Source organism: Neovison vison, chromosome 2 (assembly GCF_020171115.1).
Source record: "Neovison vison isolate M4711 chromosome 2, ASM_NN_V1, whole genome shotgun sequence".
Classification (NCBI taxonomy): Eukaryota; Metazoa; Chordata; class Mammalia; order Carnivora; family Mustelidae; genus Neogale; species Neogale vison.
The window spans coordinates 20619520-20741415 of record NC_058092.1 but is presented as its reverse complement, the minus strand read 5'-3'; the positions used below and the strand labels follow the sequence as shown (position 1 = coordinate 20741415).

The following is a 121896-nucleotide window of genomic DNA, read 5'->3' as shown; positions in this document are numbered from 1 at the left end:
CACCCCCGCCTTGCCCATCTCTGCTGTCCTTACCTTGTCCGTCCTCGTTCCACTAAAGCACTCAACAGGTGACCACGTCGCTAGCGTGGCAAGCCTCTTGCAGGCAGGGTGGTGCACTTCTGTGTGCCCAGCTCGCACATTTCCATCCCTGTGAGTTGAAAGAAGTGGGTCCCCACTGCCATGGTTTGCTCACAAGCAAAATGAAGGATCCAGACAGGATCTCCTAAGTCCTTCGGACTCTAGAATTCTAAGATTTGCAGATAATGGGCATATTTTTGGCAAACTGTCACCAAACAGCTGACCCTGAGCCAGGAACACCTGGGGAATGGGCCGCTTCCTGTCAACAGCTATCCTTCTCTTTGAGGTTCACCACCCTCTCCTGTCCTGGGGAAGGGAATAACGGTCATTCCCTCCCTCCTTAGCTGATGGTCCATGAGTGGACAGGGGACTCCATGGAAACCTGTTTCTCTTGGAGTGGGTGTGTGTCCCAGGCGGGGGAGGCGTTCCTCCGCAGAGTCACGCTCACTAGAGCGACGACCATCCGCAGATCCTGGTGGGGAACAGGACGGGCTTAGGCACCTGTGGCCCATCTAGAGCTGCATTAAGGGTAGGAGGCAACTGAGCCCATTTCCATGGTGCTCATTTCTGAGAAGTGCTAGGACATGACTGGAATGACTCGGAAGCAAGGTGCGGAGGGGCCAGTTTCTCCACACACACACCTCCTTATGTCAGGAACTACCGATCAAGCCAGTCCTGCTTCCACTGCAGTCAAATGGACCCTTATAGTGTCTTGGCAGGCTCGGATATTCTTTGCTGAGCCTTCTGAGACGACACTGCCATCCCCAACCCCCAACTAAAATTCTGAAACCAGAAAGGGTTTACTTTATCATCTCAGCTAAACTTACTTATAACATCTCAACAATCTAAACCCTTTAGTGTAACTTCCAGTGAGTTGTCCAGTTTGGGAAACTTTTTTTTAAACTTCTTAACCAACCTAGCCCCCAACAGAGCTGCAGGCTGCCCAGCACATCTGTCACCTTCGCCCTGGAGGCTGCTAAGCCCTCGCTCGGGCTCTGGATTCAGGCTGGAGTTTCGCTACAGTGGGATCAGGGGGAGGTTTGTCTTTTCTCTTTTCTCACCTGTAAAGTGGGGATAAAAACAGGCCCCTCCTTAGGGCTATGGAAATGAAATGACTTGTTGTAAATGGTTGGCAGGGTAGACAGGGCCTTGCTGAGGGGCTGTGACAGGCACAGACAGTCGCCTTCACTACAGCTGAAGGCGCCCTTCTGAGACGAGGACCTTCATTTTTACAGAAGCCAGCTAAGAAGTCAGCTTCTTACACAGGTGGGATCTTACGAATCCCTCTTCTTCCGCACTCCTGCCCCCAGTCCGAACTCTCAACCCAAGGGATCTGGAAGCCACTAGGCATCTTTAGCAAAGTCACTCCCCACACCCGAGGTCGCGGGTACAGACCTCCCCAGGAGAGCGGCTGGAGCCAGAGCACAGGCGGCCAGGCTGGAGCAGTGCCCACCACACACCGGTGGCCTAAGGCCAGGTCTCCCCACGTCCGTCGCGCAATTCTGCCTCCCGAAGAAGGGCAGCAGGCACCTCTTACCCCATTTTGCTCAGTAAGGCTCCAGTCAGGGAACTGGAATCTCTAATGAGAATTTCGGCAGGGGGCATCTTTATCTGTGGTCATGAAACAGGGCCAGAGCAGTGCCTCCCAAGCCCATCCTCTGCTGCTCCCACAGCAGCCGGAATTCCGTCGGTGACCCAATCACAGCCGGCACAAATGACAAAAGGTACGTTTAATTTACAATGTAATAAAGGTTACAGGTAAAAAGCTACACATAAAGCGTGAAAAGGCCTATTACACAAATGTACAAATCTCTGTACAAAGCTCGTATCACTGTTTGCTACCTTCGTCTCCTAGGTTTGTTAGCTGGGCCCAGTCCTGGAGCTCTGGGTTATGAGAGCTCTCAGTGAAGGAGGGGAGAGCCGCGGAACCAACATTTAAAAATGTCCTCTTAAAGACATCCGTTATTTGCGAAGTAATCTTTTCCTTTTTAATGGAATTGCTGCTCTGACTGGTCATATCCTTAAAAAATTACCTTCACAACACACTTGAAAAGGAAAGCAAGGCTTTAGCGAGTGGAGGACAGTACTCTGGAATCAAACGAGAAACTTCAGGAAGTAGAGTACTCAGGTGTGACGAGAGAAACAGGTAAAGATCCAACAATACTGTAAGTTTAACTACCCATCTGTGTCTATGGCACTGGTCATAGATGAAGGAAAATCAAAATGTTCTCATTCCAACAGAAAGGACAAAAGAGAAAAAAGCCTAACTATTGGACCTCAAAACCAGTGACCTAGGCAAACATTTCTGAGCTGAAACCTTAGCTTAACTGAAGAATTCTAAATCCCCTTCTGATCGACCTGGGATCCACGGCAACCCCTTTGCTACCTGGGACTTGCAAGGAAAGTCAACAGAAATCCAGCTGCCGGACCCACAGGCTGCTGATGCCGCTGCCAGAGCCATGGCTCAAGATCCCACCCGAGGGCCTGGAATCTCCCCTCAGGGTACAGGACTTTAAATCAAAAGGACCCTAAAACGAGGGAGAACAGAAAAAGGAGGTCATGGAAGGCCTGGGAAAGAGCCAGGGCAGCCTACTTGGCAGGAAATTTGAAACACTGCTCTACACTCGAAGTGTTCTGAAGACAGGTCTTTATGGGCTACTCCCCAGCTTTAATAGTACATGGTTAGGGCCCCAGGAGACATTCTGAAAGACGAGACCGCACACATGGAAAGTTTTCTCCCTAGTTCATTAACTCCCCCCTCACCCTTCCACCCAATTCCCACCCAATCCCACCCTTCTCCATGACCAAAAATATCAAATCAATAAGGAAGGTGTGGGCTTCTTGCCCGGCCAAGCCTCTTTTGCATATTTCTTCTTCTTGGGTTCGTTGACAGCTTCGGGGTTATAGACCGCAGGGTTGGGTGCAGGGTTCATGTTCACTGCTGACGGCACGACGGGAGTCAAGTCCACGTCAGGGGCGAGGTTTGGGTATGGCATGGGCAAGCCCCCGATGAGTGCTGTCCCGTGGATGCCGTGTGGCTGGGAGCCGGCTTCACTGTGCGTGGGGGGCAGGCCCCCATAGAGTCCTCCACTGAAGGCAAAGTTCTGCATGCGCCTGCTCCCCGACTCCTCCAGGCCCAGGGAGCCAGGGCCTTCCACCCGCTTCTTCTGTGGTTCATAAGGAACAGAGGAAGCAAGAGGTGAGGCACAAGAGGGTGTTAGTTAGCCTTTTCTATTTCAGCCCTAGAAAACAGGGAGAAGGCCCCCAACCCTCTAGCTTGTTTTGTTTCCCAGACAACCTATTTCACTGTCCTTAAGTCTCAGGATTTGAAGAGACCAGACGGTCCCTGTCTAACACGATGGCTCCCGAACACCACTGCCCACAAAGGGTTCACCATCCTACATCACGCTGAGAAAAATGAAGACAATGTGTGAGCTTTTCATAAAGCAAACCTATCCAGTTTAAGTGACTACTCTTTCTCCTATAGTCATAGCCTTCCTCTCTTCTGATGTTAAAATACCCTTTCAGGAAGCAGAGGTGTTATTAGGTGGTGATAAAAATTTCAGTAAAAAGCTAGTATCTTCATACTGACAGCCTGATTTTTGAACATTACTCTGAGAGCAAAACAAATCTGTAGTGATGGAAAGTAGTCTACTGCATGCCTGGGGCTGGGAGTGGGGGGGAAACTGACAGCAAGGGGGATATAAGGGAACTTTCTGGGGTTTCTAATCTATATAATTAGAATAATGGTGGCTACCCATGTGCATACATTTGTCAAAACTCAAACTATACACTTAAGATGTGTGTCTTTTATTGTATGTAAATTATAATAAAACTGACAAAGAAGTAAAAATATCTGCTGGTTTTACGCCTTTTTTTTAAAAGTAATCTCCACACTTAAAGTGGGGCTCAAAACTCACAACCCCAAGACTGAGTCACTTGCTCTACTGACTGAGTCAGCCAGGTGCCCCTTGCTGGTTTTGTAATTTTTTCTTAGCGGGGGAGGGGTAGAGGCAGAGAGGGAATCTTAAGCAGGCTCCATGCCTGCAGGGAGCCGGACGCAGGGCTCAATTCCACAGCCCTAAGATCATGACCTGAGCCACAATCAAGAGTACTCTTAAACAAATGAACCACCCAGGAGCCCCTGGTTTTATACTGGAACGATAAGAGAACATTCCAAAGGGAGAAGCAAAAAGAGAGAAAAGAGCTCTAGGAGAAATGTGACATAAATGCTATGGAGATGCAGAGAAACATTCCCTCTAGTACTTTTTCACATTTATGAACATTCACGAAAGATCCCCCTCAACCCTCTACCCCTTTTGGATTAAAAAAGACTAACCAAAAACTTGACATAGGTAATCACTGTAGTCTATTGCAGTCTGAAGGTTTTTTATTTTTTAACGATTTTATTTATTTGACACCGAGAGAGACAGAGAAAGAGAGAGTGCGTGCGCACAAGGAGGAGGAGCGGCAGAGGGAGAGGGAGATGCAGATGCCCCGCTCAGCCAGGACCCTGGGATCATGACCTGAGCCAAAGACAGACACCCAACCAACTAAGCCACCTAGGTGCCCCAAGATTTTTTTTTTAAAGCAGGCTCCACACCCAACATGGAACCAACTCAGGGGTTGAACTTACAACCAATCGTGAGATCAAGACCTGAGCTGAGATCAAGAGGTGGACACTTAGAACTGACTGAGCCACCTAGGCGCCCCTGAAGATCTTTTTTTAAAAAAGGTTTTATTTGAGAGAGAGCAAGAGAAAGTGCAAGCACAAGCAGAGAGAGTAGGAGAAGGAGAAGCAGACTCTCTGATGAGCAGAGACCCAATGTGGGTCTCAATCCCTGGATCCTGGGATCATGACCTGAGCCGAAGGTAGCGGCTTAACCAACTGGGCCATCCAGTCGCCCCTAAAGACTTTTTTTAAATAAACTTTTTAAAACATGTGTTGAGCAATGAGACCATCTCTGTAACTTCTATCTCCTGGCTCTTCAACATATCCGACCTTTCAGCCTAATCCATATGTGGGCTGTCTTTCCTATCCACACCATTCCCAATCACAAAACAAAGGCACGGCCAAAGCTGGAGAGGCCATGCAGAAACGCAACAATACCTCTTCCTCACCGATTAGCTTACTTGGAGTCAGAAGGGCAAGGCTAAAGAAAAGTGGGTCTCTCTGCACCCTGCTAGGAGATAAATTTACAGACTCCCAGTGTACCACAATTAACACGCAGCATCAAGCTGGCAGTCACCTGCGGTCTTTCTATATCACTCCAGGATCCCCTAGATTCAGGTGGAATGAAAGTATTTCCACATGATGAAAAGCAAAGAATGTGTTTTAAAATTAAGCACACAATGAACGCTTACCTACAAATAAAAGAGTGGGTTTTTAAACCAGACAGTATGGCATTTCAAATACTGTTACAACATGCCTCCTACCTTGACTGGGACCACTGCAGTCTGCACCATGTTCCGGAAGCGACCGACTGAGGGATCCACATCCTCTGCAGAAGATAACAAGATTGGATTAGTGTGATGCTCTGCTGGAAAGACTAAGGGAACAGGACCCACGGCAAACAAAGTAATCACAACTTGTATCAAAACAGTAAAACGCAGTGAACACTTCAAGTGCTTACTCAGTGCTGGCACTGTGTTAAACCCTCACAGCCCTACAAGGCAGGCACTACCAGTTAGCACCTAACAGACATGCTCGGGCCTGCAGGGGTGAAGTGCCTGGTCCAGTCACTCTGCTGGGGAGTGGAGGGACCAGGGTTCACGTCCAAGCGGTCAGAAACAGGCCTGGGCTCTGGACCACTGCGCTGTACTGCCTTTCCCAAATTCCTTTCCATTCCATATACATCTCTCTTTGAAGGGAGAAACCAAAGAGTAGATTTTGTCAATCCCATGCTAGTGATAACACAATGACACGTTGACACATGGGAAGGGATCACACACCACGTACCTTGCCAATGCCTGCTCTTAACAAACACCAGAAATAGAATTCAGGCTCAGGGTTTCTAAGTTAACCCGGCCTTGTGACCTGAACAACTGTACACAATCAAGACTTACTAAAGGAGCTGAAGCCCAGTGTTCAGGCAGGGTGGAGAGCAGCCCCCTTTTCACGGGGTACACACACACTATTGGCTCTAGCCTCATTCACTGCAGGAAGAAAGTGCTAAGACCAAGGAAGGGACATGCCTGCAGTAACTCTCTCATGCCTCATTTACTGGACATCAAGCATAGAAATAAAGAGCAAGATACTATCCTGCCTTTAAGAAGTTCACAGCTGAAAAACATAGGCTATAACATAACAAAGGGGTACAAGATAGCGTTCCTGGAGCACACAGGGGGTGAGTGGCCTGGATCACCTTGGATGAACAGGACCTTTCTCGCCAAAGGCTGAGGGTGTAGAAAAAAGCAGGCAGACTTACTATCATTACTGAAAAAATAACTCCATGCACCCTTTGTCTTAATATATGGGTAGGAAAGGAACTGTTTCCCTAATAGGGGCTGTACAGCGTATTTTATTTATTTATTTTATTTTAAAGATTTTATTTATTTATTTGACAGAGAGAGAGAGAGAGAGAAATCGCAATCAGGCAGAGAGGCAGGCAGAGAGAGATGGGGAAGCAGACTCCCTGCTGGGCAGAGAGCCTGATGCGGGGCTCGGTCCCAGGACCTGAGATCATGACCTGAGCCGAAGGCAGAGGCTTAACCCACTGAGCCACCCAGGCGCCCCTGTACAGCTTATTTTAAATGCAAAGAGGGTGTCTGCTATTCAAAGAAAACACTCCTATGAATCCCTTTGAACAAAAATTCAGTATTTTAGTAATTAATCCCTGGTTTATTTAGTAAGTCTGTTTTTTCACATATTACGATGCCTCCAAACAAGAGACCCTGAAATTGTGTTCACAACCAGTCTTTGTTCAGTGAACGAACAAACGAATGACTTCTACATAGAGGAAAGAAGGAAAGATATCCAGGCTCATTAGGAAAAAGACAAGGTTTCTAAGAAAAGCATTCTCCCTTACCTTTTTCCTCATCCCCATAGGAGCCCTGTTCCAACCATCCCTTCAGCAAGGCAAGCGACATGAAGCAGAAGAGCAGCCTGGGCTGGCTCATGGGGTATGCGCCCCACGTGTGCAACAGGCCTGCAGAGGAGCAGGCTCACTCTCCGGGGGACCCCGTCCTGTGCTGCGCTGGCTGAACAGTGCTAGGGCCTCTCACCCTCTCCTCATCTCTGGCCACTCCACTCCAAGAAAGAGGATACACCCATTCCATGAGATCTCTGCTCCTCGAAGCTCTCTGCTACTACATCTACCTCTGGTACAGGAGCGGCGGCGTGGATAAAATGCAAAAGCAGGGCTTGATGACAGTGGGGATCATGGCTAACATTTGTCAGTGGCCTAATGAGTGCCGAGCGCTGATCTAAAGTATTTATACATGGATTAATCATTCGGCCTCCCACCAATCCTGTGAGGCTGATATCTGTTAAGTCACTTGATCAAGGTCACAGAGCTTATACTAAGTGAAGAGATCCATTTCAAACCCAGGTCCTCTTAACTGTTATGCTGGGCTCTGTCTGAATATACATTTCACTCCATGGAAATGATTTCTTCTTTTTTAAAAAATTTTCAAAACGATTTATTTATTTGAGAGGAAGAGGGAGTGACAGCATAAACATACAAGGGGAAGGGCAGACAGAGAGACAGAGAAAGAAACGCTCCACAGAGCCCACAAGGGGCTCCACGCTCAGCACAGAGCCCAACAAGGGGCTTGATCCCACAATCCTGAAAACACAACCTGAGCCAAATCCAAGAATGGGATGCTTAACTGACTGAGCCACTCAGGTGCCCCTCAGGGCAATAATTTTCAAGGAGAAAAACAGCAGACCGGACCCTGAGTTCTAAAGGGGATTTAAAAGACTGACTAGTCCAGGGGCACCTGGGTGGCTCAGTGGGTTAAGCCTCTGCCTTCGGCTTGGATCATGGTCTCAGGGTCCTGGGATCCAGCCCCATGTTGAGATCTCTGCTCAGCAGAGAGCCTGCTACCCCCTCTCTCACTACCTGCCTCTCTGCCTGCTTGTGATCTCTCTGTCAAATAAATAAAATCTAAAAAAAAAAAAAAAAAAAAGACTGACTAGTCCAGTGATTCCCAAATTGCTGGCTGTTCATCAGTACAAATAAGAGCTTGTTTAAAACTATAAAATTTCTAGGTCCAATCCATAGGAATTCTTATTCAATAGGTTCTGGGGCCCAGAAGTGTTTTCCCAACTGGTCACTCAGCCCTTGCCTGAACACGTCCACTGGGCACCCACTGCTTGGATAGTAACCCTCTACTTCACACACCAAACGGATGCCTGGATCTTTCATATGGCTCTTTTTGACTCTTCTTCTAAATATAAGAAGGATTTGTTGTTTCTTTTTATGCTGAGCCAAATACTTGCTATTCACTGGCTCTAGGTTTGCCCACTCCTTCCTTCCTAAGGTCAGCCCCGCAAATATCCAACTACGGTGGCCGTGCCTCAACCATGGGTCCCCCCACCATTCCTAGCATTTGGGGGACAGTCTTCCATAGCTCTGCATCTCCTTCTCCCTCAGGAACTACACAACACATTCGAGGGTTGAGGCTGTGTTTGCATTTGGTAACCTGTCTGGGTGAGTTCTGCTCAGAACGCAGATGAGTGGGGTTACTGTCCCCCACTCTTCTATGAACTAAGCACTTGCTTAGTTTTCAGACGCCCCTCATGACTCATTCAATCAACTGAACTCGCTAGATTTTTTCATGAGCTGTCACGGGGATGGATCCTCTCCACTGAAATAACTGGTATTTTTGAACCTAAATGCAGGACCTGAAAGTTATTCTCACTGTTATTTCCTTTGGGAAGTAAAAGCAACTTATTAGTTTGGGATCCTTGTTTCTATCCATTGAGGCTGATTTCTAACAAGGTTTTCAGAATCTCAAATTCATCCTCATTATACAAATGATACTTCCTGGCTTGATGTCATCTACCTACCCGGTACTTGACGTACAATTTGAGCCCAAGAAATGGATGTTGAATGATGGAACAAACTGGTGGAAGTGGCGGCCTTCCCATAAACAAGATGCTCTCATCTTGCTGACACTGACGTACACACTCTCTACACATTACTTCCTTACAGAGAAGCAAGTCTTTCGTGCACCTAATGGTGGCAGCAGAAGGCTCTCCAATCTTAGAGTTACCACTCACACTTAGAATTCCACAAGGACGGTGCCTGGGTGGCTCAGCTGGTTAAGCAGCTGCCTTCAGCTCAGGTCATGATCCTGGAGTCTCAGGATCAAGTCCTGCATCAGGCTCCCAGCTCCATGGGTAGTCTGCTTCTCCTTCTGACCTTCTCCCCTTTCATGCTCTCTCTCAAATAAAAAATCTTAAAAAAAAAAAAAAAGAATTCCACAAAGAAAGTAATGCTCTACTCTGAGGAAAAACACAACAAACAACTCTACTTCAGCCTCCACTGTGACACCGACCTACTGGATCACGTGGGACTTAGAGCCTGGCTCTGTTTACTGAGTTACATAGGCCCTTCCACTATTTCTCTCACACTGCAACTGCATGATGCTTGAGGGCTGCAAGGCACACCATCAGTGACCTGTAAGAATTCTCATTCCTTAATATAGCACTGGTTATCCTACACCTTGTTGAGAAACATTACAACCAGCCTACACATTGCACACACTATTCTCAGAGGTCAGAGCTTTGTCATTGGAAGAAGCTAGGAAGACACCTCACCTGGGTTGATGATCTCATCATCCTCACTGAAAGTCACCCGCGAGTTCTTCCTCTTCCTCTTTGGTCTCTGAATGTCAAGATTCCCCTCCTCAATGGTCAGGGTGGAAATCCGCTTGTTGTGGGCAGTGTTGAACTCTGTCAGGTTCTAGGCCAGGGTTCACACAAGACAGACAGGAGTCAGTACACAGGGAATCTGAAGAATATACAGCTAAATAAAGCGCAAGAAGGCTTTAGGAGCAAACATTAACTTCTCCAGGCAAACAAGTTTCTCTTTTGTATTCAGGAAAAACTCATTAATGGCCTTAGACTACTACTATTAACAAGCCTCTTTCGACAAAATACGGAACATCCTGACTGGTGGGGCAGTGATGGTCAAAAGGAGGTTAAGAACCTGGAGTTGAGAACAGGTCATCTGTGCAAATATCCCTGAGGCGAGGTTCTGTTTTGGGGGGAAAAGACTATCATGTCTTCATGCTGAGAATCAAAGAACGTGACTCGGAGGAACTCTACGAACTGCCTTAAAGTAATGAAACAGAGATGAGAGAGGGCAACTAACAGCATCTTTCCCAGCAGCTCTCCCCACTGAAGCTCAGAAGGACAGGGCCAGAGCACTTAATATTTGGCAGTAATAGTTTGTCGCAACCCGGCCCTGTGTATGGCCCCATTTCTATTCATAACCACCCATCTATTTCAATGATTAACTTGGCCTCAGCACTGCTGCCTGCCTCTTCCCAATTCCCTGGACTTATTCCAATCTGCACTGCAGTCCGAGACACTCCAAACGTCTTGAGAGGGAACACCCAGGGCAGACCTAACAAACTAAACTTAAAAGACAGGGAAGCAGGGAAGCAACCTGGAGGAGAGATGGGCAGGAGTGACTCTCAGCAAGGTGCCCAGCTACGAGGCTACTTTTTTAGAACAAATAACTTCTAAATGATAAGATTTTTGTTGTGCTTTTTTCCTAAGGGCCGGGAACCTGCCCTGAGGAACAAGAGGTAAATGCACGAGGATGGTTGAGGACATGCTGGCATTCGGTCTAAATGAATAGACCAGTCACACCAGTGCAGTGACGGATACGTTAAGGACAACAGCCACATCATAAACCACTGGGGCTAGCCTCTAGAAAAGGACAACTTTAGCACTTTAAAATCACATCCTGTAAATTCACGGCCTTTGGGACAGCTAGGTCCATACGACCAAAAGCAATCTAGTTCTACTCAGAGATTCTTGGGCCTTTTGAAATATCAAAAAAAGCAATGTAAATGAACAAAAGCTTCAGTTTCTCTAAGCCTGTGATGTCTAACAGAACTTTCTGAGTGACAGAAATGTTCTATATCATTGTCATTCAATATGGTAGTCGCTAGCCACATGTTGACTACTGAGGCCCAGAAATGTGGTTAGTAGCTACCATACTGGACAGGGCAGCTCTAGAAAAGTCCAACTCCCAGCCTTGGATTCTAACATCCAGTGATGGGGCACAGACTACCATGAAGGTCTGACAGGAACTCCTCTCAAGGCCCAGCTGGACATAACCAAGCCCACACGGCACAGTTGTCCCAGGTGCATCAGATCTAGCAACTCTGTATGGCAAAATGGCAGAGGCCCACTACTGCGCTCAAGAAAATTTCCCGATGCTAAGTCACTGGCATTTCGAGCTGCACAGAACAGCTACATACTGCAAAAACCAGAGTCCCCAAAGACAAAACAACACCATAGATGGACGTAGAATTACATCAAGCTCAGTCTCCTCCTCTGGAAGCCCCAGTAAGCCCTTGAGCTCATCGTCCTCTCCACCCATCTTCTCATCTCCCTTCACAGCTGATGGCAGTGTCTGAGGCTTCTCACGTAGAGTGTAGGCCCTTGTGGATGCGCCAAACGAGACTGTGGAATCGATGGGAATCTGCTGAGGCTTGTGAGGTTCCAACCGAATGTGACCCAAGAAAGTGCCGTGTGCTGGGAATAACCAAATCAGAAATATAAGAGAGAAAAACAGAAACAAAAACCAATCTGAGTTGTAGAAGGGCAAGTAGCTCCTCCCAGCACATCATTTTTGCTTTTTAAAATGAAAATAGCACTGGGTCCACTTTGCATCCCTTGTCATGGGTCACAATGAAAAGGACACTCTTCACTGAGTCTTGACTCTCTTCAGTGGATTTCTTACACATCTCCAGACCTGTCGTTAACCCACAGAACAAAGACTATGGCTCGCTCTCTGCTGCCAGATAGGTTTGGCTTCATTCTGGGTCCAGCAGGCATGGCACTAACCCAGCAACAGCCATGCCCCACAAGGCAGAAGAAAGGCACTGCTGTGGTCTGACCTCTCCAGCCCCAAGCGTAAGGAAAATAAGAACTTCTGGCCTGGTAGCAGTTATGTTTGGGTTTTCCCAGGGCAACAAAGGACACTGGCTGAAACAGGTGCAATATGTATGTCAAGATAAGCCAAAATTCTACTGGAGAGACTCAGTGTTTTCTCATGTCAGCATTCTGCATGTTACAAAATGGAGAGAAAAGATGCGATAAATTTGCAAGTAAGTACTTACGAGACAAGGCTCTCCAAGGCCATTATATAAGCACACTGGGGGTATATGTGTGTGTGTGTTAGGGGAGGGAAGAAAGAGTAGCATATGATCAGCCCAGGAGCAGGCTTTACATTTTACACTATATTGATACGTGGACACACTGAACAAACTTCAGAGCCCCATGCAGTTAAGTCTCAAGTGCATTTCTGGGATTATCTTTGGCAAAGATGAAAATCTTACTCAGAGTGTGCTCACAGAATTAAAATTGGTATTATTAGTAGTCAGAGCAAAATGCAGCTGGAATAAAGAACCCACTATAAAAAATTAAATTTTGCTCAAAGTAAGTATTTTTTAATGTCCTGCAATACTACTCTAATACATTAATGTAACTTTCCACAGCTTTTGCTTAAACCAGACCACAATTTTATCGCAGTCCTATGAACACCTGAATACCCGGAGCCCGTGGTTCCTGGGTACGTTTTTTTGTTCTCTGTATATACCTATTGCCATTCCAGGAAATGATTCCCCAAAACCCTCTTCTTTCTCTAGTCATCAATTATTTCAGGAAAATGAGAGCTATCACAGAAAGAAAGAGCTCATTTAAAAACCAAACATAAGCTTCTTCCTTGATGAGCAATAAAACATGATTTCAAAACTGAAGAACCCAAAGAGCATTTGCACATTGCCCCAAAGGGAATGTGTGAAATAGGATGGGATGTGAGTTACTTACTACTGTTGAGATCTATTAGGAAAACTCTCTTCAGATGCTTGTGGTAGACCAAGGCAGCGTGGACCCGAGAGCAAGACTGGTGGTCAATGGTAAAGTCACACAAATCAGGGTTTCTCCCAAATAAGTAATACTTCTTCTCATCAATAATCAGTTTCTAAATAAATATTAAATTAAATATTACTTAAATCTTGTTTCAACAGGGTTCAGCAAAAATTCTTCCAATCTAGTAAACAGAGAATCTTGAGTAGATAAAATTCCTTGCCCCACGGTGAAAACAAAATTATTTCCCACTATTCTTCAAGATAAAAAGCTCAGAATAATATACTAGCATTTTTGGGGGTGAATTGTAATTAATCTCCCCAAATGCAGTGGTTAAATATCTTGTGTTGGTACGAAAAGAACTTTTCTTAGTTCTATTAGATGAATGTAGCCTGTGGGAGTGGTGGTCTTCCACCCATTAGAAATTTAAGATTTTACTAGATCTTAATTTTAGGTCAACCAGGAAACAAGAAGTACAAAGCATGACTACAAAGTAATGAGAATGCTATTCAGAAAACCTACATTCAGATGAATATTAACAACTGGTGAGGAAAGGAAAGGGGTGTAAACATCTAAGGGTATTTTAATCGTGCTGCCATAGCCCCAGAGTATTTTTGGAACCCTCTTTAGGAAGTACAATTACATTACATATCATGGTATGGGTATTTAAATCCAACTTCATTGGCCAAAAAAAGTATTACTCTAAGTTAACTCTAAATAAGTATTTGCTATGTCCAAACATAGAACTACTTCATGGGGCAAAGATTTTCTAGGTCTGGGTTAGAAGGGTATGGGGATTAACAATGACTGACAGACCATTTACTGCTAGGCATTTTAAGCATGATATCATCTAATTCTCAAAACAACTCTGTGAAACAAGTATCACCTCTATTGTTAAAGACAAGAACACAGATGGAAAGAGATGAAGTCACTCATCCAAGGTGGCCCAACTGGTTAAGTAGCAGAGCTGGGATTTGAACTCAGGTGAGAATGACCTGCAATGCCAATATTGTAAAGAATGTGCCATTGTCTGAAACAATTCTAAGAGATGAGCTCTAGAACGTTTCTAGACACTGCTATGGCACGAAAAAGAATCCAAAACTATAGAATGACCCAATATAATACCATAAAAGGGGATTTCACAGACCAGAAAACTATTATTTAAAAAAAGCTATGAGGAGAGTAGGAGCTGATGTAGCACTGTTAACTTTTGACTTTGCCAAATAAGGACATTAAAAAAAAAAAACTGTCACCAATTAGTATCATCGTAATCATTTTATTTTTATTTATTTATTTATTTATTTTCAGTGTTCCTTCATGCTGTCCGGGTTGTGTTTTTTTTTTTCCCCCAGCATCGTAATCATTTTATAAAAGAAGGTCATTTCAACATCAAGTAAGTAGGAAGGATAAGGATAAAGGACATTGTTTGAGCCCATTTTAGCTCTATGGAACACTCACATTATCCTTATTTTTATTTATTTATTTTTAAACTTTATTTAAACTTTATTTAAATACCCCCCCCAATGTGGGGCTTGAACTCAATGACCCCGAGATCAAGAGTGGCACGTTCCACCAACGGAGCCAGCCAGGCTCCCCAATCCTTATCTTTCTTTAACCCTGAATCAGTAAAGCATTTGCTGGTTGGCTGTAGACTGGGTTGTTATAGATGAAGGACTCTAGATGAATTACACTTCTCCCAGTTCCAAAAGTCTGTAACGGGGCGCCTGGGTGGCTCAGTGGGTTAAACCGCTGCCTTCGGCTCAGGTCATGATCTCAGGGTCCTGGGATCGAGTCCCGCATCGGGCTCTCTACTCAGCAGGGAGCCTGCTTCCTCCTCTCTCTCTCTGCCTGCCTCTCTGCCTACTTGTAATCTCTCTCTGTCAAATAAATAAATAAAATCTTTAAAAAAAAAAAAGTCTGTAACTTGACCGCTCAAGAAAATGTTTGTGTTTTTCCTTTACACACAAAGTCTCCTTAAGCTCTAGTTCACATTTAACACTACACTCCTCCTAAAATCTCCAAGAGAAGATAGCACGAAGCTGAGTAGAGAAACGGTCAAGTTAGTATGGCACCAGGTAGGACCCAAGAGGCTTAGATTTCATTCCTGGCTGTATCACTGAACGCAGAGTGGGCCACCATTCTCCCCCGTGCTTTAGTGTTCCTCCTGTGAATCCAGAAATATATACCCCACGGATAATGCAGAAACTGCACAACACTTCGGTGCCATGCACTGTGCTAGGCTTCCTGCTGTGTCCCTTCATCTACAACCACTCTGTGCAGGGGGCAGATACTTTTATTCTTATTTTTGTGATGATCAAGTTGAGCCAAAAGAAGATAATTAACATATTCAAGTTCAGGCAACTAAACACAGTAGTTACCTCCTTATCTGCAGGGGATACATTCCAAGACCACCAGCAGATGCCTGAAACCTCCTATAACACCAAACCTTACATCCTGTGTCTTTTCCTATACGTACATACCTGAGATAAAGTTTAATTTATTAATTAGGCACAGTAAGAGATTAACAACAATAATAAAAAAGAACAACTTTAACAATATACTGCAATACTGGGCGCCTGGGTGGCTCAGTGGGTTAAGCCGTCGAGTCCCGCATCAGGCTCTCTGCTCAGCGGGGAGCCTGCTTCCTCCTCTCTCTCTCTCTCTGCCTGCCTCTCTGCCTACTTGTGATCTCTCTCTGTCAAAATAAAATAAATAAAATCTTTAAAAAAAAAAAAACCAATATACTGCAATAAAAGTGAATGTGAATGTGGCAAGTCTCTCAGAATATTTTATTGTACTATATATTAATAATTAATATTAATATATTATTGTACTATACTCAATATATACTCATCATTCTAGTGATGATGTGAGATGATAAAATGCCTATGTGACGAGATGAAGTGAGGTGAATGACAAAGACACTGTGACACAGCATCAAGGCCACTACTGATCTCTGACAACATGTCAGGAGAACAACTGTGTCAGTAACTGAAATGGTGGGAAGCAAAACTATGGATAATGGGGGATACTACTAATTTTTAAGCTGGATTAGAGATCCAGGTCCATCTTACTTCAGAGTCTAAGCTCTTTTAGCCACTACATTATATAGTTTCTTCACTCTACCTACATCAAAAAAAAAAAATGCACCATAAGGCAAGGAACATTTTAAGAAGTGAACAAGTACTATGGGTCGCATTGTTAATTTTTCTTTTAACTATCACTTACCTAGTCTCTTCCAAGCTTAGTCTTAAGGCTCAATTGGTTCAAGCTAGTCTAGGTATATGGGTCATCTCTGGGAAACTCTGTCGAGCAGTGCCCATCTGCTGCTGGCAGAGCCTGTGCAAGGTCCGTACCACTATGGAGCACTGAGACTGAACCACAGCCTGACAGCTCAATCAACCATCCCACGTCACCACCAAGTTTTAATGTTTAGGTTAAAAATAGGACATTGATTTAGAACTGAGAGATCCTTGAAATTTCAACATCTTGTTCTTTCTAGGTACTGTCTATGCAGGCTGAATCTCACAGCATTTTTCGTTTATATTTACATGCACACAGATTATGTATGCACAAAACTTCAATTTGCTAACTACAGTGCCCACAGGCTGGTCTCAAGGAAGTAATATGTAAGATCACCCACTCCTGGGTTCTAATGTAACACCGACCAGATTTAGGTGTCCAGTCACCTAACCTGTATCTCCAGGTGGGAAAGGAGATACCAGGTTATCTCCTGGTAACCTGGTGGGGTGGGGGTGGGGAAGGAGAAAGGGTCTCCAAATTAAAAAGATATACATTCATTAGTAAAGGTATCTCAAGGGATGCTTTGGGTGGCTCAGTGGGTTAAGTGTTTGCCTTTGGCTCAGTCATGATCCCAGGGTCATGGGATTGAGTCCCACATTGGGCTCCCTGTGCAGTGGTGAAGCCTGCTTCTCCCTCTCCCTCTGCCTGCCGTTTCCCCTGCTTGTGCTCTTTCCCCCTCTCTCTCTGTCAAGTAAATAAATAAAATCTTAAAAAAAAAAAAAAAAGGTATCTCAATTACAGGAATGTTCAAATATATGGGGGTAATAGTATAACTTAGAATCAAGAAAATGTGTTAATTCTTGAACGATACCAACTGAACAAAATAATACATTGCTCTTTCAATAGTAACTAACACCACAATTTCTTGCCTAGCTATCGCTAGTAACACTATTCAGTTGTGCCTCTGAGTTATAACTCAGAGTGTGTCTTTACACACTGGGCTTAAGAGACTCATGGCTTTTGTTTTAATATTGCACTTCTTAAACCCAGCTATCACAACACATCACAAGCCTTTGACACAAGGCTAGGATATAGATAGCCCGGTTAGTATCAAGTGCTTCCTAAACCCTTAAAAATAAGCACATCTTAGGTCTACTCCCCTCAGAAACAATACAGTGACGCCTAAGGATTGTAACTTGATAATTGTGTGGCAACTGAGCATACCTAAGAGCACTGAAAGAGAAGATGATCAGTTAGAAACCAGTAATCAGAGGGATGTTTGACAAATTAGTGCTTTGAAAATCTAAATTATTTCACAAAGGAATGTGATATTAGCTTTAAGGCTATGCCTCATTGTTTCTACTACAAACTAAAGATTTACTAAATTCTAGTATGAAAATAAATTCCTTTGTGTCTTCAAAGCTTCACGCTATTTAGCAACAATATTTTACATCTGTGGAACAGTCTGTAGTAAAAAAGACAAACATTTTAGCTAAATTATTTCCTTGACTAATCTGGGTGTTTCATAACCTCTAAGATAGAAGAACTCAACACAAAAGGCCTCTATCAGTGACTGGCTAACGGCATGATGAATTAACAGAATTCATCACAACTCATGCCTTAATAATTTGCAAAACACCTGGGTCTCCTTCAGATCTCAGATGCCTTTCAACCACGGAACATCTTGATCTTTACTATACACACCAAAGAAAACCAACTGCATTCAATAATGGGGCCTTGAAACTAAATTCTACCTAAGTAAGCAAACATAAAATTGTCTTAAGACATGGAGATTCACAACTCCATGGTCATAGGGGGCATAATCTCCATTTCTTGGTAAGTAAATGGCACCATAAGGATTAAAAAAACTTATAGAACCTAAGAGCTAATCAAAATTCATGTTCTCTTGAAGTTCCATGTGGTGTCCATTCTAAAGACTTGTATAAAAGCTGGAATTCTGCTAAACTTTTCCGGTATAGTACTTATTTCAATTATAGCCATGTAATTTTTGTGTGATTGTGATTCCTACCATGTTTGTTTTGTTCACTGTTGTAGTCCCTCCTCTGCTGAGCACAATGACTGGAGTACAGTAAGCATTCAATAAATGTTTTGAATGAATGAATGAGTTTCATCACCATGCCATTCTCTTTTCTGAGCAATCGTCTTAGCTTACTATACTTCTCTGAAGGGCTTGGGCTTGAATTTTCAGCATAAAAGGAACTTAAAAGTGAAATGCAATCTACATCATTCACTTTCTTCTACAGTTACTGCATATCTTGTAACTTCCACACAACTCCATGTACTCAGAAAGACAGAATTCCCCAAGCCCAGTTTCATAGGGACCCATAAGCTTATGATCAATTAAAACCCTCATCTGGAAGGTGAGAGAAGTCACCAAAAAATGAGTGTCTGTGGGAGATACCAGGTTTGAATGTGTTATATCACCATGTGCTTTTAATAGGAAAAAAAAAAATCAGGATGAACGAAAGTAGCATTGGTGGAAAACAAAGCACAGGAGAGGGGGTGGAAAAGTGAGTCATTGGCAAAAATGTTTAGTGTGATGAGAAAAAAAGGGAAGACAAGTATTTCCATACCTCAATTAGCTTGTCTCCTTTGACTACATCCAGATGTAAACCAGGTGGGGGTTTACCTGCCCTGAAAAATAAGAGTGAGAACAGCATTTTCAGGATGAGTTTGTAAATGCCGTTTACAATCACCGTCCCATTCAACAATGCAGCTCTTCTACCAGCCTATAATTAGTTCATGTTCAAGCAGAAATGTCATCTACTTCACTGTTATTACAGCTCCTTTCTACATTTGACACTTCCCCAGTGATTCAATTGCTCTAAAACAGACTTTACTGGATCTGTATTTAGAGCAGCACCAAAGAAACCTATATTTTAACACTGGATATCAACCTCAAGAGAAAAAGCAGCACAGAGAGCCCAAGTACTACAGTAAGGGTAGTTTGGTTACTTGGAGTTTGAATCTAAGATTTACCACTACCACTAATACCCTATAAAGGTAGAATAAATCAGTTGGTGAGTGGGTCTGATCAAGATTAGTCTCATCACAGAATAAACAGAGGGTACTGTCCTGAGCTCCTGAGACCAAATCAGGGGTATATAATTACAGGGAGCTAAGGCAATTCAAAAGCATGCCCATAAAACCAGGTACCAATAAATACAAAAGATGTTTGTCACTTTTAAACAGGTCTTCCTACAACGGCATGTTTAAGGAACTGTTCTCTCTATTTCTTTTAACACCATTCATGGGGGATACATATACGTCAAAACACCAAACAGTGCCTGGTGCATACCAGACTCCGAGGAAATGGTAGGTGATCTCAATTAGTCTCTTCTAACTCTAAGTTTAAGTCCTGGTCCAACTTTAAGTCCTGGTCCAAATCAATGCAGCAAGGGACCAAAACAGGCATACAATTTGTAGACTGAAATAACTGGGTGCTAAAAAATGCAGAAGGACCCAGAAAACGGCCACCCTTTCACTTGCTTCTGGTCTTTGTTCCTTTTACGTTTGAAGAAAGAACAATCTTGCCAGAGCCCCTACATTTGCACGCGCACACACGATGCATCCTCATCCATCTAACTGAAGATGCAACACAGTCATCTCACAATCCTGCCCCAACTCCTCTATCGTAGCTGAAAGGACAGTGTATTGGACAAAAGCTCATTTTGTACGGAAAAAGGAGTGTTAAATGTTACATCCACAACATCCTTTCTGAACTCCTACTATGTGCCTGGCTTAGGTCCAGGAGCTAGGAACAGGAAGATGAATCAGACAGCCCTTGCCCTTGAGGAGCTCACTATAAAATGAAAGAGATAGAAATAAGCATAAACTGTGATGAGCTACAGCAGAAACATTTCTCTCGGATGGGTCTCCTTGCAAGGCAATTCATATGTATTCATCTTGTACCTTGCTTAAAGACTAAATTAAATTACTCCATTGTTCCCAAGAGCTTGAGAAGGGTTGAAAGGGGTTCATCCCAACAACTACTGCCTGCCGGCTTCGAGGTGGGTCAGAGCCGTCCCTGCCCTCAGGACGCTTCCAGTCTGCGGGAGACAGACAAGTACCGCAAAAGAGATGCAGCAACGACAGAGGGATGCGGGGCACTGAGCTTGGGCTGGGGCCGGGAAGCGGGCTCGTGCGCGCTCGGGACAGAAAGCAGGGGGGCAGGTACCGTGCTCCACAAGAGCACCAGGCACTCAGTCAGGAGTTGAGGTAAGTTCGGGGCCAAGGCCCCGAAGCGCCCCGGCAACCGGCTGATCGCCCAAAGGACTGCCTAAGCGAGCACCTCAGAGCCCCCCAAGTCTGGGTTTCCTCAGTTTCTGGGCCCGGGCTCCAGGCTCCCGGTTCCTCCACACGCCGCCCGGCCCGACGGGCAGTTCTCCCTCAATCAGTTCCAGCGTCTCTGAGCCGTTCGGCTTGCTGCGAGAAATGAGCCGCCCTGCCAGGCCGAGCCAAGCCGGGCCGGGCCAGGCCACTCCGGCCCTGGCCGCCCCGCCACTCACCAGGTCGGGCAGTCGAACAGCGGGAGGCTGGAGCCGGAGTTCGCGGCTGCCGCCATCTTGCGTCTCCCCCTCCCATTTGGCGGGCCCTAAGCACGCCGGGAAACTGGAAGACCCGAGAGGAGAGGCGGCATCCCAGCAGTCCATGCGTACGCACGCGCGCGTGCGCGCACGTACATCTACGCACGCGTAGGACGTGTCTAGCCGCCGTGGAGACTGGGTTGGGGTTTTTAAGTTCTTTTTCGGTGTTTTGAGACAGCTGGCCTTCTCTGGAAGAGTCTCGGGAGGGTAGGGCTTTCCTTGGCCGGAGAGTGTCTGAGGAAAGAGGCTTGTAAGGGGAGGTATCGGTCTACCCTGTGTTCTCTTCCAGACATGCCGCTGGGCTCAAAAGTCTTGGGACCCTGTCCTTGTGCTGGGCTTGCGCCATCAGCCTTTCCACCCCAATCTGGAGAGAAGCTAGAGGACAGAATTCAGAGCATGGAGTGCTCAGTTTCTTCTAACGGCCCTTCTCCGCAGAGCCGCATGCATGCTACTACATCACCTTCCTAATCCAAATCTGGGTCAGAGGATTTCTGTAGATTGTGATCTGGGAGGCTGCTTTAGGGGGTCCTCTAGTTTGTTTATGAAAACTGGACAAACTGCAGCAGGGGGCGGATCCAATTTGAAGGCAGGCGTTCAAATTTTAAGTGTGCATGAATGAAATAGTGCAGCTGTGGCTCCTTCGTATTTTAAAAATTTGGTCATGGTAATAAAATAGTGCGAGGAAGCGTTAGGATTCAGGCCTGCCCTAGGCCTACGGCGGGCTGAAAGAGACCGATAAATAGCAGGGCCTCTGATTGTAATGGCTTTATTGAATGCTTACTTGTCTGTGCAAGTATGTGTTCTGTATGGGTCATCTCATTTAATCCTCACAACACTGTTGAGATAGGTATAATGATTCCTGAGGGGAGACTCAGAGATTGAGTTACCCAGTCACCCTAGAACAAGTGGTGAGTGGGATTCGAACCTAAATCTGCCTGATGCCAAAGGTCATGCTCTTATATCACCACTGTCTCTCATACTTAGATGTTAGTACAATTACATTTATTATTAGCACACGGTTGATTCCCGACACTTTTTCATTTTTGTAGAAAACAGGCAATGATTATCTGGCCATTTTTAAAGAAACCAACTGCAAAATTATTGTTCACTAAAACAGGCCCTGCATAGCAAGTTATCTCTGTAGTGGGGTTACTTCTTTTCTTCATTCCCTGCTGCTGGTGCTTTAGATTTTTTAAATCAGACATCAGCCTGGTGTTTGCCCTTTTGACATTTCCAAGGCATCAGAATTTAACTGCAGCATAATATTAACTGGGATTTTTAAATTACCAACTCTTAGGCAGGCAGGAGAATCACCTTTTCCTCTGGCCTTCAGAAGCACAGTAAACTTATCCGGCAAGGATGCTAACTGATTGGAACACTTATCAAATGACCTGTTAACATCCTTGTTTCCAAACGTAGGATACTAAAGACCAGGCTGATAGGGAAAATACAAATTCTGAGGAAACACCCTCCTTTGAGCATGAGTACGTGATTCCTGAGAAGGAATTATTCTCAAGTATTTTGAGTGTAACAGAAAAGAACAATGTACTTTTATCTACAGAGATTGTCCAGGCCTTCAAGTGTCCATGCCCTTTTCAGGCATAAGGTGGTGTTGAAACCATTTCTAGCTAACAGTGACCTGATAACAAATGTCAACTTTGCCTTTCAATTTCTCAGCTTCTGTGTGTGGACTATTATTTGATCCCTTCTAGTGCTGACCATACACCCAAGAAACCTAAAGCTACATTCTTACCCTTAGGATTCTTTACTCCTTGGCCATGTTTCTTGTTTCCAGCACAGCTGATAGTCATACTGGCTTCTGATGTAATGGCACCTTACATTTACCTAGGCCTTATAAAGCAAAATGCTCTTTGTTTGGGCGCCAATGATGTCAGTATAGATCAGCAAACTGAAAGGCAGCAGTCCCTGAATTGGAAAGACTGATGGGCCAGCTGCCTTGGGATCTGGTGTCTCAACTAAGGTTAATTTCTTCAACTTTGACACCCCCTTAGAATAGAACCTAAAGACATTAGGAGCATAGTGATGTCAGAAAACTTTCTTAAAACCTTTTTGATTTATGAGTGAACAAATGGAGACACCAAAAGTTTCTCTGAATAGATACGACAAAGCAGAGGCTTCATTTAGCAGGGTGGTGAATGAAAAGTTTTTCACAAGGTGCTGACCAAAGAAAAGATGGGCAGAAATTGCCACTAGTCCAGATTTTTAGAGAGTGCTACATGAAAGAGGAGGTGAGCAAAAGACAGTGTAGAGTGTCTTAAGGAGTGGTTTTAAGTCTGAGTGCTTGAGATCAAATCCTGGCTCCGTCATTCCTAAATTGTGTGCCCACAGGCAGACAATGCTTCAATTTACTATGCTTCAGTTTCCTAATCCATAAAAAGGAGACAAGAAATATACAAAAAAAATTTTACATTTGGCATAGTAAGGTAGTAAGGGTTCAAATGTTATCCCACAAATGACCATGCACACGTAGAACACTTCCTGTAGCTTTAAATTCCTGTTTTAGGCTGCCATTCCCAGCCTCCGCTTCTTCAGTTGTAAAGTGATGGGGCTAGTCTAGATGAGTGTCTCACAGACTAATATTAGAGATGTCCGGGACCAAGGGGAAAAAAGTAATACAGGGATGTCAACTTTTTGTCAACTAAGGAGATTTACAAATGAAGTCTTCCGACTGACATCACCTATTTTTATAGTTTTGAAATATCCTTTTTAAAAAGGTGGAATGTTGGGGTACCTGGGTGGCTCAGTGGGTTAAGCCTCTACCTCAGGTCATGATCTCAGGGTCCTGGGATCAAGCCCCGAATTGGGCTCTCTGCTCAGTGGGGAGCCTGCTTCCCCACCCCTCTACCTACCTACTTAACGATTTTTCTCTCTGTCAAATAAATGAATAAAATCTTTTTTTTTTTTTAAAAAGGTGGGGGTGCTTGGGTGGCTCAGTGGGTTGAGCCGCTGCCTTCGGCTCGGGTCATGATCTCAGGGTCCTGGGATCGAGTCCCGCATGGGGCTCTCTGCTCAGCGGGGAGCCTGTTTCCCTCTCTCTCTGCCTGCCTCTCTGTCTACTTGTGATTTCTCTCTGTCAAAGTGAATAAATAAAATCTTTAAAAAAAAAAAAGATGGAAGGTCATTATCTGAGACTCAAAGATGGTACTTTAAAAAGCCCACTACTACAGGGGCACCTGGGTGGCTCAGTTGGCTAAGCTTTTGCCTTCAGCTCAGGTCATGATCCCCTTGGAGCTCTGTGTTGGGCTCCCTACTCCGCAAGCAGCCTGCTTCTCCGTCTCCCTCTGCAGTTACCCTGGCTTGTGCTCTCTCAAATAAAAATAAAAAACCCACCACATCATTTTTGTAATCATGGACTGGTAAAAACTTGGTCCATAATCAGAGTCCAACATTAAAAATTCTATTATTTCAAGTTTATCCCTTAAAAATCAAGTGCCACATTGTCAATCAAATTTCATTTTGGGGCACCTGGGTGGCTCAGTGGGTTGAGCCGCTGCCTTCGGCTCAGGTCATGATCTCAGGGTCCTGGGATCGATACCGCATGGGGCTCTCTGCTCAGCAGGGAGCCTGCTTCCTCCTCTCTCTCTCTGCCTGCCTCTCTGCCTACTTGTGATCTCTCTCTGTCAGGTAAATAAATAAAATCTTTAAAAAAAATTCATTTTGAAAAAAAAAATTTCATTTTGGATAAGTATTAAAATGAATTACTCAAACGGCCTTAAGTATGATCAGGGATTGGTTATCAAAACCCTTCACAATGGGGTGTCTGGGTGGCTCAGTGGGTTAAGCCGCTGCCTTCGGCTCAGGTCATGATCCCAGGGTCCTGGGATTGAGTCCCGCATTGGGCTCTCTGCTGAGCGGAGAGCCTGCTTTCCTCTCTCTCTCTCTCTTTCTCTCTGCCTGCCTCTCTGCCTACTTGTGATCTCTCTCTGTCAAAATAAATAAATAAAATCTTTAAAAAACAAAACAAAACAAAACCCCTTCACACTATACCCTGGTTAAATGGAGAGTCTAAAATAGTTGTATTTCATAGCACTGAAAAACAGTACTGAAAAATTCCGTGAAATTTAGGGATACACTTAACATGTTTAGAAAAGCAGGGAGAAGCGGGTGATTCCTAGCCTAGGAAATAGGATAGAATGAAATCTGAGTTGGGTTTTGGTCTGCATTTAGTGATCAAAAGCAAAGGCTTCATTCCTGTGACTAAGGATAACCTCTGAATAGGAAGGGGGAAAAAAAAAGAAAAAAAAAAAAAAAGAGGGGCGCCTGGGTGGCTCAGTGGGTTAAGCCTCTGCCTTTAGCTCAGGTCATGATCTCAGTGTCCTGGGATCGGGCCAGAATATTCTGGAAGCACTAAGGGCTCTCTGCTCAGCGGGGAGCCTGCTTCCCTCTCTCTTTGCCTCCCTCTCTGCCTAATTGTGATCTCTCTCTCTCTCTGTGTCAAATAAATAAATAAAATCTTAAAAAAAAAAGAAAAAAAAGAATGGAATTGTTTGGATTTTCTAAAAGACTTTATTTTTAAGTAATCTCTACACTCAGTTTGGGGCTCAAACTCATGAGCCCAAGGTCAAGAGTCACGCAGTCCACCAACTGAGCCAGCCAGGCACCCGTAAAAAAGAACGGAGTTTTAAGAACAAAAAGAACGAAGTTGGAAATATCATACTCCTAGATTCCAAACTATACTACAAAGCTATAGTAAGTGAAACAGCATGTTACTGGCACAAAAACAGACACATGGATCAATGTAACAGAGTAGCGAGCCCAAAGATAAACTAACTCTCATATGGTCAATCTATGGCAAAAAGAGGCAAGAATTATAATAGGGGAAAAGAGTCTCTTCAATAAATGTAGGCAAGGGGCACCTGGGTGGCTCAGTGGGTTAAAGCCTCTGCCTTCTGCTCGGGTCATGATCCCAGGGTCCTGGGATTGAGCCCCACGTCGGGCTCTCTGCTCATCAGGGAACCTGCTTCTTCCTCTCTCTCTGCCTGCCTCTCTGCCTACTTGTGATCTCTGTCAAATAAATAAATAAAATATTAAAAAATAAATGTAGGCAAAACTGGACAGCTACATATAAAACAATGAAACTGAACCACTCTTTTAAGTTACAGACTGTGGACTCTGAGAAACAAACTGAGGGTTTTGGAGGGGACAGGGGTCGGGGGTTGGGTAAGGCTGGTGGTAGGTATTAAGGAGGGCACATATTGCATGAAGCACTGGGTGCGGTGCATAAACAATGAATCTTGGAACACTGAAGAAAAATAAAACTACAATATTAAAAAAAAAAGTCCATGTTGCGGACGAAAAAAAACAAAACAAAACAAAACACACACACTCAGCCAAAGTGGTTAAAGACTTAAATATAAGACCTGAAACCATAAAACTCCTAGAAGAAAACAGGCAGGAAGCTTTTTGACATTGACCTTAGCAATAGTTTTTTTGGATCTGTCTCCTCAGGCAAAGACAACAAAAGCAAAAATAAACAAATGGTACTATATCGAACTAAAAGGCTTTTGTTCAGTGAAGGAAACCATCAATAAAACGGAAAGGCAACTTACTGAATGAGAGAAGATATTTGCTAATGATATATCCAATAAGGAGTTAACTTCCAAAATATATAAAGAACTCATGCAACTCAATACAAAAATTCAAAAAAATTGGCAGAGGACCTGAGTAGACATTTTTCCAAGACATCCAGATGGCCAATAGACACATGAAAAGATACTCAATGTCACTCATCATCAGGGAAATACAAGGCAAAACCACAATGAGATAGCACCTCACAGATGTCAGAATGGCCAGTATCAAAAAGACAAGAAATAACAAGTGTTGGTGATAATGTGGAGAAAAGGGAACACTTGTACACTGTTGGTGAAATGTAAATTGGTACAGGCTCTATGGAAAACAGTATGGAGTTTCCTTGAAAAATTGAAAATAGAAAAAAAATAGAACTACCACATGATCCAGAAATTCCACTTCTGGGTATTTATCTGAAGAAAATGGAAATACTAATTCAAAAAGACGTATGCACTCCGATGTTCACTGCATTATTTACAATAGCCAAGGCATGGAAGCAACCCAAGTGTCCAGACAGATGAACAGATGAAGAAAATGGGATATATATATATATATATAATATTTCTCAGCCATAAAAACAAAGAAATATTGTTATTTGCAACAACATAGATAGACCTAGAGGGTATTATGCTAGATAAAATAGGTCAGAAAAGACAAGTGCCATATGATTTCACTTATATGGAATCTAGAAAACAAAACAAATGAACAAAGAAAATAAAACAGAAACAGACTCATATATACAGGAGACAAACTACTGGTTACCAGAGTGGGGAGGGGTCGGCGGCAGGCAAAATACGGGATTCAGAGGTAGAAACTTCCAGTTATAAAATAACTCACGGGGATATTATGTAACAGCATAGGTAATATCATCAATAATGTAAAAAATTTGGTGACAGATGATGACAAGACTTCTGTGGTGACCATTTCATATTGTATATAGATATCAAATCACTATGTTGTATACCTGAAACTATGTAATACTGTATGCCAGTTATACTTCAATTAAAAAAATGAATGGAGGCGGCTTAGGGTGTTTAACTTTGCACTGATGCAATGGTAATTCCAATTTGATATTGTTGCCCAATAGTATAAGGCAGTGTGTATCACCACCCCTTAGCAGGTAAGATAAAACCTGCCCTGTGAGCATCAGTTTAGCAGCTACAGGTTCTTGTTCTAGAACATTCCCAGAGGAAAGGCCCACAATGACATTTCTACTTTACCCTATATAGTACTATAGTTTTAATTTACTTGAAAAGAATGGTAGATCTGCTTAGTGCTTCCAGAACATTCTGTAGAGGAAGGAGAAAGGGGAAGAGAAAAGGAAAGAAGTATCAAGGCAAATAGAATCCGTATGCTCAGACCAAACCCCTGTGGATCCTTATAGTCAGAAAATGTTATAGAGGAGCCCCTGGGTGGCTCAGTGGATTAAGTCTCTGCCTTCACCTCAGGTCACGATCTCAGGGTCCTGGGATTGAGCCCCGCATCGGGATTTCTGCTTGGAGGGGAGCCTGCCTTCCCCTCTCTCTCTGCCTGCCTCTCAGCCTACTTGTGATCTCTCTGTCAAATAAATAAATAAAATCTTTAAAAAAAATGTTATAGCTAGAAGAGAGTTACTGGGAAAACTTAGGACCCATAGGTTAAATGACTTATCCAAATACCTATGGCAAGTTAATGGCAGAGCCAAGATTCTTCAGCCTTCTGTGCTCCGGGGTCTGGCTTTTGACCAAACTAATGTCTCTCAACCATGGTTATACATGAGAATTATCTAGAGCTTTTAAATGCCCAGTCTAGGGACGCCTGGGTGGCGCAGTTGGTTGGACGACTGCCTTCGGCTCAGGGCGTGATCCTGGAGTCCCGGGATCGAGTCCCACATCAGGCTCCCAGCTCCATGGGGCGTCTGCTTCGCTCTCTGACCTTCTCCTCGCTCATGCTCTCTCTCACTGTCTCTCTCTCTCAAATAAATAAAATAAAATCTTTAAAAAAAAAATAAATAAATGCCCAGTCTATACTCCAGACTAACTGAATGAAAATCTTGTGGCGGGGCACTGAGGTATCAGTATTTTTTTTAGTTTCTAATGCGAAGCCATGGTTAAAAACCACTGTCCTAGACCATGGTGCCCCCTTCCCCTCAAAGACAAACAAAGCACAGATAAGGAGGATTCTGTGAACAGGTTTATTAAGATCATCTAGCAGAACCTCATGGCAACTACCCTAAACTCCAGGCCACTCGAATTCTAAGCCAAGGTCAAATTTGCTACCCACAACCACTATTACCACCACCACTGCTGGATTACACAGTATTATAGAACCCAACTATGAATAACTTCATTTAACCCAAACTGAAACCATTTTTCGCAACCAGGAATTATTTTTTTTTAAGATTTTATTTATTTATTTGACAGAGAGAGATCACAAGTAGGCAGAGAGGCAGGCAGAGAGAGAGGAGGAAGCAGGCTCCCTGCTGAGCAAAGAACCCGATGCGGGACTCGATCCCAGGACCCCGGGATCATGACCTGAGCCGAAGGCAGCGGCTTAACCCACTGAGCCACCCAGGCGCCCCCGCAACCAGGAATTTTTTGTCTGAAATGTTACAAATGATGAATCCAAGTCCAGCTGTAATTTTGGAGCTGAAGGGGCCATGATTGTGGAACCAAGGAATGAACCCTGAAGCTGCTGCTTGGGCCACTGTGACACCCCAAAAGGGTGTCATCCTGTTTTTCAAGGAGAGGGCAGCAGCAGCCCTTACTCCACCCCCAAACCAATCAACTGACCTCCAGTCTTCTTGCCAGGTTCAATTTTTCTCAGGATAGCAAATTACCTAATAGCTACCACAAGTTAACTCATAAAAACTTACTACAAAAGCTTTTAAAATGTTTATTTATATTAAGGAGTGGAATGGTGCAAGAGTACAAAGAAACTTGGGCATCTGGGCCCTTGTTTCCCTACTATTCACATTAGTTTGGTAAAAAGGAGATTAACACTAAACAGAGTGGAAGAAATGAACATAAATATACCCAGGGCAGCCCAGTCCTCTAATTCACTAAAGGATGAACTGAAATCATTGGCCCAATTCACACTTATGTGTGAGCCGACAGAAATTATATTCCCTTTAACGGCTCTAGACCTGTGTGAAAAAGGGAAGTGGACAACATTTCTATTACAAGACAGCAATCTTTTATTGAAACTTTTTTTTTGTCTAAAACTATGCATGGAGATTAATCTCTTGTTCATAAATTAGGATAAGTCTAACATCACTATTCCAAACCATCAGTATTTACAAAAATGAACCTTTTCTTCGCTTTATCACAGGTTCACAGAACTAAATTTTAAACCAACTTCAAGTCTAGCTTTTAAAATCTTCCTGCCATCAAATGCCCAGCAACCCTTATGGGGAAGGGGCAGCCTTTTGACAGCAATATTCATCATTCACCAGGAATGTATAACCACAAGTGAACAACAACAAAAAGTTTAAATCATTCCAAACAGTTCCTATTTGCTTTCCAAAAGCATGCTTTGTCTAATTCTCCCTTTCTATACAGACAGGGGGAGAGGGACCCCAGAGAGCATAATGTTAAATTAAATTAACCTCTTAAAAAAGTGAACAAGATGGTTTAGTGTGTGTGCAGATGAACGGCCATGGCTGACACTAGCAGATAATAAGGTAAACTTCAAACCCCGTTAATGGGTATCTTGACGACTGGCCAGCTCAAATAGATACTTTTAATCGGGATTGAGTGCGCCTTTTTTTTACTTTCTCGTTAAGTACGTTGCCAAAATCTTTCAAAGCAGATAGAGAATAGGCTTCTTCGAAATTCAAATTAAAATGTTAAATAATAAAAAGTATCAGCTTATTATATGGTTTCTGACAAATGTGCTGGCTGTCAGAAAGTAATTCTATCTCAGCGGCTAGAAAAAGGTGAATCTAGTATACAAATAAAATGACAATATTACAAGACTGTAGTGTCACCTGTCAAAAGAAGAATATCTAGAATGGAATTTTCATTCATAGATATCAGAAGGGCAATCAGAATACAAGAGAAAGCAAAATCCACATAAATTAATTCCTAATTTGAGAAATCAATAAAATGTATACATAAATTGATAAATACTGTCTCCATGGGTCACTAACTCCAAAGGACTAGTTAGTAGTTATTTTCTAACTAAATTATTACAAGACATTCTGGTGTATGCTCTCTTCTTGTGATCAGTTTGTTCTGGCAAGACTCCAGGAAGCAGGTGCCCTTGAAAACAGCTCAGCAGAAGGCGGCTCGGAGGCAATCACTTCATTTATAAATTCGCCAGATAATAAGTACCAAGATTACGATAATCACAGACAGGACAAGCACCAGGATACAGATCTTCTTGCGAGATTTTTTCTGAGGAGAAAAATATATAAATAAGACACTCATGAGACAAGTAGAATTTTTGCTATCTGAGACTTCAAGAGTGGTTCATAAATCTGCCTCCTCATAATCCAGCATTAACTCTATCTGTGCACGAATATTCAGAGACCTTCCCCAAATCTCAACAGTTACCAGCATGAGGCAGTAGTGCCAGTTTTTTTTTTTTTTTTAAAGATTTTATTTATTTATTTGTCAGAGAGAGAGGGAGAGAGAGCGAGCACAGGCAGACAGAGAGGCAGGCAGAGGCAGAGGGAGAAGCAGGCTCCCTGCCGAGCAAGGAGCCCGATGTGGGACTCGATCCCAGGACGCTGAGATCATGACCTGAGCCAAAGGCAGGTGCTTAACCCACTGAGCCACCCAGGCGTCCCAGTAGTGCCAGTTTTAATTCCAGATCCCCTAATACATTTCTGCAAAGGGACTATTTATACCTATGCTGCTAGGCATTATTTGTAATGAAATAAGTTATTTGTGCATATGCAGTTTTTTTTTAAAGATTTTATTTATTTATTTGACAGACAGAGATCACAAGTAGGCAGAGAGGCAGGCAAAGAGAGAGGAGGAAGCAGGCTCCCCACCAGGCAGAGAGCCCGATGTGGGGCTTGATCCCAGGACCCCGGGATCATGACCTGAGCCAAAGGCAGAGGCTTTAACCCACTGAGCCACCCAGGCACCCCATTGTGCATATGTATTTTAATAAAGGTTTTATACCAATTATAAAATTCTGTGTTCATCTTAAAAAATACAAAGAAAATAATTACCTACAGATAAAATTGCTGACATTTTGATTGTGTTTTCTCATGATCTTTTATCTATGCATATTGTTATCTGACAGAATTGGGATCACACTGTATGATGTTTGACATTTTTCTCACTTACTATTTTAGCATAAAATTGTTGTTATTATAAACATCTCTTTTAATTCCCACATAATATTGAGTAGATGCATATAATTTACTTCATATTTCCTTTACTGTCTGACACTAACATCATCACTCAGTTTTTAAAAGGAAACACTATTATTAAATACAAATTTCTTTACGAACATTTCCAGGTAAAATACAACTATCCTAGGAACATGGAAAATGACTGAAATGCTGTTTACACCTAAAAAATCATATAGCACCAAATGGAGGGGAAATGAAAAGGACCTCATTTACAGTATTTGTACACTTGAGATAAAGACTCAGGTAACAGTCACAAAACCAGCATTTCAGCTAATATGTAAAAAAAAATCACTTCATACAAAGTAGAATGATTAACTCCCATTTTTTCTTAGAAAAACGAGAACCCCCTCTTTATTCACAAATAGTAGTTAGAACTGATTTTATGTCCATCCTCTGTGGCCACAGTCAACATAAAGTATCCACAAAGTCTTACTTTGTCCCTATTACTATACTAATTGAAACAAATTTTAGCTGTTCGTAAGATAAAATTAGCTTTATACCAGATTTAGGTAGCATGCCAGCTAATGGGGTTAGCTTTGTAGCCAAAAGCCTTCTGTAGAAGTTTTTTCAAGGACTGATGTCTTTTTGTAGATTTCTCTACAGAGGAAAATATTACAAATGGACCACCGCAGCAACTATGACCACCGGCCTCCAGCTTAAACCTAAGCCAAAGTTGCAGCCGTTCTCAGTGTGTCAATGAGCTGTGATGGCTTGTGAAGTCGGCAGCCCAGTGACTTTCCTGGGTACGTGCTCTTACCTGATAGTAAGCAGCTCGCTGTAACTGGTCAGTTGCTCTCTCTACGTGCACCTCTGAGCTTTCCACATTGGCTTCTATGCTATCTGAAAAAAAAAAAGGAGGGCAGTGGATGTTTTTACCAAATCAGGTGTTTCAAGATTGCAAATTAAACACACTTTTTTTTTCTTTTTTTTTTCTTTTTAAGCACACTCTTGATGATGTTGGCCCTCGTTTTACTACCATCATTCCAACCATCCAGCCATGGAATCAAAAGTTACTAACTGGGTAAGACAATAGCTCTATTCTTTGGAAATAAGCACTGAACTATTTTAGCAGCAAAGTGCTGTGAAGTATGCAACTTATCTATGGATGGGTCAGAAAAAATTATGCATACACACATATATTTAGAGAGAGAGGGAGCAAGTCTAAAGCAAATGGGGTAGAATGTTAACAAGAGGTAAATCTGGGTAAAGGTTACAAAGGAATTCCTTGTAGTCTTTTTATTTTTGCAACCTTTCTAAACTTTAAATCATTTCCAAGTAAAAAGCTTAAAAAAAGAGGTTACTAATCCCCAAATTATTTAAGTTTCTGGAGATAAAGCTGGGAAGCCAACAGCTATTTCCTTCAACAGCCAAAGACTTAGCAAGAGGCTAACGGCAAGGGAGCTGAGCAATCACAGAGGTCTCATTTCAGTTTTTACATTTGACAATATAAAAAGGGGGCTAAAAAAAGAATTTAATAATTTTTAAATGTCTAATTTCTTCAGATATGTCTTACTGACTTGTTCACACACAAATACTGCTATCAACTCACCTCGAGGTTTACGGTATCAATGATACATACCAATTAGATCCCCTTGATCGTGGATCATCATGGCCAAATCTTTAAATATTTGATTGACATCCAAAATGTCAGCCTAGGGAATACAAAAAATAACAAGCATAAAGCAATATGTTAGACGATCCCTCTACTTAGCTAAAATTTTGGCTGTAAACATAACACATGTGTTCCTAAGGCTTATAAATCATGCTTTCGGGGCGCCTGGGTGGCTCAGTGGGTTAAGCCACTGCCTTCGGCTCGGGTCATGATCTTGGAGTCCTGGGATCGAGTCCCGCATCGGGCTCTCTGCTCAGCAGGGAGCCTGCTTCCCTCTCTCTCTCTCTCTGCCTGCCTCTCTGCCTGCTTGTGATTTCTCTCTGTCAAATAAATAAATAAAATCTTTAAAAAAATAAAATAAATCATGCTTTCTCCATAAACTGAAAATAAAAATAAAGTTAACTAATATCTACTAAATGCCTACTATGTGCCAAGAACTATACCAAGTAGGTAATTAAATAGACTCTTGGAGCCCGAGAGTCAGCTAGAGAGGATAGTCTTGCTGTGTGAGGTTAATCCTCCACAGTTTTATTGTACCATTGTAGGTTAAGAATCCCTCTGGCCTGGGGCACCTGGGTGGCTCAGTGGGTTAAGCCTCTGCCTTCGGCTCAGGTCATGATCCCAGGGTCCTGGAATCGAGCCCCACATCGGGCTCTCTGCTCATCGGGGAGCCTGCTTCTCCCTCTCTCTCTGCCTGCCTCTCTGCCTACTTGTGATCTCCGTCTGTCAAACAAACAAACAAACAAACAAACAAAGAACCCCTCTGGTCTGTTCCCTCTGAAATGTGGACAATGATAGTACCCACCTCATACTAAAGTGCAGAAGCACTAAGTAAGTTGATATATGTAAAGTTCTTGGAACTGTGCAATAAGCACTTCATGTGTCAGCTATGATTAATCATTACTTAGTTGGTTCTCATGACAACACAATGAGACCTGTATCATCCCCATTGTACAGAAGAGAAAACGGGCTCAGGAAGGTTTGATGACTTGTCCCAAGGTCTCAAAGCTAGCAAGTGGCAGAGCTGAGAATTAAAAGTTCACGATGTTTTCATTTTTTTTTAAGATTTTATTTATTTATTTGACAGACAGAGATCACAAGTAAGCAGAGAGGCAGGCAGAGAGAGAGGGAAGTAGGCTCCCTGCTGAGCAGAGAGCCCGATGCGGGGCTGGATCCCAGGACCCTGGGATCATGACCTGAGCTGAAGGCAGAGACTTAAACCACTGAGCAACCCAGGTGCCCCTCACGATGTTTTCATAATGTTACTATGCCTCTTTGATATTTACATTAATCATTCAGTCACTCTATGAAGTCAAGTATCTTTAAGAATAATAAGGCTCAGGGAGCCTTTGTGGCTCAGTGGGTTAAGCCTCTGCCTTCGGCCCAGGTCATGATCCCAGGGTCCTGGGATCAAGCCCCACGTGGGGCTCTCTGCTCTGTGGGGAGCCTGCTTCCCCCTCTCTCTCTGCCTGCCTCTCTGCCTACTTGTGATCTCTGTCTGTCAAATTAAAAAAAAAAAAAAGAATAATAAGGCTCAGAGAGGTTATATAACTGTCCAGTTACAAAGCTGGTCCATCAGGAAACTAAGCATTACAGCCAGAATAGCTCCAAAGCCCATGCTCTCTGGATTACAATACACTGCCTCTCAGAACACTACAGTCAGAAACAATGCCTTGAGGGGTGCCTGGGTGGCTCAGTGGGTTAAAGCCTCTGCCTCCAGCTCAGGTCATGATCCCAGAGTCCTGGGATCAAGCCCCGCATCGGGCTTTCTGCTTAGCAGGGAGCCTGCTTCCTCCTCTCTCTCTGCCTGCCTCTCTGCCTGCTTGTGATCTCTCTCTGTCAAATAAATAAATAAAATCTTTGGAAAAAAAAAAAAAGAAAAAGAAAAGAAACAATGCCTTGAAAGCCATGACTTCCGAATCATAGCTTGGCAAGACTAGTTCTTCCAGCACATCAAAACCTTAATTACTTGCTAAGAGTCTTCTGTAGTTGGGACAGTCTGCTAGTTGCTGTGGATACAAAAAGGCTTACTAGCTAACGGGGGTGGGATGAGCACACAGCAAGATAAATAAGAAAAGTCATTACAGAGGAAATGACTAGTAAATGGTATACGAAGGTGTGCAGAGGAAGGCTTCAGAAGCAGCAAGACTTGAGTTGTACCTTAAAGCAAAAGAAAAGCCAAATAAAAAGTTAATTGAGTTAAAGGGCAAATAGCTTAGCTTGGTTATAACATGAGTGTGAAACTGTAATTTATAATAAGAAAGATATATTTAGTCTTCATCCCATTCCTAGAGTAGAGCTCCTAAAATGCTCGAAATTTCCTAAGTGGTGAAGAGAGAAAATTAGCTTTTGTTACTTATAACAAAATCCTTTCAACCATACCAGAGCTTAAAGAACAACCCCTCAGGATGGGGGCTGGTAGCCAGGGGAACCAACCTTGTTATCAGAGGGCCAGAGGCTGAATCAACCATCCAGAGCCAATGATTTAATCAATCGTGTCTATATAATGAAGCCTCCATAAAAATCCTAAATGGCAGGACTGAGAGCGCTTTCGGGCTGGTGAACATGGAGGTCCAGGAGAGTGGTACAGGTGGAGAGGGCATGGAAGGTCCACACCCCTTCCCACATACTTTGCTTCTGTGTATCTCTTCCTTCTGGCTGTTCTTGAGTTGTATCCTTTTATAATAAACCAGTAATCCTTTTATAATAAAACTAGTAAATAAACTGTTTTCCTAAGTTCTGAGTTGCTCTAGCAAATTAATCAAATCCCGTGAGGAGGTCATGGAAACCTCCAATTGATAGCCTGTCAGTCAGAAGTGTAGGTAACAACCTAGACTTAGTGGGCTTCCCAAGTTGGGGGGAGGGTACAGTTTTGTGGGACTGAGCCCTTAACATGTGGGATCTGAAGCTAATTCCAGGTAGACAGTATCTAAATTGGGTTAAGATATAAAATACCTCGCTGGTGTCGAAGGATTGCTTAATGTGGAAAAGGCCCACACGTTTGGTAGCCAGAAATGTCAGATGCACAATGTGAGAGTCAAGGAGACACAATAGTATGTTGTTCTTCCATTAGAACAGGGCTTGTATATTAGATGTAGGAAATGAAAATATGAAAATCCAGTCCCAGCTAAACATTTGGACTTAATGCTGAATTTCTTTTTTTTTTTTTTAAAGATTTTATTTATTTATTTGACAGAGAGAAATCACAAGTAGATGGAGAGGCAGGCAGAGAGAGAAGGAAGCAGGCTCCCTGCTGAGCAGAGAGCCTGATGCGGGACTCAATCCCAGGACCCTGAGATCATGACCCGAGCCGAAGGCAGCGGCTCAACCCACTGAACCACCCAGGCGCCCCTTAATGCTGAATTTCTGATGTACCCACTATGTTCCTGGGCTAAGGAGCTAGGAGCACTCATGCTCTCTCTTTCCCACGCTCTCTCTCTCTCTCTCACTCTCTCAGGTTAATAAATAAAATCTTTAAAAAAGGGAAAAAAAAGACTTTGCCCCCAGACCTCAATGCCAACTTCTAGACCGGGTGGGATTCTATGGAGAGAATCCTTTCCTTAGCTCTGTGTTTCACTCTGCTCTCTGCTAGAACAGTATTTCTTTCTTTCTTTTTTTTTTTTTTTAAAGATTTTATTTATTTATTTGACAGAGAGAGATCACAAGCAGGCAGAGAGGCAGGCAGAGAGAGAGGAGGAAGCAGGCTCCCTGCTGAGCAGAGAGCCCGATGCGGGCCTCGATCCCAGGACCCTGAGACCATGACCTGAGCCGAAGGCAGCGGCTTAACCCACTGAGCCACCCAGGCGCCCTAGAACAGTATTTCTAACGTTAGAGAACCAAGTCGATGGTTAGTTGCGTTAGGTGAAAAAGAAAGATATGGCATCTTTGAAGGCAATAAAATCATCAAATTTGAGGATGAAATGTTCCATCTAAACATAGACACCGATGGTCTCTATCCTGAATGCATATTATAATCACCTGGGAAGTTTGAAAAAAAAAAATCTTGTGGATATTTGCTCATTTTTAACCTACATAAAATCCGGAAATTCACAAAGTCCAAACTAATAGTTGCAAGGGAAGGAGAACAGCTGGGCATTTGGAAAAAAAAATTTCCAAGTGACTCTAAGGTACAGTCAGAGTTCAGAGCCACTGCCACAGACGAAGGTCATGGAGGAGCTCCAGGTTTCTCTCTCTACAACCCCACCCTCCTCACTGCCCTACCAGGGATGGCAGTCTTCTGGCTGCATGGAGGAGAAAACTACTCAGGTTTAGAATATCCTGGTCATTATGTAAAGTTAAAGTTGGAAAATCAGGTAAGAAAGGCCTCGAGACCTTTAACTCAACCCCCACCTCAAAAACTGCTCCTGTTTCCCTGTAGTGAAGTCATATCCACAACCTGGGATTGGACTTTGGGATGCATAAAAATTCAGCAAACTTTTTGGCCTGCCTTTATTCTGAGCTACTACGCAAAGGGGCACTCTCTTCTTCTTCTTCTTCTTCCTCTTCTTCTTCTTCTTCTTCTTTTTTAAGATTTTATTATTTGAAAGAGAGAAACGAGATCATGAGTGAGGGTGGGGTGGGGTGGGGAGAGGGCAGAGGGAGAAGCAGACTCCCCACCAAGCAGGAAGCCTGCCATGGAGCTTTATCCCAAGACCCCAGGATTATGACCTGAGCTGAAGGCAGACATTTAACCAACTGGGCCACCCAGGCGCCCCAAAGGGGCTCTCTCCACAGAATCCCACCCGATCTAGAAGTGGCATTGAGGTCTGGGGGCAAAGTCTTTTTTTTCCTTTTTTAAAGATTTTATTTATTTACCTGAGAGAGAGAGAGAGAGTGGGAGAGAGAGCATGAGTGCAGGGGAGGGGCAGAGAGAGAGAGAAGGAGAAGCAGGCTCCCCGCTGAGCAGGGAGCCTGCTGTGGACCCTGGGATCATGACCTGAGCCAAAGGCAGATGCCCTACAGACTGAGTCTTAATGAGGAATAAAATATTTGTTTGCCTTGCCTTGCTCTGTTCTTTATCTCTGTTCTCCCAGAGACCATGTAAGACCATGGAGGAAAGGATTTGAATCTTCTTAGGCACCATGACTAGTACCATCATAAAAGTAGTTCAAATTCACCATGATTACACTGAGACATAACCTGAAAATCACATAAGGACTCATTTCATACTTTTTCCTAATGGCTGAGAGAAAATCCGGGTGGACTAGAGTGGCAGATACATTGAGTCAAACAAAAGACACAACCTGGCTCTTACCTCCAGCTGCCGAATTGCTGTTTCTCTCTCTTTAATAAGTTCCAGATCCTGTTCAGTGATGGCCACCTCATCCTCCTGGCTTTGCATCTGGTTCCACTCCTCATGGCTGCAAGGAGATAAGCACACTAGTTGATTCCTCCCCTCTAAGGTGTGCACAAGACACCCACAACATTCCTACTACCAGCAGAGCCTATCCAAGGCCATTACCAGGGCTCCAACCCCTCTGGCATCGATACAAAGTCCTTAAGGGCCACATTCTTCATATATGGAGCCAAAGAGTTGATAATACCACAAGAAAACAAAGTCTCAGCTTCCCTGGGAAAAACCGAGATGAAACAGGGTTGTAAGGGATGGGCCTCCTTGCTAGTTTCTAGTTAGAGGTACACTCTACAATCCTGCTAGAGCTTGCTAGACAAGGAAAGCAGACAAAGACTTCAAGTCAATGAAGCACACTGACCCATCCTTTTCTAGAGCACCCTCAGAGAGTAAGCTGTGTTGGTCTCTTGGGTACTAAGTGGGTGGAGAAAAGCAAGCTAAGTGACCTGTCAGTGCTTCTCCAATTAATCTAACAGAATCACACCTTCTGGTTTTCAGATCATTCCTTGAGATTATATTTTGGGTTAAATGCCTCTTCTATAAAAAATACTTTTAAGGTTTTTTTTTATTTATTCATTTGAGAGAGAGAGAGAGCAAGAGCATGAGGAGAAGGTTCAGAGCAAGAGGGAGAAGCAGACTCCCCGCTGAGCGGGAAGCCTGCCCCGGGGGCCCCATTCTAGGACCCTGGGATCAGGACCTGAGTCAAAGGCAGATGCTTAACCACCTGAGCCACCCAGAAGCTCCTGGGTTAAATGCCTCTTAAGAGAAAACTAAAGTAAAAAGGCTAGTGAAATGCTGTAACTCTTCTTTTCAGGTACCACATTTAGAAGAAAGGCATACTACATATGATGCTAGACATAAAACATTTTGAAACTCCAGTAGTAAGCATTTTTCCAACAGCATGCATAAATCAGACATCACCTCCACAGTATTTAAAGAGTTTCTTCCACACATTGGAGACACAAAATGGAGTAGGGTAGAGCCCATCAGGCACCCCTTTGAGGTGCTCACAGTGTAGTGGGAAGAGAGATACATAAGTATGATAAAGCATTCTAAGTTCTGAATTAATAACACCAACACATTTCTATGGAATCAGTTAACTCAGTGTGGAGAAGTTAAGAAAGAAGATGTCTTTCAGATGCAAATTGTCTGCTTTTTCTTGCACTACTCCTAAAAGAATGAGTTGCCTCTGTTTTACAGATGGGTAAATGGACACCCAAGAACTTAGAAAAACTTAAATCTGTATTAGAGGTAAAGTCCTAATCTGTAGATTCATAGATTCGTACTTATTCCTAGTGAGCCAAGCCCTCTCCCCAACACAAAGACATCAGGGATTTCTCTGGCTTTTTTATTTACCTTGAAATTGTTTCTTCCCTAATTCAAAGATCTTGGAAAAGCACAAGGTTTTGACTTTTTTATTTTACTTGGTGGATTATAAGTCACCCACCCCAGGTCTGCCTTTATTTTTCCTTCTTCTCCACACTGATGTTTTAAATTAGAATTAAGTAGAAAGTACAGAATCCCTTCTCAACAAGCCAGGGGGTTGGATGGATAACTCCTTACCCATCAAATGAGACGAGCTGTTCCTCTCTTTGCCTCTCCTCCGCCTAGAAAGCAGATGGCATTATTACTGCTGTTATCCAGAAACATGTCACAGACACACACACAAAACAATGGCTTCCTGTCGCTACAGTATAAAGAAGCAACATCCCTTGGCTCCAACGGGATCTGTAAGACGACACAGGGCTCTGGCAATCTGTCTCTACTATAAAATGGGCGTGAAGTAGTTCAAAGCAAATCTGGGCTCAGAATGGTAACCTTACAGAATAGGGTGGAGGAACATGGGTTGGAGAGAGGAGTAAACAACAGTAATAGTGATAACCTATTTACAGTCTGCAGGGAGGCAGAATTTAAGGGAACAAGTGGAAAACCTGCAGGGAAACAAATCTTCAGAACATGTAAAGATTAAAAAAAAGGGGGGGGCATGTATGGCACATCAGGTGCTAAAGCAACAGACTCATTTAAAAAAATCAGTCTAATGCATGTATTAAAAAAAGTTAAGAAAAAATGTTAAAAGAGCAATCTATTCCCATTAAAAAACAAGTCTTTCCCTTTTTATAATGGCAGTAATTAACAGAACAAGCAAAATGAGGAAAATTTCAAAGTTCTACCCACCCAGAGGAACACTGTGAGGTTTTTTTGTTGTTACTGTTGTTTGAAATTTTTACTTTTTCAAGAAACAGAACACTGGTAGCGCCCTCCAGCCTACCTCTATCCCCTTCTCCAATTACAACACACCCTCTTTGCCCTTAAAGTAACCACCATCCTGACTTTCCAACAATCATTTTCTCGTATTTTCAATATAGACATGTATCCTTATTTAATATCATTTTACCTGCTTCTGAACCTCACATGAATGAAATTACACTGTTTGTAATCTTCCGTGCTTTCACTGGATCATGCCAGATTGTGCCAGATCCATCCCTGATGCTGAATGTAACTGTTGTTCATTAATTCTCTCTGCTGTATGATATTATGTGAATATACCATAATGTATTTACCTATTCAACTACCGATGGACATTCAGATGTTTCCAACAAATAATGCTGCTATAAACATTCTTTTTTTTTTTTAAGATTTTATTTATTTATTTGACACAGAGAGAGAGATCACTCTCTCTGTCTCTGTAGGCAGAGAGGCAGGCAGAGGGAGAGAATCTCTGCTGAGCAGAGAGCCCGATGGGGGCCTCGATCCCAGGTCCCTGAGATCATGACCTGAGCCAAAGGCAACAGCTTAACCCACTGAGCCACCCAGGTGCCTCTGCTATAAACAATCTTTATTTATTTTTTAAAAGATTATTTATTTATTTATTTATTTTACAGAGGGAGAGAGAGATCATGAGTAGGCAGAGAGGCGGGCAGAGAGAAGGGGGGAAGCAGGCTCCTTGCTGAGCAGAGAGCCAGATGTGGGCCTTGATCCCAGGACCCTGAGACCATGACCTGAGCTGAAGGCAGAGGCTTTAACCCACTGAGCCACCCGGGCACCCTGCTATAAACATTCTTATACATATATCCTGATACAAACATTTCCAGTTTTTTCTAGGGTAGAACTGATGTGTTCGGAAGTTCACAGGCAAAATGTCTTCCAGTGGTTGTCCCAATTCATACTCTAACTGGCCAGGTAGGAAAGTTTCTGTTGCATCATATCTATAACAATCACCTTCAGTGTTCACAGAATTTTACATTTTTGCCCCACATCTGGACATGAAATACTACCTCACTGTGGTTTCAATTTGCAGTTTCCTGGTGATTAAAGAAGTTGGGCACTTTTCCGTTTGACCATTATTCAAAATAATACAAAGATGTTACTTGCCATTTTCACTGTGCTGACGTTTATACTCATGGAGCAAAATCACAGGGGGCTCAGACCACTGAGTATCCAACTCTCGATCTCAGCTCAGAACTTGATCTCAGAGTTGTGAGGTCAAGCCCCCCAATTGGGCTCCATGTAAGCCTACTTTTTAAAAAAAGATTTTATTTGTTTATTTGAAAGAGAGAGAGAGTAAAAGAAGAGGGAGTAGAAGGCAGAGGGAGAAGCAGACTCCCTGCTGAACAGGGAGCCCAGTCGGGGGCTCAATCCCAGGAGCCTGGGATCAGGACCTGAGCTAAAGTCAGACGCTTAACAGACTGAGCCACGCAGGCACCCCTGGCAGATAAACTCTTCAAGATAAACAGTGTAAGCCTGTCACATCAAGGAAAACAATGGACAGTGTATGTTGCCAGTGATAAAAATCTAGCTTTCAGGGTGCCTGGGTGGCTCAGTTGGTTAAGTGTCTGCCTTTGTTTGAGGTCATGACCCTGGGGTCCTGGGATTGAGCCCCAAGTGGGGCTCCCTGCTCAGCAAGGAAGTCTGCTTCTCCCTCTTCCTTTGCCCCTCCCCTGCTTGTTCTCATTTACTCTCTCTCTCTCCCCCCTCAAATAAATAAATAAAATCTTTAAAAAATAAAAATAAAAAATAAAGGGCATCTGGGTGGCACCACTTGTGAACTTAAGAGATTCACAACCCCCCTTAAAATATCTGAAGACTGAAAAAAAATATCTAAAGACTTTTCTGATAAAACTAAAGATACTACATTACCTTTTGATATTGTATAATGAAATATATCAACATTTGGAAGACCTGCATAACTCAGGAAATCAATATTTTCCAAAAGATAAATATATGATATAAAAATCATACACGGAAAAAAGACCCAATCAAAACATAAGACCAACAGATTTGAATGTAGCAGAGTCTGAAAAAGTCATTAATACGGTTTTAGACTCCATAATTCCACTAACTTCTGTCAAGTTTTGATGTAGTATCAAAGAATAATATCAACAACGATCTGAAAAGATTAATTAAAATACTCCTTCCTTTTCTAATTGCATATCCCTGTAAGTCTGATTTTCTTCAGATACCTCAACCAAAACAACTTATCACATCAGACTGAATACAGAAGCAGATGTGAAAATCCAGCTTCCTTCCGTTAAGCCAAATATTAAAAAGATTTGCAAAAATGAAAACAATGCCAATCTTCCCACTAATTTCTTTTTTGTTTTGGAAAAGAAGTTATTTTTAATTAAAATGTCATTTATATTGGGGCGCCTGGGTAGCTCAGTGGGTTAAGCCGCTGCCTTCGGCTCAGGTCATGATCTCGGGATCCTGGGATGGAGTCCCGCATCGGGCTCCCTGCTCGGCAGGGAGCCTGCTTCCCTTCCTCTCTCTCTGCCTGCCTCTCTGCCTGCTTGTGATCTCTCACTGTCAAATAAATAAATAAAATCTTTAAAAAAAAAAAAGTCATTTATATTTATATTACTATATATTGGGTTTATTATTATTTATAAATGAATAAATATTTTTAAAACCTCACAGTTTTAATTTCTAACATATATCAATATACACCATTCATACAGATAAAAAGCTCACTGGGGTCTCTAATAATTTTAAGTGTAACAGGGTCTTGAGATCAAAAAGTCTGAGAAACTCATGTTCTATTGGGTTGTATATTTTTCATAATGATTCACAGGAATTCTTTATATGTTCTGTATCTATTCTGGATACTAGTCCCTTGCTAATTATACATATAACAGTATCTTCTCCCTGTTTGTAGTTTATTTTTTCACATATTTACCACCTTCTTTGCTCTTCATTCTTTTCTGCTTTTCAGACTTCCCATCTGGGATCATCTTCCTTCTGCCTGAAGTATATTTTCTAGAATGTTCTTAAGTAAGGTGTGCTGACAGCTAACTCACTTTTGACTGCAAATGTCTTTAATTTTCATTCCGTATATCTTCTTTCACTGGGTTTAGATTCCCAGGTAGGCAGTTATTAGAATATTACAGATGGCCCTCGACTGGTTTCCCCTGTTGCTACTGAGAAGTCAATTGCCAATCCAACTACTGTGTCTCTGAAGGTAGTATCTTGTTTTCCTGGCTATTTTTAAGATTTTCTCTTTGTCTTTAGTGTTCTGAAGTTTCTCTCTGATGTATCTAGATAAGAGTCTTTTATTTATTCTTTTTGGGATTTGTTGGGCTTCTTGAAACTGCAAATGAGTGCCTCTCAGAAGTTCTAAAATATTACCAGTCATTCCCCTCTATTCTATGTTTGCTCCACTCTTATTCTGAAACTCCAATAAAAACTAGGTCAGATCCTTCCTCTTCATTTAACCTTTCTCATAAGCTTTCTTCCTATTGAACTTCTTAACCCTCTGTCCTACATGTTGATACATAATATCATGAGATAGAAAATATTTTCTATTTTCTAGTTAAATAACCTACCCACTAAGTTTTTAGTTTCCATATTATATTTTTCAATTCTATAAAGTATTCTAACTCTTTTCCAAAGTTTTTTCTGTAGCTTCCTGCTTCTTGCAGATGTTTTCAAGATTTTCTTTAAATACAATAAGGACAGTTGTCTTATAATTCTAATACATGAAGTAGGTCCATTTCACCTCACTGTTGTTTCTATTCATTCTTACTTTACTTAAGAGTTATTTGTTTCTTTGTGTACTTGGGTATTTTTTTTTAAAGATTTTATTTATTTATTTGACAGACAGAGATTACAAGTAGGCAGACAGACAGGCAGAGAGAGAGGGGAAGCAGGCTCCTCGATGAGCAGAGAACCCAATGTGGGGTTTGATCCCAGGACTCTGAGATCATGACCTGAGCTGAGGGCAGAGGCTTTAACCCACTGAGCCACCCAGGAGCCCCTACTTGGGTATTTTTAACCCTGTGCTGCTCATAACACTTCAAAAATTGTTTGAGGGTATTCTTTCAGGGCTAGGATAAACGTGTCTAACCGGAGAGGATTTATTTGTATTTGCTTCTGTCTGGCACCTAGCTTGATGCTTCTGGATCATTAATGCAGTATGAATTTGAGCAGTAAATTTGCCCCAAAGTTCCTCTGTGATACAAGTTAGTGTCGGGATTTCCCCTCTTTCTTGCTGTCCTCTACCTCCTACTCAGTTCAGTGCTAATGCAATCTTTTTGTAGGAAAGAAGGGTTTACTTTTGGTTTACCCATACCCGAAGGATATAGTCTTTTTAAAAAAAATTTTTTAAAGATTTCATTTATTTATTTGACAGAGAGAGATCTCAAGGAGTCAGAGAGGCAGGCAGAGAGAGAGAGGAGGAAGCAGGCTCCCTGCTGAGCAGAGAGTCTGATGCGGGACTTGATCCCAGGACCCTGAGACCATGACCTGAGCCAAAGGCAGCGGCTTAACCCACTGAGCCACTCAGGCGCCCCCAGAAGGATATAGTCTTTTGGGGTCCAGTTTGATTGGAGGAGCACCTTCTTTTAGATTTCCCACTTTGTGTGGACTCTGGGCTTTTCTTCCCCCTCATACCATAAGGACATCAAAACTGAAGTTCAGGTTTGCCCTCAGTAAATGTACTCCATGCACAAGCAGTTTCAGTGCTCAGCTTACCTCTCCATGGGTTCTCATCTTCTCTTAGATTTTGACCTTAATATTTTCATGGCTCTTTGATACTTTTAAGAAGTTGGGTTGTTGGGCGCCTGGGTGGCCCAGTGGGTTAAGCCGCTGCCTTCGGCTCAGGTCATGATCTCAGGGTCCTGGGATCGAGTCCCGCATCGGGCTCTCTGCTCGGCAGGGGCCTGCTTCCCTTCCCCTCTCTCTGCCTGCCTCTCTGCCTACTGTGATCTCTCTCTGTCAAATAAATAAATAAAATCTTTAAAAAAAAAATTTAAAAAAAAATAAAAAAAGAAAAAGAAGTTGTGTTGTTAAAATTTAATATTTGTTAATTTGTTTCAGAGAGAGGTCTAGTGCAAATAATCTAGACCGCCTTATTCTAGGTCATTGTTCCTTTTTTAAAAAAAAATTTTTAATATAAGACAAATAAAATAACAGAAAAGAAATTACACATAATTCTGTCACTTTTTCAAATCTTTGTGCATATTCTTTTCTAGTCTTAGACCACAGGCATACATATTTTTAAAATTTATTTTTATTAAAAAAAATTTTTTTTAAGTAGGCTCCTCGCCCAACGTGGGGCTTGAACTTACGACCCTGAGATCAAGAATCACATGCTCTACCAACTGAGCCAGCCAGGTACCCTGCATACATATTTTTTATATCAGTTGAGCCAATCTGGTATTTTCACAATAGCTAATGACTATATTTATTATTATTAAGGGGAGCAAATAACAACAAAAGCTAAGGGTCAAAATGGTCAGAAATAGGAGAGGAAAAAAAAAATAACCCAACAAGGTGGGAAAGAACATCCTGCAATTGCAAGGGTCTTCTTGCCGGCGCCGTGGCTTAGCTGGTTAAAGCGCCTGTCTAGCAAGGGTCTTCTTTGCAGAATCAACTCACCGAGAGACGAGATCCAGCTCTTGCTCTGGCAATGCTCTCCTTTTCCTTTTCAGATACCCTTCTCTGCACAACCTGGAAATTATTTAAGGCTGCAGAGAAGTCATTCATGAGGCGTTCTTTCTGAAGTTTCTGCTGGCGCTACGGAAATAAACAAGGACTTGAAATTTCATATTAACCCTGAATCATTTGGTTCTAATTCCCATTAAAAACAAAATTATTCCCCCTAAAGATTTCTAACCAGGAAAATTACTATAAAACAGGCTCTTCCTTAATAAATTTGTTCTTTGCTAACTCAAATCCCTCATTAATGCCATAGGCCAAGTCTGAGTTTTCCTTCTTTCATTCTGACAAACTTGGGAACTGTGTGTCATTTACCTTGTAAGGTAATATCAGAGGGAATTTCAATTGAGAATTTTGGTTCCCTGGAGAATCTAAGAGCAGAATAAATAACTTTAGACTCAGACTGAACCCCAAAAGATATTGTTTTATGTTAAAATATTAAAAAATATTCATCCACACTGAGTTCATAGTGTCCCTGAAAACTACAGAATCATTTTCCTTTATACTGTAATGAGATTTAAAATCTTTGAGAACCTGAAAACTATTATAGGCTATCTTTACTAAGCTTACTGATTCTGTGTCTCAAAAAACGCATGCTGAGAGCTCCTGCTACGTGCTGAGAACACAGAAGTAAAAACTCATCCCTGACCTCAAACAGCTTACCAACTACTTATAGATAAGGGATATAGACACAAAAATTACAAGTCATTATAAATAACTGCTATATCCCATTAATACTATAGGAGTTTGGAGGCAGGTATAATCAGTAAGAACTCAAGGGCCATAAAGGCCAAGAGAAAGTAAATACTGAAGGAAGAGAAAGGTCTAAATAAGCAGATGGAAGGAGTAAGGCAAATTCGTCAAAGAAACAATGTGAGCAAAGGTGGCAGTAAATATTTGAAGAGGATCTATAAGGAGATAGTTGGGCTGGAACCAAAGCTTTTTTCATAAGACTAGCTAAAAGACAGAACTGGAAAGACAGAGAAGGGGCTGACTGGAGGAGGTTTTAAATGCTAAGCTAATGAGTTTGGGATTCAATCTCTAAGGAACAAAAAGCAACAAAGATTCCTGAGCAGGAAACATGATGGGTACAAAACGATAATTTAGAAAAAGTAGTCTGCGATGGTGTACAGGGTAAGATGGAAAAAAGAAACATGTCAAAAAGACTATTGCAATATTCTAGGTTAAAGGTCAAGAGGACATTGTGTCAATAATGGGAACCCCAAAGACATGAATTTAAGAAACATTATGACTTAGTAACTGCCTACAGGGCTGCAAGGGGGCTAAAGTAAAGAATGACTCAAATATCACACCTGGGAGAATTATGGTAATACTAAAAGCAAATTTATTTTTTTTAAGATTTTATTTATTTGAGAGAGAGAGAAAGAGTGAGTGAATGAACAGGGGGGAGGGGCAGAGAGAGAGAGAAGGGGGTTCCCCACTGAGCCAGGAGTCCAATGGGAGACTCGATCCTGGGAACTTGGAATCATGACCTGAGCCAAAGGTAGATGCTTAACTGAGCCACTCAGGCGCCCTGAAAAAAAATTTGTTTATATATATTTTTTTAAAGATTTTATTTACTTATTTGAGAGAGAGAGAGAGCGAGAGCGCATGCACAAGCAGGGTAAAGGGCAGAGGGAGAAGCAGACTCCCCGCTGAGCAGGTAGCCCAGTGTGGGGCTCAATGCAGGGATTCTAGGATCATAACCTGAGCCTAAGGCAGATACTTAACTGACTGAGCCACTCGGGTGCCCCTGAGAGCAAATTTACATGAGGAACATTTCCCCCTTTTTCTGGAATTTAAAAAAAATTTTCACATTAACATTATAACAATAAGAGGGAAAAACCATCATTCCCTAATCTCACTATTCAAAAACACTTTTTTTTTTTTTTTTTGAGTAGGCTCTATATGGGGCTTGAACTCACAACCTTGAGATCAAAAGTTGCATGCTCCATCAACTAAGCCAGACAGGTGCCCCACAAAAAATGCTATCTTTAAGTATATCATAAACATTTCCCATGTTATCATCCTCTTCACAATTATGGCCTTTGTTACATAATACCCTATCAGGGAAAATTTGATCTAGGAAATTTTATGTAAACATTCCTTCTAGATTATGCCCAGGTTTTAACTACTTAACTATTATAAAGAAAGCTAATGGAAGCCCCACTGTAATTGCTAATACAGTACTTACCATGTACCAATATGGTTATAAGTACTTCAACATAATAACTCACTTTAACCTAAACAACCTATATTATAGTCCCTACTTTACAGATCAGAAAACCAAGGCACGAAGAAGGTAAGTAACCTGCCTAGGATCACACAGTCAGTAAGTGGAAGGGGTAGAATTTAAATACAGGAAATCCAGCTCCAGACTACAATTTTTTTTTCTTCCAACTTTTTTTCCTTAGGACAAATTTTCATGAATGGGCATATTAGATCAAAAGGCACAAACTTTTTTTTTTTTTAAGACAATCAGTAATATCAATCAGCTTAGTTAAGGGATATGAGTGAAATGGGAGAAATCCTGTATAAGACAACGCATTAAATTTTAGATGAAGGCAATATATTCAAGAAGAGATCTTAGAGTAGGAAATGACAATATGGGGCCAGTCCTTAGAGGTTAGAGGCTAGAGCCAGGAAAAGATCTTGGGTTCATGTTCGTAAAGGTAAACTCATAAAAATAGATCAGCCTCCCGAGGGAAAAAGCAGAGACTAAGAAAATGAGAGGTCAATGGCACAGCCTTGGAACATGTTTACTCCTAGGAAGACCAAGAGTCAGGGAAGGAGGATGAGACTTTACCTGGGGAAAGAGAAAAGAGGCCAGCAAGGGATCCCAGAGTTGGAAGACATACTGAAAGGGGATCATGGGAAGAAGAAGACAGTTTCAGTAGAGATGGGATGGGCTGTTTCAAATGAGACAGAAAAGTAAATTAAAGCTCAAAAAAGCCCACTGGATTTGGCAGCGAGAAGATCACTGATGATAGCACATAAGTACAAAAGACTGAAAGGATGATATATGATCTGATACACAGGACAGCAGCAAAAAGATGGTGGTAAGACTAAGATTGACTAGATGAAGAAAGAATTGAAAGGGCAAACGGTATTCAGCACAACAGGGCAGGGATCAAGAAATTATTTGCAGGGGCGCCTGGGTGGCTCAATGGGTTAAAGCCTCTGCCTTCAGCTCAGGTCATGATCCCAGGGTCCTGGGATCAAGCCCTGCATCAGGCTCTCTGCTCAGTGGCGAGCCTACTTCCCCGCCTCTCGCTCTGCCTGCCTCTCTGCCTACTTGTGATCTCTCTCTGTCAAATAAATAAAGAAAATCTTTTAAAAAATTATTTGCAGATCTATTTCGTGTTCTTAATGATCCAAGATGACGGAAGGGAACAATAGCATGCATGACCCAAAAATAACTTCTTTTTGACTTCGGACTACATTAAATCCTCTCTCTCTCTCTCTTTTTGGTAGCAGATATAACTTTCTATTTATTTTTGCTTAGGCTACTATTAACTCTTAAGTACTCCCAACACTCTGCTTTCATCAAGACCCTTAGTCTCCTTTTTTGTTACTAACTAGAACCATTCACAAGTGTGTATTCCCTAAGTGCCCAGCTGGGAGGACAAAAGAGGTGATGTTTATTGGAGATACTGGACGGCAAGGGGAACTGGTCTCTAAGAGAAACTTCAGCATGAATAACAGCACACCTATGGACAACCAAAGGTGATTACATTAAGATTACTTTTTATCAGAGCTACTTTGTAGCATGACAACAAACCATCTAGTCTTGGTTCCTCTCTTTTGTGCAAGGGGGGCGCCAAAACTCCACAGACTAAACATGTGCTCCATTAAACAGCTTGCCATGTATGGCAAACTTTTTTGATGGAGACATGCAGAAATAATGTGACATCTTGACCTAGTACCATATATACACATACATATGAAGTGAAAGCTTCCTGTAAGAATAGTTTCCTTTATTACATGGTATACATTCAGATACTCCTACTCTATTTTATTGTTATTTTTTAAAGATTGTATTTATTTATTTGAGAGAGACCACAAGTAGGCAGAGAGGCAGGCAGAGAGAGAGGAGGAAGCAGGCTCCCTGCTGAGCAGAGAGCCCGATTCGGGGCTTGATCTCAGGACCCTCAGATCATGACCTGAGCCGAAGGCAGAGGCTTAACCCACTAAGCCACCCAGGCGCCCCTCTATTTTATTTTCTAAGTGATGATCACAGCACACTAAAATTATTTCATGTTCCAACCAGGCACAACTCACAGAGTGAAAAATAACCCAGAATAGGGAAGTTGTAGGCTTTGTCTTTATAGCCATCAGGGATAGGACATCATCAGAAAAAAATTCAATAATAAAAAGGGAAACAAGTCAAGTGCTCCTAGGAATGGTAGAGAAGCTAAAGAAAAATGGAATCATAGTAGGCTAATGTAGATGGAGAAGGTTTTTGATTTTTTTCCCTGGAAGAGAGAGGATTTGAGGTAGAACTATGAATGATAATTAAAACAGGTGAAGCCACAATAAAGGCAGAGGCACACTGACTTCTGGAATGTGTGAAGCAAAGGCCTGGAACATCAAGGGAACAATGAACTCCAGTTAAAAATTGTGTTTTTTAAAGGATTTCAATTCCCCTGGGCATTTCTTCAACCTGAGACCTACGAATGACTCATGATGGGACATGAAAGTGACTGCAAAATAGAAGGCAAAAACATCTGATTGAGATTTATAGAAACTGACTACAAGACAAACTAGGACCTAACCTGCAACATAAAGCTACTGGCCAAACCCTAGAGATGCAAACACTGAAGTTCTTTACCAGTTAAATTAATTTTATCAATATGTAAGTATGGGTTTTTTTTTTTTAAGATTTTATTTATTTATTTGACAGAGAGAGAGAGATGCAGGGAGAGAGAGAACACAAGCACGGGGAGTGGAAGAGGGAGAAGCAGGCTTCCCGCCGAGCAGGGAGCCCAATGTGGGGCTTGATCCCAGGAGACCTGAGCCAAAGGCAGATGCTTAACAACTGAGCCACCCAGGCACCCATAATAGTATGTTATTATGAATAATAACAGCCGATACCGAGTAGCTACTGAATGCTGAGCACTTTGCAAGACCCGGTGCATACATTCTTTATATTGTCACAATAGTCACATAGCCCAATTTTACAGATAAGGAAACTGAGGGTCAGAGAAGGTCTACCTAGCACCAAAGACCAAGTTATTTTTGTTTCACACACTGTCTTCCCATTAAAACAAAGTCCTTTCCTATTAAACGAACACACATACCAGAAAATACCAACCTGTTCTGAAGCAGATAAGGGAAGGGGCAAGGACCCTAATTCCTTCAGTAATTCATTTGTTTCCTTGGCGAGCTGATTTGTAGAATGCTGTAACTGTTGCCTTAGAGAGAAAAGACATGTTTCAGGATACTTCCACAGCTCGAGAGCTGTTACAGTTAGTACAGTTAGTTCTCAGAGTGCCCCAGTACAAGGAATAAAGGGCGTGTTTGAAAGAATGGGTTCCCAGAGACCCAGGTTCACCAAAAAAAAATTCCAGAAATACTACTCAGTCAGACCCACTGCAAGGCATCTCCATATTACTGAGAAGAAAGAACCTACCTCAGTGAAACCTGCTGATAGGTATTTTAAGTCTTTGGGAAGAAAAGAAAGGCCTATCAGCAGTTCTGATAGAAATACAAGAGCAACTGCCTCACATCTAAATCTCATAGTTTGAACACACCAAGGTCTCACAAAACTCTCCCGTCCATCACCCGGCAGTTCTGCCTAGCTGCTGTCTGTCCAGGCACTGATTGGAGATGGGATCCAGACACTGGGGGTTGGATGAAACATGCATTAAAACCACAGCTTCTATCCTAAGGAACAATCTCTGAAGATCCACTCCCATGTTCCTGCTTAAAGCTGGTGCTTTTTCAGCTTTATTCTTGGCTCCCTATTGTCCTTCATGCTTGACTTTCTGGCTCCTCCCTCCAAAACAAAGAAGCCCTGTACTGCATAAAAACATATAAGGAGTATAAGAGGAAAAGGAGGAATATGCATCATATTAAGTGGGATTGGAAAGTAGTGGAAATACAAAAAGAGCCCCTTTTGGTCATGATTTTCCTCTACTCTATGGCCATTTCTACAGAGGTTTTAAGGGAGGACAGAGAAACCATACTACTCAATCAGTAGGACTTTTTCATTGCAAAGGGGCCTCCAAGATAAAAAAACGAGGGAGTCAAAAACAAGAAGGAGGCAGTCAGAGCCTGTACCTCCTAGACATTACTAACACATCCAAAGATGTGTTTTTCACATCTCCCTGGAAAAAGCTCAAAGTAGTAAGTCATTCTCTCACTTCACACTGTCGAGGACAGAAAACAAAGAATATTGCTCAGTATATTTTAAAGATGAAGAAAAGAACTTCTAAAAGCAGAAATGGAGTCAAGAAGGATGTAATAAAAAGAATCATGAGTCCCTACTACAAGTCCATTCTCCTCTCCTTCAGACACCCCTCAGATCATTGTGAATACGTTTTTAGAATTTTTATGGTTGGAAATCCCACTAGACTAGATGAACTCTGCAGATGATCGGGAGTCCTGGGCCAACAAGGAGGCTCACATGGCTGACTACAGATTAATAGTGGTCAAAGTTCGCTTCCCTACTTCCTCAAAGGGTTCTGCTAAACAGCCCACGGGAAGAAAGAATCTGTGTTCAAGGATTTTGAAAGGCAGCAGAGATCACAACCCATGAATATATTTTGTTGTCTCTCCTCTAGACCCAGCCATTACTTCCTGTCCCACTGCTTGTCATGCTGACTCCACAGGCTTTCCTGGAAACCTAAGCTGCCATGCAGCAAGGACAGTCAGTGTGTCCTCAAAAGAATTCTCACAGGGCCTCACAGAACCCAACCACATTAGGAAGCTACTTACAGATTTTCCTGTAGCTTGCTTGAATCCTGCTTAGTTCCTAGTTGGCTCATCAAATTCTTTATCTGAGCAGCTGGGGAGAGAGGGGAAAAGAAAAATACATTCATCATGAGCATCCTACTTCTCAGATCACTGGTCTCTCTGTCCACATCCTGAATAAGTTCATGCAACTAACAGAAAGCATGCTATGATCGAAACTTCGGCATGTCTATTCCTTCTAAAACTGATCATGGGGTTCACCTTTCTCCTATAGATAACTATGTCACCAAGTAGAGGGTGGCAGTTTTGTTCATCATTCCCAAAGAACTTCCAAAATTTTCCAGATTTCCCATGTTGCTGGTTTAAAATTTCAACACCTTTGCAAGGGTCTTACTACCAAATATCAACTTGCAACAATTAAAATTTAAATTCATAATACACAATAATTTTTCCTTTTTTCACAATAATTTTTTATAGCAGACATTTTTGGAAAGACAATGTACATTTGTTGTTAATAATAAATTACCATTAAAAAGTAATTATAATAAGCTTTGTGCAGTGGCAGTATCATAGCCAATGAGGTTTATCCAAGGTGCGATTACTGCTAATTGAAAAAATAATAATAATAAATTACCACTGACTGAGCACCTCCATGTGCCAGGAGCTTTTATATTAGAAGTTCCATATACATTATTTTATTAATTTTCACAGCAATGGTCTAAACTAGGTATCTTCATCTTGCCGATGAGGAAATATATTTAGCTAAGTTATAAAAGTTAAATTTATATAAGTTAATTATGCAAGGGTACACAATGGTTAAGTAACAGGGCAAAAAATTCAATCCCAGATACATTGTACTCCAAGGCCTGTGTCCTTTAAACTATGTTGTCTACAGTCAAATATATGGTTTTGTTCAGATAACGTCCTAGATATTTTGCTAAGATGGTCATGTTTGAATTCTAGATATTTAGGCCTCTAGCCCTGGACTAGGAAAGCAGAGGTCCAGAGAAACTGATCATCTACCTATAAGGAAAAGCACTCCAACATCAGTTTGCCTGGGAATGTGAGTAGCCCTGGACCTCACTGATTTGTGCACCAGAAATAGAGCCCTGATTTCTTTTTTTTTTTTTTTTCTCTCTTATTCTAAATATTTTTGGGTTTGGGGTGGGTTTTTTGAAGTGCAGTTGAACTTTTGATTTCTTTTGTGTCCTGCTTTCTGTTCCTCTCCTGACTGGCGGGGAGGATGAAGGAGTTAGATTCTTCATTCATTCATTTGTAGAGGTTGGAATTTTCTTGTATTTCTTTTTTGTTGTTGTTTGCTTTTTTTTTTTAAGATTTATTTATTTGAGAGAGAGAACATGTGCAACGGTGGAGGGGGTGGAGGGGAGCAGAGGGAGAGGGTGAGAGAATTCCAAGCAGACTCTGAAGAATGCAGAGCCCAGAGCCTGACATGGGGCTTGAAACTGAGCTCAATCTCACATCCCTGAGATCATGACCTGAGCTGTAACCAAGTCAGATGCTCAACTGATTGTACTACCCAAGCACCCCTGCTTGCTTGCTTCTGAAGAGCATTTGCTGTCTTCTATTCCAAGTTGCTGGAGTTGCCAAGTTGCCAAGTTGCTACAGAACATAATAACAGAGTACTCCCTGCCCAGAGGAAACCCGATTATCTTCAAGTTTCACCAGAACTTCAAGAGATAACAGGACACAATAGGTACATGATTCTTCCAGCCAAAACATCGTCTCCTTTGTGAAGGCCTTTCCTATCCTCTCAGCATTAATGCCAAAGTTTCACTTGTGAGATATCAGACTGCTAAATGACTGGCTTAGTGGAAGATGAGGAGGAAATCAATCATCATTTGTATGTATTACAGGGACAACGTACATACAGTGCTTCCATGTCCACTAAGAAAAAAACCCTTCACTTATTTAAACTTATGATAGGGTGTTCCTTAAAATAATAAAATTTGAGGGTCAATCATAATCTTGCTCCTAATCTGGTCACCAAGAGTAACAAAGAAGTGGGCACCTGGATGGCTCAGCCAGTTAAAAGTCCAACTTTTGATTTTGACTCAGGTCATGATCTTAGGGTCCCAGGATTGTAGACTGGCTCTGAACTCAGCGGGGTATCTGCTTCTATTTCCCTCTCCCTCTGCCCCACCCCGCCATGCTCTCTCTCTAAAACAAATACACAAATCTTTAAAAAAAGAGAGAGAGAGAGAGAGAATAGTAAAAAGGCAAGCTGAAGTTTATTAAATACCAAGTTACCTTACACAAACACAGATGAATTAAGAGCCTCTAAGTCTGATAAGAAACAATGATGAGGGGCACCTGGGTGGCTCAGTGGGTTGAGCCGCTGCCTTCGGCTCAGGTCATGATCTCAGGGTCCTGGGATCGAGTACCCCATCGGGCTCTCTGCTCAGCAGGGAGCCTGCTTCCCCCCCCCTCTCTCTGCCTGCCTCTCTGTCTACTTGTGATTTCTCTCTGTCAAATAAATAAATAAAGTCTTTAAAAAAAAAAAGAAACAATGATGAAGCAAAATCTAATTGATTACTGGTGACTCTCTACTCATAAGCAGAAAATGAACAATCTATTCCTTAGAAATATGTACAAGTTATTTCTGTCTAGCCAAAATCACTACATCATGCGTGTTAGAAAGCAAAAAATTCCAAAGTCAAGAATATATAAACTTCTAGCACTTCAAATTATGATTTTATCTTACTTTGAGACCGTGTTTTTGTTTTGTTTAGCAAAAAGGTAACTTCAATTTTATAATGGAAATATAGTGTTCAAGTGATTTAAATTTTGCCTTTTGACCAACTTTCCTAAAATAGATTAATTATTCTATTACGTGTTACTTTTAGCTTAATGGTTCCACAGGAAAAAGCAAGCACTATAATGAATGTATTTTGCTAAGACAACATTCTGTAAGATATAAATAAATTTTTTGTTACTAACACGTAGAATTTCCCCTCTTATCTCAGTCAAATTAGAATCAAGATACTAACAGAGCTATCAGCTGGCTAGCCATACAAATAATTATAAGAGGGCTGACATTAGCATTAACTGGGCACTTATTATGTGCCAGACACAGGGCTAGGTACTTGACCTGCTATAATAAAAAATATATCTGTGGGGGGCCCGGGTGGCTCAGTTGGTTAAGTGTCTGCGCTGGGCTCAGGTGGTCTTGAGATTGATCCCTGCATCAGGATCCCTGCTCAGCAGGCAGCCCGCTGCTTCTCCCTCTCCCATTCCCCCTGCTTGTGTTTCCTCTCTTGCTGTGTCTCTGTCAAATAAATAAATAAAATCTTAAAAAAAAAAATATATATATATATATATATATATATTTGGTCATTGTCCCTGGTTCCTGGTACAAAGCACCTAAAACCCTTGAAATTTTGTGTGTAATAGGAGTGTCTTTTGTTATTCATAAAGATTCCCCCCCCTTTTTTTAAGATTTATTCATTTATTTGAGAAAGAGAGCACCAGGGGGTGGGACAGAGGGAGAGAGAGAAGAATCTTCGAGTAGACTCCTCGCTGAGTGCACAGCCCTGTGCAGGGCTCTCGATCCCAGGACCCTGAGATCACCACTAGAGCCAACGTGAAAAGTCAGCTGCTTAAGGGACTGAACCATCTAGGTACCCCATAAAGAGACCCTTCTGAGCACAGTGAGTTTAAGTTCCTAGGGTGAGGTAGGGCTAGACTGCCTTAGGTTGGGTGGAGCTAGTCACCAGAACTACCAAGTGATTACACCGGAACTTTCAGCCCCACCCACTGACTTTAGGGAAATGGCGGTAGGGGGCGGGGATGATAGGCGCTGCAGATTGAGACTAAGCATTATAAAAACACTTGCGAACACTGTTTGATGAGCTTCTGGGTTGGTCGACAGGCGAATATACAGGGAGGGTGTTGGAGGGTGTCCAAGCTAGTTCCTACATACTTTGCCCTGGGCATCTCTTCCATCCGGCTATTCCTGAATTATGTCCTCTTATAATAAATTGATATTGTAATAAGTAAATGTTTTCCTGAATTCTGTGAGCTGCTCCACAGCTCACAACCCAAGGGGTGGTTCATGGGAATCTCTGATTTAGAGTCCACTGGTCAGAAGCACAAGTGACAACCGGATGCAACTGGTGTCTGAAGGGGAACAGTTACATGGGACTCAGCCCTTGTGGCATCTGATACTAACTCCAGGTAGAAGTGTCAGAATTGGGTTAAATTGCAGGATATCTAACTGGTGTTTGGAGAATCTCAGAATTGTTTGGTGTGTGGAAAATCCACACATCTAATGTCAGAGGTATTGAAGCAGAGGAAAAACAGGAGTATTCTTCCTTTATACTTGATAAGCATGATTTTATTTGATCCCAACAACCCTTTACATAAACTTTATCTCAGTATTATAGATGGGTACACTGAGGCTCATGACTGAGACAGAATTCATTCGTGAGTTCACTCATTCATTCATTCATCCATTCATTCAGAATACCTACTCTTTATGTCCTATGCTCTAGAAGACAACTGCTCTTAAGAGCTAAGATTTTAAAAAGATTTTATTATTTATTTGAGAGAGAGAGAGAATGAGAGCATGAAAGGAGAGAGGTCAGCGGGAAAAGCAGACTCCCTGCCAAGTCCCAATGTGGGACTTGATCCTAGAACTCCAGGATCATGACCTGAGCTGAAGGCAGTTGCTTAACCAACTGAGCCACCCGGTCACCCAAGAAGCTAACATTTTAGAGAAAAGAGACAGAGAGTAAGCATGTATCTCTGATGGTGATTAAGTACTATAAAGATAAATAACGGTGCCTGGGTGGCTTAGTCCATTAAACGTCTGCCTTCGGCTCAAGTCATAATCCCAGCATCCTGGGATCCAGTGCCACATCAGGCTCCTTGTCCAATGGGACGCCTGCTTCTCCCTCTCCCTCTGCCTCTGTCTGCTGCTCCCCCTGCTTATGCTCTCTCTCTGTCAAATAAATAAATAAAATCTTTTAAAAAATGAAAAAGAAAAAGAAATTCAGGTAAGGGCTGGAAAGACAGGGTGGGGAGAGTATACTAGTTTCCACAGTGCAGTGTGGTCAGAGAAAATCTCTCTGAGAAGGTGACACAGAGAAGAGATAGAAAGGAAGTGAAAGATCAAGCCATACAAAGACATGGGGAAGCAGCTTGCTTGCTTGTGTTTTTTTTGGGGGGGGGCGTGGAGCAGCTTTCTAACAGAGTATGAAGTGAACCCCCAAGGCAAAGTGCTTCTTGTGAAGGAGGAACAGTGAGAAGGCCAGTGAGACTACAGTAGAGCAAGCAAGAGAGGGGTAAGAGAAGTGGCCAAAGAGGTAAAGGCCAGATCATATAGGGCCTTCTTAACTAGAGCAAGAACTTTAAACTGGAATGAAATGGGAAGCCACATGGTATCATAATAACCGGAACTCAAACCCAGGGCAAATTCCAATGGCTATATTCTTTGTGCCATGTTATGTTTTCTCAAAAGGCTAAGGCTTAAGGGAAACAGAATGGAGTGACACAGGGCAGGCCTCAATTCCAGTGTTCCACTTTGCCCCACCCTACTTATCTGATGCCTCCCTAACTCAATAGCTCTCTGGCCCAGGTAGGCCGATGTCCTTGCTCTAACCTGCTCTCTTCCCCAACTCCCTCCCACCTTTGGGAACATTCCTGTGTACTCCCCAGAATCCAGCCAAGTGCCAGGCACCCAGTGGGTACATAAATCATTGTTGGTTGAGTTAACCTCCCTTTTATATCATGACACTTTCTTTAAGGCAGAAGATATGAGAGAACATGAGCTGGGAATAGTGAGACCTGACCTCTAAGCCACACTTGACCACTAACTCGATGCATGGTGCCAAGCAAGTCATTTCATGTTGCTGGGTCTCTCTTCACCAATTGTATGTGATAATCAGGTTTAACTAACACATACTGAGCACTTCCTATCGTTACAATACTTACCATCTATACTATTTTTTCCTCATTAAATCTTTACAAATGTGTGAGAAATAAATGTTCTTTGAGTCCTCCCATCCTGCTCGGTGCTAAAACGATAATAAATAAGCTCTAGCCCCAGAATGATGCTGTGTAATCAAGGAGTGCGTTTTGCAAGCCAGAGTTTGGTTTAGAGAGGTTCCACCTGCGTACAAATGGGAGTGGATGAAGTATGTGCTCTGTCCTCCCATCCAAGAGGGCAGGGGCCACATTCTACTCATTTCTGAATTTGCATAACAACACACACATATACACTTCCAGGAAATAGCTGGTTGAATATATGAAGACATATTAAGGCAGGTCTTACAAAAAGTTTAAGGAAACAGATCTCATCTTATTGACTGTCTTTACAGAGTACCCTCCTTAGAAACTCTAGAGACATGTCAAAGTATCAAGGTATCAATAATCATCTATCGAAACCTATTAAATACCCAGGGCACCTGGCTGGCTCAGTTGGAAGAGCATGTGACTTTTTTAAGATTTTACTTATTTATTTGGGAAAGAGAGTGAGCAAGAGTGAGCACAAGCTAGGGGAGGGGCAGAGGAAAAGGGAGAAGCAGATTCCCCGCACTGAGCAGGGAGCGGGATTCTGGACTAGATCCCAGGACCCTGGGATCACGACCTGAGCTGAAGATGGACCCTTAACCTATTGAGCCACCCAGAAACTCTGAACATGTGACTCTTGAACTCAGAGTTGTGAGTTCAGTCCCCACACTGGGTATAGAGATTAACTAAAAAATAAACTTAAAAATTTTTTGTATTAAATACCCCAGAGGGGTGCCTGGGCGGCTCAGTTTAAGCCTCTGCGTTTGGCTCAGGTCATGATCTCAGAGTCCTGGGATCGAGCCCTGCATCAGGCTCCCTGCTCAGCAGGAAACCTGCTTCCCCCTCTCTCTTTGCCTGCCTCTCTGCCTACTTGTGATCTCTCTCTGTCAAATACATAAAATAAAAAATCTTAAAAAATAATAATAAAGGGCACCTGGGTGGCTCAGTGGGTTAAGCCGCTGCCTTCGGCTCAGGTCATGATCTCAGGGTCCTGGGATCGAGTCCCGCATCGGGCTCCCTGCTCAGCAGGGAGCCTGCTTCCTCCTCTCTCTGCCTGCCTCTCTGCCTATTTGTGATCTCTCTCTGCCCAATAAATAAATAAATAATATTTAAAAAAATTAAAAAAAAATAATAAAAATAAGTAAATACCCTAGAGAACAATGGTATTTTACAGGACATGGAAAAAATCTATTAAAAACCAGCTATTCGGGCGCCTGGGTGGCTCAGTGGGTTAAGCCGCTGCCTTCGGCTCAGGTCATGATCTCAGGGTCCTGGGATCGAGTCCCGCATCGGGCTCTCTGCTCAGCAGGGAGTCTGCTTCCCTCTCTCTCTCTCTCTGCCTGCCTCTCCATCTACTTGTGATTTCTCTCTGTCAAATAAATAAATAAAATCTTTAAAAAAAAAAAACAAAAAACAAAAAACAGCTATTCTTCGTGTATTCTCAACTGAGAACTTTTTTCATCTAGACTTTTCTGACTTCTTTTGTTTGTTGAGGTTACCTGAATTTGTGGGGGTGCCAATTACAAAAGTTTGGGGAAAAGGGATTTACAGAGTCATTTCCTAATTAATCCAGAATTAATCCAAGCCTCCATCAACTCCTACTAAATTTCTGAATATTAAGGTATTTTCCTAAGAGTTTCCAGCAAGACTCAGGTAACAAATACTGCAAAACTCAAATCGTAAGGACAGTAGTGTCTTACTTTACTAGAATCCAAAGAAGCAGAATTTTTTGTGTACTACCCTCCATAACCACCAACTTCAGGGATCTATTCAAAAATAGTGACTCAAGGGGCACCTGGGTGGCTCAGTGGGTTAAAGCGTCTGCTTTCAGCTCGGGTCCTGGGATCGAGCAGCATCGGGCTCTCTGCTCAGCGGGGAGCCTGCTTCCCCCTCTTTCTCTTGCTGCCTGCCTCTCTGCCTACTTGTGATCTCTGTCAAATTAGTAAATAAAAAATCTTAAAAAAAAATAGTGACTCAATGACCCATTTATTTTATATCTAGGAATATTATCCCTTAGTAAATCTAAAGCCCAGAAAGGAATAGGATGTTCCTATACACAGCTATTTTCACTGGAGTGTACTTACAATGAAGTAAAGTGATACTTTTTAGAAAGATTTTTATAAAAATGGGTTGAATCTATAAGGATTTTCTGGTCAACTTGGTTAGTCAGAAAACTCCTTTTCTAAGCACTCTGGTAAATAAAAATTTTACCTTAGGTAGACTTGTTACAACATTTTGGATGAAAATAATAGTCTATGAAATGCTACATAATCCTGGAAACCAGATGACTAGGCCAAATATAAAGACAAGTCCTTAAGTTCTGTGTAAGCAATTTTGTTATTTTTAAAACTAGATCTCAATTTCTATCATTGACCTCTTATTTTTAAAAGCATGTCCTGGCTAGAACTTTTAAGACTACAAAACAAATCAATTTGTTGTACATTACAGCTGATATCCACACTATAAACTACTCTAAATTGAACACTCTTTATGTGCTTTTAGCTGATACCAGCTTTAAGTAGAATCTGAATCTCCAAATGAACTTTTTTTTTTAAAGATTTTATTTATTTATTTGGTGGGGGGTTGGGTGAGCCTGGTGGTAGGTATTAAGGAGGACACATATTGCATGGAGCACTGGGTGTGGTGCATAAACAATGAACTTTGGAACACTGAAAAAAATTAAATTAACTAATTTTTTTAAAAGGATTTTATTTATTTATTTATTTATGGGAGGGTAGTGTAGAGGGAGAGAATCTCAAGCAGACTCTGCACTGAGCACAGAACCTAACACAGGGCTCAATCTCACAACCCTAAGATCAGGATCCTGAGATCATGACCTGAGCTGAAATCAAGAATTGGATGCATAACCGACTAAGCCACTGAGGCACCCCCAAATCTCCAAATGAACCTTAATCCAAATCGAAGTCTAGTCATATCAAAGTAACGACCATCACAGTGTTTCTTTTTCAAAGGAAAAAACTTTATTTACACCAAATGAAAATTTCCAAATGGGAAAAGGATAGCCTATGTGGTGATTATGACAATGAAGTTATCTTAATATTAGTCTTACTCTGAAAATCAGGTTTATATTCTGTTTTCATATAGCTACAATGAAAATGACCTGTCTTGAAAAATGTAGTCACTATATTACAATATTAAGGCTCTAAACCAAATATAAGCACTAAATATCAAAGGCACAATCTTCCATTTACTGTACCAGTGACAACGTATGTAATGGTGAAGAGCATACTCTGAATTAAGACTGCCTATGTGTTTTTCCTGGTTCTACCACTTCTTAGCTTTATGATCCTTTTTTAGTAAGCTCTAAACCCAATGTGGGCTTGAATTCCCAACGCCATGATCAAGAGTTGCATGCTCCAATAACTGAGCCAGCCAGGCATCCAAATTAGCTTTATGATCTTGAGCAAAAACCTTCACTCCTCTGTGCCTCAGTTTCCTCACCTAAAAAATGGGAGTAACAAGAGAACTCTCATACAGTTTTTGAGCAGATAAAATGAGATAATGTGGAGCTAAATTTAGAACAGTGTCTGGCACATAAAAGAACTCAATTAAGGATAGGTATAATTATCAAACTCAAAACCAAGAACAATATATTTAGCAATGATAACATCAATTAAGTACATACTGAATGTCAACTACATATCCATTGCTGTGCCAGGCACTGGAATTAAAGAGAACTAACCATACAATGCACACGGACTCTAGCCCCAGAAAATGAAAAATAATCTCCCTGGTCAGAATGACAAGGTCAAAAAAAATTTATTAAAGAATACCAGAAAAGTGCTAAACTGTGAATGAAAAGTGCTTTCAAATTCAAAGAAACAATAACAAAAGGATAACCAACATTTCTTAAACATCTACTACGTTGCAGGCACTGTTTTAAGCACTTTACACAATTACATCATTTAATTCTCAAAACCCTATGAAGTAGATATTATTTTTACCTCTACTTTATAGATGAGGAAATTGAGAATTACAGAGGTAAAGCAGTATCTTTTACACAGGTAGTAAGAAGCAGATTAGGATTCAAACCCAGACAGTCTGACTCCCAAACCCGCTCACCTAATTACTTTACCATAGTAGGGCAAGAGACTCAAACAATAATACCACCATTAACTGAATGTCTACAATGTGCCAGTCACTCTACTTTCAAACACCCCACTTTAATAATTCTACTCATGGGGCACCTGGGTGGCTTAGGCAGTTAAGTGGCCAACTCTTGATTCTGGCTCAGGTCATGATCTCAGAGTTCTGGGATGGAGCCCCACATGGGGCTCCACGCTCAGCAGGGACTCTTACTTGTGATTCTCTCTCCCTCTGCCCTTCACCTACTTGCTAGTGCTCTCTCTCTCCCTCTCTGATACACAAACAAATCTTAAAAACAACAACGGACAATTCTATTCATTTTACAGATCGCGTTATAGATAAAAAGGGGAAATGAGGGCGCCTGGGTGGCTCAGTGGGTTAAGCCGCTGCCTTCGGCTCGGGTCATGATCTCAGGGTCCTGGGATCGAGTCCCATATCGGGCTCTCTGCTCAGCAGGGAGCCTGCTTCCTCCTCTCTCTCTCTGCCTGCCTCTCTGCCTACTTGTGATCTCTCTCTCTGTCAAATAAATAAATAAATAAAATCTTAAAAAAAAAAAGGGGGAAATGACCTGCCCAAGGTTAACAGCACATATAGGGGCAAGGACTCAGTCACAGAACTGCTGACCCTAAAACCCATGTTCTTTCTGATTTGACTTTCTTTCAAAATCAAATATACACATTGTATCTACACAATGCATATTGTGTATACATAACTATCTACAGACCTTAGATAGTTACAAAGGGCAGCACTGAAGCACAGCTCAGAGGATTTGTGTAATTTAGATAGCTAGTGAGTTAGGGAAAGATATTAAAGGAGGCACAGAATGAGCAAAAACTTGGAGCAAAAACCAGTGTTTAAGGATGTTAAGAAAAATAGCCTGCCTGTGGCAAAGGGTGCAGAGAAGTAGAGACAATCGCACTGATCTGGGTTAAGATGGCAGAGAGTGAGGGGCGCCTGGCTGGCTCAGGCGGTACGTTGTGTGACTTTGGATCTCAGGGTTGTAGGTTCGAGCCCCCCACTGGGCATACAGATTGGTTAAAAATAAAATATTAGGGGAAAAAAAAAGATGACAGAGAATGAAAACAAGGTAGAGTGTGATGCAGCAGACAAGAGAGAGCCACGGCAGGCTCTTGAGAAGGTGAGTGGTATAATGAAAACAGGATTTTAGACATACTACTTCTGAGAGCGTTATCAGTATGAAGAGAATGGAAACAGAGACACTGGGGGTTTGCTGCTGTGATACAGATGCTGAGATCAGGAAGATTTAAGAGATGGCAATGAAATAAAAAGCAAATCGCAAATGTGAAAATAACTTTGAAAAAACAGCCTATGGGACTTCATGATAATTGGTTTTAAAAATTCAACTCCCTTTCATTTTTTTTTAGTTAAAAAAAAAAACATAGCAATAAGGAAGCAACATTAAAGAAGAGAAATGCTGTTCTTTAATCTCTTCAGAGATAACTTGGAGGATATTAGTTTTTTTCCTATATCTGACACAGTAATACTTGCCCAGACCCCCACTCCATAATAGGCAGAGTCAAGTACATTTCTTCTGTACCCCACCCATACTGATAACAGCCCTTTCTGTACCGGGCAATCGACCCTAGCTGTACCCCTAACAACCCAAGTGGTGGCCTGCTGTATTTCAGCTGATACACTCAGCAATTTCAAACCCACATCTGTGGCTGAACAGCTGGGAAAAAAGCACAACTATCCTCTCAAATTCTCAACCGATACATACTCCCCGCAGGTATACGTCTGCGAGCTCACATTCAGAGCAGATACTTAGTATGACCACCAACTAGCTCTTGGAGAGATGTGGGGAAAGTCATTAACCTGATAACACGGTGGAAACAGTGTAACTCTGCTAATTGCAAACTCCTAATTCCTCACCAAACAACCCTCAGGGAAGAATTCAACTGATACCACCCAAGGTCCTAAGATGTGGCAGCTACCACATAGTACAGGGAGAATGTGGCAGGAAGACTCCAAAGATGGTAGAAAAGCCTCATTCATTCAAATGTACCATTTAGTAAGCATCAAGACCCTAAATGATATGACCCCTGGCTACCTCCCTGACTTCTTTCTTACTATGCTCCCCGTCTATAACTGCAGTCTAGCCACACTAGCTTCCGTGCTATTCTTTGAACACCCTGGAGGGGGCACCTGGCTGACCCAGTTGGTGAAACACGCAGCTCTTGATCTCAGGGTTGGGAGTTCAAGGCCCCTATCAGGTGTACAGAATACTTAAAAATAAACTTTCAGGGGCGTCTGGGTGGCTCCGTTGGTTAAACCTCTGATTCTTGGTCTCAGGTCAGATCTTGATCTCAGGGTTGTGAGTTCCAGCCCTGAGTTGGGTTCCACACTGGGCACTGAGCCGACTTTAAAAAAAAAAAAAAGAAGAAGAAGAACACACTACGATCTTTGCTTTTGCTATTCCCTCTGCCCAGAATGCCTTCCCCCAGCTACTCACACAGCTCTCTCCCTTACTTCACTCAGGTGTCTACTCAAACGTCTCCTCACAGAGCCCTTCCTTAACCATCTGATCTAAAATATACAACACCCACCCTCTTTCTCTCCTCACCTCCATCCCCTTACCCAGCCATTTTCTTCACAGCACTTGTTACTACTGGAGATACACACACACACACACACACACACACACACACACATCTGTATACAAACACATATGTTCACACACACTCTCACAGCAGTGATTTTGTCTCTTATTCATGACGCCAACCCCAGTGTACAAAGGGTGCTCAAAGAGTATCTGTTAACAACAGTAAATGTATGAATCTATCATATATTTGGGACTGAGATAAGTACTAGAAATATAAAAATGAGTAAGTCATGCCCCATGCTTCATGAAAGGAGCTAACAATCTAGCAGCAGAGGTTAGACACACCACATGAGAAAGTTCTATAGCCTCAGGTTTTCCCTAGTTTCCTATGGAGAGTAAAAAAACCAAGTCACTTCTAACTTGAATTGCCAGGTGCTACAATACTGTAATATTAATTAAAAATTATAAAAAGCCGGGCGCCTGGTTGGCTCAGTGGGTTAAGCCGCTGCCTTCGGCTCAGGTCATGATCTCGGGGTCCTGGGATCGAGTCCCGCATCGGGCTCTCTGCTCAGCAGGGAGCCTGCTTCCTCCTCCTTCTCTCTCTACCTGCCTCTCTGCCTACTTGTAATCTCTCTCTGTCAAATAAATAAATAAAATCTTTAAAAAAAATTATAAAAAGCCTAATTACTGGTCATAAGAGATAGACTTGGTTTCAAATTCAGCCACTGCCACTTGTTTGCTCAGTAATTTTTTTTTAAGATTTTATTTATTTATTTGAGAGAGAGAGGAAGAGCACAAGCAGGGGGAGAGGCAGAGAGAGAGGGAAAGGGAGAAGCAGACTGTCCCCTGAGCAGAGAGCCCAACATCAGGATCAATCCCTTGACCCTGGGATCATGACCTGAGCTAAAGCCAGATGTTTCACCGACTGAGCCACCCAAGCACCCGTTTTCTCAGTAATTATTTAAAACTTCCCAGCCTGGGGTGCCTGGGTGGCTCAGTGGGTTAAAGCCTCTGCTTTCGGCTCAGGTCATGGTCCCAGGGTCCTGGGCTCAGCAGGGAGCCTGCTTTCCTCTCTCTCTGCCTGCCTCTCAGCCTACTTGTGATCTCTGTCTGTCAAATAAATAAATAAAATCTTTAAAAAAATAAAAAATAAACCTTCTCAGCCTGTTTCCTAACCCATAAAAGGAAATAATATTGGTAATTACTTAATGGAGTTGTTAAAAAATTAAGTAAGATACTGCATATAAAGCACTTCCCGCATTGCCTGGCACACAGTATGTACTCAATATGTTATCTATTAGTGTTCTTTTTTTTTAAGATTTTATTTATTTATTTGACAGACAGAGATCACAAGTAGGCAGAGAAGCAGGCAGAGAGAGAGAGACAAGCAGGCTCCCCACCAAGCAGAGAGCCCGATGCAGAGCTCGATCCCAGGACCCTGAGGTCATGACCTGAGCCAAATGCAGAGGCTGAACCACTGAGCCACCAGGCGCCCCTCTATTAGTGTTCTTAATGGTTAACTCCAATGATCCCTTGAGCCAGATACCCAACCAACAGCTAAATCCTATTTAATTCTGTCACCAAAGAAGCCTTTCCTTTCCTTCCTTTTCATTTTCACAATTCCTAACCGGTGTCTCTAATTCCAGTCTCTTCCTTCCAATTTAATTTATATATATATTTTTCAATTTATACATTTCTTTTTTTTTCTTCAATTTATACATTTCTAAATAACTAAATCCAAGGGACATCTGGGTGGCTCAGTCAGTTAAGCAGCTGCCTCCGACTCAGGTCATGATCTCAGGGTCCTGAGATGGAGCCCTGAGTCAGGCTCTCTGCTCAGTGGGGAGCCTACTTCTCCTTCTGCCCCTTCCCTCACCCCACCCCCCAGATCCTTCCCAAGTGAAAACGGTATCTTTCTCCCCTGAATACCTACTTAATGCTGCTAGATCTCTTCTATAGTACCGAACCCTTTCAACTTTATATTTTAGTTGTTATGTACTCCAAGGGTTCCCTGTTGAAAGAATCCACACCATGCCAGTTCCTATACTCATATGCCTAATACTCAAACAAATACATGTAGAACATTTCACAGATAGACATTAAGGTTAGGTTTAGCCTCAACAATAAACTTTCAGCCTTGAACCAGAATCTTCTAACTGGTACTACAGTTCCCTCACAAAAGGATATATTGGAACACAAAGTACTATACTTTCAAACCAGTGGTCACATTAATTTTCTTTTTAATTCTTATACATAGCAGGCCACGTCATCTTCCTCCCACTTCTAATTCACCCAGTCTCCCACTCTTCATCAGAAACTTTCCCCCTCTTTATAGAGAACATAATTATAATCCAGGACTAACTGAGCTCTACCCATTAACAGAGTACAGCCAAGCTCACAAAAACACAGTAACAAACAAGGATGCTGTTCCCCATTCTTTCCAAGTAAAGTTGTGCCACTGACCTGTTTATAAGGCTCTGTGATGATTTTCAGGCACAAGAAACTGCCTATATTTGACTCAATCAGCTCAATCAGTCTTACTCAGACCTTAGTGATGGGGTGGGGGTTAGTTTTAAGATGAGCAAAGACATTCTGAAATCCACCACCAACTCTACCATGTCTTGCTTGCTATGTGATTGTGGCCAAGTCCCTGAACTTCTCTGTGTTAAGAGATCTGTTTAAAAAAGCTGCTGAACAGGGAAGGAATGCAGAAGTTTCATCAGCTTGAAATCCAAAAATATGTGCAGATCTTTTGCTACAAAAGACAAAACCATGTAAATGGGAATGTTTTCGGTGAATTCTCTTTATTAAAACAGAAGTTATCTTACCACTCATATACATGTCATTGTATCTGACTTCCAAATTCATTACAGGAAGAGCTGGGTATTAAGTCACCCAAACACATGCACTCTCCACTTCCCTTAATTGAAAGCTGCTGACTTCCAAGGAGCAAAAAGCTGAGCTGAATGTAACTTAAAAGTCTTGATCAGTAAACAACTCCCGATCCAAACTGGCCAGAGAGGAAAGAGAGGTGGGTGGGGGTAAGGCAGATGACAGGAAAAACTCGGCTGACCACTGCGCCAAGTGAACTCACTCACTGCTCCCGAGATGACACACATACCCCTCCCACCCTAAGGCTGTCAAGCTGCTGCTTTGGCCCCCATACCATGAGGGCAGTACACCTGAGAAGAAACTTAAGCTTCAGCTGGGGCTCGGGACCCTCGGGGAGCCTGGGCCTGACATACTAAAGGATGGCAGCCGCCGCCCCCGCACTGGAGAGCCCGAAGACGGCCTCAGGTATGGCTTTGGCCATAGCCTCGGCCAGGCTCCGCATCCCGACAACCTCACCCGGGCCTGTCCCCGGGGCAGCCCCTGCCCCCCATCCCGGACCCCCAGCTCACTGGCTTGGCTGATCCGCTGGATGTTGCCACTGCACGTCTGTATGATGCTGTTGAAGTCCCGGAGCTGGGGCCCAGAGGACCCCGGGTTCCGATACATGTCTAAGGGACCGTAGGACATGACGAGGAACTGGGACCGACTTCTCCTGCACCGAGCTCCTACCGGAAGCAGCCGCCAGACTGAACCCGCAGCCTGACGGGGAAACCGAGAAGAGAAAGGGCGGGGGAAGGGACTAGTGCTGCGTGCGCACTAGCCCCGCCCCCACGCCGCGCGCACGCGCCCCGCCCCACAGTGCGCAGGCGCCGCTGGAACTGGTGCCGGGGACCGTAGCTTAGAGACTGGACGCCTTGGCCTTGGGGAAACGGGGCGGGGCGTGACGTCACACGGTCGGGGCTCGGATTGGAGGAGCTGGTGTGGTAGTGTTGTTTCTCGCCGGAGCCCGGTGACAGGAGGCAAGAATTTTCGATTAGCATAAAATTGTACCAGATGATCTCAGCCCTGACAGCCTATTCTGTTCTAGTCTGAGAATTCAGGCCCAAATATGGGAGAATTCGACAACCCTGAAACTCAGATCGGTAACCAAACTCCTGAAATTCTTCACTCTACTTGCGTCCTGTAGAGCTTTGTAGTAATTGCAGAGCGCTTTCATGGTTTACAGACCGCTTTCATTTCTCCCTCCACCCCTCTTCTAATCTAAACAATAAAGCGATGATAATAATATTTATTGAGCATATACTATGTATGAGTCTTCAATGCAATTCATTTGTTCATAAGCTCTACCATAGCAAAGGACAATGATCTAACCATATTTTTACGTTCAGAATAGATAATGGAAAATCGGTTTTTTAATTGTTGAAGCAAAGTAATTCGATAAAACAAGAGTTATTTTCCCTTTTGCAAAACTGAGAAAATTAAGACCACAGTGGTTAATTTGCTTTTCTGAAGTTTGACTGCAAACCCAAACACTAAGCTAACTCCATACTCATCTCGATATTTCCCTAAACGCATTCTCACATTCCCGAACTCATTCTCCATCTAAATCCTTCCCAAACAGCCTCTTCCTTTACTATATATCCCAAACCAGGATTTTTTATTTTTTTGAGAACTACACTCTCAAATTTTAAAAATCATTCCCTTGAGGGTGGGGAAAGAATCATTCCCCAAGTAATTTGCAGATTTGTAATTTGTAATTTCCCCAAGTAATTTGTATGACCTCAATGTTCCCATAGAAGACAGCATTTTGTGAGCTTATCGTAAACGGACAGACGTGGGTAGGATTTGGATTTTGGAAGAGATCTAGATAGGGAGAAGTGAAAGGGAAACTGGCAATGTTTGTTTCCTGTGTTCTCCACCCAACCCCACCCCTGCATACTCTTCAATCTCTGGGGACTGGCAAGAGAGGAAGCTGTTTGCCTATTTGGGAGGAGACCCCAAATGAGGGAAAGAGCTTTAGAGATCTTGTACGCAAAGCTATTTATATTTTCGTTGTGGCATTTTTAAGAGCATTTCTTTCTCTATAGAAAGGGACAGATGACATTTGGGAGCTCTCATTCTGGTTATTAAAATGCTACCATTTCTTAGAATCCATAGTTTTATATCAAATCTTCTAGCTAATCATGTAAGTTGTACTTTTTTACCTATAAAATAGTCTTGATTATTTTTTCATTTACACTTGACTCTATTTCGAGTGAAATTCAGTAAAGGTATTTTTCTCCTAGGAATTGAAGACATAAGGTTTTGTTACTGTTTTCTTTCTCCATCTAAAATAAAAGTGGTTTTCCATCTGTGCCTTGTGCTATCTTGTGCTGTTATAGCAATACATTTGTATCTTGCAAATACTGGATGTCAAATGAACATTTATTATATTTATACAAGAATAGTAAAAAATAACTACCGTTTCTTAAATGCCTATCCAGGCAATGTGAACACATTTTATGAACCTTATCCCCCAAGATAAAACCTATCTGATAAAGACCACCTGTGGTCTGACATAGTTAGGTTTATTAACTTAATGCTGCAAGGGAGACTGCACACCAGAGGAATCATGGGGTTTCTCACCAAGCACAGGAGGAGATAGAGTTATCCTAGGATTTGGGGAAAAGATGGAGTGTAGGTAAAATTTAAAAGAAGCAGTGTTTTGATAGCCTCAAAGCACACCAGGCTAAGGGGATTATCATCAGGCCTGAGCTAACAAGAGGACTCAGGATCTTGTTTCCTTGGAAACTACAACGTGAAGATAAATGTGGACTGTTGTATCTGGAAACCCCTTATCTGAAGCTCTGCACCTGGATTGGAAATTGAGGCTGCTCCTCTGTGTCAAAGTAACTCAAATCCTCCAGGCAGGAGTGGAATATTCCATTCCTACTGATATTTCGAATAGCAAATATCCTGAAAATCTGTGATTTTTCTCAGCATTATGTCCTTTTGTTAACCGACAAAAACAGTTTTCTTGGTTTGCACCCATCACTGGGAGATTAGCTCCTTGGTAACAGATAAGGAATCTGATGTTCTCTAGAGGTCCTGGGTACTTGCCCAGTGCTCTACAGCTATTACGTTGCAAAGCCGTGATTCATACATATTCTATGACCAGGCAATTCTACCCCTAACTAAATACTCAACTGATATGAATATCTATGTGTTTCAAAAACCAAGTATAGGAGTATTCATAATAGCATTTTTTAGGACTAAGCAGCATTTTTCTGTATTAATTATTTTGATGGAGTTATAATTGACTTACAATACGGTGTCATGTACAGGTATTAAGTGTTCAATTTGACATTTGTATACATCCATAGAACAACCACCTATCTCAAGATATAGACCATTTAATCATCACCCAAGGAAGTTTCCTTGAGCTATGCTCCTTTCTATCACTTACTTTATAGGGGGAAAAAAAGGAACATAGCAAATGGGTCAGGGTTGTACAAAAACACCAGTGAACTGCAGGTTTGTACATGTTGCTCTAACAAGCTGTGCTCCTTTGTAATCAGTTTCTCTCATCCCCAGAAATCACTTTCCAATTTTTATCACTGAAGATTTGTTTTCCCTGTTCTTAGACTTCGTAGAGATGGAATCAAATTGTATGCATTGTTTAGGATTTGGCTTATTTCAATTAACAAAAATATTTGGGGGATTTATTCATGATGTTGCATATATCAGTGGTTTAGTTTTTTTATCATTTAGTACTGTTTTATCATATGAATATACTACAATTTGATTATTCATTCTCTCTCTCTTTTTTAAGATTTTATTTATTTGTCAGAGAGAGAGAGAGAGAGAGCACAAGCAGGGGGAGCAGGCAGGATGAGGGAAAGCAGACTCCCTGCTGAGCAAGGAGCCCGATCCTGGATCCTAGGATCCTAGAATGAGAATCATGACCTGAGCCAAAAGCAGGTGCTTAACCAGCTAAGCCACCCCGGCGTCCCTGGATTATCCATTCTCTTATCAATGGACATTTCAATGGTTTCAAATTTGAGGCTATCATGACGAAGGCCAGAGCAGCATTTATTTTTACTAATTTCAACCTGGAAACGATCTGAATGTCCATCAACAATAGGATGGATAAATTGTAGTAGTATTATAGAACACAAAAATAAATGTCCTACTCCTATGTGAGCAATGTGGGTGAACTCATCCAAACAATGCATTACGGGGTGCCTGCCTGACTCAGTCGGTGACCCTTGATCTTGAGGTTATGAGTTCAAGTCCCATGTTGGGCATAAAGCCTACTTAAAAAAAATAAAAAAATAACATAATGTATAGCAAAAGAAGCCAGAAAAAATTGAGTATAGAGCACCTGGGTGGCTCACTTGGTTAAGCAACTGCCTTCAGCTCGGGTCATGATCCTGGAGTCCTGGGATTGAGTCCCAGTGTTGGGCTCCCAGCTCCCACCAGGAGTCTGCTTCTCCTTCTGACTTTCTCCCCTCTCATGCTTTCTCTCTCTCACTCTCTCTCTCAAATGGATAAATCTTAAAAAAAAAAAAGGAAGAAAAAGAAAAATTGAGTACATTCTGTATTAATCCATTTTGATTAGATTCATAATCAGCGAAATTATTATTAAAAGTCAGGACAGTAGGTAGTTAGTTTTGAGAGAGGGAGTGACTGGGAATGGGCACACAAAGTGAGCTTCTAGGATGTTGGTAGCAGTCTGCTTGATTCGGGTGGTGATTATTACATAGGTGCGTTTACTTTGTGAAAATTAATCAAGTCATATACATGTGATGTGTCTTCTTCTGAAGTATGCTGTACATCAGTAAATAAGTTTCCTATTTTTTTTAAGATTTTATTTATTTATTTGACAGACAGAGATCACAAGTAGGCAAAGAGGCAGGCAGAGAGAGAGAGGAGGAAGCAGGCTCCCCGCTAAGCAGAGAGCCCGATGTGGGGCTCGATCCCAGGACCCCGGGATCATGACCTGAGCCGAGGGCAGAGGCGTTAACCCACTGAGCCACCCAGGTGCCCCCTAAGTTTCCTATTTTAAAAATAAAGTATCATTATCACCAATATGGCAAGTTTTCTTGGGAATGATAGGAAAGGGTCAATGGAGATATTCACATAGGTTGCAACAAAAACTATTCAAATGGGCACTCATCATACATTGCTCATGGGAATGCAAAATCAAATAGCCACTTTGGAAAGGAGTTGGGTAGTTTCTTGGAGAACTGAACAAATTTGCCATACAATCCAGCAATCCCACCCCCAGGTGTTTTACCCAGGAGAAATGAAAACACATGTTTCTATAAAGATCTGTACATAAATGTGCAAGGCAGCTTTATTCATAATAACCAAAAGCTGGAAATAACTCAAATGTCCCATCAGCTACTGAATAAACAAATTGTGGTGTATTCATATGATGGAAAACTATTCAGCTATAAAGTAAAGGAACAGACTAATGAAACATGGAATGAGTTACTGAGACATGCAACAGTGTGGGCAAATCTCAAAAGCATGTGTTAAATGAAAGAAGTCAGACATGAAAGCCTTCATACTGTATGATTCCATTTATGACACATTCTGGAAAAGGCAATGCTACGGAGCTAGAAATCAAATTAATGGTTGCCGGGGGCTGGAGTTGGGGGAAGGGGATTAACTACCAAAGGGCATAGGGAAGTTTTGAGGTTGATAGAAATGTTTTATATCTTGATTATGGTGATTACACAATGGTATACAGCTATAAAAACTCTGATCTATATACGAAGACGGGTAAATTTTACTGTATGCAAACGATATCTTATTAAACTAAAAAAAAATATGACACCAGTGTGTCATGAACCAGTGTGATAAAGTGCCATGCACGAGATGGGTAGACTGGAGTCAAAAAAAGGATATACCAGTTGTGGGTTGCATGAGTGTTCTGAGGGCCTAAATGTGATCTTAGGATACAGTAACTATAGAAACCAAAAACAAGTGAACATCCATGGTTATTCCAATTTATGACTCTATTACCTTCTCTCTCAGGAAATAGAAAATGTAGATTCTATAGAAGTCACACATAAAAATTGCTCACAAAATCTAGTGCGTACTAAATGCCAAGCATTGTTCTAATGACTTCTACAGATATGACTTAATCTTCACAACCACCACAAACTAGGTAGAGACAGAACTCAAATTCTGGCATCTGACTTCAGAGTTAACTGTGGCATGGCACCGGTATCAATTTTCAAGCAGAGTTGATAATCTGTTGCAATAACAATGGCAGACACTGGTAAGGAAAGTAGTCATTGATTCCACAAAGAGCTGAGGAATATGAACTACTTCCCCCAAACTGACAGCTTTCATTTCTGGCTTTCAAATCTCGAGGTTCACATCATTTTTACTCAGCTCTATAGGCCAAAGGGCAATGTGGTAGCCAGCCTACAAGACAGACCCCAATGATCCTTACCTCCTTGCCTCCACGTGGGTGGCACCATTCTACCTTGAATAGTGTCAGTAATTTGACCTCTGTAACCAGTAAGGTATTGCAGAAATGCCGGAGAGTCACATCTGAAGGTAGACCATGAAAGACATTGCAGCTTCTGCCTTGCTCTTTTGGATTTGGTTTGGTTCCAGAATCTATTCCCTACGTGGCAGATTCTATTTTTTTTTAAAGATTTTATTTATTTATTTATTTGACAGAAAGAAATCACAAGTAGATGGAGAGGCAGGCAGAGAGAGAGAGAGGGAAGCAGGCTCCCTGCTGAGCAGAGAGCCCAATGCGGGACTCGATCCCAGGACCCTGAGATCATGACCTGGGCCGAAGGCAGCGGCTTAACCCACTGAGCCACCCAGGCGCCCCAGATTCTATTTTTTAAGTTAGCCACCACAATAGCTTCCATCCAACATGCTCTTCTACTTTGTCATCCTCTCATAAAGAGAAGGAATCTATGATTCCTCCCCTCAACTCTGGATGGGGTTCTGACTGTTCAACCAATAGACTGCTGCACGAGTAAGGTAACGTGACCTCTGAGGACACATCAGAAGACGTCTGCATCTTCAGCTTTGTTCACTGGATCACTTGTGCTTGGAGTTCTAGAGCTACCATGGAAGAAGTGTGATATCCTTGACCCACTATACTGGGGAAGGTGAAGTTACATATGGAGGGGTCCTATGTAAGGTGCTCTAGTCAGCATTACTGGATTTCTAGTCATCCCAGCACAGGCACTAGATATACAGATAAAGTCTTTAGAGATGATCCCAGCCCCAGGAAGCGTTCCTCGGCTTTTTAATCTTCCCAACTGAGGACCCAGACACTATAGAACAAAGACCAGTCATCCACACAGTGTCCTTTCCAAATTCTTGATCAATAGGGTCTGTGGGCATATTTAAATTTGGGGGTAGTTTCTAATGTAGGAATAATAACCGGGATACCCTGTAACTCCTGATAGTTTTGGTCTTCCCAAAAATGGCCCCTCCTTCAAGACCCTTGAGCCAACCACCAGTTGAAGATAGCTATACTGTAGGTAACATATGATCTTAAACTGCAAAGTCCTAAATTCTGAGGGTTATTTCAAGAGGCTGAAGACCTTTTTGAAGAACTGTTTATACTGTATATTTCCCCTAAAGCAGTTAAGCAGCCTGGGTAAATGGATAAATTAATTCACACAATAAAGATGGTTATAAACATAGCCTACTGTCTTAGTCTTTCCAGGCTGCTTTAACAATATATCGCAGACTGCATTGCTTATGAACAACAGAAATTTATTTCTCAAGAGTTCTGGAGGCTGGAAAGTTCAAGATCAAGGTGCCAGCACGGTTACATTCTAGTGATGGCCTTCTTTCTGATCTGCATTCCATGGCTCTGGCTGCGTCTTCACACATTGGTAGAGGCAAGGTATCTCTAATTTTATTCGTGAAGGCAGAGCTTAAGCACCTGCCAAAGGAAGGTCCCACCTTCTAACACTATAATCTTTGTGGATAAGTTTTCAACATATCAATTCGGGAGGCACATTCAGACCATGGTACCTACAAAATAAGACAGTCTTCAATTTAGGGAAAGTAAGTTGTCATTGAGTCTATGGAATAGAATGAACAGAATGTGACAGTGACAATGTCTGAAAAGTATGTGTTTTTTTAAAATTAACATATAATGTATTATTTGCTTCAGGGATACAAGTCTATGAACCATCAGTCTTACACAATTCACAGCACTCACCATAGCACATACCCTTCCCAATGTCCATCATCCAGCCACCCTATCCCTAACCACCCCCCAGCCCCCAGCAACCCTCAGTTTGTTTCCTGAGATTAAGAGTCTCTTATGGTTTGTCTCCCTCCCAGGTCCCACTTTGTTTCATTTTTTTTCCTTCCCTTCCCCCCATGACCCCCGCCCTGCCTCTCAAATTCTTTGTATCAGAGAGATCATATGATAATTCTCTGATTGACTTATTTCTCTTAGCATAATACCCTCTAGTTCTATCCAAATCGATGCAAATGGCAAGATTTTTTTGATGGCTGCATAATATTCCCGTGTGTGTGTGTGTGTATACATATATATATATATATATATATATATATATATATATATACATACATCTTCTTTATCTATTCATCTGTTGATTGACATCTAGTTTCTTTCCATAGTTTGGCTACTGTGGGACTATAAACATTCCAGTGTACATGAGAGGCACCAGTTATTAATTTTAAAACCTACCAGTACTGGGGCGCCTCAGTTGTGAAGCATCAGTTGTGAAGCCTCAGCGCCTCAGTTGTGAAGCCTTTGGCTCAGGTATGATTCCAGGACCTTGGGATCAAGCCCCGCATCAGGCTCCTTGCACAGCGGGAAGCCTGCTTCTCCCTCTCCCACTCCCTCTGCTTGTATTCCTTCTCTAACTGTCTCTCCCACTCTGACAAATAAATAAAATCTTTATAAAAGTAAAAAAATAAAACCCATCAGTACCAAAGTTTCAAACTAGTAACATTCCTCTCCTTGAGATGGTATTTCAAAATCCTTTCACTCATACCTTATAAAGATTCATCCTATATTTTGAAAAATAATGGTAAATACAAAATCAAGAAACAAGACAACTAGTGTTGTCCAATATTTCACTAAACGGAAGCCCATAAGGACAGTAACTTTGTCAATTTTCTTCAATTGTCTAGCATAGTGTTTATAACAAAATAAGCACTTAAACTGGAAAATAAAGTGGAAGAAAAAAGAGAGTTTATTCTCTGATCATGGAGATATGAAACTCCCTGTTACCACAGTTAGGCTTTTAATTGTTTAAGTCTACAAGCAAGACAAATGTTTTCTAGGCTGTTGGGCACCATGGGTATGTCCATTGGTAAACCAGCCATCAATCAATCAATCATCCAACAATTATACTTGGGTCAATTTGAATTTTTATTAACACACATTTTTCAAAGTTTGTACAAACCAAAACATTCCTGTGTTTCAAAATGTCCATTATACAAACATACAAATGAACAAAAGGTGTTACCAAAAGTTAGCTACTCAAATTCATGGTAAAACAAGTGTCATGATTTTTAAAAACCAAAATTTTAAGACTGAGTTTTCTTCCTTTACTTTTTGGAACTTGTGGAAAGTTAGAAAATGTGTGAATCTGCTTTATATTAAATGCCAAGACCTTAAAAAAAGATTTAGTATAAAACTAACTATGTGTTTTTATATTATCACTTCATGAAACTGAATTTCTCAAGTCTTCCAAATTAAAAAAACCCAAAAAACCATGACTGTAACTTTTTTCACCATCTTTTCCCCATAGTCAAATGTAAATGCGTCTGAAAAATATTATCTGACAGTTTATCTTTACCTAAAAGTTTCTCATTCAAAAAGTTACAAAACTATTTAGCACTGCCGTTCCCCCCTGCTTAGAAGGGAAAATGACTTCCCCTACTAGAGTGAGATAGAAGCAACATGGTCCATTGTTTCTCTTCTCAGAAAAAAAGCCACCCATTTCCACATCTCTGTCCAATTCTGTGCATGGCTCCACTTGTGAGAATGTTATTACAAATCATAAGCATCTGCCTCTAGGAAATGCCTAGCAAGTTAAACTGACAGCTTACAATTTTGGTACACTGAGGTACAAAGGTCATCTGCCCTCATCGTTACCTCTAGCCTCAGCACCCCTCCCTCTCCATTAAGGATTCCAAGGTAGTTGATTTTACTGTGTTTCATGGCATATTACACATCTTTCATTTCTTTCACAAACATCCCATAGAGGACCTGAGAGAATGGCTAGAAGTGCAAATCTATCTCCTCTCCTAGAAAAGTAAATCCATGTGCCTGTTGGGTCAAGAAGGGAAAACAGGACACAAAACAATTCTGGCTGAGGCCAAGCTGCTTCTGATAAGCACCTGTTTTCAATATATTTCCATTCAAAGCAGGGAGTGTACAGGCTGGGGTGGATGAGGAGGAGTAGGGAGAAGGTACAGTGATATCAATTCTTGCAATCGGATTCAGCGTCCACACTTGAGCAGCTCATACTGACTCTCAAAATGCTCTGTAGTTCGAGTATGATTCTATTTTAAATCTGCTCATTTAAAAAAAAAATGGCCCAATATAACTGATATAAGGGTGCTTTTTTTTTTTTTAAAGAAGTGGCAGTGTGAGAATTTAAAATCAGTCACATAAAACAATCAAGAAAGGGATAGGGGAGGGAAATGTCCAGTAAAACCTGGACAACCTTTCTTTCTGCCCTTACTTAAAAAGACAGACTGTTCAAATCTTTGCTATCTCCCTTAAGTATCCTCTTCTTAAATGCTCTTCCAAGAAATCCTCCAAAAGGCACTTAACTCCATACTTCTGCATTGAGTTGTTTCACCTCAGCAATCAGTTTTTAAGACTCCAAGGTAACAAGAAAAGGTCTTATTCCTTTACGAAAAGGTAGAGAGTAGAACTTTTTTTTTTTTTAAGAGGCATCACTTTTACAAGAAGAACAAGCTAGGCTACCATTATTCCTTTATCAAGAAAAAGTTTCTTTTTTTAAAAAATAAATAAAACTCTGGCTATACATAGTACAAAGTTCATACATAATATACCTGGAAAAAAACCCAAGAATATACCCTGAAGCAAAAGGTTTATTGGAGAGAGAAAGCCTCTTCCATTTACCAAGTCTTAAGGTGGCAGTTTTGAAAGTTCAGAGGGTGGCAGTGATATGTACTTAATGCCAAACTATTTGCTCATGGGTATGGCAGGATGCAATGATGGACAAAAAAACCAAACAAACAAAAAACCATTCTGCACGTAACACTGAGCAGTGACCACCACACACACACAAAGAATAGTACCAAAAGGGAGAGACAGAGAGTAGGACTGGGGATTGGGGGTGGGGGGAAAGAGGAGTGAGAGCATGAGACAGAGAGCTTGGAACCCCAAACATCCAAGCATGCAGTCATGACACAGCACTAACCAGATGTTTCCATTCAGCCCACTGCAATCCCACAAAGAAGGGCAACTGTAATAAAATAGAGATTTCTTAAGAAAGCTTGCAATTCCCAGAGAATAGCCCGGTCACCAAGCCTAACCCAGGAATCCCGCTGCTGTTGGCTGGAGCCTCCTTATGGTCTCTCATGGAGAGGTTATAGCTCCTGACTTCTCAGACTTCTTGCTCTTGGACAAGGCAGCTGCCTGCTTCAGGAGCTCTCGGTTTTTGGCCTAAACAAAAAAAGTCAGTGCAAGAAGGATGTTTTAACAGGACAGGACACGTTTTTCATGCAGATGCTAGGGCATACAATATAGAGGGTCAGGAAGAGAACAAGCTCTTGAGGCAGAAAACAACAGAAAGCTCTAGGGCTTGGTTTAGAGGAAGACAGTGTTTGTTGGAGGTTAATCAGCACACTACAACCTCCTGGGATCCACGGTTACAAAAGGTGCTTTGTGCAACAAAAACAAACCATGGAGTGCCTTAACGTGCTGGATAAACAGAATGCATAATCCAGACATCTGGACTCACATCTGGCTTATCCAAAAATCAAAATATGCATTTATTACTTCCACTGTTTTTGAGGGAAAAAGATCAGAACACACCCAACAGTCAAACAATAAAAGACAACTATAAGGTGTGTTAATGTGAATTTGTCAATTCCCTGAGAACAAAGAAATCTAAGGGACAATCACTTAAAATACAATCAGCTAAATACACCAGGGTTATCACATAAAATAAGCAGAATCACCTGCAATTGCTCTGTGACTTCTTTGTGGGTTTTCTCCATCTGGTTCATTTTGGCTCTCATCTGAGATTCTTGGTATTGGAAATCAGCCTTCAACTCTGTGATCTGAGGGGAGGGGAAAAAAAGGCAGAATGACCAGAAGAAATATTTGTGCAATGAAAAATGTTCTGGTACCAAAGAACTAAATTGTTTCCCAAATGAATGAAATCCAGGACTCTCCTGAAGATCCATGACTACATCAAAGCCAAGAGATTCTGTATCCTAGTCTTTCTGAAGATTTCTTGAAAATTATACAAAAATCCTGACATATCATTTCTGATACTTCATCACTGCCAGGTTTTAAAGATTTTATGTATTGGGGTGCCTGGGTGGCTCAGTCGGTTAAGCATCTGTCTTCAGCTCAGGTCATGAGCCCCATGTCACGCTGGGCTCGCTGCCCAGCAGGAAGCCTGCTTTTCCCTTTCCCTTCGCCTGCCTCTCTGCCTACTTGTGAGCGCTCTCTGTCAAATAAATTAAAAAATCTTAAAAAAACAAACACTTTATGTATTTAATACATGTCAATAATCCTCCAAATAAATCAGTGATTATAATACAATATGACTAACGGTTTGAGAGAAGCCAGGAGAATAAAAGCATTTATTGAATTTTTAACCCTGTTCCAGGCAAAATGTTTGAATATATACACAATTGTTTTGTTTTTGCTTAGTAATCTCTCTCTCTCTGTGGTTGTTTTTGTTTTGTTCTGGCTTTTTTTTTTTTTTTAAAGATTTTATTTTTTTATTTGACAGACAGAGATCACAAGTAGACAGACAGGCAGGCAGAGAGAGAGAGAGGAGGAAGCAGGGTCCTCACGGCACAGAAAGTTCCATGTGGGGCTCGATCCCAGGACCCCGGGATCATGACCTGAGCCGAAGGCAGGGGCTTTAACCCACTGGGCCACCCAGCCACCCCTTGTTCTGGCTTTTTTGGTAATCTCTGTACCCAGTGTAAGGCTTGAACTCACAATCCCGAGATCAAGAGTTGCATGTTCCTCCAACTGAGCCAGCCAGGGGCCCTAACCTATTTGATTATATTTTTCATTCAATTCTATAATAAATCTTTGGGGGGGCAATATTATTTTTCCCATTCTATAGATGAGAAAACCAAAGCTTAGAAAGGGTTAAGTAACATGGCCAAGATCATACATGTTAGCAAGTGACAGAGCTAGAATTCAAACCCTAGGCCTCCTTCTATTGACTACACTATTCAAAGAACAGAGAGGGAAGTGATGTGTGAGCTGAGTTTTGAGGTACATTAGCTACAACTGGCACAAGAGATAGGGAGAAGAGCATCCAAGCAAAGGAAACTGTATGGACACAGCCAGAGAGTACGAGGTAAATGACAGCTTGTTCGAATGACTGACGAGCATGGAGAGTGGCAGGAGATGATACAACAGATTGGCAGGCATGATGTGGAAGGGCCCGTGTTCTAAGCCAAGAAGTGTGACCTTGATCCTAAAAGTCATGAGAAACAATCTACTATTTGCTTTTGCTCTTTTTAATTTAAAAAAAAAATTATTTATTTGACAGACAGAGATCACAAGTAGGCAGAGAAGCAGGCAGAGAGAGAGGAGGAAGCAGGCTCCCCACTGAGCAGAGAGCCCGATTCAGTTCGGGGCTCAATCCCAGGATCCTGGGATTATGACCTGAGCCAAAAGCAGAGGCTTTTACCCACTTAGCCACCCAGGCGCCCTGTTTTTGCTCCTTTTAAAGCCCAAACTTGGCAAAGCAGTAAACCAAGGGTCCATTTAATCTTAATTTGCAAAATCCTTTAATGTGCCCTTCTGATCTAGTCCATGAAGAAAATATACTTGGGTCTGCTTTCTTCCAATAGCCATGTAGTAAATACTGGTCTCTCCCCATGAATCTCCACCTTGCTGGCAGAAGAGAGCATAGGTTAGTAGAAAGAACAGCAGAGTCCGAAAGATTTGAGTTAATTACTTTGTTCTGCCATTTACTGGTTGTGGGATTTGGTACATCATTTAGTATCTTTGGGTTCACTTCCTCATCTATAAAATGAGGTTGAAAGTAAATAGAAAGAATGCATATAAATATTTTAATGTTATAAATGCCTTTGTTAGCCATTCACAACGAACACTAGCACTCCAAACTTGGCACAAAAAAACATTCAGCTTCAGGAAAAAAAAAACAAAACCCAACCAGGTGAAGGGAATGGAAGCCTAAGAGGGAAAATATTGGAGGCTGTCTTCAACTATGACATAATGATAACAGTAATTCCCCTCTCAAAGAGCTATTATAAAGACAAATGAGGGGGTGCCTGGGTGGCTCAGTTGTTAAGCGTCTGCCTTCAGCTCAGGTCATGGTCCCAGGGTCCTGGGATCAAGTCCCACATCGGGCTCCTTGCTCAGCGGGAAGCCTGCTTCTCTCTCTCCCACTCCCTCTGCTTGTGTTCCCTCTCTTGCTGTGTCTCTCTCTGTCAAATAAATAAACAAAATCTTAAAAAAAAAAAGACAAATGAGTTAATACATAGAAAGCATGCAAAACAGTCAGGTACTTAAGTATCTGATAAAAGTTAACTATTACTGTTATTAATATATTAAGAGAAAAATGAGATATTCTTTAAGAACCTAAAAACAAGATAAATAGACCTGAGTCAGAAGAAGGATGTAAAAAGTTCCCTTTAAGAGGGAGGCTAACTGTTAGACCAGAGTAAGACTTTCTGAAGGTGTTAATGTGTTTCAAGAATGGGTCACTCAGGAAGGGAGTTGTCAGCAATGGAAGTAATGGAAGCAAAGTAACACAAGAGTCATGGAGGAAGGCCTACCTAAACACTCTCCAGGAAGGAGGAAGACCGGGCCCACATATTTTGAGTATTACGTCCCACAGACATGGCCTTCCCAGTAATAGAGATGGAGACATCAGGTTCTTTTAGCTTGAGAGCATTAAAAACTCCAATTACATAACTACCTCCTCTTGTCCTGACTCTGTGCTCATTCAGCACCTTCTGATTACAACCTTCTAAAGGAGCTCACACTGAAAATGGTAACCAGGTATGCCCCACTGTGAATTAAGAGGGGCACTGTAGTTTTTTACATAACCTCTGTAAGCCTGGTCAACACAAGTCCTCCCTGAAAAGCGGAAGTTCCCTCCAAATGCTGAGAAAAATCAACTTGCTAAATGCACCTGACCAAGGTAGCTTCACCACAGTATTACCAGATCATGAGTCATCTTGGCAGATAGTAACTCTCTCCCAGGATAGCCCAACCTTGCCATTGGATCTCTCAAAGCGTCAGTGGTCAGTACCAAATAAATACCAGTTAAACAAGAGTCAGCACCATGCCCCACGGTACACATGCTTACCCTGGCATCATTCTGGCCTGAGAGGCATTAACAAAACTGTACCTTCTTCTCTTTCTCTAAAATCATTTGATCCTTTTGATGCAGCATCTTCTTCAGAGTGGCCACTTCTTCCTTCAGTTGGGCAATGATGACAAAGTGGTCAGTGCCTGGTGAGTCCAGAGCCAGGTCTGGGGAAAAGCTGAGTAGAAACATGGAGGGGCGAAAAAAATCATAACTTGGAGGGATAAACCTTTTTCTCCTTGAGGACACACCATAGGCCACTTGATGACAAGCTCAAGGGTGAGAACAACTATCTGAATTCCCAGCAGTAAGCACAAGGCTCCACACATGCCAGAATCAACAGCATTTGCGAAACTGCACAGGCACGGTGATCATGAGATAACTACACCAACCAAACCCAACCCAGGGCATTTCTGCAGCATCCACATTCAAGGTGAAAGCAAATGCATTCTCCAAGAGTCAAGGACTTTTTGTTTCAGGGGCACTGAAGATGCCCAATTATTTATGGGTGAAACAGTCAATTTTTTGTGACTAATTTCCCCAGAATCTGGAAAAATGATCAATTGTAAGCTCATGTATTTTTCTTTTAAAGCTCCCCATAGAGTTCATCTTTTGGTTCTTTTTTTTTCTGCCCCAAAGTACTGTGATGTGGTACAGCTGCTAAGAAGCCGCTACACAGGGGTGCCTGGGTGGCTCAGTTAGTTTAGCATCTGTCGTTGGGCTCCCTGCTAGTGTGGGGGTCTGCTTCTCCCTCCTTCTGCTGTCCCTCCCCCCCACCATTCTCTCTCTCTCTCTCAAATAAATAAATAAAATCTTAAAAAAAAAAAAAAAAGAAGAAGCTGCTGCATTCCATCTCGGAGGCAGTCAGTCCCTTTTAAAAATTATAAAAAGATGATAGTTTTTAAAAATATTTTACTTATTGGGGCACCAGGGTGGCTCATTTGGTTATGCGGCTGCCTTCAGCTCCTGGATTCCAGGATTCTCCTTCCTCAGTGGAGACCCTGCTTTTCCCTCTCCCTCTGCCTACAGCTCCCCCTGCTCGTGCTCTCTCTCACTCTGTCAAATAAATAAAATCTTAAAAAAAAAAAAAAAAAGATTCTATTTGAGAGAGAAAGAGAGAAAACACAAGCAGGGGGAGGGGCAGAGGGAGAGAGAGAAGCAGACTCCCCACTGGGCAGGGAGCCAGATGTGGGGCTCAATCCTAGCACAATCCCGGAAAAGACTAGCAAATTCCAGTCACACCACAACCTGGGTTTTTAACAGATTCTTCCCAGTAACAGCACTTGAGCACTTCATCTTTTCCAAGTGCCAGGTGAACTCTGTCCTCTTAGCAGAGTCTTCTAACCAGGCCCAGCTCCAGGGAATCTGTAACCCCCTGAAATTGTATGTACAATTCAATGTATACATACAATGGGCAGTTTCTAGGGTGAGGATCCATAGCTTTCCCTGGTTGGTCAGAGATGTCTTACACCCAAAACAAGTTAAGGAATCATTGCCATGACAGTCAAATCCTGCCCTTCTCTAAAGACGTCCCAAAGAAAGCTCTTACTCTTCCCCGGGCAACCTTTAAAGTAAAACACAGACCTGTTTTTCCTAAGCACACAGCAGAATGTTGATTCTCAGCTCCCTGCATCAAGATGGCAAGGACTCTAGGTCCCCCTTGCTGCTGGTTCGTTCCTCCATCTTGAACTACATCTAACAGCCAGCATTCCTCTACACAGGCAGAACCTCTAAACAGCAAGCAGAATCACGGGACAGCCTCACAGTTACCAAGTCAAACATTTCTATGGCTAGAAGACACAGTCCACTGATAAGAATATTCTCTCTTGGTCTACATGAAGCATGTCAGAAGAATGGACCTGTGCTTTCATAACTGATGAATACGCAGAATTACTGGGTGACAAAAAGTAAATGCCATATAATAAAACAAGGCAAGCAGGAGAAAATACTGACAGAACCCATCAAAGTCTCCACCAGTGTCAGTACCTGCCAAGGGACTGTCTTCCCTCGATCCAAAAGAATTTACGTAAGCCCATAACTAGAATGACAAATGAAACAGAGTCATGGGCTAATATTAATCTTGTGGTCCCCAAAGTTTCTAACGCTCTTCTCTACCTGCTTCTTAAGGGAAGATTATTCCCATTCCAATACATTGTTGACAAAACCAGTCATGTCTATCCTGTGTTAGGGCCTGACCTTTCTAACTCTCTAACTTGTGATTAATAAGAACTGCTGGAAATCAAATAAAAACAAATGGTTAGGTTAGCAAGGCAGAGAATTAGATCCAGTCTCTTTTCAAATATCTCCAATGACAGGAAACTCACTACACTTCTCTGGGAAGCTTCTTGTCATTTCTAAACCTTTTAATATAAGAATAATCCTCCTCAGGTTAAGCCAAAACCTGCCTCCCTGTCATTCCCATCCTCTGGCCCTGGGTCTGTCCTCAAAGGCCACACAAAGTAAGTCTATTCTTTCAGGCATATTTCAAATGAAGAATGAAATAAAACCACAAGGGGGAGGGGGTGTCTGGCTGGCTCAGTCACTTGAAGATGCAACTCTTGATCTGAGGGTCCTGTGTTCAACACCCATGCTGGGTGTAGACATTACTTAAAAGTAAAATTTTGGGGCACCTGGGTGGTTCAGTGGTTAAGCCTATGCCTTCAGCTCGGGTCATGATCTCTCAGGGTCTTGGGATCAAGCCGTGCATTGGGCTCTCTGCTCAGCGGGGAGCCTGCTTCCCCCTCTCTCTCTGCCTGCCTCTCTGCCTACTTGTAATCTTTCTCTCTCTGTCAAATAAAAAAAAAAAAAACTTTAAAAATAAAAGAGTAAAATCTTAAAAAAACAAAAACAAAAACCTATGAGGAAAGGAAAAGAATGTCCTTTAGAAACGCCTTTAGAAACAATAAACCACAAGGTTGCCTGGGCATCACCCATTATTGAGGGTACTTTTTTATTACCAACAGAACAATAAATAAATATGATCAAAAAGTAGCTGGTGCATTTCCTCTGGGAAGGAAAGCTAGAAATCAACTCAGACTTTCCTCAAATTGGAAAGTTTTTGCTACAATTTCAACAAACTAGAAAATACGAGAGGGAGGCTATGAATTCTGCAGGATACTTAAAAAAACCAACAAAAACTATTTTATAAGTATAAAGCTATCTGAGGGGGCTATATAGTTGGTTGAGTATCTGATTTTGGCATAGGTTGTGATCTCGGGGTTGTGAGATCAAGCCCCATGTCAGGCTATGTGCTCAGCACAGTGAAGTTGACCAAAGAAGATGGTCTTTATGGTTCTTTCTCCCATATAATTTGAATATCTAAGTTAAACATTCCCAGAAGGTTCAATTCAAAAAGTATAAATCAGTGACACTGGCTGATAAAAAGACTCCTTGTAGGGGTGACTAGGTGGCTCAGATGGTTAACACCCGACTCTTGGTTTTGGCTCAGATCATGATCTCATCGGTTGTGGGATGGAGTCCTGGGTTGGGCTCAGCGTTCAGTGGAGAGTCTGCTTGGATATTCTCTCCCTTTGCTGTTCCCCACCTCACACACTCTCTCTGTCTCAAATAAATCAATAAATCTTAAAAAAAAATTAGACACCTTGTAGAATCTAAAATCAACATAAAAAAAAAGGCAAAAGGAAAGAATAAATTTCACAGATGCTTTGTGCTCCCCTAAATGAAATTCAGCCCTGATAAGCCTATGTGCTAGTCTACTCCCATACCCACCACTGGCTGGGAGGGAGAACTGATACTAGGAGTTTTCAGAATGGACATGATTCTAAGAATTCTCGAAAAGAGTATGTCAGGTCTCACTTCAGGATTCCTGAGCCTAAAGAAATGGGAAAATGGGTGGCCCCAAGACTTGGCTGGAAACCAGCCACTGTACCAACACGGATGGGGCACTCTGGATATTAGGACAAAGCAGCTTGCAAGAGGACACATCGGTCAGAAGAGAAAGCAAAGAATAAATATATATATATATATATATATATATATATATATATATATATATTTTTTTAGCAAATAAACACAGGAGTATTTGGTATAAAATTGTAGCATTTAAACTTTATAAATGGCTTATACTGAGTAAAAATATGTATTTAGACAGGTTTAAAAGAAGTAAAAATATTTGAATGTATCTCATTTACTGCTAATTCGGTATCTGCCTTGGGCTTTCTGCATACTAAGGAAGCTTGGATTACCCTCTCACAGACTGAGCAATACTGCCTTAACTCTAACTGGTCTCTGTTCCACCTCTCAAGACCAACTCCTGTCCTGCCTGGAGGAGGCCACAGGCACAGATCATAGCGAAAAGCATATAGCTCCTGACTTCTTAGAATCAGTGCAGGGGAGTTATTTGTGGACTACAGAATTCAGGTGCTATTAAATCCAGTTATATGTGCTTGTCTTCTACTGACAGGATTAGTTATAAGCAAACATCGGCACCGCTTACTGGTAAGATGCCGAGCGGCTAATGTAATGATGCTCAGAGCCTCAATAAAAACCCTAGATTAGGTCCAAGGCATACCCTGGAATGTCCTGTTTCAGGAACTGTATCAGGAGCTCAAATGGAAGCATGCACACACACCAACTGGCTTACCTGTCTCCATTGGTTGTGATTGACTCAAACTTGGATTTTTTCTTTGGGATTTCATTTTGAATTGAAGATGTAGAAAGTGTTTTCTGGCTTTTAATGCAAAAATAGAGAGACACACATTAGAAATCAAAGATTTATAAAACATCACAATAAAGGTTTGTTAAATGGGACCAACATGACATCATAGCTCTTCTATACAAGAGCTAATCGGTCTTTTTTTTTTTTTTTTTCTTTAAAGATTTCAGTTATTCTCTTGACAAAAGAGAGAGAAAGAAAGCACAACCAGAGGGAGTGGCAGGCAGAGGGAGAAGAAGAAGCAGACCTCCCGTTGAGCTCCTTGCTGGAAACCAGCCACTGTACCAACAGTCATTCCCATCCTCTGGCCCTGGGTCTGTCCTCAAAGGTCCCAGGACCCTGGGATCACGACCTGAGCTGAAGGCAGATACTCAACCAACTGAGCCACCCAGGTGCCCCTATTCTTGATTATTAAAATCCACCAATGTGTTGGTTTCATAGGTCCTGAATGCATGGCTAGCTCTCCTTCATAGGCCCCCAAAATTCTTAGCTTGAACTAAATATTACCTGCTTTATTAATAACTATGGGAACAGAGTCAATAAAATCTTAATAAGAAGTATAATTCATCTTATAGTTTAAAAAGTACTTTTCTAGAAATCTTCTTAATTTTTTAAATTTTAAGTAGGCTCCATCCCCAATGTAGGGCTCAAACTCATGACCCTGAGATCAAGAATCACACACTCCACCAACTGAGCCAGCCATAACAGCCATCGTAAAAGATGTGAGGTAATAGCTCATTGTGGTTTTGATGTGCATTTCCTTGATGATTAGTGATGTTTAGCACCTTTGCATGTATCTACTGGCCATTTGTATGTCTTCTTTGGAAAAATGTCTACTCAGGTCCTTTGTCCATTTTTAAATTGGATGATTTGCTTTTTTAATTATTGAGTTGTATGAACACTTCATATATTTTGTATATTAACCCCTGATCAGATACATGGTTTGCAAATACTCCATCCTTCTTTTTTTTTTTTTTAATTAAGATTTTTATTTATTTATTTGACAGAGAAAAAGAGAGATCACAAGTAGGCGAATCAGGCAGAGGGAGAGGGAGAAGCAGGTTCCTGGCTGAGCAAAGAGCCCGATTCGGGGACTGATCCCAGAACCCTGAGATCATGACCTAGACGAAGACACAGGCTAAACCAACTGAGCCACCCAGGCACCCCTATTTCATCCTTCTTGAGGCCTTCTAGAGTTCTGTTCTCAGCCTCCAACTTGAATTACATCACCCAAGAGTATGGTTTTAACAACTACTTATCATATGGGTTGGAAATGGTATTCCCCAAATGCAGCTTCATGGACTCTATCCTACATCCTAATGAATTAAAGTCGGGGGTAAAGCAGCAGGAATCCACACTTTATACCAACTTCTATTCCCACTGACTCTTCCTTGCTACCAATGGGCCACATCTGAACCTTTCTTCTCAGTTCTAGGCTAAGCTCCCAAAAAATAATTCTTCTTGATGCCGCAAACTCAACTTATTTTTTTTTAATTTTAAAAAAGATCTTATTTATTTATTTGAGAGAAAGACAGAGAGAGCACGAGTGGGTGGAGAAGCTGAGGGAGAGGGAGAAGCAGACACCCTGCTGAGCAGGGCACCTGACGCAGGGCTCCATCCCAGGATTTGAGATCAGGACCTGAGCTGAAGGCAGATACTTAATGAAGTGAGCCTCCCAGGCGCCCCACAAACTCAACTTTTAAAAACTGAACTTCCCTTCTTCCTATATTCTCTCTCAGTTAAGAATCTATCTATTCACCCAAGTAAGAAACCTGAGAATTATCCCTTACTCACCCAGCTCCTGCCCTTTTACCTGTTCATCAAATTATCTAAATTTCTCATAATTCTCCCTCTAAACTATCTTCCTGAATCTGCTTCTTTGATCTCCGGTGCCATGGCCTCAGTTGAGATTCTAATATTAATATCTCTTATTGTGGACTCATATGAAAAGCTTCTTAACTAACCCCCAGTCTCTTTCTTCCAGTATATTCTCCACAATAATCAGGGTTAATTTTTTTCAAGGACGCCAGGCTCAAGTTCATGCTCCTTAACATGTCTGCAAAACCTTCTTTTCTCCCATTTCCTGGCTCTCGAACATAAGGTCCAGCAACATAAAAGGACCTGTAGTTCCCCAGGGTTCCATGTGGTCTCACACCCTCCATGTCTCAGCAAACGCTATTCCCTCAGCCTAGGAAGCATCTGCTCATTCCCTCTGTGAGGATTCCAACTCATCCTAAGCTCCAGGCCTAACACCAGCTCTTCTCTGAGGGTCTCTTGCCTGACTTTCCAAGGTAGTTAATTACTACTGCCTCTCGTGCCTGTATCTCGATGTTTCTCATGCTCATCGAATTATATTGCAATGATTGGATTACAGGTCTGTCTTCCCTACCAGACTGCATACTCTCGATGAACAGTTTGATTCTTGTATTCATCTCTGCCTTCCTAGCAGAGTTGCTGGCCCATGAGAGTACTTAATAACGTTTGCTAAATGAACAAAAAAAATCATAATGGTAACAGCAACAAACAGTAACTAAAATATAGTGAATGGTTCCTACATGCCAGTTATAAATCGCTATGCATGCACTATATAATTTATCTTCACAACAATTCCATGAGGTAATACTATTATTTCCCTATTTTAAAAATGAAAAAAGCTTGCCCAAGATCCCACACAGAGAACCTGACAGAGCTGGGATTCAATCCAGACCCAGAACTCTTTTTTTTTTTTTTTTAAAGATTTTATTTATTTATTTGATAGAAATCACAAGTAGATGGAGAGGCAGGCAGAGACAGAGAGAGAGGGAAGCAGGCTACCTGCTGAGCAGAGAGCTCGATGCGGGACTCGATCCCAGGACCCTGAGATCATGACTGAGCCGAAGGCAGCGGCTTAACCCACTGAGCCACCCAGGCGCCCCCAGACCCAGAACTCTTAACAACACTTCAGATACTCTGAGAGAAAGCTAAGGCTACAATGAAAGGACGTCTTTTTGACTAGATCCCACCAGGACAAACCTAGAACATCTATCAACCTCCTGATCAAATATGCATAAAAATGCTGCATGCCTCAGAAAGTGAAATGTCCAAACTTCTCAGGAGATAGCCCACTCCAAAGGTGAGGAAAACATTACAGGGAAAGTTCCACAAACTTTTCAGATAGTACAAATGAAGTCAGGAAATCCTGATACCTTACGGAAATCTCTCCAGCACTTGGAAGATATACGAACTGTAAAATGTGGTAGAGGCTAGCAACCAGAGAAGACCAGGAAAATGTAAACTAAATGGTATCTCCCATGGCTAATTGTGTATTCTGTAGGACCAACCAGTACTTCCAGTCCTATCTTATGCATCTTGGGGTTACCTGTTATAATGGCTGCCACCACTCAGTCTACTATACTGTTCCTTCTCCTGATGGCTGGCACGGGAAGAGCTGCTCAGATGTTTCCTCTGCTCTTTGGTCTTCTGGAGGACTCGTTTGTACGAAAGTGTACAAAGCCAGCACAGCAATTTCCCATCTACCTGAAAGACAAGGAGACAAAGATAAAGATAAAGAAAAGAGAATGTAGTACATGGGTACTACAGAATATAGGTACTGGGAGCTAGAACCTCTGGGTTAAGTCCCAATTCTGCCACTTGTGAGGTGTGTGAACTTGGGCAAGTCTTCTACCTCAACTAAATCTCCCTGTGTCCTATGAAGCAGCTACTGTTGTTTCCCACTGGAAAGAGGAAACTGATGCATAATATGATTAACTAACTCAGGGCGCCTGGGTGGCGCAGTGGCTTAAAGCCTCTGCCTTTGGTTCAGGTTGTGATCTCAGGGTCCTGGGATCAAGGCCCGCATCAGGCTCTCTGATCAGGGGGGAGCCTGCTTCCTCCTCTCTCTGTGCCTGTTTGTGATCTCTGTCTGTCAAATAAATAAACAGAATCTTAAAAAAAAAAAAAAAAAAAAAAAAGACTAAGTAACTCACCCAGGATCATTCAGCTAACCCAGGTCTATGAGACAGAGAGGCTTATACTCCAGCTATTATTATACACTGCCTCCTGATTCCTAAGTCAGCTTCTCCAGTATCTTGATTCAGGGAAAATGTGCTCTCATTGGCAGGAAGCAATGACCATTGCTCTTATTGGTCAATGGAGAGTTACATCCTCCCATTGTAAATTAATGGAATTTGGTTAATAAAAGTTAGCTCTTGTGAGCCTAAACGTCTCCAAAAAGTAGCTCTGGACACTGAAAAAGTTTCTGTACTGTATTCTTTCATTAAAAGAATATTTATTGAAGAGAACAAATTGATAGTTGCCAGAGGCAGGGAGTGGAGGATAGATGAAATGGGTAAAAGTAGCTAAAGGTATAAACTTCTAGTTATAAAATAAATCAGTCACAGGGATATAATGTACAGTATGATGATTACAATTAATAATACTACGTTGCATATTTGAAAGTTGCTAAGAGTGTAAATCTTAAAAGTTCTCATCACAAGAAAAAGAATTCTGTTAACTGTGCATAATGATTAACTAGATTTATTAGATTAACTAGATTTATTGTACTGATGACTTTCCAATATAAACAAATACCTAATCATTATGCTGTAGATATGAAACTAATATAAGGTATGTTACACCTCAATTTAAAAAGATACATAAAATAATCACTTTTTCAGTCACTTTTAAAAAAGTAGAGAGTGAGAAGTAAACTTTTTCTCAGTAAGTAACAGCAAGCTGGAGATATATTTCAGACTAATATTTTGGCCATGTTTGGTAAAACAAAAGAGAAAGGAAATATTTCTCAACAAAGTATAACTCTTATCAACCTAAATATATACATATACATTTATGTAACATATATAATATATATACATACACACATATATATAAATAATATATATATAGCAGGTGTCCCCTCTAATATTATTTTATATTTTACATTATTTTATTTTATATTATTTTATATATATATACACACATATGTACAAATAATATATATATATATATATATATATATATTAGAGGGGACACCTACTATATGCCAGGCCACTGGAAATGTGGCAAAGAACAAGACAGAGCTCATGTTCTAGTGGAGGTTGACAAACATATAAACAACATTAATTTCTCGCAATGTTACATGCTATGAAGACAATAAAACAGGGTAATATGATAAGGGGTGAGTGAGTAAGTTAGTAAAGTGTCTTTGTGAAGAAGAGGCATCTGAGCATAAGGAACCAGTTAAAGATGCTTTGGAAAAGGATGTATCAGGCAAAACGACAGCTAGCACAAAGGTGGGAATGACACGGGCATGTCTAAAGGGCTGAAAGGCAGCCAACGTGGCTGAAACAAGGTGAGGGGCAGGAGGGGTGAGGTCAGATGAGACTGAGAGGCAGGTGTGGGCCATGCAGGCCAAGGAAGGGGTTTGGGTTTTATTCTAAGTGCAGCTGGAAGCCACTGGGTTTTAAACAGAACAAATCTAAACCACTTTTATCCTACTAACACTCCATCCCTCCACATAGGGCTCTCTTTCACGTCATCTTGTAATTTTTTAACTTCAACACATAGAAACACTTAAAGAGTCAGATAGTGAAATTGGTCATGCATCCTGCTTAAGTCACAATCTTTCCTTTACAGAATTCAATAGACTTTTGCCAGTCATCACTTCACTTACATGGGATATTGATCACTGTAATTCAGATTCTCATGAGATACTAGAATACAATGCTCCAGCAGTACCTGACTGGCTCAGTCAGAAGAATATGCAACTGTTGATCTTGGAGTCATGAGTTCGGGCCCTACCTTGGGTGTAGAGATCACTTAAATAAACAAACAAATATCTTAAAAAAATACATATGCTATTTTTTTAAAAAAGAGAATAAAATGGTCCACATTTAGTAAAAGAAGAAAATAAAGGCTAAAAATCTTCAAGGTCAATAACATCTAGCAGAGGAACTGAGAATTCTTTTCTCTGTCATATGTCTTTTTTTTTTAAAAGTAAAGTAGGCTCCACATCCAGCACCGAGTCCAAGTCAGGGCTTGAACTCACAACCCTGAGATTGAGACCTGAGCCAAGATGAAGAGTCAGATGCTTAAGTGACTAAGCCACCCAGGAGCACCCCCCCTTTTTTTAAAAGATTTTATTTTTAAGTAATCTCTGCACCCAACATGGGGCTCAAACCCACAACCCTAAGATCCAGAGTCATATGGTCCCACCCACTAAGCACAGCAGGCACCCCTTGTTTATGTCTTTTTGACATAAGTGACCCACCTTAATTTCTCTGAAAGAAAAAAAAAAAATCAACAAAAACACAGCTTTACCTTCTTTCTGTCATCTTTCCTGTCAAATGCGCACTGCTGCTTACACTGTTCACACGAATATGGTGGTCCATATTTCTTCTCTGAATTCGTGCAGCGCTGGCATTTGTTGCCAATAAATGCTGCAATTATGTTGCAGTACTGACAAGGTTTGGGCTTAAAGAGAGAAAAAGTGTCAACTGAGTATATTATAAAATACCAGTCAGTGCATTTTTTAAAGCAACCATTCCTATTACATCGTTCGTTAGTCACTGTAAAAATGTATTCCCAACTTCATAAATTTCCTTCTACACCAATCGAATGAAGCCCAATTCCCAACACTATGTAAGGTGTTTTTCTGCACAAGACTATTGATTTTAAAACAAATAAACGAACAAATAACAAAAGCCCATCCGTGTATATGCTGGGACTTCTGTGAGAAATTCAACAGAACCAGCACTTTGAAGAAACCAGCAAGTGCTTCCAAACTTCTCAAAAGACCTCTTTGTCATTATCACTGTATCACAGGCTAGGAGATTCCCTGCAAGGACATAATATCCAGAATCCTAATATTGAGAGACCCAAAAAAAAAAAAATCCATTCATCCAAATGAAGTCAGATGCTACCAAAGAGGTCACATCATAGGATCCATCTTTCTCCTCCTCTTTTCACACTGGTTACTGAAGCTCTCAAGGAAAATTATGACAATCTTGCCATCATGACCATAAACACAGACCTGCTCGAAAGCTCAAATACTGGATAAAGTTCACTGAGAAAGTATTTACACATAAGAAGTTCTAATAAAAATATAGTAATTACATTAATAATCCACAGAATATAAGGTTCCAAGGACCTGAGTACTCACTGTTAGGTACAGAGAAACCCTACTTACCGTTCCATATAACTGCACATTCTGAGCACATTTCTTGCATATTGTATTGGTTTTACTGTTAAGGGAAAAAGACACACAAGGCTTTTATAAGAAAAAACTTGTTTTACTCACAACATCTGAAAATTGGTCTCTCCTTAAGCCCACAGAATTTGCTCATTGCTAAGTGCCAAGGTGATATGTGGTCTGGATACTTGGCTAACTGAAGGCTGAGTATCTGGCCACTAACTCTTTTTTAATTATCTTGTGGTTATTAATTTTATCAGCTCAGACTAAATGAGACTTTAAAGTAGAGAGTGAGTTATTTCTGATTATCACATCTCAAAGTATCACTAACCAAAATTATCAAATATGGACAGGACCCTCAAAAAAATATTAGATTAGATTGAAATGCACTCGCAGTAATTCCTCAATTTGGATAAACATCCGAGAAACCTGAGGTGAGAAATGAAGTATATGTGTTTGGAATACAAACTTAAGAGACTCTATCCATGTTGACTATATTATGTCTACACTCTCCTGTGTAGGTAAAAGCATACGAAAATCCCAGATGTGGGGCACATGGGTGGCTCGGTTGTTAGGCGTCTGCCTTCAGCTTGGGTCATGATCCCAGGGTCCTAGGATCAAGTCCCAAGCCCCACATGGATAGAGCCCCGTATCCGGGCTCCCTGCTCAGAGGGAAGCCTGCTTCTCCTCTCCTAATCTCCCCCTGCTTGTGTTCCCTCTCTCACTGTCTCTGTGAAATAAATCAATAAAAATCTTTTAAAAAAAAAAAAAAAGAAGGAAAGAAAAAAGAAAATCCTAGATGTGGGGAAATAGATGGTATGGCCAAATTTTTTAAAAAATATTTTATTTATTTGAGAGAGAGACAGGGAGAGAGAGCATGAGAGACAAGAAGGTCAGAGGGAGAAGTAGACTCCCCATGGAGCTGGGAGCCCAATACGGGACTCAATCCCGGGACTCTGGGATCGTGACCGGAGCTGAAGGCAGTTGCTTAACCAACTGAACAAGCACCCGTGACCAAATATTTTATCAATACTTCCAATTTCCCTAAGAACTAAGCACTGACAAAAATAAAAACATCTTCTGTCTTGTGAAGGTCCAGAGGTCATAATATAACCTAAATATCTAAACTGATAAACTACCATGGGAGAATAAAACCATCTTCAAATAAAGTTTAATTCTTCACAAAGGGAGGTACGAACAAATGCTTGATGTGTAAAAATAAACTATATTCTGGGGCTGAAAATAAAATCACATAAAAATCCAGCCTATCAGCCTCTGTGATTATTTTCTCATAGAGTCCTACAAAAATGACCATAAAGTTAAAACAAAGAGAAGTCCCAAAGTAGAAAACATTTAAATTACAAGTGGAATATTCAAACAAAATATTTTCCAGGGCAATTTTCTGCCATTTTAAAGAGGCAGTACAAGAAGTGAGGGTAGGGGCACCTGGGTGGTTCGGTGGGTTAAAGCCTCTGCCTTTGGCTCAGGTCATGATCCCAGGGTCCTAGGATTGAGCCCCACAAGGGGCTCTCTGCTCAGCAGGGAGCCTGCTTTCCTTCCTCTCTCCCTCTGCTTGCCTCTCTGCCTACTTGTGATCTCTTTGTGTCAAACAAATAAAATCTTTAAAAAAAAAAAAAAGTGAGATTAAAAATAAAGTAAGGTGCATTTAAAGGAAACTTTCAGAAAGAGGCTTCACATCAGAAATTCTGTGATGCTGAACATTTTGGTTTATGTTTAGATTTATTACTGAAGAAGTGGGATACACACACACACACACACACATACACACACACAAATGCTCCTGACAACTTAGAAAACATACAAAGAAAAACTATTACTATGATCCATCTTGAATCAATTTTTTAAAAAGATTTTATTTATTGGGGCGCCTGGGTGGCTCAGTGGATTAAGCCGCTGCCTTCGGCTCAGGTCATGATCTCAGGGTCCTGGGATCGAGTCCCGCATCGGGCTCTCTGCTCAGCAGGGAGCCTGCTTCCCTCTCTCTCTCTCTCTGCCTGCCTCTCCATCTGCTTGTGATTTCTCTCTGTCAAATAAATACATAAAATCTTAAAAAAAAAAAAAAAGATTTTATGTATTTATTTGAGAGAGAGAGAAAAAGCATGAGGAGGATAAGAGGCAGAGGGAGAAGCAGATTCCCCACTAAGCACAGTGTCCGATGCACATCTTGATCCCAGGACTTAGGGACCATGACCCAAGTCAAAGGCAGACACTCAACCAACTGAGCCACCCAGGTGCCCCTGAATCAATTTTTTTTTTTAGATTTAATTTTTTTAAGTAATCTCTACACCCAACATGGGGCTTGAATTTACAACCCCAAGATCAAGAGTCACCTGCTCCATGGACTAAGTCAACCAGGCATCCCCATCTTCAGTAAATTTTTATGTGCGGAGTGAATGAAGGGTCAAACTTCATTATCTACCCCCCACACCCAAAAACTAATTCAAGATGGATCATAGACCCAAATATAAAAGCTAAAACAATGCTTCTGGAGATGTTTTATATGTTTCCATTTCTACGAAGAGCTAGAACAGGTAAAACTGGTATGTGGTGGAAAGGAAAATCAAAACAGTAGTGTGGGGGGAGACAGGAAGGGTAGGGACTGAGTGGGATGAGGCATGAGAGGACTCTCTGCGGTGATGGTAATGTTCTAGATTTTGCAAGGGGTTTGGGGCTACACAGATGTACACAGTTTGCAAAACTCATCGAATGACATACTTAAGATTCAAGCATTCAGTGTACACAAAATTTACCTCTAAAAAAATAAAGGACCGTAAACAAATGTTGAACTTTGTTAACAATATGCCTGCTTAACTGTTTAGGATCAAATATAGTGATGTCCACAACGTTAAAGTAAGATGGATCATAGATGCAAATATAGTAAATGTAAATTATAGAATCCAAGTGGTGGATATATGAGTGTTTACTGTCTAATTCTTTCAACCATTTCTGATTTGGAAATATCCATAATAAAATGTTGGGAAAAATGTTCCTAGAACTGAAATAAGACTGATTAAAATTAGGTTTCTAGGTCTATGTATGAGCTTGCAAACAGACCCCACCCTGCTTGAAGAAATTATTACAGCTGTAGTCCCACAGAATTTACACCAATAAACTACTTTGCTACTACTGAAAGTCTCCCAAAAATGTGTGTTTACTGACACCTAAATGTTTTTCACATTTTAAAAAAAATGAGATTTACATAAGGCAAGTGAGTTTCAAATGTGACTAGGGCTAAGAAACCCTTATCAGAATTGTCACATTTCCAAAAGTATCTTCTTTTGGATTATAAATTCTTGACACTCTGAATACAAACATACTGAAACACGAGGTTCATTGTTTTACTGTTGTGGTTTCTTCGTGTCATAAAGATTTATAAACACAATATAAAATGAGCAAGGATCTGGAAAAAAAAGTAACTTTAAAAATTTAAGCAATCAATGGATAACTAGGGAATGATACGTGTGTTTTTTATTTGTCAATGTGTTATAATTAAAAAAAAACACAGAATCTGTGTATAATGAGCTCAATTACAGATCTGTAATGTGAAAAGCAACTAACTGTCAATTTTAAGAGGAAAAAGCCTATCAACATCTTCCATGGTCAACAAAAACTGTACCTCTCCTGCTGGTACTCAGTTCTACAGTAGGTGCACTTCACAACAGGGTGTGCAATCCGACATTCCTGAAATGAAATGAGGATATAATTTTAAAAGGCAGTCAGAAATGGAAATAGCCTTCAGTAGGAGGCAGAAGACCTAGGTACTATTCCCAGCATAGCCACTTAGCTTGAGTGAGTCACTTGAACTTTCTGGGCCTTATTTTTCTCTTCTGTAATACTGGCATCACTGGCCTGCATTGATGTGGGAATTAAAAGGGAATTTATAAGGAACTAGTCATAAATTGTAAAACAAAGTATGTATGAATAAGGCTCAGACTGGAAATCGAAAGCCCTCGATTCTGGTTCTAGTTCTGCCACTTTCACCGTTCAATTTCCGAGCAGGTTCACTTGGAAAATGAAAATGCTAAATTAAAATCATTATTGCTTACCTATATGAAACTTCCTTAAAAGATATATATGTATATAAATATCTCAAACATCTGAGCTCTTTCCTACAGAGTAAACAGAGTAGACAAGTCATGGCCATTTGAGGCAACGGCGACATACAGTTATGAGTTACCCATATTAGAGGCACAAACTGAATGATCTGGGAATATGGCAAAATCCGTCCTAGGCAGCCTTGGTGACTTTTAACTGTCACCTCACAGCACTTCTATTAACTTAAATAGGCAAAGCAGATGAGGCAACTCAAACGAAAAAAAAAAAAAAAAAAACTTGGAACTTTAGGAGTAAAAACTGAACAGTAGCTGGTTAGGGCCGGGACCGAAGGTCACCAACTGGGTGCTGAAAAATCCTTTTGCTTCCTGCGCTTAATTGTAGGGCTTTTCTATAAAGCCGCGCCACCTCCGACTTTCAGACTGGCTGGAAAGTGCCCGTGAGGCGCCCGAGTTGGGAGACTCTCCTCCCAGGCAGCACCCAACTCTGGAGTTCAGTCCCAGACGAGGCAAGGGGGGGTCCCTCAGTCTGCAACCAACGGTGGGGAAGCCAGCCCCGGAGGGATCTCGGTGTGGTGCGTCTGGTTGGGGGCAAGCAGGGGACCCACTGTCCCCTCCCCTGAACTCAAAGGGTCCGAGAACAATCCCTCGCGGTTGCTAAGCACCCGGACACGCCGGCCGCGGGGGCCTGGACTGAGCCCGGGACTCCCCCACGTGCCCCGCTGGCCCCCAGCGAAGAGGGTGAGGCGCCTCGGCTGGGCGGGCCTGCCACGCCCTGCCCGGCGGACCCCGCTGAGCGGCCCCGCAGAACAGGGGGCTCCGGGCCGCGCCTCTAGCGTCCCAGTTCCCGGCCGCCGCCCCAGCCCGCGCACCTTGCACAGCTGCTGCCCCTGAGACAGCGCCTCGAAGGGGAAGCGCTGGTGGCACTTGGTGCAGGCGTAGAGCGCCGCCATGTCCGGCCCGGGCCGTGCTCACCGGCCAGCCGGCCCGGCCCGCCGCTTTATCTGACAGTCTGAGAGACAAGCTGGCGGCGGCGGCGGCAGCAGGCTGCGGGCTGCGGCAGGCGGGCTGGCCGGCGAGTGCGGGCGGACCAAGGCGGGCGTGGCGGCGTTGGTCGCCCGTTCACTGGTTCATGTCGACGTCCATCAAGCACGAAGGGGCGGAACACAGAGCTTATGACAACTCTGATTCGGTCTGGACTGGAGTACGCCACTTATGACGCGCGCGGCCTCGATTATGTAAAGCGCAGTCACGCGGGGGCGCCACTAGGAGGTACCATCTCCCGCCCGGGACCTCGGAAGTGCCCAGACCCCTCCCACTTCGCTCTTTGTTCCCGCCCTCGCTCCGCCTCTCCCCGGCCGCGGTGGCAACGGCGCCTCTCGCGATATCTCTGCGGAGTTGTGATGTTTTGGTTTCCATGGAGCTGCCTTCTGGGAGCAGGAGGGGCGCGGTTGGGCTAAGAGCAGCGCATTGTTGAACTAGAACTCGCGCAAGATCCCGAGCCTGAAAAAGGTGGGGGGCTTGGGAGAGAACACCACCATCGTCTGGACAGGAGGGGCCCACACAGGGAGAGAGAAGAGGAAACCATGAGAGACCACGTAAGAGGGGTGTTCTCTCTCAGATCCCTAAAAGGGGGCAACTCGGGGATCCTTGACTTCCGAGAGAACGCGGGAAACCCCAGAAAGAGGACCCCTGTGTGGAGGAAGAAGGCTGCTAGAGTGATGACAGCCCCTGCAGGACGTCGTTGAAGAATACTAAGGCGAGGCCCTCTACCCCCTCAGAGACCTCCTGCTCTGGTGGCCTCCCTCAGAGTGGGATACATTTGGCCTGAGGCCTATTTCCTACTTTGTGTTCCCCAGTTGCACCCCCAGCTTCTCTTGCAACCACCTGAGGTCTCCTGGCTGACCTTGCTCCACCCCACCCCAAGGGGAGGCACATCCTCCTGGATACCCGGCCAGTCTTCAGTTCTCAGCTTGGCACATATAGGGGCCCCCAAGGAAATATGAACTACTTGTTCTTGACACTTTGGCAAAGTTTCCTGCAGTGCTGACCTTTCCAAGTCCCTGCCCTATAGCTGCTCTTGGCCTTAGATTATTTCAGATTCTGCGAACCACCTATATAATATAGAGTCCTAATCGCAGCTTTATTTCAACGTGCGTTTTTTTTTTTTAAGATTTTATTTATTTATTTGACAGAGAGAGATTACAAGTAGGCAGAGAGGCAGGTAGAGAGAGAAGGAGGAGGAAGCAGGCTCCCTGCGGAGCAGAGAGCCCGATGCGGGACTCGATCCCAGGACCCCGAGATCATGACCTGAGCTGAAGGCAGCGGCTTAACCCACTGAGCCACCCAGGCGCCCCCTATTTCAACGTGCGTTTTTTATAATTGAGGATGCCCTTAGGGTTTCTACATTCCAGGCCCAACAAAATTGACCTCTTAAACCCAAATCCAACCCCCTTCTTGGGAGTTTACCCAAAGATGTGTGTTAATCAAAGGTTTAGGCTCTGGGGTCAGAACGCTAGGGTTCAAAATTACTGTTCCGCATTTCCTAGCTATATGATGTGACCTTGGATTTATCATTGAACTTCTCAGAGCATCACTTTCCTCAGCTGTACAGCTGAAGCATTATGAGGATCAGAAACAGTACAGAACAGTACATGGAGGATAATGGGGAAACTACTTAGTAAGTAAAGAGTTTTACTTTGGAATGATGGAAATATTTTGGAACTAGTTAGAGGTAGTGGCTGCATAACACTGTGAATGTACTACTGCCCTTGAATTGTTCACTTTAAAATGGCAGATTTTGGGACACCTGGGTGGCTCAGTGGGTTAAGCCACTGCTCAGGTCATGATCTCAGGATCCTGGGATTGAGTCCCACATCCGGCTCTCTGCTCAGCAGGGAGCTTGCTCCCTGCCCCCACCCCTGTCTCTCTGCCTACTTGTGATCTCTCTCTTTGGCAAATAAATAAATAAAATCTTAAAAAAAAAAAAAGAAAACTTCACAACTTTAAAATGGCAGTTTTTATATTATGTGAATATCACCTCAAATCATTAAAAAAAAAAAGATGTAGGTTTGGGAGATAGACTGTGTGGCTTTGAATCCCAGCTCTATCACTTAGAAGCTGTATTATTTTGGGCATATTAAACACAAAATAAAAGAAGAAACAGTGAAAACAGTAGATGGAACTTGGTGCACTAGGTAAATGTTCATTATTAGAAGGTAAAAACTGTGTCTCTTACTAGGAAGACGCTGGTGCCTTAGATCATGTAAATACAGCCTCCCTTTTACTCACATCTATAACCCCACACTGGAGTATGAGTCTCTCTTTGTTCCAGTTCTGGTCTCCAGTGTATTACTTACCAGCTTTCTAATTGCCTATTTAACATTTTTCATCCACCAGACTATGGCATTATGGAATATAAGGACCATATCTAGGTCATTTCTGTATCCTCTTTATCCAGTGCAGGGTGAATTAATCCATTCTTCCAACAGATCTTTATTCAGTGTTCACTATGTACCAGGCTCTGGCTTAGGCATTGGGGGATGCACTGGTGTGGAAAACCAATGTGAATCCTGCCCTTGTGAAGCCGAAAACCTAATAACAAAGACAGTTGAATGGCAAGGACTGCATGATGAGACGTACCGCAGGGATAGAGAAGAGTGTTAGGATAGGGGAGAAGATAAGGGGAGTCACCTGGGTAGAGAAGATCAGGGGATAATTTTCTGAGGAGGTGCCAAGACATGAAGGTCAGGAAGACCTTAGCCATTTGACTTAGCCAAGAAAGATCTGGACAGAGGGAAAGGTGAAGATCTCACGGTAGAATAGAGCTGGGCATGTACAAGAATGAAGAAGCCACTATACCTGGAGCTTAGTGGGATGGAGACAAGTAGAGAGGTCAGCAGGGGCCAGATGTATAGAATCTGTAGACCCTGATATGGACATGGATTATTTTTTTTCAAAGCACAATGTCTGGAGTATAATGGGGCATAAGCCATTGGCAGTTTTAAGCACACAAGTGACAGATTTGTATTTTTTAAGATTTGGGCTGGCTGCTATGAGGAAAATAGACTGCAGGGGGGCCAACATAAATAAATGCCCAGAGACGGGAGGAGGCTATTGCAGTCATCCAGGTGAGAGGTGGCGATTAAAATGTTGCAGTGAGAGAAATGGAGAGATACAAGATATATTTTGGAGAAAGAGTCAACAGGATTTAGGGATGGATTGGATTTAGGAGGTGGTAAGGGAAAGGAAGAAATGATGATCAATGTACCCAGTTATGTGGATGGTGGTATCATTTCCAGCAAAAGGGAAGATAAGGAGGACAGGTTTCAGAGACAAAATGAAGCGTTTTATTTTTGACATACAGGCATGCATCATTTTATTGGGCTTGGCTTTACTGCACTTTGCAGATATTGCATTTTTACAAATTGAACGTTTATGGCAACACTGTGTCAAGCAAATCTGTATGCACCATTTTTCCAACATTTGTTTACTTCTTGTCTCTGTGTCACATTTCGGTAATTCTCACAATATTTCAAATCTTTTCATTATTTTATTTGTTACAGTGGTCTGTGATCAGCAATCTTTGATGTTATTATTGTAATTGTTTTGGGTGCCACAAATGACATTCATATAAGAGGGTAAACTTGATTAATAAATGAGAGTGTGATTTTTTTAAAGATTTTTATTTATTGGGGCGCCTGGGTGGCTCAGTGGGTTAAGCCTCTGTCTTCGGCTCAGGTCATGATCCCGGGGTGCTGGGATTGAGCCCCGCATCAGGCTCCTCTGCTCAGCAGGGAGCCTGCTTCCTCCTCTCTCTCTGCCTGCCTCTCTGCCTACTTATGATCTCTCTGTCCAATAAATAAATAAAAATCTTTAAAAAAAAGATTTTTATTTATTTGTCAGAGAGAGAGTGAGCACAAGCAAAGGGAACATCAGGCAGAGTGAGAAGAAGGCTCTCTGCTGAGCAAGGAGCCCCATGTGGAACTCAATCCCAGAACGCTGGGATCATGCATGACCTGAGCAGAGGCAGACACTTAACCGACTGAGCCACCCTGGTGGCCCGTGTGTTTGTTTGTTTTTTAAGATTTTATTTACTTATTTGACACAGAGAGAGAGATCACAAGTAGGCAGAGAGGCAGACAGAGAGAGGGGGAAGCAGGCTCCCCACTGAGCAGAGAGCCCAACTTGGGGCTCGATCCCAGGACCCTGAGATTAGAACCCGAGCTGAAGGCAGAGGCATAACCCACTGAGCCACCCAGATGCCCCTGTTTTTTTTCTTTTTAAGTAGGCTCCATACCCAGCATGGAACCCAATGCAGAGTTTCAACTTGTGACTCTGAGATCAAGACTTGAGCTAAGATCAGAGTCAGACACTTAACCGACTGAACCACCCAAGGACCCCAATAAATGTGTGTTCTGACTACACTATGAACCGGCTGTTCCCTCATCCTCTCCTAAGGCCTCCCCGTTCCCTGAGACACAGGGAACAATGTTGGAATTGTCCAATTTATAACCCTACAATGACCTCTAAGTGTTCAAGTGAAAGGAAGAGCCAAATGTCTCTCACTTTAAATCAAAAGCTAGAAATTATTGAGCTTAGTGAGGAAGGCATGTCAAAAGCTGAAGCAGGCTGAAAGCTAGCCCCTGTGCCAGAGAGTCAGGTTGTAAATGTAAATGCAAGTTTCAGTTCTTTTTTTTTTTTTTTAAGATTTTATTTATTTGTTTGACACAGAGAGAGAGAGAGCAAGAGCAGGAACACAAGCAGAGGAAATGGGAGGGGGAAAAGCAGACTTCCTGCCTGAGCAGGGAGCTCGACTTGGGGCTCGATCCCACTACTCTGGGATCAGGATCAGAGCCAAAGGCAGATGCCTAAAGACCGGACCACCCAGGTCCCCCAAAGTTTCAGTTCTTAAAGGAACTTAATAGTGCTACTCCAATAGACACATGAATAATAAGAAAGCAAAATAGTCTTATTGCTGATACAAAGTTCAAGTGTTCTGGATAAATGATAAAAGCCATCACAACATTCCTTTAAGCCAAAGCCTAATGCAGAGCAAGGCCCTAACTCTCTTCAGTTCTGTGAAGGCTGAGAGAGGGGAGGAAGCTACAGAAGAAAACTCTGAAGCTAGCAGAGGTTGGTTCATGAGGCTTAAGGAAAGAAGGCATCTCCATAGCATAAAAGTGCAAGGGGAAGGAACAGGTGCTGATGTAGAAGCTGTAGAAAGTTCTCCAGAAGATCTGGCTCAGATCAGTGATGAAGGTGACTACACTAAACAACAGATTTTCAGTGTAGATGAAACAGCTTTCTACTGGAAGAAGATGCCATCCAGGACTTCCATAGCTGGTGAGGAGAAGTCAATGCCTGGCTTCAAAGCTTCAAAGGACAGGTTGACTCTCTCCTTAGGGGCTAGAGCAGCTGGTGATTTTAAGTCAAAGCCAATGCTCATTTCCATTCCAAAATTCCCTAAATACAATGCCAAATCTACTCTGCCTGTGCTCTATAAATGGAAAAACAAAGCCTGAATGAAAGTGTGCCAGTTTACAATGTGGTTTACTGAATATTTTAAGCCCACTGGTTGAGACCTACTGCTCAGAAATAAGATTCCTTTCCAAATATTACTGCTCACTGACAATGCACCTGGTCACCCACGAGCTCTGATGGAGATATACTTCGAGATTAATGTTGTTTTCATGCCTGCTACCATATCATTTTATGTGCAGCCCACCGATCAAGAAGTAATTTCAACTTCCAGATGTTGTTATTTGAGAAATACATTTATTAAGGGTATAGCCACCTTAGAGAGAATTCCTTTGGTGGATCTGGGAAAAGTTGAAAACCTTCACAAAAGGATTCACCTCTCTACATGCCATTAAGAACATTCATGATTCAGGGGAAGAAGTCAAAATATCAAATTTGAGAGTTTAGAAAAAGTTTGTTCCCTCAGGGCACCTGGGTGGCTCAGTCTATTAACTGTCTGCCTTTGGCTCGGGTCATGGTCCCAGGGTCCTGGGATGGAGTCCTTCATCAGGCTCCCAGTGGGAAGCCAGCTTCCCCCTCTCCCCATTGCTCATGGTCTCTCTCCCACTATCTCTGTCTCTCTCAAATAAATAAAAACTTAAAAAAAAAAAAAAAAGAAAAAGCTGATTCCCATGGATGACTGTGAGGGTTCAAGATTTCCGTGGGGGAAGTAGGTGCAAATGTGGTGGGAACAGCAAGAGAGCTAGAACGAGGAGTGGAGCCTGATGATGGGACTGAATGGCCATCGTCTCATGGTACAACTTGAAGAGAGGAGGAGACAATTCTGGATACTTATGGATGACCAGAGAAAATGGTCTCCAGGGATGGAATCTACTCCTGTTGTGAGACGGTTGAAATATACAAAGGGTTTAGAATGGTACAGAAACTGAGTTCATAAGACAGTGGTAAGGTTTGAGAGAAATGACTTCAATTTTGAAAGAAGTTCTAGCATTGCATGTTCCAGAGAAGTCATCTGTGAAAGGAAGAGGCAAACTTCATTGTTTTAGAAATTGCCACAGCCACCCCGACCTTCAGCACCCACCGTCCTGATCGGTCAGCAGCTATTAACGTCAAGGCAAGACCATTTGGGACTACATGGATAGACCTAGAGGGTACTGCGCTAAGTAAAATAAGTTAGACAGAGAAAGACAAATGCCATATGATTTCACCGATATGTGGAATCAGAAAAACAAAACAAATGAACAAACAAACAGAAACACAATCACAAATACAGAGAACAAACTAGTTGTTGCCAGAGGGGAGGGGTGGGGGGGATGGGCAACATAGGTGAAGGGGATTGAGAGGTACAAACTTCCAGTTATAGTAAATCATGGAAATGAAGGGTACAGCACAGAGAATATAGTCAATAATACTGTAATAATATATATTATATAATATTACAATAATATGGTGACAGATGGTAACAACATTTATTGTGAGCATAGCAATGTACAGAATTGTCAAATTGCCATGTTGTACACCTGAAACTAATATAACATTGTATGTTGACTATACTTCACTTAAGAAAAAAAAAAAAGGAAGTGAGAAGGGGTAAATAACTATTGAAACAGGGAAAATTTAATAAATTATAAGAGACTAAAACAAAAATGAAGGCAAGACCCTCCACCAGCAAAAAGATTACATCGCACTGAAACAACAGACAATGGTTAGCATTCTTTAGCAACAAAATATTTTTATTAAGTACATTATATTTTTTGATATAATGCCATTATGTACTTCATAGATTACAGCACAGTATACACAGAACTTTTATATGCACTGGGAAACCAAAAATGCATCTCAGTCACTTCATTGTGCTATTCGCTTTATTGTGGGGGGCTGGAACCCAACTGGCAATGTCTCCAAGGTGAGCATGTATTGAGTTCTAGATGCCTATGGGACATCCAGTGGGAGACATTATGTAGGCAGTGGGCCGTAGTCTGTATATGTCTTATAGAAGAGGTCTGGGACAAAGATAGAGTTTGGGGGACATTATCAGTATATACATAGTATTTATTGCCCTCAAACTGGATATTATTTTTACCTCGGAAGCCCATAGAGCGAGGAGAGCAGAGCCCTCTTCCTGAATCAAAAGGAAGTGCATCCAGTACAAGCTCTAGTCAGGAGGGGTTGTCTACAGAGAAGCCACGAGCAAGAGAGTGCCAAGAGGAGAGAGTGGTTTCACAGAAGCCAAGAGAAAAAGCAGCAAGAGACATTAGTCAATAGTGTCATCAGCTGCTGAGGGACTGAAGTGAGGACAATGATGGATGCTTCCTGAACTGACCTGGACACACACCTGTGTATGCTGGATGTCTGTCCTGTCAAAGCGTGTCCCTCTTCCCTTATCAAGTCTTCCTCCATGTGTCTTTGGCAGCAGCAGGGTGTGCCCCTGAGGGAGCAGGAGAAGACAATTTTCTAGCAGTATTGTTCATAGTATCAAAAGGAAAGGGGGGAAAAAAGAAATAATGATTGACAGAATAATGGATGAATAAATTGTGTTGTGCTTAGGAAGTCCAGAGAGGGGACCTTAGCTTCAACTGGGTCAGCTCTCCCGGAGTGTCATTGCTTACCTCCCATCGACCAACTCCAGAAAATCTTCATGTTAAGGAGGATGGTGGAGAAAGGGGAGTTGATAAAAGTTAGAACTGGCTTCTATCACATATATGAATTCGGTATAGAAATTCAGAAATAGGGGCGCCTGGGTGGCTCAGTGGGTTGAGCCTCTGCCTTCAGCTCGGGTTATGGTCTCAGGATCCTGGGATCGAGCCCCATGTCGAGCTCTCTGCTGGGCAGGGAGTCTGCTTCCCCCTTCTGTCTGCCTGCCTGCTTGTGATCTCTCTCTCTGTCAAATAAATAAAATCTTTTTTTTAAAAAAAAAAAGAAGAAATTCAGAAATAAAACTTCTAAAAACTAATTTTTTAAAAAAATTAGTTTTCTGACTTAATATTGAGATATATTGACATATAACTGGATCTAATTTCTATTATTTATCTAATCAACATGCACTGATGTATCGGGTACAGGGCTAGGTCTTAAAAGTACAGCCACACGCCTGGGTGGCTCAGTGGGTTAAGCCGCTGCCTTCGGCTCAGGTCATGATCTCAGGGTCCTGGGATCGAGCCCCGCATCAGGCTCTCTGCTCTGCGGGGAGCCTGCTTCCTCCTCTCTGCCTGCCTCTCTGCCTACTTGTGATCTCTGTCTATCAAATAAATAAATAAATAAAATCTTTAAAAAAAAAAAAAAAAAGTACAGCCACAGAGATGCCTGGCTGGCACATTTGGTAGAGTGTGCAACTCTTGATCTTGGGGTTGTGAATTTGAGCCCCATGTTGGGCATGGAGATTACTTTTAAAAAAGTACAACAACCGGGACCCTGGGTGGCTCAGTTGGTTGGACGACTGCCTTCGGCTCAGGGCGTGATCCTGGAGTCCCAGGATCGAGTCCCACATCAGGCTCCCAGCTCCATGGGGAGTCTGCTTCGCTCTCTGACCTTCTCCTCGCTCGTGCTCTCTCTCACTGTCTCTCTCTCTCAAATAAATAAATAAAATCTTTAATAAAAAAAAAGAAAAAAAAAAGTACAACAACCAATACAACCAAGTTCTCTGCTGTCATGAAGCTTCCATTGTAGGTGTTGGGGAGACAGCTGATACAGGAGTAAACAAGAGTATAATATAATTTCAGGGGATGATAAGTGCTCAGATTAAAAAAATAATAAATCAGGGCAAAAGGAGAGAGAATAATGGGAGAGGCTCTATTTTCAATGGAATTGTCAGGAATGTGCCTCAGGACTAGGCCTGTCAGCAGGCACTTGAGTGAAGGATGGGGTGGAGGAGGGAGGGAAGGGTCTTCCAGAAAACAGGAGACTGGAAAGGTACAGCCAGTGAGGTTAGGAGGAAACTCAGGAGAGTGCTGAGTCTCAGGACCAAGTGAAGAAAGGTCTTCAAGAAAGCAGTGATCACTGGGGCCCTGGCTGGCTCAGTTGGAAGAGCACACAACTCTTTGATCTCAGGGTTGTGAGTTCAAGCCCCCTGTTGGGTGGAGAAATTGCTTGAATAAATAAGTAAACTTTAAGGGGGGGAAAAAAAAGCTGTGATCATTGGTAAAGGCCGATAAGAGCTTTGGCAGGGTGGACAAGAGCAGTTGCATGGGGTTGGCAGGAGGAAAAGCCTGACTGAGATCTAAGTTCAAGACAGATGGGGCAGGGGTAAAAAAGGAGAGAATGGGAGGTGAGGAAGTGGAGTCAGTGCGTAGAGAGAAGCATTTAGAGGATTTGGAACACAACAACAAAGGATGACTTTAAAAGACTGTGAGAGGCAAGAGAAGATTTACCTTTTTATTTCCTCAAAGGGGGCTATTACAGTAAAAGGGAAACTTGATGGTGTGGGAGGAAGTTCAAGGAACAAAGCCTTTGAGTAGGTGAATAGGGATGAGATCCAGGATACAAGTTGAAAGTTGCTGTGAACAGTAGTAGCAGGAGTAACTTAGAGTCTGTCCACACCTTCCCAAGAGCTGTACCTAAGTTCTGGGAAGTTTTTGAGCTGCAAACACATGTGGGTTGGAGCAGGGTAAAGATTATCTAGTCTTCATCATCTGTCCATACTGACGTCCTCTTTCCCATCTGGTGTCAAGTCATTGGCCCATGTGTCTCGCTGCCATGTCCTCCTCAACTAGACCGTAAGTCCCCTTCATGTCTGCCAGCTGTACATGCCATACCTGCTTTGCTCAAGGCGATTGAAGGAAATGTTCCACTGCTCCCTGAACCACCCTCCAGCATGAGGAGCCACACCCTTCAACCATTCCTGTCTTCTGCTCCTGGACTATGTTGGGGGTAGGGACTCCATGAGCTTTGCCACCTAGGGTAAGACTAGGCTGCTGTAGCAACAAGAATGATCAATATGGCTTGACCAAGACAGATGTCTATTTTTCTCTAGTGTAATTGCAATGCACAAAGTTTATGTCCTCCTGAAATTCGCATGTTGAAACCTAATCCCAAATGCGATAGTATTTCGAGGTGGAGACTCAAACATGATTAGCTCATGAGGGCTGAGCCTTCATGAATGGGATTAGTGCCCTCATAAAAGAGGTCCTCGAGAGCTCCCTTCCCATCCACCAAGTGAGGACATGGTGGGAGAACAGCAACCAGGAAGCGTTCTCACCAAACACCGAACCAGCTGGTACCTTGATCTTGGACTCTCCAGTTTAGAACTGTGAGAAATGCATTTCTGTTGTTTATAAGCCACCCAGTCTATGGTATTCTGTTACAGCAGCTGAAAATGACAATAGTGGTCGAAAGACTAATTTCCATGTTGTCATCCAGGCACCCAGATTTCTTCCAGTGAGTTCCTCCACTGCCTGCCTGGTTGAGGCTAGTTCATGCAGGGTACAACTGATAGGGAATGTAAAAAGTCCTTGGACTTTTTTCTCTTTCTCCACTCATCCTATGAGATCTCATGTAGCTCTTGGCTTTTCTACTACCGATGACTTTGAAATTTGTCTTTAGGGCTGCCTGGGTGGCTCATTTGTTACGCAGCTGCTTTGGCTCAGGTCATCCCAGAAAACAGGAGACTGGAAAGGTACAGCCAGTGAGGTTAGGAGGAAACTCAGGAGAGTGAGTTTCCTGGGATCAAGCCCCCTATCAGGCTCCCTGTTCTGAGCAAAGCCTGCTTCTCCCTCTCCCATTCCCCCTGCTCATGTTCCCTCTCTCTGTCTCTCTCTTTGTCAAATAAATAAATAAAATCTTAGAAAAGAAAAGAAATTTGTCTCTAGTCCAGCCTCTCCCCTGAACTTGACATGGTGTTATATCTAGAGCAGTGAGTTGTACAAATGGACACCACATTCAGTAGGCCAAATTGAGGAGTCTTTATTAAAAAGCCGGTGGCTGCGAGGGGACTCATGCATTCCAAAATCTTGCAGCCTCGAATGAACTCAGGGGTAGACTTATAAAGGCATAAACCACATCCTGTTGTCAGTTTCTAAAAATTGCCAAGCACAGTACAGAAGCAAAAATGCTGGGGTAAGCAGATATCTAAGGTAGGGGTACATTTCCGGGAATTATCTGGAGTATTATGCGTTTTTTTTTTTTTAAGATTTTATTTATTTATTTGACAGAGAGAGATCACAAGAAGGTAGAGAGGCAGGCAGAGAGAGAGGAGGAAGCAGGCTCCCTGCTGAGCAGAGAGCCCGATGCGGGACTCGATCCCAGGACCCCAAGATCATGACCTGAGCAGAAGGCAGCGGCTTAACCCACTGAGCCACCCAGGCACCCCTGGAGTATTATGCGTTTTTTTCTGCTAAAGTTCCAATAACACGGGTACGGTAACATGACTGTGTTAGGAAATGCCCACTTTTTACAAAAATGGTGCGACTTATGCTAAGTCCTTCTCGTAGGTGTCTCAATCTTCCTTTGGATGTCTAGAAAGCATCTCAAACTTGGTATCTCCAAAAAAATATCCAGCTCCTTCTGCAGTCCTCTCCCTTTCCGTTAACGACAGCTCCATTTTCCCAGTTGTTTGGCTGAAAAATCTTGGTGTCATCCTTGACTTTTCTCTTTCCCTCATATCTCACCTCTGGTCGGTCCATAAAGGCTATTGATTGGTTCTATTATTGAAATAACAGGTTGAAATATTGAAATAACAACTCACTAGTTGAACTCCTGTTATCTATACTCAGAAACCGAAGGGACACAAATAAATTTTTTGAAATATCCTTCAATATCAGAGACCTGACACCACCATGCTTAGATCCAAGCCCTGTGTTTTAGAGAACCCCGCATCACCACGTACATCCGTGCTTCAGGATTTGGAAGTTCAGCGTTAGCACAGCACAACCCGAAATCGTAAACATCTAGGACTAGCACAGTTCATGTCCCAGGGAATGATGCTAAAATCTTGGGTCCTGTGTTCCCAAAACAAAAGTGAATTGTGTTGATCGCTGGAAAGGTTTACAGGTGGTGTCACTGCCAACATCAGAAAACAGACATCGCTTCAGAGTCTGCAGAAGGCTGAAAGAACCAGCTCAGGCAAGAGAACTGACAAATTCATTGCCTTGCCAAAGCTTTCCTCTCTGATGGCATGAATGTAATAAATTATGGCACAACAAAGTATCATTTTCCAGTAGTGCCCAGTGTCCATTTTCTTGTTTCTCTTTCAGTTTCAATTCCAAATGGGAGGTACTCATAAATTACCTTGGCATTCACAACAGTTACACATGGCAGCTGAGGGATGTTTTCCAATTGAACAAATCTTATTACTCATCTGGGTTTGCATAGATCTAGATGTAACATGTGTGAGGCATAGTACCAATTCTTTCTATTGGCATCTAGATGGATATTAAACACTAAAAGGGCAGAAAGTTTTATTTTAAAAAAATTTAGTAAGACTTGATAGAATTTTCAAAACAAAAATGTATCAACTTTATCATTTTATTTTTTAAAGTATTTATTTAGGGGCTCTTGGGTGGCTCAGTCGTTGGGCGTCTCCCTTCGGCTTAGGTCACAATCAAGCCCCACATTGGGCTCCCTGTTCCACAGGAAGTCTGCTTTTCCCTCTCCTATTCCCCCTGCTTTTGGTCCCTCTCTTGATGTGTCTCTCTCTGTCAGATAAATAAATAAAATCTTTTTTTTAAGGTATTTATTTATTTATTTAGAGCACAAGTGTGGGAAGGGGCAGAGGGAGAGAGAGAAGCTGAAGCAGGATCAGACTCCATGCTGAGTGTAGAGCTGGATGCGGGGCTGGATGCCATGACCCTGAGATCATGACCTTAGCCAAAATCAAGAGTCAGATGCTAGACTGACTGAGCCATCCAGGTGTCCCTTAAATTTTTATTTTATTTTTTTTAAAGATTTTATTTATTCATTTGACAGACAGAGATCACAAGTAGGCAGAGAGGCAGGCAGACAGAGAGGAGGAAGCAGGCTCCCCGCCGAGCAGAGAGCCTGATGCGGGGCTCTATCCCAGGACCCCGGGATCATGACCTGAGCCGAAGGCAGAGGCTTTAACCTGCTGAGTCACCCAGGCACCCCTAAATTTTCATTTTAAATGTCATATTAATGTGTATATTTGCTTTTTTATTTTTCATAGATGATTTAAGTATTTTGGAGAGCGGGGAGTCTTGCTTTTCCCTCTGCCTCTCCCCCTGCTCGTGCTCACACGCACTCTCTCTCTCAAATAAATAAATAAAACACTTTAAAAAAGAAAGAAATATTAAAGTGCACTTGTGATGAGCACCAGGTGTTGTATGGAAGTACTGAATCAGTATCTTTTATCCCTGAAACTAATGTTAGGCAGTTAGGCGTGACAGAGAGGTCCAGAGCAGATGCCAGCCACAGCCTGGGAGCCGCCCCAAAGGATTAACAGCCACACGTTCAAAGCCAGTTCTAAGGGCTAACAGAATAGGAAAGGCTGCAAGGGGCCTTCCAGGAGCTGAGCATGAGCATGAAAGGTGCAACTACACTGTATGTGAACTAATTGGAATTTAAATAAAATCTTTAAAAAAAATTAGTAATTTTGGTGAAAAAAAAGTCAAGAAAGATATATTCTAAGTGTGTTAATGCTCTTCAGCCAAAAACCACTGGAAACACACCTACAGATAAATAAAATTGGGATTTATCACCCATTGCAATGAGGGAGAATAGACACATTGGGAAACATGAATGTTACAAACAGATCCTTTTATAGGATCTGGACTAGGGTTGAATGACTTGGGGAAAGTGTAAGATAGTGAAGGGTTGCTCTCACTCTGTGGGTGTCAGAAGGCAAGGGCAGTTCTATAATTGGGAATCTCAATATACAAATCTTTTTTTTTTAGATTTTATTTATTTACTTGACAGAGATCACAAGTAGGCAGAGAGGCAGGCAGAGAGAGAAGAGGAAACAGGCTCCCTGCTGAGCAGAGAGCCCGATGTGGGGCTCAATCCCAGGACCCCGAGATCATGACCCGAGCCGAAGGCAGAGGCTTTAACCCACTGAGCCACCCAGGCGCCCCTCAATACACAAATCTTATCCATAGGGAGACAAGACTAGCACGAGGGTAAAACTAATTGTTAAGAAGTAGCAGTCATGCGGTGCCTGGGTGGCTCAGTGGGTTAAAGCCTCTGCCTTTGGCTCAGGTCATGATCTCAGGGTCCTGGGACTGAGCCTCAAATTGGGCTCTCTGCTTAGCAGGAAGCCTGCTTCCCCCCACTCTCTGCCTGCTTGTGATCTCTCTCTCTCTTTGTAATAAGATAAATAAATAAATAAGTAAAATCTTTAAAAAAAAAAAGTAACAGTCACTCATTTTAGCTAAGGAGGAAAGGGTAGCTTGATATTCTGAGGGAGGCACAGTGATCTTGTTGCTATCTGTGCTGCAATAACGTATGAAGTGTCCTTGTTTTGTCTAATGTTATCATGGTCTCAGAGTAAACATGTAACCAGTTGAGTATTGGTATTCTGTGAGATCATTTATGTTCAGTAACGTGGTTCAGCTGTGAGTTACAGGTCAGCCCTTTTTCCTCACTTTTTTATGGAATAAATAAATATATTTATTTATTATAAATATATTTATGGAATAAATATATAACAATTTATTAATTATGTACATTTTTTTGTATTCCTTGTCCAAATATTTCCAGTCCATCACCTGAAAACCTAGATATGTAATGTGATCATGAAATGCCTTCATTGTGATAGACTTTCGGTCCCATAAAAGTTATAAGTCTACACATATTTTTTATTTTGTCATTTTGGTATACAGAGAGAATATATTTTATTTTATTATTTAGTTAATTTTTTTTATTATTTAGTTAATTTTAAGTAGGCTCCATGTCCAACATGGAGCCCAACATGGGGCTTGAATTCACGAACCTGAGATCAAGACCTGAACGCCCAACTGACTGAGCCACCCAGGTGCCCCAAGCTAGAATATATTTTAAATTATATGCTGTGTCTTCATTTAGAGTTTTAAAATATTTAGATGTAATAGGTGCGCCTCTATTTATACTTTTGTCCCAGCCTCTATAGATGTGCATGGTGGGCATATGATTTTCACTCAACACATGCTACTTTTGCATCAGAACTCACCACCCAGGCTTAGAAACAAACAGATTCAGAGAGTAAGGGATATTCAAGATACCTCCAGAGTTCAAGCCCCTTCTCCCATCCTTGTTGCCAGTACTCTGGGTCAAGCCACCCTAATTTCTTACTTGGTGTGGTGGAATTTGTATTCTGTCAATTTAGCTAAGCCAGAACTAGGTTTCCCAGAATTCCCTTTCTTGTGTAGCTTTGGGCGAGGATTTGCCACAGAGGAAGATTTAGGCAGGATTTGGCAGAAGAGAGACTGTAGTCATGCCTAGTCTTGGAAGGCTGATACAGGGTCAGATGCTGCTGTAGCTCATGCTTGTTTTCCCTGATCTGCTATCTCCTCTTGTCCGTGTAAGGCAGTAGCCAGACCCACAACTCCTCCAGCAATCCCTGGTTCTCTGCCTTCTGCTTCTTCAACTACAAGTTGAAGTGTGTGTATCGATGAAGGGCATCAGCTTCTATTGCTACTCCTCAAAACTGGAGGCTTGGAGGTGTGGAAAGACCAAAAGGAGATCTAATTTGTCCTTGTTGGTTCCAGTTCACCTTCAGAGGTCCAGTTTGACCTTGACATCCACCACTTCATGTCCATCTTTCAAAACACCCATGTCTTGGATCTGCCTTGTTGACTCCTAGCCCAGCACCAGATACACAAGCAGCAGCCTGTGTCATCTGTTTAACCAGCTCTTGTAATTGTATCAAGTTAAATACCTATAACAAACCCCTCATTTTATACTGATCCTAATGGTTCTGCTTCTCTGATAGAACCTCGACTGATACACCTGGCCTTTTGCAATTGACTCCTGGGCAGTCAGATTAATCCTGCTAGAACCATGTCACTCTGGTCTAATCCTTCCAGAAGCTTCCCACCTCACTCTAAGAAAATGCCAGTCTTGTTTTTTTTTTTTTTTAAGATTTTTATTTGACAGGAAGAGTAAGAGTACAAGCTGGGGGAGCCGCAGAGGGAGAGGGAGAAGCAGGCCCCCTGCTGAGCAAGGAGCCTGGTGTGGGACTCAATCCCTAGGACCCTGGGATCATGATCTGAGCCAAAGGCAGACGCTTCACCAACTGAGCCACCCAGGCACTCCATAAATGCCAGTCTTTATTCTCACTGTCCCAGACTCAGCTTGGGTTTCTTCCAGCAGTCCCTATCCTTGCCTCACCTCCAGACATTACTGGGGAGGAGGCAAATGCTAGTCCTTGGCATGAATTCAATGAAGCCTGCTGTAGTGGGAAGCACAGAAGCTTTGGCACTCAAGTCTGACCCAAGTGGACCCATGAAGGCTCTGCTTGCCCAGAAACAGCCCAGTGGAACGAATTCACACGATTCCAAAATGCAGACTGTTAAGACCCTGTTGGTGACCATGAGACCAGAGAGTGAAAAATTGCTGAGAGATAAATTCCTCACGCCTCATCCTTCTTATGGACTATTCTAAGACACAGTGGCTCTGTGTGACCTCTTTGAAGTGATCCCATGTGACTGAGCAACTGGCTTTGATTTTTGTGGGACTCTGGCCAGTGAAGTAATGCACTAACTTGTATCTTTCCTTCCTTCTCTGTTTCACTTCTCTTTTTCCCTAGCTGTGGGGATCGCAACTCCCGAGAAAACATTATCATACACTCTTAGATTCCGGCTCTGTTTTCTAGGGAACAGATACTGATGTTTAGTTCCAGAAGAGGTCCTAGAAAACAGACGTTAAGGGTATGATTCTGTGGTAGTTTTTCTCATGTATGTGAAGGTAATAGACATCTCATTGTTGGTAGCAAATGGAGTGATAACCTTGCCCTTTGGTTGGCAACAATGATGAAAGCTTTCTCTTGTGTTGAAGGGAAAACTAAAAAAACAAAAACAAAACAAAACACCCAAAAACCAAAATAAAAACCCACAAAAAACCACATCCAGGATCAGGTAGGTTGTAAGTGGCACAGTTGCAAAGGACTCTTATTTTTTTTTTAAGGTTTTATTTATTTATTTGACACAGAGAGAGAGACAGCCAGAGAGGGAACACAAGCAGGGGGAGTGGGAGAGGGAGAAGCAGGCTTCCGGCTTGGTGCTCCAGCCCAGGATCACAACCTGAGCCGAAGGCAAATGCTCAATGACTGAGGCCCCCAGGAGTCCCCGAAAGGACTCTGAATTTGTAACTTAAGTAGGTCTCCTACGTCAGAGTCAAAGTCCTGACAGGGAAAGAATAGGACCCTGAGACCTATGATAGAGACATTAGGGCAGACAAACCTAAGAATCTTTATCTCTCAAATTCTCCTGAGTTTTCCTGGGGGCAGGGGTAGAGCAGCCCCCCGCCCTCTTGCCAAGGAAGAACAATTTTCTCAGACTGTGCATAATCTTACATGAAGCAGATGCCTCTTAAGATGACACTTATTCTCCTCAAGACCTGCTCCCATCACCTCCTCAAATAACCGAGGTCAGTTTTCGGCAAATTCTGAGTGGGGAAATTTAAGTCCTGAACTGGAAAAATAAGCTACACATCAAAGGAATCAAAAAATATATAGTTAATATATATGGGAGAGTTAATATATATGGGAGAGATCTTGGGGGTTTTAGACATGGTTGTGAGGGGGCAGGTATGGCAGAACGTAAGACTGGCTAATAGGGATCTCATCATCATGGACCACTGTCCCATAGTTCAGGCTTCAAAAATTTTTTTTTCAAGATTTTATTTTTGAGGGGCGCATGGGTGGCTCAGTGGGTTGAAGCCTCTGCCTTCGGCTCGGGCCCAGGGAGGGTCCTGGGATCGAGCCCGAGTTGGGAATCTCTGCTCAGCGGGGAGCCTGCTTCCTCATCTCTCTCTGCCTCTCTGCCTACTTGTGATCTCTGTCTGTGAAATAAATAAATAAATAAATCTTAAAAAAAAAAAACAGATTTTATTTTTGAGTAATCTCTACACCCAATGTGGGGCTCAAACCTGGAACTCCAAGACAAAAAGTTCATGTTCCACTGACTGAGCCAGACAGGCACCCCAAAGTCTTCAATATTCTTGCAAGGATAGCTAGATCTCAGGGGTTCCTGGGTGGCTCAGTTGGTTAAGCATCTGCCTTCAGCTCAGGTCGTGATCCTGGGGTCCGGAATTGAACCCTACATGGGGCTCCCTGCCCAGCGAGGAGTCTGCTTTTCCCTCTGCCCCTCACCCCACTTGTGCTCTCTCTCCTTCTCTCTCTCTCAAATAAATAAATAGAATCTTTAAACAACAACAACAAAAGGGATAGCTAGACCTTGCTGCTGGTAGATAGTTTCCAAAGATGGTCACCATCAATTCCTTCCCTTCCTCTATGTATGTGCCACTCTTCACAGCAAGAGACAGAGTCTGTTTTCCTCTTCTCCTTGAATCTGGACTGGTCTTGTGATTTGCCTTAACTAACAGAATATGGTAGAAGGACACCGTTCCAGTTCCAGACCTAAACTTCATGAAGACTGGCAGCTTCCATTTCCTCCCTCTTGGAAGCCAGCCACCATATAAAACCCGCACCGAGACCTTCTTACTGTGAGGAAGTACAATTTAGCCATGTTGAGACACCATATTACAAGATGACTGGGGAAACTGTGTGGCACAGTCAGTGAATCACCCACATCCAGTTCTTGGTTTCAGCTCAGATCATGATCTCAGGGTCATGAGATCAAGCCTCACACTGGGCTCCATGCTCAGCATGGAGTCTATTTGGGATTCTCTCTCCTTCTCCCTCTGCCCCTGCTCCCTCTGCACCTTCTCTCTCTCTCTCAAATACATAAATCTTTCTCAAACAGAGATGACTGGGGGCACCTGGGTGGCTCAGTGGGTTAACCTCTGCCTTCAGCTCAGGCCATGATCTCAGGGTCCTGGGATCAAGCCCCGAATCTGGCTCTCTGCTCAGCAGGGAGAGTGCCTCCTCCTCTCTCTCTACCTGCTTCTCTGCCTACTTGTGATCTCTGTCTGTCAAATAAATAAATAAAATCTTTTTTTTTTTTTTAAAGAGGGATGACTGACCAGTCCACAGGGGTTCCATCTATCCCAGCTGAAGTGCCATTTATGTAAGTGAAAAGGACATCTTGGACATTTCTTCTCCTAAAAACACCTGTAAATACCACACGAAGCATATGGACATCCAACTAAGCCTAGCCCAGATTGCAGAATTGTGAGAAATAATAAATTGTTTGATTATTTGTTTCATTAAATAATTGTTGTTTGAAGCCTTTAACTTCTTTTTTGGAGGGGGGAAAGAGGGTTGTTACTCAGCAATAAATAATTGAAATATGGTCTTAATACTTTGCAAGGATGGTTCTTTAAAGCAGGATGGTGGCCTACAATAAATCAGGTCAAGATCCTAGAATTTCCATGGTAGAGTATTTAAGAAGGGGTCAGAAAGTTTGAGGAGGTGGAAATGTAAGATCCAAGAACTCAGCACCTGATTATGTTCTCTAAGAGGGCCCAGAGGATACTCTCTTTACCGAAGCAATGAGGGGTTCACTGAGAAATGGACCTCAGCATCTCTGAGTAGCTTAGTGGGGTTTGTCTTTGGTAGGCTGAGATGAAGAGTAAAAGATGTGGCCATGGAACTGGTGTTCCCAATATGAACAGTAATGTTGGGATTCCAGAATGGCAGAAGTGGCATCCAAGGCCAGGTGACT

General features: G+C 42.2%; 3 protein-coding genes, 1 non-coding gene and 1 pseudogene across 4 annotated transcripts; 1 reads left to right on the top strand and 4 right to left on the bottom strand.

The window, feature by feature from the left end:
- Window positions 1-1791: 1791 nt before the first annotated feature.
- On the bottom strand, window positions 1792-20992 carry PPP1R8 (protein phosphatase 1 regulatory subunit 8). The gene is made up of 7 exons (XM_044237557.1): window positions 20905-20992; window positions 18970-19030; window positions 13094-13247; window positions 11577-11797; window positions 9845-9989; window positions 5515-5579; window positions 1792-3245 (listed from the first exon to the last, which is right to left on the bottom strand). Exons 1-7 carry the CDS (start codon window positions 20958-20960, stop codon window positions 2892-2894), a joined length of 1056 nt encoding a protein of 351 aa, XP_044093492.1. The 5' UTR covers window positions 20961-20992; the 3' UTR covers window positions 1792-2891.
- LOC122901642 lies at window positions 17330-17495 on the bottom strand. The gene has a single exon (XR_006383632.1).
- An 8439-nt stretch (window positions 20993-29431) lies between the features above and the next one.
- STX12 (syntaxin 12) lies at window positions 29432-70073 on the bottom strand. Its single transcript, XM_044237556.1, has 9 exons — window positions 69829-70073; window positions 53752-53821; window positions 52127-52226; window positions 46753-46890; window positions 40444-40487; window positions 38785-38890; window positions 33498-33570; window positions 32676-32758; window positions 29432-30947 (listed from the first exon to the last, which is right to left on the bottom strand). Exons 1-9 carry the CDS (start codon window positions 69944-69946, stop codon window positions 30855-30857), a joined length of 825 nt encoding a protein of 274 aa, XP_044093491.1. The 5' UTR covers window positions 69947-70073; the 3' UTR covers window positions 29432-30854.
- LOC122901443 lies at window positions 54275-54453 on the top strand (annotated as a pseudogene).
- An 8553-nt stretch (window positions 70074-78626) lies between the features above and the next one.
- On the bottom strand, window positions 78627-101747 carry FAM76A (family with sequence similarity 76 member A). The gene is made up of 9 exons (XM_044237555.1): window positions 101581-101747; window positions 100273-100337; window positions 96633-96687; window positions 95765-95917; window positions 92826-92983; window positions 89396-89482; window positions 84835-84970; window positions 81437-81538; window positions 78627-80918 (listed from the first exon to the last, which is right to left on the bottom strand). Exons 1-9 carry the CDS (start codon window positions 101659-101661, stop codon window positions 80832-80834), a joined length of 924 nt encoding a protein of 307 aa, XP_044093490.1. The 5' UTR covers window positions 101662-101747; the 3' UTR covers window positions 78627-80831.
- Window positions 101748-121896: the final 20149 nt, after the last annotated feature.

What these genes read in the sequence shown, in the direction of transcription:
- FAM76A (XM_044237555.1), bottom strand. Translation starts at nt 101,661, where the DNA reads ATGGCGGCGCTCTACGCCTGCACCAAGTGCCACCAGCGCTTCCCCTTC. An exon ending in ACTGAGTACCAGCAGGAGAG is followed by an intron (nt 96,688 to 100,272) that starts GTACAGTTTTTG and finishes TTCCCTTAACAG; the next exon opens with TAAAACCAATACAATATGCA. An exon ending in GGTGGCAGCCATTATAACAG is followed by an intron (nt 89,483 to 92,825) that starts GTAACCCCAAGA and finishes TTGCATTAAAAG; the next exon opens with CCAGAAAACACTTTCTACAT.
- PPP1R8 (XM_044237557.1), bottom strand. Translation starts at nt 20,960, where the DNA reads ATGGCGGCAGCCGCGAACTCCGGCTCCAGCCTCCCGCTGTTCGACTGC. An exon ending in AGGAGGAGACTGAGCTTGAT is followed by an intron (nt 9,990 to 11,576) that starts GTAATTCTACGT and finishes ACCCTGGCCTAG; the next exon opens with AACCTGACAGAGTTCAACAC. An exon ending in CTGCAGTGGTCCCAGTCAAG is followed by an intron (nt 3,246 to 5,514) that starts GTAGGAGGCATG and finishes TATGAACCACAG; the next exon opens with AAGAAGCGGGTGGAAGGCCC.
- STX12 (XM_044237556.1), bottom strand. Translation starts at nt 69,946, where the DNA reads ATGTCCTACGGTCCCTTAGACATGTATCGGAACCCGGGGTCCTCTGGG. An exon ending in CCTTATCTGCTTCAGAACAG is followed by an intron (nt 46,891 to 52,126) that starts GTTGGTATTTTC and finishes TTATTTCCGTAG; the next exon opens with CGCCAGCAGAAACTTCAGAA. An exon ending in CGATCAAGGGGATCTAATTG is followed by an intron (nt 32,759 to 33,497) that starts GTATGTATCATT and finishes TTTTTTTTTCAG; the next exon opens with ATAGCATAGAAGCCAATGTG.